The sequence below is a fragment of the Pecten maximus genome, chromosome 1, assembly GCF_902652985.1.
Source record: "Pecten maximus chromosome 1, xPecMax1.1, whole genome shotgun sequence".
Classification (NCBI taxonomy): domain Eukaryota; kingdom Metazoa; phylum Mollusca; class Bivalvia; order Pectinida; family Pectinidae; genus Pecten; species Pecten maximus.
Window position 1 is genome coordinate 5,680,263 of NC_047015.1, and position 144,179 is coordinate 5,824,441.

Genomic DNA, 144,179 nt, shown 5'->3' on the forward strand with positions numbered 1-144,179 from the left:
TGTAACCCAAGTTGCTCAAAATACCACAAATGTTCACAAAAAATACATACCATTAATTACAAATGAAATACAATAGCAATTTAGATAATAGTGATAAATATAGGCAAGTAATACAGTGTTCACAATAATATTTAATTAGGAAAACAAATAAAGTCTATATGGTGAGGCTTCCAGCGGCGCGATCCGGCGATTACAAGAGATAATGTCAGTGTGCACACTATATAGCTATAAGATCATCACTCAAGCGCGAACGAAGGAAAGTCTAGCATTCAAAAATGTCTGAATCACAAAAAGTACAGGCATCCAAGTTCAGCTTACCGATACACGCACAGACACAGTCCAGTACTCCATGGAAAGGCAACATACACATATGCGGGGCGCGTTCAATGAACATGTCCGGTGGCGGTAGTTGTGGTATCCCATAGTGCCAAGTCCCTACATGGGCGCCAATATAACAAAGTCGGATTTTCAGTTGGGAGGGGCCTTGGCAATAGATAATAAACGGCAGGAGCTTCTGTTCACATGTTTACTTGCACATATTGATAAGTACAGGCAGAAAAGTCCCTGCAATCAAGCAAATAGCTTCTGTCAATATACATATACATTCGAAACTAACGCGCTCAACTTTACAACAACAGCGCGTAATTTGAAAACAGTTAAAATTACACATACTCAGATTAGACCACATTCAGTTAACGTATTCGGAGTTAAAATTATTAGGATATGCTTTTAAAATATAGACAGATACCTGATTCGATACAAGTTAACTTAATTTAGAATTATAAACGTCGGTGGAAGTACCGATCACATGTAACACAGTAGATAATGAATTAATAAATAATAATAATTAATAATAACAATTTCACTACTTACTTGGCATGTGGTGCCCAGGACGTATTTACAAAATGTATGAAAAGTTGGCATAAGAATGACCGTCTTCTCTGACCAATGTACAGAGTGGAACTGGGGAAAGAGCGCCAAAAAGGGATAGAAAGAAAGAAGAAGAAACGCATTGCGCATGTCCTGCCCTGTCCTGTCCGTCAGTGGTCAAACCAGTTTATTACAAACATACATCACACGAACATACTCTCCGGACATTCACGAACCACACATACAAAGCACATAACTGACAGCTACCTGTAACACAGCATAGGATATACACTGCGTGACAATCACACGACGAGTACAGAACATTTACCTAACAGCCACAAACACGACGTGGGATACGAACAGCACAAATACAACACAACGAGCAGTTATAAAAGTGATTCAGTTAAAATAACCAAAATTAACAGGGTGCCACATACTATTGGTAGGTGGTCAGATGCTATTTCAATATCAGTCAATATCATTCAAAATAAGTCAGATATATTTCACTCGGAGTGGGGCTAATGTTTTGATATTATTGAAAAATATCAAAATATTAGCCGCATGAGTGTTATCTATTTGATATTACTGAGGATACTGTTAGATATTCTGTTTATTATATTTTTATAGCAAAATATACCAGATTAGCTTTAAAGTTTCTCCATTGTCGTTTGTAAGTAGTGTTTTGATTGTAATTGGTCAAATCAGAAAGTGTGATATTTTTCAATAGTGAAAATATCAGTCTTTATAAATGAATAATTTTTGATACTTCACTGGTAAAATGTAATAAAGAAACATATCCAATGTATATATACATGTTTTGTATCATAGATGTGTCATATTTATTTCATCTCTACTTGGGATATATTATAAAGAGTTATACCCAATCTAATTAAAATTAGACTTGTAATTTCCACTCCTCTATGATACACTGGAGTGGAAATTACAAGTCTAATTTTAATTAGATTGAGTTATACCCATTCTATAAGAATATTATTATGGTCTTACCAACTCGGTACACCACAGCCTTCCGACGGTCTCCAGATGTTATACAATGTTTCAAATTAGGCCAAGTCTGTTTAGAAATTATAATTCAATTCAAATTTATTAGAAATTTTGTAATTACAAATGTAATTTGATGGCTAACACGAACAGAATGGAAATAGCAATACGGTGTATACAAAATACTAAAACTGGATGTAGGCCTGTCCTCCTCGGCTATACAAAATACTAAAACTGGATGTAGGCCTGTCCTCCTCGTCTATACAAAATACTAAAACTGGATGCAGGCCTGTCCTCCTCGTCTATACAAAATACTAAAACTGGATGCAGGCCTATCCTCCTCGTCTATACAAAATACTAAAACTGAATGCAGGCCTGTCCTCCTCGGCTATACAAAATACTAAAACTGGATGTAGGCCTATCCTCGGCTATACAAAATACTAAAACTGGATGCAGGCCTGTCCTCCTCGGCTATACAAAATACTAAAACTGGATGTAGGCCTGTCCTCCTCGGCTATACAAAATACTAAAACTGGATGTAGGCCTGTCCTCGTCGGCTATACAAAATACTAAAACTGGATGTAGGCCTGTCCTCCTCGTCTATACAAAATACTAAAACTGGATGTAGGCCTGTCCTCGTCGGCTATACAAAATACTAAAACTGGATGCAGGCCTGTCCTCCTCGGCTATACAAAATACTAAAACTGGATGCAGGCCTGTCCTCCTCGGCTATACAAAATACTAAAACTGGATGCAGGCCTATCCTCCTCGGCTATACAAAATACTAAAACTGGATGTAGGCCTATCCTCCTCGTCTATACAAAATACTAAAACTGTATGCAGGCCTGTCCTCGTCGGCTATACAAAATACTAAAACTGGATGTAGGCCTGCACCTCGGCTATACAAAATACTAAAACTGGATGCAGGCCTGCACCTCGGCTATACAAAATACTAAAACTGGATGCAGGCCTGTCCTCCTCGGCTATACAAAATACTAAAACTGTATGCAGGCCTGTCCTCCTCGGCTATACAAAATACTAAAACTGGATGCAGGCCTGTCCTCCTCGGCTATACAAAATACTAAAACTGGATGCAGGCCTGCACCTCGGCTATACAAAATACTAAAACTGGATGCAGGCCTGTCCTCCTCGGCTATACAAAATACTAAAACTGGATGTAGGTCTGTCCTCGGCTATACAAAATACTAAAACTGGATGTAGGCCTGTCCTCCTCGGCTATACAAAATACTAAAACTGGATGTAGGCCTGTCCTCCTCGGCTATACAAAATACTAAAACTGGATGCAGGCCTGTCCTCCTCAGCTATACAAAATACTAAAACTGTATGCAGGCCTGTCCTCCACGGCTATACAAAATACAAAATACTAAAACTGGATGCAGGCCTGTCATCCTTGATCATGTGAACATGGAAAAACAAATAGCCGTGTTGTCATAACGAAAAACAAGCACACAATTTTTGTTTTGAAAACATTTAATAAACATTGTTTTTTATCAGACAAATGGTTCAATTGTATATTTGAATATTCCCGGTCTACTGTGTTCAGTTCTAACGATGGGATTCTGCTCTTTCTTGAAGTATGCTGGGTCCATGTCTACTAAAATTCCGTAATTTCATAAGTGAAAGTCAAAATCAGACTGAGGATGGCAGGCAGGCCTTTTTATGTGTCTAATTAAAATAAAGTATCTTTAAAGAAATCTGAAATCAATAGTGTAGTGAACTAGGAAATAGACAAGTTTTATATGTTATGCGTTCAAAGTTACCTAGAGTAGTTAAAGCTGTACGCTATAGTCAGCCAAATCTATGCGAGTTGCTTCCCTTAGATTAGTTGTTAATTAACCCGTTTAAGGTTAACGTTAGATTAGTTGTTAATTAACCCGTTTAAGGTTAACGGCCTTCATTCGTTGTCAACGTAAATTATAACCAAACGGTAGCACCTAAAAATCAGACATGGATATGTTGCACACGGTCCGTGGGACCAGTGGTCAGTGCCTAGGGCTTTAATTAGAAATTACGTTATAGGGGTTTAGAGACGCCCATATTTCGGGTAAAGGTCACGATTGGTCAAATTATTAATCTTGTTATTTGTAATGTTCACTCTCATTAATCATGATGTCGGCGAAGGATCATTTATGTAATGGTGTTATTTTTCTGTGTGATGTATACATATATATATAAACATAGGGACAGAGCGTAGGTTACACCAAATGTAGGGAAATTAAACATATATAGAAAATGTTTTGTCAGTTATCAGTTACATATATAATTCTAATTCACCATGCTTATTTCATAATATTCCGTAAAACTAGCAGTTGACATTTTTAGGTGACTTAGTGAATGTCTGACGAAATGTGATTTGAATAGCCAAGTCATACTGCCATACTCCAGAACGTCACATTGGGAACTTGTTGAATGAAACAAAAGACTGGCACACATTGTAAACAGGTGACGTACGTGTAGTATTACTGAATAGCTTGTGGATTTCTTGCTTAGTGCTTCTTGTGTTTTACTCTAGAAAGAAAATTTCCAAATGATATCGCCCATATAACGTTCATCACCCTGCATATCTCGGGATCTTAGTGTTGTTTATTTATCCGTCAGTAGTCGGCATTGGTCACGGAATCGTGCTACAATTGTAATGGGAGCCCTTGGATATCGAATCAACTGAGATCGGGAAAGCAGGGATGTTACTGTCTAGAAATGGAAAATTAATGTGGAATTTAAATCATCACGCTTATCGTACATCTCAGTTTGATGGTTACGTTGTAAATAAAAAAACAAGGTACGTTGGTACGTTGTAAGTTGGTAGTGTTGAGGAGTTTGCAGTGTCCTTGGTTTTAAGTTGTACATGGTGTTTCGATCAACACGATCAATAGAGGTTATAAAGATACCACATCGTCAGTATAGCTGTATGTAAAATTATGTATGTATGTAAGGTATCTGTTCTGATAAGCTTTTCAATATAATCAGCCTGGTATGAAAACAAAAAGAAGTTTGCTAAAGGGGCATAGTTTGTTTACATGGGTATGCCAGAAATCTGTTGGAAGATCTGCTCACCAAACTCAACAAAGATGTCGATCAGAAATTCAATTATTCTCACGATTTCATCTCTGGTATAAATTCCATGGGCTCCCGTGTAGTTAAAAACTGCGTATTTATAACATAGTTCATCTGGAAAGAGAGCTCATGAGAGAGCAAAGTTTGGAATGGGGTATGGTAGCGTAAGGAGAAAATACCGAATGTCTTTGTGGAAGAAAGTTTTTAGGAGCGAATGTTCAGGATTAATTAATAGGTCTTTGGAGTTTTTCAAAATCGATACTCCATTCATTACAATGAACAGTATTCCAATAGTAGCCCTGACTTAATTGTCCAAAGAATGTCAGTTAAAAGTTTGGATAAATGCTACGAACTACTCGAGCCAGCAACAAAATGGATCAATACGAAATTTAGCAGTGCAATGTATTTTGATAGATCGCAATATCTAATAATGATTGCACATTATTTCGTCTTTTGAAAAGCCGGGTAATGCGACGGTAATGTTATTCTGGTTGTTGACCAAGTCTAGCTCTTTTCTGTAATCAAGAAATGTAATAGTGTTTACAGATCAGTCGAATTATTTTAAGAAGCATGGTGTGAATGGATTGAATCCACTCCCGACACTAAATCAAATGAAATTCATATTGCATCTAATGGAAGGAGTATTTAATGGATTATTTTGACCGAACCATTCACGAAAAAGTTCCGTAGCTTATCGTTTGGAATAATGCGAAGATCGCCAGTGACGATGTGTCCAACTAAACCGTAGATGTATTAAGATGTGGAACAGGAACATGCTCCAAGAATTGTCCCGCTGTAGTGGGACAGGAACATGCTCCAGAAGGAGTCATCCCGCTGTAGTGGAACAGGAACAGGCTCCTGGGTAAGTTATCCCGCTGTAGTGGAACAGGAACATGGTCCAGGAGGAGTTATCCCGCTGTAGTGGAACAGGAACATGCTCCAGGATAAGTTATCCCGCTGTAGCGGAACAGGAACATGCTCCAGAAGGAGTCATCCCGCTGTAGTGGAACAGGAACATGCTCCAGAAGGAGTCATCCCGCTGTAGTGGAACAGGAACATGCTCCAGGATAAGTTATCCCGCTGTAGCGGAACATGAACATGCTCCAGAAGGAGTCATCCCGCTGTAGTGGAACAGGAACATGCTCCAGGATAAGTTATCCCACTGTAGTGGGACAGGAACATGCTCCAGAAGGAGTTATCCCGCTGTAGTGGAACAGGAACATGGTCCAGGAGGAGTTATCCCGCTGTAGTGGAACAGGAACATGCTCCAGGAGGAGTTATCCCGCTGTTGTGGAACAGGAACATGGTCCAGAAGGAGTCATCCCGCAGTAGCGGAACAGGAACATGGTCCAGAAGGAGTCATCCCGCTGTAGTGGAACAGGAACATGGTCCAGAAGGAGTCATCCCGCAGTAGTGGAACAGGAACATGGTCCAGAAGGAGTCATCCCGCTGTAGTGGAACAGGAACATGATCCAGGTGGAGTCATCCCGCAGTAGCGGAACAGGAACATTCTCCTGGATAAGTTATCCCGCTGTAGCGGAACAGGAACATGCTCCAGAAGTAGTCATCCCGCTGTAGTGGAACAGGAACATGGTCCAGAAGGAGTCATCCCGCTGTAGTGGAACAGGAACATGCTCCAGAAGGAGTCATCCCGCAGTAGCGGAACAGGAACATGCTCCTGGATAAGTTATTCCGCTGTAGTGGAACAGGAACATGCTCCAGGATAAGTCATCCCGCTGTAGTGGAACAGGAACATGCTCCAGAAGGAGTCATCCCGCTGTAGTGGAACAGGAACATGCTCCAGAAGGAGTCATCCCGCAGTAGCGGAACAGGAACATTCTCCAGGAGGAGTTATCCCGCTGTAACGGAACAGGAACATGCTCCTGGATAAGTTATTCCGCTGTAGTGGAACAGGAACATGCTCCAGAAGTAGTCATCCCGCTGTAGTGGAACAGGAACATGCTCCAGAAGGAGTCATCCCGCTGTAGTGGAACAGGAACATGGTCCAGGAGGAGTTATCCCGCTGTAGTGGAACAGGAACATGCTCCAGGATAAGTTATCCCGCTGTAGTGGAACAGGAACATGGTCCAGAAGGAGTCATCCCGCTGTAGTGGAACAGGAACATGCTCCAGAAGGAGTCATCCCGCAGTAGCGGAACAGGAACATGCTCCTGGATAAGTTATTCCGCTGTAGTGGAACAGGAACATGCTCCAGGATAAGTCATCCCGCTGTAGCGGAACAGGAACATGCTCCAGGATAAGTCATCCTGCAGTAGCGGAACAGGAACATGCTCCAGAAGTAGTCATCCCGCTGTAGTGGAACATGAACATGGTCCAGGAGGAGTCATCCCGCTGTAGTGGAACAGGAACATGGTCCAGAAGTAGTCATTCCGCTGTAGTGGAACAGGAACATGGTCCAGAAGGAGTCATCCCGCTGTAGTGGAACAGGAACATGCTCCAGAAGGAGTCATCCCGCAGTAGCGGAACAGGAACATGGTCCAGGAGGAGTTATCCCGCAGTAGTGGAACAGGAACATGCTCCTGGATAAGTTATTCCGCTGTAGTGGAACAGGAACATGCTCCAGGATAAGTTATCCCGCTGTAGTGGAACAGGAACATGCTCCAGGATAAGTTATTCCGCAGTAGTGGAACAGGAACATGCTCCAGAAGTAGTCATCCCGCTGTAGTGGAACATGAACATGGTCCAGGAGGAGTCATCCCGCTGTAGTGGAACAGGAACATGGTCCAGAAGTAGTCATTCCGCTGTAGTGGAACATGAACATGGTCCAGAAGGAGTCATCCCGCTGTAGTGGAACAGGAACATGCTCCAGAAGGAGTCATCCCGCAGTAGCGGAACAGGAACATGGTCCAGGAGGAGTTATCCCGCAGTAGTGGAACAGGAACATGCTCCTGGATAAGTTATTCCGCTGAAGTGGAACAGGAACATGCTCCAGGATAAGTTATCCCGCTGTAGTGGAACATGAACATGCTCCAGAAGTTATCCCGCTGTAGAGGAACAGGAACATGGTCCAGGAGGAGTTATCCCGCAGTAGTGGAACAGGAACATGCTCCTGGATAAGTCATCCCGCAGTAGCGGAACAGGAACATGCTCCAGAAGGAGTCATCCCGCAGTAGCGGAACAGGAACATGGTCCAGGAGGAGTTATCCCGCAGTAGTGGAACAGGAACATGCTCCTGGATAAGTTATTCCACTGTAGTGGAACAGGAACATGCTCCAGAAGGTATCCCGCAGTAGCAGAACAGGAACATGCTCCAGGATAAGTTATTCCGCTGTAGTGGAACATGAACATGCTCCAGAAGTTATCCCGCTGTAGTGGAACAGGAACATGGTCCAGGAGGAGTTATCCCGCTGTAGTGGAACAGGAACATGCTCCAGGATAAGTTATTCCGCTGTAGTGGAACATGAACATGCTCCAGAAGTTATCCCGCTGTAGTGGAACAGGAACATGGTCCAGGAGGAGTTATCCCGCAGTAGTGGAACAGGAACATGCTCCTGGATAAGTTATTCCGCTGTAGTGGAACAGGAACATGCTCCAGGATAAGTTATCCCGCTGTAGTGGAATAGGAACATGCTCCAGGATAAGTTATTCCGCTGTAGTGGAACATGAACATGCTCCAGAAGTTATCCCGCAGTAGCGGAACAGGAACATGCTCCTGGATAAGTTATTCCGCTGTAGTGGAACAGGAAAATGCTCCAGAAGTAGTCATCCCGCTGTAGTGGAACAGGAACATGCTCCAGAAGGAGTCATCCCGCTGTAGTGGAACAGGAACATGGTCCAGGAGGAGTCATCCCGCTGTAGCGGAACAGGAACATGCTCCAGAAGGAGTCATCCCGCTGTAGTGGAACAGGAACATGGTCCAGAAGGAGTCATCCCGCTGTAGTGGAACAGGAACATGCTCCAGAAGGAGTCATCCCGCAGTAGCGGAACAGGAACATGCTCCTGGATAAGTTATTCCGCTGTAGTGGAACAGGAACATGCTCCTGGATAAGTTATTCCGCTGTAGTGGAACAGGAACATGCTCCAGGATAAGTTATCCCGCTGTAGCGGAACAGGAACATGCTCCAGAAGGAGTCATCCCGCAGTAGCGGAACAGGAACAGGCTCCTGGGTAAGTTATCCCGCTGTAGCGGAACAGGAACGTGAGCTAGGAGGAGTTATCCCGCTGTTGAAGAGTTTTCTTGTAATAATTATGTCTGGGAGCAGAGGGTTTAGGATAATGGTTAGAAATTACGGGCGTACTCGTGTATCGAAATGCGGAGGTGAGTTATCTTGGGCTAACTTGCGAAGAATATTACTGATGCTGATTCAATTTTCAAAAATATCGAGTTTCTAAGACTACAGACAGGCTTGAAAAGTCTAATTTATGCAGCATCACCAACAATTTCACGGAGTCTCCACGTTACTTTCCAAAGGTCACCAGGATCAGCCGAACCTATACGGACAAAGTGTGTGATAACGGATTGTTGTTAATGTGGACGCTGATGTCGTTGTTATTGACTGTTAAATCATCAAATACTTTTCAAGGATTGAGACTCGATGTGAAAACAAGTTTGGCGAGAGGAAAATGGACACCAAAATAAGCTAACCCTATAACACCCAGTACTTCCAATATCAGGAACGCAAAGGCATCAACGGGATAGGAATGGAATATTAGATAGAGGAATAGGAGACTAAAGGTAATTCTGAAGAAATGACACGAGGCCAACGAAATAATCCGGGGTAAGTATACATTCGTTATTGGCCGTAATGCTTGGTATTATTGTTACAGAATTATGTTATATTTTCCATGACCTATGATTGAAGTTAGGACAGATTATGGCCAAAGTGTTGGTTATAAAAGGACATGGAGAACCTCCGACAGTTAAATATTGATAACAAATTGTAATGTGAAATTGATTTCTTGAAATTCACGTCATTTGGCATACTTTGTGACTCTGTATAAATTAAAACCAAAAACAAATTGCGATACAGGTCCTTGGGACCTTTTTCTTTATTAACAACTGATTATAAATGACGATGTTGTAATCTCTGTTCATGATATAAAACGTCAAACTGTCTAGTAAATGCTGTGTCATATACTTCCGTGTAAGTACAAGGTACACGTTTTTACAATGTGACCACACTCTGCATGTTTTTACTGCTGCATAGACCTGTGTTATCTGCTAGCGGCACAATGAGGAGGCAAGGCTCTGTAGGTGAATTAGTTAGGTGTAGGCGAGGTATCGCTATTGCGGAAAACTGTGTAGGAGTATTGTGTATGCGGCACAATGAGAAGACAATACACTGTGTAGGTGAGATATCAGTATAGTACTGGCGAGACCATAAGGCGAAATACCGTGAATGTGAAAAAGAGGACCTGAGGGCCTGCATCGCTCACCTGAATATTTCAGTAATCATGGAAAAAGGATTTTTAAGTTACATTATAAATATTTTTCTATATTTTTTTCTTTCTGACCAAATTTGGTTAAAATCTATTCAGTGTTGAATGACAAGTACCGATTTAAAGCAAATGGACGGGCGGACGACGGACACTGCACCATGGCATAAGCTCACCGGCCCTTCGGGAGCTCCCTTCGGGCCAGGTGAACTAAAGACTGTGTGGGAGTATTTTGTGGGCGGCACAATGAGGAGGTAATGCTCTGTGTAGATGATATGTTGTATAGGTGGGATATCAGTGCAGTATTGGCGGGACCATACGGCGAGATATCGTGAATGCGGAAAACTGAAGGATGATTGTGTAGGCGGTACAATTGCGAGACGATATATTGTGAAAGCGAGATTCTATGTAGGCGAGTTACTGTGTAAGCACGTTATTACGAAAGCAAAATACTGTGAAAGCGTGATACTGTGAAATCGAAATACTGTAAGCGAAGATGGTGTGAAGGCCAGAAACTAGTAATATTGAGTAGGTAGGGTACTTTGTTGGTCAGTACACTACGATGTTAACCACACGTGTTAGTGAGGTGCTTTGGAGGTAAGGGTATGTGCTGCAAGCACCGACAAAATAAATGATGCTGCCATTTTCAAATTCCAATTTTCGAAAACAAATTAATGAGTATTTGTGAACATAGCGTAATTACATCCCACACGAAGGATGTCCTAAAACACTAACTGCTATATCTTAAAAACCAAGGTTTAAAAGGGTAAACTTATTATAATGTATCAACAAGGGTCTTTATAGCGGCTTCAACGCTGAGTCCTATGGCGCGGGAAGGATGTCATAATTAAATATTTTTGCCTAGGCAAAAATCGAATATTGCTTAGGCAAAAATATTTCAGCCTAGGCAATATTCGATTTATGCTTAGGCAAAATTATTTCTGCCTAGGCAAAAATCGAATTTTGCCTAAGCAGAAATCGAATTTTGCCTAGGCAGAAATAGAATTTTGCCTAGGCAATATTATTTTTCCCTAGGCAAAATTCGATTTCTGCCTAGGCAAAAATAATTTTGCCTAGGCAAAAATATTTAATTATGACATCCTTCCCACGCCATAGAGTCCAGCGTTGCTCTTTTTTGAACACGTTTGTGGTATTTTACTGTCTGTTGGGCATTGACTCTTTCAAGGACATTATGAACATCTGCAGGACTGTTAAAGTTTAAGTCTTAAGTATTTCTTTTTAACATAGACGAATTGTATATCAACATAAACCAAAAAACCCCGAGGCATAATCTTTCCAGACGAAACAATTTTTGTTTCTCGTCCAGATTGTCCCTGTAAAGGTATAACATATACCAACTTAATTAATTACTTGGCAGAACCATTTACTCTACCTTTTTCGTCAAACGTCTTTAAGATGTGTATATCACGGAGGAAGGCACTGACAATGGGAAAGGCATGACCGAAGAAATATACCAGTGTACCTGACATATCGATAAAACAGGATGTCAGTGATCATGTCTGATCTGTTAGTGTTCATATCGTTACCTAGTCTGATATAAAACAGGATGTCAGTGATCATGTCTGATCTGTTAGTGTTCATATCGTTACCTAGTCTGATATAAAACAGGATGTCAGTGATCATGTCTGATCTGTTAGTGTTCATATCGTTACCTAGTCTGATATAAAACAGGATGTCAGTGATCATGTCTGATCTGTTAGTGTTCATATCGTTACGTAGTCTGATATAAAACAGGATGTCAGTGATCATGTCTGATCTGTTAGTGTTCATATCGTTACCTAGTCTGATATAAAACAGGATGTCAGTGATCATGTCTGATCTGTTAGTGTTCATATCGTTACCTAGTCTGATATAAAACAGGATGTCAGTGATCATGTCTGATCTGTTAGTGTTCATATCGTTACCTAGTCTGGTATATATAAATCTCCATGATGTAAGACGTCTGCTATCAGTCGGCTTTTTACATTTGACGACATCGCCTCCAAAAATGCTAAATAAAATCCATTATCAGATTTTGCAAATAAATGGGATGATTATTCTTGGACAGATGCGATCAAATCAAATCAAAAGAGATTAAATTTGCAAAACTTCATTAAAGACACCCTATAAGCTACTGGGTAATATTAATGGTAGTATGGTAATCATATAACTGGTAGGTAAAATTTTGCGATATTATGATTGTCCAGGGATATCAAACTGAATGATATATTGCATCGGTAGTGAGATTGACCAACCCTATCAAACGTTATACAAACGAAGTAGAAATTCTTCGGAATATACTCGAAAGTTGCTGTTTAGATTTCAATAAAATATGGCCGTGACTCAGTCGGTATTTTACCAATAGAAACGTGGATTGTATTGTATTGAACAATAAGTAGTATAAGACATGAATGCAAATTCCATGACGAACATTTTCTCCTTCATCTGATTGAATAACTACACATACAACAACTCTTCGTATAGGCATTACGGTCATAAAGACATGAACAAAACAGACAGATATTCCTGTTTGACAAAATGATTCCGTTTTTGAGCAATTGTCTTCTATAAAATAATGTATTTATCAACTAGTGTATAATTGCTTCTTCTATCATCGACCGCGTGGTCAGGAAGGTATCCCGTTGACGTCTGTCATCTCTTGGCCATTTTTATCAACAAATACCTCCATTTCGTCACGATCGCTTTCCTCGGTTTGCTCCTTCATCTATAAATATAGAATTGTATAACCAAAGAGTGTTACAATACAACAACGTATTTACGGATAATGGGTTATCTTATCATCTGGTGATAATGATGGACACAAATCTTGATTGGGTAACTGGTAACCTAATGATAATGATGGACACAAATCTTGATTGGGTAACTTGTAACCTAATGATAATGATGGACACTAATCTTGATTGGGTAACTTGTAACCTAATGATAATGATGGACACTAATCTTGATTGGGTAACTTGTAACCTAACGATAATGATGGACACAAATCTTGATTGGGTAACTGGTAGCCTAATGATAATGATGGACACAAATCTTGATTGGGTAACTTGTAACCTAATGATAATAATGGACACAAATCTAGATTGGGTAACTTGTAACCTAATGATAATGATGGACACAAATCTTGATTGGGTAACTGGTAGCCTAATGATAATGATGGACACAAATCTTGATTGGGTAACTGGTAACCTAATGATAATGATGGACACAAATCTTGATTGGGTAACTTGTAAACAACTATGATTTAGAAGGACACTAATCTTACATCATTTCATATAGCATTGCACGTGCAACTGTACTGTTGACGTAGGCGTGACTTACCTTCGAATAGTCCACTCCAAAACGTAGAGGCTTGCGAACTTTTTCAGGTAGAAATGGCAGGAAGACATCAAATATTGGACACATCAGCTTAGGGTCGAGTGACTTGGCGTCTGTTTTGCCTATTATATAATACACATGAGTTTAGGCTCGATTGAGTTAGCGTCCATTTTACCTGTTATACAATACACATAAATTTAAGCTCAATTGACTTCGTCTATTTTACCTGTTATATAATACATGTAAATTTAGGCTCGTTATACTGCGTCTTTTTATCTGTATAATACCCGCGAGTTAAGTAGAGAATTTATAATGCCCTGCATTGATATTGTACAATTTAGCAACCAAAACAAATGCGATAAGGAGACAGTTGATGTACACCTATCTTTACTTGTAACAATTACAAATACGCACTGATTTACCGATAATAATAACAGAAACTTACCTGTGATCATAATTTACTTGTGGTTATTGAAATGACTTCTTACAAGTACTGCAAGTACGTTAGACAACTTGCAGTAACGATCATAATTTTCATAATTTTCATAATTTTATGAACTTTAAGCCTTACCGCCCATCAGTACATATATATAATCCTGTTACAGAGCGATACAATAAACTAACATAGTACTAGGTCATTACAATACGTATAACATAAAATTATGTCATTACAATACGTATAACATAAAATTATGTAAATACAATTTATATAACGAAATATTAGGCCATTACAATACATATGATAATATACAGAAACGTTACTCAATATAGAATGGTTGTTGTAGCTTCAGTATCAAATGTCACAAAATATAGACATTTAGTTAGAGTATTAATACGTAAATGTAGTTAAATGTATACTGCTGTGAAAGTGAAAAGGGACCCGTATGAGTTAAAGAACAGATGACAATCAGACAGAGCGCAATACAAATTTGACCAAAGATTGTAGTTGATATTGAAGTTACACAGTTTTTGGCTATTTAAATTTACTACTGTTATAGTTCATCTTCAATTGGAAAATGAAAAAGATGTATTTACCTGTAGCGAAGCTGACAATGAGACCAACACTGATCACATACAACATGGCTGTGGCACTGTACCAAAGGTAGGATAGAGAGTACAGGCGGACGAACGGATCCCTGGAGAAGGACAAAAGAGACATTAAAACCTGTATCGTCACGAACAATTCACAATGGTACATCGTGGACACAATTAAAACTTGTTTCGTCACGAACATCTCACAAAGGTACATCGTGGACACAATTAAAACTTGTATCGTGACGAACATCTCAACGTTACATCGTGGACACAATTAAACTTGTATCGTCACGAATATCTCACAAAGGTACACCGTGGACACAATTAAAACTTGTATCGTCACCTAAAACTAACAAGGGTACATCATGGACACAATTAAAACTTGTATCGTCACGAATATCTCACAAAGGTACACCGTGGACACAATTAAAACTTGTATCGTCACCTACAACTAACAAGGGTACATCATGGACACAATTAAAACTTGTATCGTCACGAACACATCAAAGGTACATCATGGGCACAATTAAAACTTGTATCGTCACCAACATCTCACAAGGGTACATCGTGGACACAATTAAAACTTGTAACGTCACGAATATCTCACAAGGGTATACCGTGGACACAATTAAAACTTGTAACGTCATGAATATCTCACAAGGGTACATCGTGAACACAATTAAAACTTGTATCGTCACCAACAACTCACAAGGGTACATCGTGGACACAATTAAAACTTGTATCGTCACGAACAACTCAAAGGTAGATCGTGGACACAATTAAAACTTGTATCGTCACGAACATCTCACTCAAGGGTACATCGTGGACACAATTAAAACTTGTTTCGTCACGAACATCTCACAAAGGTACATCGTGGACACAATTAAAACATGGTCACGAATATCTCACAAAGGTACATCGTGGATACAATTAAAACTTGTATCGTCACCTAAAACTAACAAGGGTACATCATGGACACAATTAAAACTTGTATCGTCACGAATATCTCACAAAGGTACACCGTGGACACAATTAAAACTTGTATCGTCACCTACAACTAACAAGGGTACATCATGGACACAATTAAAACTTGTATCGTCACGAACACCTCAAAGGTACATCATGGGCACAATTAAAACTTGTAACGTCACGAATATCTCACAAAGGTACATCGTGGACACAATTAAAACTTGTATCGTCATGAACATCTCACAAGGGTACATCGTGGACACAATTAAAACTTGTATCGTCACCAACATCTCACAAGGGTACATCGTGGACACAATTAAACTTGTATCGTCATGAACATCTCACAAGGGTACATCGTGGACACAATTAAACTTGTATCGTGACGAACATCTCAGAATGGTATATCGAGGACACAATTAAAACTTGTATCGTCACTAAAATCTCACACATGGGCACATAATGACACAATTAAAAGGATGTATTCCTGAAGAGCGAAACAATTGAATGAATTTCAGGTAACATAGCTTGACATTGGTACAGAAAAAAAATGATAAAGTACTTAAAATATACCATGTTGATTCAATTAGGGTGTCTATATTTTGACATTTTGCTGTGGACGTTTTTGATTTTCTAATTTCTGTATTCGAACTCGTTTTGTGTCATCCTGAGTTCAGAAAATTCGCTATCCATTAATTACTAGATATATCAATAAATCCATATTAAATGTGTTCCTCACTTGTCTTGTGCTAATATGTATCATACAGCAAAAGTATCGTACCATGTAGAGTACTCCGTGGCTGTGGCATTACTTAGAATATCTCCCAATGGCTGTGTGAAGTTGGTGTCGGACTGATCACGTGTAAGGTTCCAATTACAGCCAATCAGACTGGTGACCGAGAAAGTGGCGACGGGCGGTTTATGTACCTGGTAACCAACACCGATCCACAACATGAAGATCACACCTGAGGATACAGCGGTTAGGGCACCCTGCAAGAAAAGTGTCAGTTTTACGAACAAAGCTGAATGTTAACAAGTACTGATTCCTACATTGCTATTTTATCATAGAGTACAATGTCGAATGTCTATTGGATACTTGTATATAAATATATATTTAATATGAAATATAAATACAGTCAATGTGTATTGACTGTTTATTCCTTAAAGTGGAGTGGAGTTAAACTCACAAACTATTACAAAGGTTTCATTAGGTGTATCAGAGACATACTATCATCACTACGAAACTGTGAACGTTAGATTGACTCAGAAAATCTATTGAGAAATTGTTCATAAACGTTTATACACTGACGAGTAACTTCACATTGTAGTATAAAGTCTCAAAGGCCCTATAACTGTAAATTGTAGTATAGAGAGCAGAACAACCGTCTGTCTCAACTGAAATATGAAATTCTGCAGGATATAGCGAGGAACGATGCGACATGGAAACTCGATTAATTGTCATCTTGACCTTTGCTCTTTTCGCGCCCTAGTTGGTCTTCAATAATGCATAAGGTCATGGACGCTACCTATCCTGGTTAATCATCGATACTATTTCTTCCCATTATCGACATTAATCCAGTGATACGACATCTTTTAAACGCTTTATTTTGTATGTAATGAGAAAATGAGAAACAACTTTACACCTATATTAACATTTGACCACCAGCTGTATTCGAACGCGATGACTATTATACAAAGTGAACTAACGAACAGTCCCCTTAAGGGAATGGTTCTGAAGTTAGTGGGATTCCATACCGAAATGAGCTTCGTCGGAGGCATGGTCAGTTAATGACAGGTTCTGGACTTTCTGAACTGTTAAAACAACCGCTTATGCACCAACAGCTGTGCTATTGTTGACAGGAAATGCTATTGCAAGAGCTATCAGCGGACATTTCCTGATAGATACAGCGCTGACTGCCGTTATCCTGCATACGACATACTGATACCAGAATCAACAGATGAAAAGGAGACTGGCGAGAGACTGTCACATGAGATTATCCAAACTGATATACGTGAAACAGCGAGACTGTTGGATTCATTGATTGTGAGATGTTGTGTGAAAGTACAGCGTTGGATAACATCCAATCCGATATTTACACGTTCAGGCTTTCGCAAACGAATTTCAGGACATCATGTCTTTGGTTTCAATGCATCGACATGGTGGACATTCTCTGTAGATTCATTAAGGCTGAGAGAACTGGTATCTGCATTTACAGGTCATCCAAGAAATGCTCCCTCGTCTCGCTGCAGCAGGACATAACTTTTATGTTAAAGCAGTTAGAATTTACTTACAACAAAATGAAGCGTCTGGAGACAGAAAATCTATTTGAGTTTTTGAAGTCTGGATACAATGTTATCAGAAGAAGTGCTGTTTACTGGGCATGGCATTCCTCAGACTTAGCAATAGGACAAGCGCCAATGAGAGGCATTCAGGCAACTAGTGCAATTACGAGGAAGAGGAATGGCTTAGACGCGGAGAGCTCAGCGGATTTTGTCTATGACGGACTGTTCTGAAATGAACATTGCAATGCATTATTTCTTAGGTGTTGCCTACAGGTCAAGCGTCCAACAAAAATATAAAAGCACACCCCGTAGGAATAGAGACACAAAAGATGCAGCGTCGTATATCGTCAGTAGGAATCCCTTCTTTGAAGAACCAACTCTAAGGAATATCGTAACAGGCCTCATAGCCGACAATAAAGGTCAACGTTGTCAAGGCGAAATAAGTAGGCATGGCTGTATTGAAATCAACTGATGCAAACGTATCAGTGAATACTCGTTCAAACGAAATCAAATAGCCGTAACACAAGGCGAGATGTCTTCAATTAGAGACAATGAAGAAACCCATACCTGCTGATCTCCAACTGCTTTTCTAGGGATTTATTGCTGCTGTTAACAACATATGCGACGACGGCTTTATGAGAGCAGCGCAAAAAACATCACCTTTAGATGCATTATGGAATCTTGTAGACTAGTGAATCTGATACGCATACAGGTGAATTATGTCGTTTCATTGATGGTAGTTTTCCTCTACATCGAATTCACTGGCCAAATAATAAAACGTTTGGTCATATATGTCAGAGGTACATTGACTACATACGACGTTTAAACATAGATTCTGTCGTCGTCTACGATAGCCACACATTGTTGGTCAAGACACGAAGGATGCCATTCACCGCGAAATAGTTTGAATCAACGTCTGCTTCGATAAGAACACTCAATATCGGTCCAAAAAAGATGTGTTCTCGGCTAACAGCCACAATAAGCAGAATTCCATCAATATGTTTATTGAGAAGACAATGCATGCATGTCCTAACTGGACGAACAGCAGTTTTATCTACAGTTTCAAAGTCCACGATTTTGATTTGAGAAGACACGAACTTTTAGTGTTGCTGTTATACGACGTTGATGTCTCTGCATATCGCATCATTTACCAGTCTGACTCTTCTTCCACTGGCAAATGCCAAGTATGGGGCATCTTTAAAGTTGATCACAAACTTAGGAACGTAACGTGTCAACAACTCCATGTCGTTAGCGGTTGTGATACTCCGTCTAAGCTATTCAGTGTGGGAAAAACAGCCACCCAGAAGAAGTGACATTTTAAAACCCGAAGCAAATGTATTTCTTTTGAAATATAATTAATTATTTTAGAATATACTAGTATGATGTCATAGTTATATCTAAATTGAAATATTTTTAACAAGGGACGAATGAAATATCAAATTAAATATGATTTTTACATCATAAGGGTTTGTAGTCACCCGTAAATTCTGGTGGGTGTGGTGTGTTTGTAGGGAGGGAGACGGAGTCCATTGTAGTGTGTAATGTTCAGGTTTATTAAACGTGCATGTCCGACAAATTCAGTACAAAACATGCAGGTCCCTAAGTATAGAGAAAATGAGTGATTAATACACGGTTACGTATTACAGCTGTCAAATCTCCAGACATGATGATATGTGTGTACAACACATACTGTTAACATGCAATAGGCAAATGGTAAATATATGTAAGGAGGATTTTTTTTTACCCGAGAATATCTTCAAATAAAACATTTCTTCAGATTCATACCATACTGTCTTCGTCTGATGCTACAGCATTTGATGATGATGATGACGATGGCGATGACGACGACCATGATGACGACGAGGAGGAGGAGGAGGAGGAGGAGGAGGAGGAGGATATCATAAGTCTTTTTTGACAACTCGTCCGTACCGGATGTTAAAGCTGTACAGTTTTCAAATATGTAGTCTGCGCCATTTTAATTGACATTTGTTTCAGACATTTAAGTTTTAGTCCAAAAATTTCCTATTTCCCTTAATTGGTTAATAGTCGATTTCCGATATGTAATTTTTGTTATATAACAGCAGATGAAAATGCATGAATAGTTTCTGGAATTAGGTTGAGGTTTGGGTTTTTTTACCATTGCATGACTAGTCTTTATATAGTCTTGGAGGCTAAATACTAGAATTTGGTTTATTAACGACATTTATGTACATATACAAGATGTATACTGTTTGTAGTTCTGATGAAGAGGATTCTATAGACAGCGTCTCTAGACGATAGTAGGTTCAATTGTAATGAACTATTCAGAATGAAAATGTTGTATCTATAAAGCAAGGTTTATCACATGATGCAGAAAATTGCTTTTATGTTTTAGTTCATAATAGTGTTTTATAAATTGTTCTATTCCTACCTTTTGATTTGCCCACGGAAAAATGATCCCGAGTGTGAAAACGCCAAGTATAGGTCCTCCAAGCATCCCGAACAGTGCAAGGGCAGCCTGTAGGGAAGACAGATTTGGTATAAAGACAATGACGAAGTGATTTGAACTAAAAATCGATGGTATAGTTCGAAATGATTCATAAGACCATACTTTCTGGAGTGGTTAATTTATCTTACTTCATCGGCGTCAGCCGCCATTCTAGATAATATCACGTTCCCAAATGAAGAACCAGAGTTGTGACATATTCTAAAGATATATTAAAAAGTATCAAATACGTCAGACTTCTTACGATGATACGGAATATTTCACAACGAGGTCGTGATGTTGGCAAGTCATAGTTTCTCATAGTTTACAACAGTCGTATCGAGCATGGTGAGTAACTTATTATCAAATAGTCAGATATTGGTAAAACGATATTGAATTTATCACATTTTAACACGCAGGGCTTGAAATGGAAAATTCAAAACAGGGTAATGAAATCATCAGTAAGTGCATGGCATGCTGACGGACAGAATTAATAAAGTTGTTGTGTAAAGGCAATAACTGTGAATTCTTTCTGTTTGGCCATGTCTGACCTTCATATTCCAGTTAATTACAAAGTCTGTGTTGTTTGTCTCTAAAATAGTTTATTGTAAGTACGAGTAAGTATTCCAAGTCGTAAACATTCATGTATAGAATATTCATGTATCTAAATAAAAAGTTTCCATTTAAATATGTTTGAATAAATGAATATGTCCAATTTGTCATTTATATTTGAGTTTATCAAGAGATTCATTCTTTATATTTCCTTTACCATATCATACACGGTGTTGTTTATTTAACAGTCATCGATATAGGTATATTAAACACAATGTACCTGTAGAACTCCACCAAGCATGGAAGCCACGTATGTCAAGCCGAGACAGACAAATCCTGCTACCAATGCTGTGTGATATAAGGCCAATATTTTAGTAAACGAGATAGACAGCATATTTAATAGAACAGTTACAATGTTGGTGAGCAAACGTTGTACAATATGGCAGCTTTTAAAAACAAAAGTTATTATATATAAGATAGCCAGTACTACGTATAAATTATGATAGAAGTACTTGTTTTGGGTTTGATATTTCCCCCATCAGCATGACCCAGGAAACTAAGGTGACTATAAGGTGGCTTACCGATGAGCTTGGATGCATTGGTTGCCCTCTGTTCGCTAATGTCAGACACGCAAAAGACCTTGACTACGTCTTCTAGCAGTACAGCGGCTATGGAGTTGAGACCGGACGATAGTGTGCTGTTATAACAGATAGCGGAACAGTTAAAACTTGTATGCAACAGTTAAATAAGTTAACAGTAATCTTCCCACCTTCAGCTGGGGCAGCTTCTCACTATGAGCCTGGAACTGTAAAATTCGCCAACAATAAATTAATATATAACATTCCAATGACTACAGGACAAATATTTATTCCCCATCAATAAAATACATATTTTAACCTATTGAGATAAAATCTGAATTAGTTAAAGGTAGGAATTATCACATAGTCAATACAAGACGATGATACCGACATTTTAACTCGAAAAATAATACAAAGAGGAAAAATTTAAACAATGCATATACTGACATAGGACAACAAGAATGAGACTAGGTGTTCCGGGAGAGTAAGCGTTTCATTGACGAAACATACGATGTCAAGCTTAGTCAATATCATGTTCTCAATATGAGAAATGGGTCGGTGACATTAACATGGCACATCATCGAATACTTCATATTTTACCAAAGAATAGGGGATGTTGGCATATCATCGAACATCTAACTTCATGTTGTACAAAAGAACAGGGAATGTTGGCATATTTTCGAATATCTAATTTCATATTGTACAAAAGAAAAGAGAATGTTGGTATATCATCGAACATCGAACTTCATAAATCATCATACTTATCATTAGGAATATGATTATGATTCGGAGACTGAAATCATCATACTTATCATTAGGAATATGATTACGATTCGGAGACTGAAATCATCATACTTATCATTAGGAATATGATTATGATTCGGAGACTGAAATCATCATACTTATCATTAGGAATATGATTATGATTCGGAGACTGAAATCATCATATATATCATTAGGAATATGATTATGATTCGGAGACTGAAATCATCATACTTATCATTAGGAATATGATTATGATTCGGAGACTGAAATCATCTTACTTATCATTAGGAATATGATTAAGATTCGGAGAATCGGAGATTCTTGGATGTAGATTTGTCACCTCACTTACATAAGCCTTCATGATTTAGTGTTAATAGCTAAAGCTTTCAGAGATTTTCAAGATAAAAATGATAAATTACGATACAACTATAATGTAATAATGTATCATAAATAGGTTTAAAAATAACAAAACTTCTACTGATTTTGATATAATGCACGTAATGAACACATCGCTTCTAACAGACTATGTACGCATTTACTACCTCAGTGCTCCACTGAATATACAGGAGACAAATATTCCAGGAATGCCAGGCATCTTCCCAAGAACATCCATGACGAAAAGTGGCAACAACTGAAAAAAAAAAAGATAAAATTTTGATGGATTAAAGGATTAAAGTATCACAATCCGCTAAAGAAAGCAAGGTGTACTTATAATTCGTCTCATGACATCAGAGTTTGGTTACATAACACGGAATATTGAATCAAAAATTGGAGATTTCAATCCAAACACGTCCGGTTACCAAAGCATAATAAGAGAGGCATTAACATGAAATGACAGGGTTAACTATTCGAATCAGCCGTGTTTATATGTACGAACACAACCATTCACATAAAGGATTCGAATTCATCAGTTGTCAAATAAAGTCTTACACCGCCCCTTAAAGGCAGTAAGACGACACAAACCTGATCGGATGCGCTGATGAGCCCGAACGTCTTTGGATCACAGGTTCTGTAGAATGCGTAAGCGACGGTACCAATAAAACAACATAGGTAAAGTATCACACACAGTCCGGGAAAGTTAAACCAGTAGGCCCTGTAACAAAGACCAATATATATCAATAAATAAACCTGTAACATACACCAATATATATCGGTAAATAAACCTGTAACAAAGACCAATATATATCAATAAATTAACCCTGTAACCTACAACAATATATATCAGTAAATAAACCTGTAACAAAGACCAATATATATCAGTAAATTAACCCTCTAACATACACCAATATATATCAGTAAATAAACCCTGTATTATATACCAATATATATATCAGTAAATAAACCCTGTAACATACACCAATATATATCAGTAAATAACCCTGTAACATACACCAATATATATCAGTAAATAAACCCTGTAACATACACCAATATATATCAGTAAATAAACCCTGTAACATACACCAATATATATCAGTAAATAAACCCTGTAACATACACCAATATATATCAGTAAATAAACCCTGTAACATACACCAATATATATCAGTAAATAAACCCTGTAACATACACCAATATATATCGGTAAATAAACCTGTAACAAAGACCAATATATATCAGTAAATAAACCTGTAACCTACACCAATATATATATCAGTAAATAAACCCTGTAACATACACCAATATATATCAGTAAATAAACCCTGTAACATACACCAATATATATCAATAAATAAACCCTGTAACATACACCAATATATATCAGTAAATAAACCCTGTATTATATACCAATATATATCAGTAAATACACCCTGTAACATACACCAATATATATCAGTAAATAACCCTGTAACCTACACCAATATATATCAGTAATACACCCTGTAACATACACCAATATATATCAGTAAATAAACCCTGTAACCTACACCAATATATATCAGTAAATAACCCTGTAACATACCACCAATATATATATCAGTAAATTACCCTGTAAACCTACACAAAATATATCGGTAAATAACAACCCTGTTACATACACCCATTATATCAATAAATAAACCCTGTAACGTACACCAATAATATTCAGTAAATAAACCTGTACCTACACCAATTTATAGCAATACAGTACCCTGTAACCTTCACCAATATACAATCACTCAATAAACCCTGGTACGTACACCAATATATATCAGGAAATTAACCAGTGTAACATACACCAATATATATCAGTAAGTAAAACATGTAACCTACACCAATATATATCAAGTAAATAAATCCGGTATTATATACCAATATATATCAGTAAATAAACCCGTAACCTACACCGATGATATATCAGTAATTACCCAACCCTACTAACATATATCGAATATGTAACAATCATAATATCAGTAAACCTGACTACACTTTTCGTTGAAACGGTACCTACAAATGTTATCAGTAAATAAATTTATTTACCAAAGTATTCAAAATACTCTGTCATTTTCAGGATATGTAGAAACCTACACATTATATCAAATACCCGTATCCTTTTAGTACAAAGAAATACTTACCTAATTTGACCCCAAATAAACCTGAACACCATATTGATAGTATAATAACTGTAACCTACACCAATAATTATCTCCAGTATAACGTACAAACAAAATGGAAAAAACATGAACAACACAATATATAAAAAAAAAACCCTGTAACCACAAAAAATATTCAGAAAAAAACCCGGAACAACACCCAAATATATAAAAAAAAAACCGTAACATACACCCAAAATATATAGAAATAAAACCCCGATTATATCCCAATATAGTAAATACACCCCGTAAAACACCCAAAATATTTAATAAAAATTAACCCTGTAACATACACCAATATATATCAGTAAATAAACCTGTAACATACACCAATATATATCAGTAAATACACCTGTAACCTACACCAATATATATCAGTAAATTAACCCTGTAACATACACCAATATATATCAGTAAATTAACCCTGTAACATACACCAATATATATAAGTAAATAAACCCTGTAACCTACACCAATATATATCAGTAAATACACCCTGTAACATACACCAATATACATCAGTAAATACACCCGGTAACATACACCAATATATATCAGTAAATTAACCCTGTAATCTACACCAATATATATCAGTAAATAAACCTGTAACCTACACCAATATATATCAGTAAATAACCCTGTAACATACACCAATATATATCAGTAAATAAACCCTGTAACCTACACCAATATATATCAATAAATAAACCCTGTAACATACACCAATATATTTCAGTAAATAAACCCTGTAACATACACCAATATATATCAGTAAATAAACCCTGTAACATACACCAATATATATCAGTAAATACACCCTGTAACATACACCAATATATATCGGTAAATACACCCTGTAACATACAACAATACATATCGGTAAATACAACCTGTAACCTACACCAATATATATCAGTAAATACAACCTGTAACCTACACCAATATATATCAGTAAATTAACCCTGTAACCTACACCAATATATTTCAGTAAATAAACCCTGTAACATACACCAATATATATCAGTAAATAAACCTGTAACATACACCAATACATATCAGTAAATAAACCCCGTAACATACACCAATATATATCAGTAAATAAATCCTGTATTATATACCAATATATATCAGTAAATAAACCCTGTATTATATACCAGTATATATCAGTAAATTAACCCTGTAACCTACACCAATATATATCAGTAAATAAACCCTGTAACGTACACCAATATATATCAGTAAATAAACCCTGTAACCTACACCAATATATATCAGTAAATAAACCTGTAACATACACCAATATATATAAGTAAATAAACCCTGTAGCCTACACCAATATATATCAGTAAATTAACCCTGTAACATACACCAATATATATATCAGTAAATAACCCTGTAACATACACCAATATATATCGGTAAATAACCCTGTAACCTACACCAATATATATCAGTAAATTAACCCTGTAACCTACACCAATATATATCAGTAAATTAACCCTGTAACCTACACCAATATATATCAGTAAATTAACCTGTAACATACACCAATATACATCAATAAATAAACCCTGTAACATACACCAATATATATATCAGTAAATTAACCCTGTAACATACACCAATATATATCAGTAAATACACCCTGTAACATACACCAATATATATCAGTAAATTAACCCTGTAACATACACCAATATATATCAGTAAATTAACCCTGTAACCTACACCAATATATATCAGTAAATTAACCCTGTAAAATACACCAATATATATCAGTAAATAAACCCTGTAACATACACCAATATATATCAGTAAATACACCCTGTAACATACACCAATATATATCAGTAAATTAACCCTGTAACATACACCAATATATATCAGTAAATTAACCCTGTAACATACACCAATATATATCGGTAAATACACCCTGTAACATACACCAATATATATCAATAAATAAACCCTGTAACGTACACCAATATATATCAGTAAATAAACCTGTAACCTACACCAATATATATCAATACATTAACCCTGTAACCTTCACCAATATACATCAATAAATAAACCCTGTAACGTACACCAATATATATCAGTAAATTAACCCTGTAACAAAGACCAATATATATCAGTAAATAAACCTGTAACATACACCAATATATATCAGTAATAAACCCTGTAACCTACACCAATATATATCAGTAAATAAACCCTGTAACATACACCAATATATATCAGTAAATTAACCCTGTAACATACACCAATATATATCAGTAAATAAATCCTGTATTATATACCAATATATATCAGTAAATAAACCCTGTAACATACACCAATACATATCAGTAAATAAACCCTGTAACCTACACCAATATATATCAGTAAATACACCCTGTAACATACACCAATATATATCAGTAAATTAACCCTGTAACATACACCAATATATATCAGTAAATTAACCCTGTAACCTACACCAATATATATCAGTAAATAAACCCTGTAACCTACACCAATATATATCAGTAAATAAACCCTGTAACATACACCAATATATATCAGTAAGTAAAACATGTAACCTACACCAATATATATCAGTAAATAAATCCTGTATTATATACCAATATATATCAGTAAATAAACCCTGTAACCTTCACCAATATACATCAATAAATAAACCCTGTAACATACACCAATATATATCAATAAATAAACCCTGTAACATACACCAATATATATCAGTAAATAAACCCTATAACATACACCAATATATATCAGTAAATTAACCCTGTAACATACATCAATATATATATCAGTAAATTAACCCTGTAACCTACACCAATATATATCAGTAAATTAACCTGTAACATACACCAATATATATCAGTAAATAAACCTGTAACTTACACCAATATATATCAGTAAATAAACCCTGTAACCTACACCAATATATATCAGTAAATAAATCCTGTATTATATACCAATATATATCAGTAAATAAACCCTGTAACCTACACCAATATATATCAGTAAATAAACCCTGTAACATACACCAATATATATCAGTAAATAAACCCTGTAACATACACCAATATATATCAGTAAATACACCCTGTAACATACACCAATATATATCAGTAAATTAACCCTGTAACCTACACCAATATATATCAGTAAATTAACCTGTAACATACAACAATATATATCAGTAAATAAACCTGTAACCTACACCAATATATATCAGTAAATAAACCCTGTAACATACACCAATATAGATCAGTAAATAAATCCTGTATTATATACCAATATATATCAGTAAATAAACCCTGTATTATATACCAGTATATATCAGTAAATTAACCCTGTAACCTACACCAATATATATCAGTAAATAAACCCTGTAACGTACACCAATATATATCAGTAAATTAACCCTGTATTATATACCAGTATATATCAGTAAATTAACCCTGTAACCTACACCAATATATATCAGTAAATAAACCCTGTAACGTACACCAATATATATATCAGTAAATTAACCCTGTAACATACACCAATATATATCAGTAAATTAACCCTGTAACATACACCAATATATATATCAGTAAATTAACCCTGTAACCTACACCAATATATATATCAGTAAATTAACCCTGTAACATACACCAATATATATCAGTAAATTAACCCTGTAACATACACCAATATATATATCAGTAAATTAACCCTGTAACATACACCAATATATATCAGTAAATACACCCTGTAACATACACCAATATATATATCAGTAAATTAACCCTGTAACCTACACCAATATATATCAGTAAATTAACCCTGTAACATACACCAATATATATCAGTAAATTAACCCTGTATTATATACCAGTATATATCAGTAAATTAACCCTGTAACCTACACCAATATATATCAGTAAATAAACCCTGTAACGTACACCAATATATATATCAGTAAATTAACCCTGTAACATACACCAATATATATCAGTAAATTAACCCTGTAACATACACCAATATATATATCAGTAAATTAACCCTGTAACCTACACCAATATATATATCAGTAAATTAACCCTGTAACATACACCAATATATATCAGTAAATTAACCCTGTAACATACACCAATATATATATCAGTAAATTAACCCTGTAACATACACCAATATATATCAGTAAATACACCCTGTAACATACACCAATATATATATCAGTAAATTAACCCTGTAACCTACACCAATATATATCAGTAATTAACCCTGTAACATACACCAATATATATCAGTAAATTAACCCTGTAACATACACCAATATATATATCAGTAAATTAACCCTGTAACATACACCAATATATATCAGTAAATACACCCTGTAACATACACCAATATATATATCAGTAAATTAACCCTGTAACATACACCAATATATATCAGTAAATTAACCCTGTAACATACACCAATATATATATCAGTAAATTAACCCTGTAACATACACCAATATATATCAGTAAATTAACCCTGTAACATACACCAATATATATATCAGTAAATTAACCCTGTAACATACACCAATATATATATCAGTAAATTAACCCTGTAACATACACCAATATATATCAGTAAATACACCCTGTAACATACACCAATATATATATCAGTAAATTAACCCTGTAACCTACACCAATATATATCAGTAAATAAACCCTGTAACGTACACCAATATATATCAGTAAATACACCCTGTAACATACACCAATATACAAAATGTATATCAGTAAATAAACCCTGTAACCTACACCAATATATATCAGTAAATTAACCCTGTAACATACACCAATATATATAAGTAAATAAACCCTGTAACATACACCAATATATATCAGTAAATTAACCCTGTAACATACACCAATATATATATCAGTAAATTAACCCTGTAACATACACCAATATATATCGGTAAATAAACCCTGTAACCTACACCAATATATATCAGTAAATTAACCCTGTAACCTACACCAATATATATCAGTAAATTAACCCTGTAACCTACACCAATATATATCAGTAAATTAACCCTGTAACATACACCAATATACATCAATAAATAAACCCTGTAACATATACCAATATATATATCAGTAAATTAACCCTGTAACATACACCAATATATATCAGTAAATACACCCTGTAACATACACCAATATATATCAGTAAATAAATCCTGTATTATATACCAATATATATCAGTAAATAAACCCTGTAACCTACACCAATATATATCAGTAAATAAACCCTGTAACATACACCAATATATATCAGTAAATTAACCCTGTAACCTACACCAATATATATCAGTAAATAAACCCTGTAAAATACACCAATATATATCAGTAAATAAACCCTGTAACATACACCAATATATATCAGTAAATACACCCTGTAACATACACCAATATATATCAGTAAATTAACCCTGTAACCTACACCAATATATATCAGTAAATTAACCTGTAACATACACCAATATATATCAGTAAATAAACCTGTAACCTACACCAATATATATCAGTAAATACACCCTGTAACATACACCAATATATATCAGTAAATTAACCCTGTAACCTACACCAATATATATCAGTAAATTAACCTGTAACATACACCAATATATATCAGTAAATAAACCTGTAACCTACACCAATATATATCAATAAATAAACCTGTAACATACACCAATATATATCAATAAATAAACCTGTAACATACACCAATATATATCAGTAAATAAACCCTGTAACCTACACCAATATATATATCAAAAAATAAATCTTGAAACGTTGCATACACTTTCATTAGAACAGGTTCCTCATAAAGTATCAGAAATTAACTATTTTAAAAGACCTTGAATAGAGCTCAAGGTTAAAGAGAAGCATTACATTTGTAGCCAGCCATACATGCTATCGATGTGACAATCATCAAGCCTATGTGCAATTTTTGGTGATTTTGTTTGATTTTTTCAAAGTGTCATATCTCTTTCATTTTTCATCGGATGATCAAACACATTCTGTTTCAGAGGATCACGTTCTTTTGTACGCGACGAAAAAAATGATCTTTATTTTTGACCTAATTTGACCCTCATAGCAAGGTCTTTACCGTGACGCATTGTCTGATTATACATGTATGTTATTGAGAAAAGTTAGCACTAACCAAATGCAAATTATAAATTATCCTTAAATACTCCAGTTTTCTATATAAACTATAGTCAAATAGTTTAAGAATTTTTGAGAAGTCGGAAATATGTAAATGTTAATTAACAATGGATGACGGACGACGCACGACGACCTACGAAACCGGATTGGAAAAGTCACTGAGCTTCGCTCAAATGACCTAAACAGAGCTATGACCAATCAGTGACGTCGTTTTATATGATCTTTGGTTTGTTTGGCAAGATGTCCGCTAAAAGACCTTGCCGACACATGGACGCAGCCATTTTGGTATGCCGTTTCTATTTGTCAGACCAAGAACAGCTTCAGTAATAAGAAACATTTACATCGGTCGACGAAAATATGAATAACGAAAATATTCTAATGAGTACAATGACGTCACAGTCATTGCTCCGGGCTCATTTCTCACTGACATTTACAACTGTGGTGCAGACCAAATGTTAATAAGCTGACATAGATCTTAAATAAAGAGCAAATGTGAACGAAGTTCATATATAAAGTATACTCACAGCAGTAAGTGTAATCTAGGTCAAGCGACTAGAATGAACGAGAAAATACTAACATCTGTGCCTTCCGCAGTGTAGGACAAGTGATAGCTCTCTGTATCTGGGCCTGATTCGCACCATACACAGCCAACCACGTTATAGCGCCTCCGAACACACACGACCAGACACTGTGCCGGACTATAGGGTCAGGGTTAAAGCTGGAAAAAAATACGAAAGTACATTAATATGAGGAAATGATAATAAAGTAGTTTGTTCACTACACAAAACCTAACGGACACCTCCAACCACCACATTGTCTTTGGTAACTCTGTAATTATTTGAATGGTGGTACACTTTCCACCATACAAAAAAGGACATCTCCAATCACCACTTTGTCTTTGGTAACTCTGTAGTTATGTGAATGGTTGTACACTTTCTACCATACAAAACCCAACGGACATTTCTAAACACCATATTGACTTTGGTAACTATGAAGTTATTTGAATGGTGGTACACTTTATACCACACAGTCTTATCGATATGCGATACTTCCGTGGTGGTGTAAAGCATCTTGAGACCTTTCCATCTATAAAGAGTATTTGATTCTGAATTCATTCATTACCGGTACCAATTCTAGATTGAATATAGTTAACTGGTGAAACCGTCCATTCATTACCGGTACCATTTCTAGATCGAATATAGTTAATTGGTGAAACCGTTCATTCATTTCCGGTACCCTTTCTAGATCGTATATAGTTAACTGGTGAAACCGTCCATTCATTACCGGTGTGATTTCAAAAATACTTACTCATCAAACAGGACTCTTCCGCTGTCCACGGATAATTGCCATGCTTTGGAGAATCCTCCGACCTCTATCGAACCCTGTATTAGGATGGTACACAAACCTGCCAGCATCACTCCAACCTGGAACGTATCGGTCCATAACACTGCCTTCATACCGCCCTGGATACAAAACAACTGACGTTAACACGAACCGCCTACATACAACCTTTATAATATATTTAATTATCATCCTGATAAAACAATACCGACTTTTACCTTGAACCACCTTCATATCACCCTGATAAAACAATACCGACTTTTACCTGGAACCATCTTCATATCACCCTGATAAACAATACCGACTTTTACCTGGAACCACCTTCATAATACCCTGATAAAACAATACCAACTTTTACCTTGAACCACCTTCATATCACCCTGATAAAACAATACCGACATTTACCTGGAACCACCTTCATATCACCCTGATAAAACAATACCGACTTTTGAACCACCTCATATCCCGAACCGATTACCTTCATATCACCCTGATAAAACAATACCGACTTTTACCTGGAACCACCTTCATAATACCCTGATAAAACAATACCAACTTTTACCTTGAACCACCTTCATATCACCCTGATAAAACAATACCGACATTTTACCTGGAACCACCTTCATATCACCCTGATAAAACAATACCGACTTTTACCTGGAACCACCTTCATATCACCCTGATAAAACAATACTGACTTTTACCTGGAACCATCTTCATATCACCCTGATAAAACAATACCGACTTTTACCTGGAACCATCTTCATATCACCCTGATAAAACAATACCGACTTTTACCTGGAACCACCTTCATATCACCCTGATAAAACAATACTAGCTTTTACCTGGAACCACCTTCATATCACCCTGATGAACAATACTGACTTTTACCTGGAACCACCTTCATATCACCCTGATGAACAATACCGACTTTTACCTGGAACCACCTTCATATCACCCTGATGAACAAAACTAGTTCCTTTATAATTCTGGGGCAACTATACTGACATTTCACAGGGACCGCCTTTATACACCTCGGAACCACTTAACCAATTTTAACTGGGATCACCTTGGGATAGTTATACTGACCTTTAACTGGGACTGCTTCCATACGTCTTGGGCTACAATAATGGCATTTATCTGGGATCGTCTTCATAAACCCTGGAACAACTATACCGACCTTAAACTGGTAGCGCCTTCATACTCCCATGGACCTTCATACTCCCATGGACCTTCATACTCCCCTGGACAACTACACCGACCTTAAACTGGTAGCGCCTTCATACTCCCATGGACCTTCATACTCCCCTGGGACAACTACACCGACCTTAAACTGGTAGCGCCTTCATACTCCCATGGACCTTCATACTCCCATGGACCTTCATACTCCCTGGACAACTATACCGACCTTAAACTGGTAGCGCCTTCATACTCCCATGGACCTTCATACTCCCCTGGGACAACTACACCGACCTTAAACTGGTAGCGCCTTCATACTCCCTGGACCTTCATACTCCCATGGACCTTCATACTCCCATGGACCGTCATACTCCCCTGGACCTTCATACTCCCCGGGACCTTCATACTCCCATGGACCTTCATACTCCCTGGACAACTATACCGACCTTAAACTGGTAGCGCCTTCATACTCCCCGGGACCTTCATACTCCCCTGGGACAACTATACCGACCTTAAACTGGTAGCGCATTCATGCACTATGAACATCTATAAGGCAATAAGGCCCGAGTGATGTAAAATATGTACATTTGTTTATCGACATAATATATGAAAATTTATTTTATGATACAATATAGATCTTGAACACGGGCCTCCGTCTTACAAACCTTGGTTTAAACAATATCGACCTTCAATTTGGGCACCTAGATAACAGTAAACCTAAATTGGAATGTCATTATATTGAAATTATAAAAGGAATTCCAGCCTGGCCAGCCGCCATAGCGTGCTCGCAATAGTGATGTATACTGTATGGATAAAAAAGGTGTTAGGATACTTACGATTGTTGTGTAGAAGATACAGACAAGTCCGACCGCCCAAACGGAACCCCACAAGGTGAATCCAGTCACTACAGAAAAATAGGTAGTTAATACTGACCAGACAGATCCAAACACCATGGGTCCGGTTATAAGACATCAATATGATTGGTTATTACATAGGACCGGTCACAACACTTCAATAGGATTGGTTATTACATAGGACCAGTTACAACACATCAATATGATTGGTTATTACATAGGACCAGTTACAACACTTCAATAGGATTGGTTATTACATAGGACCAGTTATAACACATCAATAGGATTGGTTATTACATAGGACCGGTTACTACACATCAAATAGGATTGGTTATTACATAGGACCAGTTACAACACATCAATAGGATTGGTTATTACATAGGACCGGTCACAACACATCAATAGGATTGGTTATTACATAGGACCAGTTACAACACATCAATAGGATTGGTTATTACATAGGACCAGTTACAACACATCAATAGGATTGGTTATTACATAGGACCGGTTACAACACTTCAATAGGATTGGTTATTACATAGGACCAGTTACAACACTTTAATAGGATTGGTTATTACATAGGACCAGTTATAACACATCAATAGGATTGGTTATTACATAGGACCGGTTACTACACATCAAATAGGATTGGTTATTACATAGGACCAGTTACAACACATCAATAGGATTGGTTATTACATAGGACCGGTCACAACACTTCAATAGGATTGGTTATTACATAGGACCGGTTACAACACATCAATAGGATTGGTTATTACATAGGACCAGTTACAACACTTCAATAGGATTGGTTATTACATAGGACCAGTTACAACACTTCAATAGGATTGGTTATTACATAGGACCGGTTACAACACTTCAATAGGATTGGTTATTACATAGGACCAATTACAACACTTCAATAGGATTGGTTATTACATAGGACCGGTCACAACACATCAATAGGATTGGTTATTACATAGGACCAGTTACAACACTTCAATAGGATTGGTTATTACATAGGACCAGTTACAACACATCAATATGATTGGTTATTACATAGGACCAGTTACAACACTTCAATAGGATTGGTTATTACATAGGACCAGTTACAACACTTCAAAAGGATTGGTTATTACATAGGACCAGTTACAACACTTCAAAAGGATTGGTTATTACATAGGACCAGTTACAACACTTCAATAGGATTGGTTATTACATAGGACCGGTTACAACACTTCAATAGGATTGGTTATTACATAGGACCAATTACAACACTTCAATAGGATTGGTTATTACATATGACCAGTTACAACACATCAATAGGATGGTTATATGAGGGCTGATTGATAAGTTGTGAGCCTCGTATTAGAGGATTTGAATTTTGCCGGACATATTATTTTTCAACATAATTCCCTTCAGTATCTATACACTGGGCTTCAATGCCACTTTTTAAGAAGGCCTTTACTTGACTGGTCAGAAAGTCATCCACTGCATGTTAGGGTTAGGGTTAGGGTGCCTGAAATAAATGTTTTCAGTTTTGGAAATAGATGAAAGTCTGATGAAGCGAGATCATGTGAATAAGGCGGATGCCCAATCAATTTAAAGCCACAATCGTGAATGACAGCCATGGCAATGCCAGACTCTTTACCCTAACCCTAACCGATTTTGTCCATTTTGCAAAAGCTGCTTGTCCTGTTTACTTTAGAGTGCTACCTCATCGATATAAACTAACCAAATGAGACAAGTCCTTGGGTACACGGCCCTATAAGGTCAGAGAATAGTAGGACTTAAAAGGACATCCTTGGGTACCTCCTTTAATACGAGGCTCACAACATATCAATCAACCCTCGTAAATGCCGAACAGCACACAACAACAATTGGCCGGTCACAACACATCAATATGATTGGTTATTAACCATGACCAGACAGATCCACACAACATAGAACCGGTCACAATACATCAATATGATTGGTTATTTATACTAAAAATATTCGCCAAAGAAGGAACGTTCTTTTTCTTTGACACAAAAATGGCTGAGATGCATTTGATAAAACCCTCACGTTAAGGATTTCATTCATAAAAGTAAACCTCCGATACCAAGTCAGAAAGGAAAGAACAGATACGAATTTATTTCTCAAAAATGAAAGTTAAAATTCACCTTATATGTAGATCAATGAATCACAATACACAACTATACCCTAGTTTTGACTACAGTACAGTTTGTATCACAATACACAACTATACCCTAGTTTTGACTACAGTACAGTTTGTATCACAATACACAACTATACCCTAGTTTTGACTACAGTACAGTATATATCCCAATACACAACTATACCCTAGTTTTGACTACAGTACAGTTTGTATCACAATACACAACTATACCCTAGTTTTGACTACAGTACAGTTTATAACCCAATCCAGATGCTGCAATATTTAAGAAAATTAATGTAAGATAAGAAGCACTCGACTGTGGTGATATCGATTTGATGTTTTTCTAGAATAACAGAAATGCAACTCTTTAAAACATGTTCATATGGTAAATTCTACACAATACATTTTAAGTCATTTCAGCATACATTACCAGCATTCATGGCGAGTGACGGGGCATACAGAACGATGGACATGTACAGCACCTGGGGATACAGACAAGAAAGGTACGTGATGCTGTTGTCTTTAAACGTAAAACAAACATGTCACATGTCCATAAAACGACAGGGTTCTTTTGGTATGAAATTTGAAAAAAACATATCAATTTTAGCTTTGTTAGTACAATTACTTGAAAAGCTACTAAAGTAATACACGAATATCATCAATACAAAATGTGTCATCTGGTTATACCAGGCATACGTGTGTTATGTGATATTTTATCATTAAAGTGTACCAGGAACGATTTGCTATGTTGAGCTTAAAAAATGTGATTTAGGATGAAACTAAAAATGCTGAAAGTCCGACTTTCATAGCGACTTTAGTTTTAGAGTAATTTCGATTTTTCTCGAAAACACATCTGAAACCCAAAGCCGTTGACCTCGTTTCTTCTTTGGTAGTTACATAGAATATCATATTTGAATATCGTTTTTTGTTCCGGGTACACTTTAACATGTGTATACTGCCAGTTAAGTCGTGGCATGTTATCGATGTAGTAATGGGTGTTATACTGTATATAACATCATTGTATGTTGTATTGTGTTGAGTGTAATACTGTATATAATAACATTGTATGATTATATTGTGCGTTGGGTGTAATACTGTATATAATATCATTGTATGATTGTAATGTGTTTAGTGTAATACTGTATATAACAACATTGTAGTATTGTATTGTATATGGAGTGTTATACTGTATATAATATCATTGTATGACTGCATTGTGTGTTGAGTGTAATACTGTATATAATATCATTGTATGGTTGTATTGTGTGTTGAGTGTAATACTGTATATAATATCATTGTATGCTTCTATTGTGTGTTGAGTGTAATACTGTATATAATATCATTGTATGGTTGTATTGTGTGTTGAGTGTAATACTGTATGTACTATCATTGTATGATTGTATTGTGTGTTGAGTGTAATACTGTATATAATATCATTGTATGGTTGTATTGTATGTTGAGTGTAATACTGTATATAATATCATTGTAGTATTGTATTGTATGTTGAGTGTTATACTGTATATAATATCATTGTAGTATTGTATTGTATGTTGAGTGTAATACTGTATATAATATCATTGTATGGTTGTATTGTGTGTTGAGTGTAATACTGTATATAATATCATTGTATGATTGTATTGTGTGTTGAGTGTTATACTGTATATAATATCATTGTATGGTTGTATTGTGTGTTGAGTGTAATACTGTATATAATATCATTGTATGATTGTATTGTGTGTTGAGTGTTATACTGTATATAATATCATTGTATGATTGTATTGTGTGTTGAGTGTTATACTGTATATAATATCATTGTATGGTTGTATTGTGTGTTGAGTGTAATACTGTATATAACATCATTGTATGATTGTATTGTGTGTTGTATGTAATACTGTATATAATATCATTGTATGCTTGGATTGTGTTGTGTAATACTGTATATAATATCATTGTATGATTGTATTGTGTGTTGAGTGTAATATTGTATATAATATCATTGTAGTATTGTATTGTGTGTTGAGTGTTATACTGTATATAATATCATTGTATGATTGTATTGTGTGTAGTGTAATACTGTATATAATATCATTGTATGATTGTATTGTGTGTTGAGTGTAATACTGTATATGATATCATTGTATGATTGTATTGTGTGTTGAGTGTAATACTGTATATAATATCATTGTATTGTATGTTGAGTATAATACTGTATATAATATCATTGTATGATTGTATTGTGTGTTGAGTGTAATACTGTATATAATATCATTGTATGATAGTATTGTGTTGAGTGTAATACTGTATATAATATCATTATATAATTGTATTGTGTGTTGAGTGTAATACTGTATATAACATCATTGTATGATTGTATTGTGTGCTGAATGTAATACTGTATAAAATATCATTGTATGGTTGTACTGTATGTTGAGTGTAATACTGTATATAACATTATTATATAATTGCATTGTATGTTGAGTGTAATAATGTATATAATATCATTGTATGATTGTATTGTGTGTTGAGTGTAATACTGTATATAATATCATTGTATGGTTGTACTGTGTGTTTGAGTGTAATACTGTATATAATATCATTGTACGATTGTATTGTGTGTTGAGTGTAATACTGTATATAATATCATTGTATGATTGTATTGTATGTTGAGTGTAATACTGTATATAATATCATTGTATGATTGTATTGTATGTTGAGTGTAATAATGTATATAATATCATTGTATGATTGTATTGTGTGTTGAGTGTAATACTGCATATAATATCATTGTATGATTCTATTGTGTGTTGAGTGTAATACTGTATATAATATCATTGTAGTATTGTATTGTGCGTTTGAGTGTAATACTGTATATAATATCATTGTATTGTATATTGAGTAATACTGTATATAATATCATTGTATGATTGTGTTGTGTGTTGATTGTAATACTGTATATAATATCATTGTATGATTGTATTGTGTGTTGAGTGTAATACTGTATATAATATCATTGTATGATTGTATTGTGTGTTGAGTGTAATACTGTATATAATATCATTGTATGCTTGGATTGTGTTGAGTGTAATACTGTATATAATATCATTGCATTGTGTGTTGAGTGTAATACTGTATATAATATCATTGTATGATTGTAATGTGTTGAGTGTAATACTATATATAATATCATTGTATGATTGTAATGTGTGTTGAGCGTAATACTGTATATATCATTGTATGCTTGGATTGTGTTGTGTAATACTGTATATAATATCATTGTAGTATTGTATTGTGTGTTGAGTGTTATACTGTATATAATATCATTGTATGATTGTATTGTGTATAGTGTAATACTGTATATAATATCATTGTATGATTGTATTGTGTGTTGAGTGTAATACTGTATATAATATCATTGTATGATTGTATTGTGTGTTGAGTGTAATACTGTATATAATATCATTGTATTGTATGTTGAGTATAACACTGTATATAATATCATTGTATGATTGTATTGTGTGTTGAGTGTAATACTGTATATAATATCATTGTATGATAGTATTGTGTTGAGTGTAATACTATATATAATATCATTGTATGATTGTAATGGGTTGAGTGTAATACTGTATATAATATCATTGTATGATTGTATTGTGTGTTGAGTGTAATACTGTATATAATATCATTGTATGATTGTAATGTGTTGAGTGTAATACTGTATATAATATCATTGTATGATTGTATTGTATGTTGAGTGTAATACTGTATATAATACCATCGTATGATTTTATTGTATGTTGAGTGTAATACTGTATATAATATCATTGTATGATTGTATTGTGTGTTGAGTGTAATACTGTATATAACATTGTATGATTGTATTGTGTGTTGAGTGTAATACTGTATATAATATCATTGCATGATTGTATTGTGTGCTGAGTGTAATACTGTATATAATATAATTGTATGATTGTATTGTGTTTAAGTGTAATACTGTATATAATATCATTGTATGATTGTATTGTATGTTGAGTGTAATACTGTAAATAATATCATTGTAGTATTGTATTGTGTTTAAGTGTAATACTGTATATAAAATCACTGTATGATTGTAATGTGTGTTGAGTGTAATACTGTATATAATATCATTGTATGATTGTATTGTGTGTTGAGTGTAATACTGTATATAATATCATTGTATGATTGTATTGTGTGCTGAGTGTAATACTGTATATAATATAATTGTATGATTGTATTGTGTGTTGAGTGTAATACTGTATATAATATCATTGTATGCTTGGATTGTGTTGAGTGTAATACTGTATATAATATCATTGCATTGTGTGTTGAGTGTAATACTGTATATAATATCATTGTATGATTGTAATGTGTTGAGTGTAATACTATATATAATATCATTGTATGATTGTAATGTGTGTTGAGCGTAATACTGTATATATCATTGTATGCTTGGATTGTGTTGTGTAATACTGTATATAATATCATTGTAGTATTGTATTGTGTGTTGAGTGTTATACTGTATATAATATCATTGTATGATTGTATTGTGTATAGTGTAATACTGTATATAATATCATTGTATGATTGTATTGTGTGTTGAGTGTAATACTGTATATAATATCATTGTATGATTGTATTGTGTGTTGAGTGTAATACTGTATATAATATCATTGTATTGTATGTTGAGTATAACACTGTATATAATATCATTGTATGATTGTATTGTGTGTTGAGTGTAATACTGTATATAATATCATTGTATGATAGTATTGTGTTGAGTGTAATACTATATTTAATATCATTGTATGATTGTAATGGGTTGAGTGTAATACTGTATATAATATCATTGTATGATTGTATTGTGTGTTGAGTGTAATACTGTATATAATATCATTGTATGATTGTAATGTGTTGAGTGTAATACTGTATATAATATCATAGTATGATTGTATTGTATGTTGAGTGTAATACTGTATATAATACCATCGTATGATTTTATTGTATGTTGAGTGTAATACTGTATATAATATCATTGTATGATTGTATTGTGTGTTGAGTGTAATACTGTATATAACATTGTATGATTGTATTGTGTGTTGAGTGTAATACTGTATATAATATCATTGCATGATTGTATTGTGTGCTGAGTGTAATACTGTATATAATATAATTGTATGATTGTATTGTGTTTAAGTGTAATACTGTATATAATATCATTGTATGATTGTATTGTATGTTGAGTGTAATACTGTAAATAATATCATTGTAGTATTGTATTGTGTTTAAGTGTAATACTGTATATAAAATCATTGTATGATTGTAATGTGTGTTGAGTGTAATACTGTATATAATATCATTGTATGATTGTATTGTGTGTTGAGTGTAATACTGTATATAATATCATTGTATGATTGTATTGTGTGCTGAGTGTAATACTGTATATAATATAATTGTATGATTGTATTGTGTGTTGAGTGTAATACTGTATATAATATCATTGTATGATTGTATTGTGTGTTGAGTGTAATACTGTATGTAACATCATTGTATGATTGTATTGTGTGTTGAGTGTAATACTGTATATAATATCATTGTATGATTGTATTGTGTGTTGAGTGTAATACTGTATATAACATCATTGTATGATTGTATTGTGTGTTGAGTGTAATACTGTATGTAACATCATTGTATGATTGTATTGTGTGTTGAGTGTAATACTGTATATAATATTGTATGATTGTATTTTGTGTTGAGTGTAATACTGTATATAATATCATTGTATGATTGTATTGTGTGTTGAGTGTAATACTGTATATAATATCATTGTATGATTGTATTGTGTGTTGAGTGTTATACTGTATATAATATCATTGCATGATTGTATTGTGTGTTGAGTGTTATACTGTATATAATAACATTGTATGATTGTATTGTGTGTTGAGTGTAATACTGTATATAATATCATTGTATGATTGTATTGTGTTGAGTGTAATACTGTATATAATATCATTGTATGATTGTATTGTGTGTTGAGTGTAATACTGTATATAATATCATTGTATGATTGTATTGTGTGTTTGAGTGTAATACTGTATATAATATCATTGTATGATTGTATTGTGTGTTGAGTGTAATACTGTATATAATATCATTGTATGATTGTATTGTGTTTGAGTGTAATACTGTATAAAATATCATTGTATGATTGTATTGTGTGTTTGAGTGTAATACTGTATATAATATTATTGTATGATTGTAATGTGTTGAGTGTAATACTGTATATAATATCATTGTATGATTATGTTGTGTGTTTGAGTGTAATACTGTATATAATATCATTGTATGATTGTAATGTGTGTGGAGTGTAATACTGTATATAATATCATTGTATGATTGTATTGTGTGTTGAGTGTAATACTGTATATAATATCATTGTATGATTGTATTGTGTGTTGAGTGTAATACTGTATATAATATCATTGTATGATTGTATTGTGTGTTGAGTGTAATACTGTATATAATATCATTGTATGATTGTATTGTGTGTTGAGTGTTATACTGTATATAATATCATTGCATGATTGTATTGTGTGTTGAGTGTTATACTGTATATAATATCATTGTATGATTGTATTGTGTGTTGAGTGTAATACTGTATATAATATTGTATGATTGTATTGTGTTGAGTGTAATACTGTATATAATATCATTGTATGATTGTATTGTGTGTTTGAGTGTAATACTGTATATAATATCATTGTATGATTGTATTGTGTTGAGTGTAATACTGTATATAATATCATTGTATGATTGTATTGTGTGTTGAATGTAATATTGTATATAATATCATTGTAGTATTGTATTGTGTGTTGAGTGTAATACTGTATATAACATCATTGTAGTATTGTATTGTGTGTTGAGTGTAATACTGTATATAATATCATTGTATGATTGTATTGTGTGTTGAGTGTAATACTGTATATAACATTGTATGATTGTATTGTGTGTTGAGTGTAATACTGTATATAATATCATTGCATGATTGTATTGTGTGCTGAGTGTAATACTGTATATAATATAATTGTATGATTGTATTGTGTTTAAGTGTAATACTGTATATAATATCATTGTATGATTGTATTGTATGTTGAGTGTAATACTGTAAATAATATCATTGTAGTATTGTATTGTGTTTAAGTGTAATACTGTATATAAAATCATTGTATGATTGTAATGTGTGTTGAGTGTAATACTGTATATAATATCATTGTATGATTGTATTGTGTGTTGAGTGTAATACTGTATATAATATCATTGTATGATTGTATTGTGTGCTGAGTGTAATACTGTATATAATATAATTGTATGATTGTATTGTGTGTTGAGTGTAATACTGTATATAATATCATTGTATGATTGTATTGTGTGTTGAGTGTAATACTGTATGTAACATCATTGTATGATTGTATTGTGTGTTGAGTGTAATACTGTATATAATATCATTGTATGATTGTATTGTGTGTTGAGTGTAATACTGTATATAACATCATTGTATGATTGTATTGTGTGTTGAGTGTAATACTGTATGTAACATCATTGTATGATTGTATTGTGTGTTGAGTGTAATACTGTATATAATATTGTATGATTGTATTTTGTGTTGAGTGTAATACTGTATATAATATCATTGTATGATTGTATTGTGTGTTGAGTGTAATACTGTATATAATATCATTGTATGATTGTATTGTGTGTTGAGTGTTATACTGTATATAATATCATTGCATGATTGTATTGTGTGTTGAGTGTTATACTGTATATAATATCATTGTATGATTGTATTGTGTGTTGAGTGTAATACTGTATATAATATCATTGTATGATTGTATTGTGTTGAGTGTAATACTGTATATAATATCATTGTATGATTGTATTGTGTGTTGAGTGTAATACTGTATATAATATCATTGTATGATTGTATTGTGTGTTTGAGTGTAATACTGTATATAATATCATTGTATGATTGTATTGTGTGTTGAGTGTAATACTGTATATAATATCATTGTATGATTGTATTGTGTTTGAGTGTAATACTGTATAAAATATCATTGTATGATTGTATTGTGTGTTTGAGTGTAATACTGTATATAATATTATTGTATGATTGTAATGTGTTGAGTGTAATACTGTATATAATATCATTGTATGATTATGTTGTGTGTTTGAGTGTAATACTGTATATAATATCATTGTATGATTGTAATGTGTGTGGAGTGTAATACTGTATATAATATCATTGTATGATTGTATTGTGTGTTGAGTGTAATACTGTATATAATATCATTGTATGATTGTATTTTGTGTTGAGTGTAATACTGTATATAATATCATTGTATGATTGTATTGTGTGTTGAGTGTAATACTGTATATAATATCATTGTATGATTGTATTGTGTGTTGAGTGTTATACTGTATATAATATCATTGCATGATTGTATTGTGTGTTGAGTGTTATACTGTATATAATATCATTGTATGATTGTATTGTGTGTTGAGTGTAATACTGTATATAATATTGTATGATTGTATTGTGTTGAGTGTAATACTGTATATAATATCATTGTATGATTGTATTGTGTGTTTGAGTGTAATACTGTATATAATATCATTGTATGATTGTATTGTGTTGAGTGTAATACTGTATATAATATCATTGTATGATTGTATTGTGTGTTGAATGTAATATTGTATATAATATCATTGTAGTATTGTATTGTGTGTTGAGTGTAATACTGTATATAACATCATTGTAGTATTGTATTGTGTGTTGAGTGTAATACTGTATATAATATCATAGTATGATTGTATTGTGTTGAGTGTAATACTGTATATAATATCGTTGTATGATTGTATTGTGTGTTGAGTGTAATACTGTATATAATATCATTGTATGATTGTATTGTGTGTTGAGTGTAATACTGTATATAACATCATTATATGATTGTATTGTGTGTTGAGTGTAATACTGTATATAATATCATTGTAGTATTGTATTGTGTTTGAGTGTAATACTGTATATAATATCGTTGTATTGTGTTTGAGTGTAATACTGTATATAATACCATTGTAGTATTGTATTGTGTGTTGAGTGTTATACTGTATATAATATCATTGTATGATTGTATTGTGTGTTGAGTGTAATACTGTATATAATATCATTGTATGATTGTATTGTGTTGAGTGTAATACTGTATATAATATCATTGTATGATTGTATTGTGTGTTAAGTGTAATACTGTATATAATATCATTATATGATTGTAATCTGTGTTGAGTGTTATACTGGTACAAAGTATTGTTAGGTGTGAGGACACCATCCTGCAATTATTTGATGTGTGAGGTATTGTATAGTGTGATACGGTGTGATACGTGTTTTATTGTGTAACATTCGATATCAGTATACATATGTAATGGATTATACATTGTATTGTGAGTGACCTATTGTTATACACACCTGACAATACAAAGGAATGTCATGGGACTATAGATATATGATATAAATGTAAACATACTGATATAGACTACGTTTTATTGATATCCTGAAACTGACCATAATCACAGGCTCGAAAAGTCTGACCGATCCCCTCTTTTGGAGCCTGCGGTAATGGCCGAACGTATTCTACGCTACGTCGATCGGGACGTAGCCCCGAAAAGTTCGGAAGTCATCATATATCAGGCGAATCTTATACTTTTATACTATTAAAACTATTACCGAACTAAATCATCCAGCGAACTGGATCTAAATCAAAAGATACAGGTCTGGAATCACGTAAAAATATAAACATGTAAAAACCTAGATGTAAAAAAAAACTCACCATCTGAATGACGTAAACAATGGATATGAGTGATCGTGTAGGTCTACCAAATCTCATTTCCAGGTACTGAAAGTATATATAATAAACATTGGATATCACATCTCCAGGTACTGAAAGTATATAAAATAAACAATGGATATCTCATCTCCAGGTACTGAAAGTATATAAAATACACAATGGATATCTCATCTCCAGGTACTGAAAGTATATAAATAAACAATTGATATATCATCTCCAGGTACTGAAAGTATATAAAATAAACAATGGATATCTCATCTCCAGGTACTGAAAGTATATAAAATAAACAATGGATATCTCATCCCCAGGTACTGAAAGTATATAAAATAAACAATGGATATCATCTCCAGGTACTGAAAGTATATAAATAAACAATAGATATATCATCCCCAGGTACTGAAAGTATATAAAATAAACAATGGATATCTCATCCCCAGGTACTGAAAGTATATAAAATAACAATGGATATCATCTCCAGGTACTGAAAGTATATAAATAAACAATGGATATCTCATCCCCAGGTACTGAAAGTATATAAAATAACAATGGATATATCATCTCCAGGTACTGAAAGTATATAAAATAACAATGGATATCTCATCCCCAGGTACTGAAAGTATATAAAATAACAATGGATATCTCATCCCCAGGTACTGAAAGTATATAAATAAACAATGGATATCTCATCTCCAGGTACTGAAAGTATAGAAAATAAACAATAGATATCATCTCCAGGTACTAAAAGTATATAAAATAACAATGGATATCTCATCTCCAGGTACTGAAAGTATATAAAATAAACAATAGATATCATCTCCAGGTACTGAAAGTATATAAAATAACAATGGATATCTCATCTCCAGGTACTGAAAGTATATAAAATAAACAAAGGATATATCATCTCCAGGTACTGAAAGTATATAAATAAACAATGGATATCATCTCCAGGTACTGAAAGTATATAAAATAAACAATGGATATCTCATCTCCAGGTACTGAAACTATATAAATAAACAATGGATATCTCATCTCCAGGTACTGAAAGTATATAAAATAAACAATGGATATCTCATCTCCAGGTACTGAAAGTATATAAAATAAACAATGGATATCTCATCTCCAGGTACTGAAAGTATATAAAATAAACAATGGATATCTCATCTCCAGGTACTGAAAGTATATAAAATAAACAATGGATATCATTTCCAGGTACTGAAAGTATATAAAATAAACAATGGATATCATTTTCAGGTACTGAAAGTATATAAAATAAACAATGGATATCTCATCTCCAGGTACTGAAAGTATATAAAATAAACAATGGATATCTCATCTCCAGGTACTGAAAATATATAAAATAAACAATGGATATCATTTCCAGGTACTGAAAGTATATATAATAAACATTGGATATCTCATCTCCAGGTACTGAAAGTATATAAATAAACAATGGATATCTCATCTCCAGGTACTGAAAGTATATATAATAAACAATGGATATCTCATCTCCAGGTACTGAAAGTATATAAATAAACAATGGATATCATATCCAGGTACTGAAAGTATATAAAATAAACAATGGATATCTCATCTCCAGGTACTGAAAGTATATAAAATAAACAATGGATACCTCATCTCCAGGTACTGAAAGTATATAAATAAACAATGGATATATCATCTCCAGGTACTGAAAGTATATATAATAAACAATGGATATCTCATCTCCAGTTACTGAAAGTATATATAATAAACAATGGATATCTCATCTCCAGGTACTGAAAGTATATAAATAAACAATGGATATCTCATCTCCAGTTACTGAAAGTATATATAATAAACAATGGATATCCCATCTCCAGTTACTGAAAGTATATATAATAAACAATGGATATCTCATCTCCAGGTACTGAAAGTATATAAATAAACAATGGATATCTCATCTCCAGGTACTGAAAGTATATAAATAAACAATGGATATCTCATCCCCAGATACTGAAAGTATATAAAATAAACAATGGATATCTCATCTCCAGTTACTGAAAGTATATATAATAAACAATGGATATCTCGTCCCCAGGTACTGAAAGTATATAAATAAACAATAGATATCTCATCTCCAGGTACTGAAAGTATATAAAATAAACATTGAGGATATCATCAATAGGTACTGAAAGTATGTAAATTAAACAAAGGCTATCTAATCCCCAGGTACTGAAAGTATATGAAATAAACAATTGATATATCATCCCTGGGTACTGAAAGTATATGAAATAAACACTGGGTATCAATGAGTCTAAATGTGTACCGAATCCCTTACTAACGTGCTGACATTACACAAAATCAAATTCCGAAATCATCATACATAGAAAGGAAGACATAAAGAAGGGAAACAGTATGGCAGAAAAGAATGTAGAGTTTACTTATTAATCGACCTCATCCTTATTCTAAAGATAGACTATACACACATATATCTTAATTGTTGATCTTTTGTCTCCTGATAATATATGGGGTCTTTAACAGTTGTATTACCCGGGAGCCAGAGTTTTACTATAAGCGTGCCAAACTTTCGTATTCTGAAGGTCTCTTTCATGATGAACCGTTACATGTATTGGTAATTTTTCCTGATAAAACGGCCGGATGAACTCTAACGTGAGATAATGTATCTGATGTAATCTGAGCACAACTTGAACCTTCTTCTGATGGGTCTAATTCTACATTTAGCATGTCCAAGTGCACTAACATGCACACACATACACTGTATACCATTCAAATTACGATATTATATATGCTTGCGTATATCTGAAAGCCGAAAACAAGCGATCCGAAAGGGATCATGGCGCCCACTATTGAATGGTCTTTATTGGTTCGATGTCAGACTGATCTGCTCTCTATTTCCCCCTTCTTTTTTCCTTTTTTCTTATTAATTTGATATCTGATATGATCAGTAGGATTTCCGATTGATTTCCAAATGTTACTAGGGACCAAGGGGAACCTACATATCAAATTAGAGAAATATCCCTTCAGTGTTTTTCAAGAAAAAGCGATAACAAAGCTCATTTAGGAAAATTCGAGATGGCTGCATGTATGCCTTTTTTTCTGACTAAAAATCTTAATTGAAATAGTACATTTAAAGACCATGAAGTTTGACAAATATCCCTCTAGAACTTTTTTTAAGAAATTGTGATAACAAACTTTAATTCTCAAAACGCAATCAGAATTGATTGTTACAGTAAAGTTTTAAACCATATCAATAAAGAACCAAGATAAAGATACCAAGTTATCCCTAAAACGTCAGTTTGATACTCCTTAAAACGTCAGTTTGATACTCCTTAAAACGTCAGTTTGATACTCCCTAAAACGTCAGTTAGATACACCTTAAAACGTCAGTTTGATACTCCCTAAAACGTTAGTTTGATAATCCCTAAAACGTCAGTTTGATATTCCCTAAAACGTCAGTTCGATACTTCCTAAAATGTCAGTTTGATACTCCCTAAAACGTTAGTTTAATACTAACTAAAACGTCAGTTTGATACTAACTTAAACGTCAGTTGATACTCCCTAAAACGGCAGTTGATACTCCCTAAAACGTCAGTTTGATACTCCCTAAAACGTCAGTTTGATACTCCTTTAAACGTTAGTTTAATACTCCCTAAAACGTCAGTTTGATACTAACTTAAACGTCAGTTTGATACTAACTTTAACGTTAGTTTGATAATCCCTAAAATGTCAGTTTGATACTCCCTAAAACGTCAGTTCGATACTCCCTAAAACGTCAGTTTGATACTCCTTTAAACGTTAGTTTAATACTAACTAAAACGTCAGTTTGATACTAACAAACGTCAGTTGATACTCCCTAAAACGTCAGTTGATACTTCCTACAATGTCAGTTTGATACCAACTTTAACGTCAGTTTGATACTCCCTAAAACGGCAGTTGATACTCCCTAAAACGTCAGTTCGATACTTCCTAAAATGTCAGTTTGATACTCCCTAAAACGTTAGTTTAATACTAACTAAAACGTCAGTTTGATACTAACTTAAACGTCAGTTTGATACTCCCTGACACATCAGTTCGATACTCCCTAAAACGGCAGTTGATACTCCCTAAAACGTTAATTTAATACTCCTTAAAACGTTAGTTTGATACTCCCTAAAACGTCAGTTTGATACTCCCTAAAACGTCAGTTTGAGACTCCCTAAAACGGCAGTTGATACTTCCTACAATGTCAGTTTGAAACTCCTTTAACGTCAGTTTGAAACTTTAACTAAAACGTCAGTTTGATACTAACTTAAACGTCAGTTTGATACTCCTTAACACATCAGTTCGATACTCCCTAAAACGTCAGTTGATACTCCATAAAAGGTTAATTTAAAACTAACTAAAGCGTCAGTTTGATACTCCCTAAAACGTCAATTTAATACTCCCTAAAACGTCAGTTTGATACTCCTTTAAACGTTAGTTTAATACTAACTAAAACGTCAGTTTGATACTCTCTAAAACGTCAGTTTGATACTCTCTAAAACGTCAGTTTGATACCAACTTTAACGTCAGTTTGATACTCCCTAAAACGTCAGTTGATACTCCTTTAAACGTCAGTTCGATACTCCCTAAAACGTCAGTTTGATACTCCCTAAAATGTCAGTTTGATACTCCCTAAAACGTCAGTTCGATACTTCCTAAAATGTCAGTTTGATACTCCCTAAAACGTTAGTTTAATACTAACTAAAACGTCAGTTTGATACTAACTTAAACGTCAGTTGATACTCCCTAAAACGGCAGTTGATACTCCCTAAAACGTCAGTTGATACTTCCTACAATGTCAGTTTGATACCAACTTTAACGTCAGTTTGATACTCCCTAAAACGGCAGTTGATACTCCCTAAAACGTCAGTTCGATACTTCCTAAAATGTCAGTTTGATACTCCCTAAAACGTTAGTTTAATACTAACTAAAACGTCAGTTTGATACTAACTTAAACGTCAGTTTGATACTCCCTGACACATCAGTTCGATACTCCCTAAAACGGCAGTTGATACTCCCTAAAACGTTAATTTAATACTCCTTAAAACGTTAGCTTGATACTCCCTAAAACGTCAGTTTGAGACTCCCTAAAACGGCAGTTGATACTTTCTACAATGTCAGTTTGAAACTCCTTTAACGTCAGTTTGAAACTAACTTAAACGTCAGTTTGATACTCCTTAACACATCAGTTCGATACTCCCTAAAACGTCAGTTGATACTCCATAAAAGGTTAATTTAAAACTAACTAAAGCGTCAGTTTGATACTCCCTAAAACGTCAATTTAATACTCCCTAAAACGTCAGTTTGATACTCCTTTAAACGTTAGTTTAATACTAACTAAGACGTCAGTTTGATACTAACTTAAACGTCAGTTTGATACCAACTTTAACGTCAGTTTGATACTCCCTAAAACGTCAGTTGATACTCCTTTCAACGTCAGTTCGATACTCCCTAAAACGTCAGTTTGATACTCCCTAAAATGTCAGTTTGATACTCCCTAAAACGTCAGTTCGATACTTCCTAAAATGTCAGTTTGATACTCCCTAAAACGTTAGTTTAATACTAACTAAAACGTCAGTTTGATACTAACTTAAACGTCAGTTGATACTCCCTAAAACGGCAGTTGATACTTCCTACAATGTCAGTTTGAAACTCCTTTAACGTCAGTTTGAAACTTTAACTAAAACGTCAGTTTGATACTAACTTAAACGTCAGTTTGATACTCCTTAACACATCAGTTCGATACTCCCTAAAACGTCAGTTGATACTCCATAAAAGGTTAATTTAAAACTAACTAAAGCGTCAGTTCGATACTCCCTAAAACGTCAATTTAATACTCCCTAAAACGTCAGTTTGATACTCCTTTAAACGTTAGTTTAATACTAACTAAAACGTCAGTTTGATACTAACTTAAACGTCAGTTTGATACCAACTTTAACGTCAGTTTGATACTCCCTAAAACGTCAGTTGATACTCCTTTAAACGTCAGTTCGATACTCCCTAAAACGTCAGTTTGATACTCCCTAAAATGTCAGTTTGATACTCCCTAAAACGTCAGTTCGATACTTCCTAAAATGTCAGTTTGATACTCCCTAAAACGTTAGTTTAATACTAACTAAAACGTCAGTTTGATACTAACTTAAACGTCAGTTGATACTCCCTAAAACGGCAGTTGATACTCCCTAAAACGTCAGTTGATACTTCCTACAATGTCAGTTTGATACCAACTTTAACGTCAGTTTGATACTCCCTAAAACGGCAGTTGATACTCCCTAAAACGTCAGTTCGATACTTCCTAAAATGTCAGTTTGATACTCCCTAAAACGTTAGTTTAATACTAACTAAAACGTCAGTGTGATACTAACTTAAACGTCAGTTTGATACTCCCTGACACATCAGTTCGATACTCCCTAAAACGGCAGTTGATACTCCCTAAAACGTTAATTTAATACTCCTTAAAACGTTAGCTTGATACTCCCTAAAACGTCAGTTTGAGACTCCCTAAAACGGCAGTTGATACTTTCTACAATGTCAGTTTGAAACTCCTTTAACGTCAGTTTGAAACTTTAACTAAAACGTCAGTTTGATACTAACTTAAACGTCAGTTTGATACTCCTTAACACATCAGTTCGATACTCCCTAAAACGTCAGTTGATACTCCATAAAAGGTTAATTTAAAACTAACTAAAGCGTCAGTTTGATACTCCCTAAAACGTCAATTTAATACTCCCTAAAACGTCAGTTTGATACTCCTTTAAACGTTAGTTTAATACTAACTAAAACGTCAGTTTGATACTAACTTAAACGTCAGTTTGATACCAACTTTAACGTCAGTTTGATACTCCCTAAAACGTCAGTTGATACTCCTTTAAACGTCAGTTCGATACTCCCTAAAACGTCAGTTTGATACTCCCTAAAACGGCAGTCGATACTCCCTAAAACGTTAATTTAATACTCCTTAAAACGTTAGCTTGATACTCCCTAAAACGTCAGTTCGATACTCCCTAAAACGTCAGTTCGATACTCCCTAAAACGGCAGTTGATACTTCCTACAATGTCAGTTTGATACTCCTTTAACGTCAGTTTGAAACTTTAACTAAAACGTCAGTTTGATACTAACTTAAACGTCAGTTTGATACTCCTTAACACATCAGTTCGATACTCCCTAAAACGTCAATTTAATACTCCCTAAAACGTCAGTTTGATACTCCTTTAAACGTTAGTTTAATACTAACGAAAACGTCAGTTTGATACTAACTTAAACGTCAGTTTGATACTCCTTAACACATCAGTTCGATACTCCCTAAAACGTCAGTTGATACTCCATAAAAGGTTAATTTAAAACTAACTAAAGCGTCAGTTTGATACTCCCTAAAACGTCAATTTAATACTCCCTAAAACGTCAGTTTGATACTCCTTTAAACGTTAGTTTAATACTAACTAAAACGTCAGTTTGATACTAACTTAAACGTCAGTTTGATACTAACTTTAACGTCAGTTTGATACTCCCTAAAACGTCAGTTGATACTCCTTTAAACGTCAGTTCGATACTCCCTAAAACGTCAGTTTGATACTCCCTAAAACGACAGTTGATACTCCCTAAAACGTCAGTTTGATACTCCCTAAAATGTCAGTTTGATACTCCCTAAAACGTCAGTTCGATACTTCCTAAAATGTCAGTTTGATACTCCCTAAAACGTTAGTTTAATACTAACTAAAACGTCAGTTTGATACTAACTTAAACGTCAGTTGATACTCCCTAAAACGGCAGTTGATACTCCCTAAAACGTCAGTTGATACTTCCTACAATGTCAGTTTCATACCAACTTTAACGTCAGTTTGATACTCCCTAAAACGGCAGTTGATACTCCCTAAAACGTCAGTTCGATACTTCCTAAAATGTCAGTTTGATACTCCCTAAAACGTTAGTTTAATACTAACTAAAACGTCAGTTTGATACTAACTTAAACGTCAGTTTGATACTCCCTGACACATCAGTTCGATACTCCCTAAAACGGCAGTTGATACTCCCTAAAACGTTAGTTTAATACTAACTAAAACGTCAGTTTGATACTAACTTAAACGTCAGTTGATACTCCCTAAAACGTTAGTTTAATACTAACTAAAACGTCAGTTTGATACTAACTTAAACGTCAGTTGATACTCCCTAAAACGGCAGTTGATACTCCCTAAAACGTCAGTTGATACTTCCTACAATGTCAGTTTGATACCAACTTTAACGTCAGTTTGATACTCCCTAAAACGGCAGTTGATACTCCCTAAAACGTCAGTTCGATACTTCCTAAAATGTCAGTTTGATACTCCCTAAAACGTTAGTTTAATACTAACTAAAACGTCAGTTTGATACTAACTTAAACGTCAGTTTGATACTCCCTGACACATCAGTTCGATACTCCCTAAAACGGCAGTTGATACTCCCTAAAACGTTAATTTAATACTCCTTAAAACGTTAGCTTGATACTCCCTAAAACGTCAGTTTGAGACTCCCTAAAACGGCAGTTGATACTTTCTACAATGTCAGTTTGAAACTCCTTTAACGTCAGTTTGAAACTTTAACTAAAACGTCAGTTTGATACTAACTTAAACGTCAGTTTGATACTCCTTAACACATCAGTTCGATACTCCCTAAAACGTCAGTTGATACTCCATAAAAGGTTAATTTAAAACTAACTAAAGCGTCAGTTTGATACTCCCTAAAACGTCAATTTAATACTCCCTAAAGCGTCAGTTTGATACTCCCTAAAACGTCAATTTAATACTCCCTAAAACGTCAGTTTGATACTCCTTTAAACGTTAGTTTAATACTAACTAAAACGTCAGTTTGATACTAACTTAAACGTCAGTTTGATACCAACTTTAACGTCAGTTTGATACTCCCTAAAACGTCAGTTGATACTCCTTTAAACGTCAGTTCGATACTCCCTAAAACGTCAGTTTGATACTCCCTAAAATGTCAGTTTGATACTCCCTAAAACGTCAGTTTGATACTTCCTAAAATGTCAGTTTGATACTCCCTAAAACGTTAGTTTAATACTAACTAAAACGTCAGTTTGATACTAACTTAAACGTCAGTTGATACTCCCTAAAACGGCAGTTGATACTCCCTAAAACGTCAGTTGATACTTCCTACAATGTCAGTTTGATACCAACTTTAACGTCAGTTTGATACTCCCTAAAACGGCAGTTGATACTCCCTAAAACGTCAGTTCGATACTTCCTAAAATGTCAGCTTGATACTCCCTAAAACGTTAGTTTAATACTAACTAAAACGTCAGTTTGATACTAACTTAAACGTCAGTTTGATACTCCCTGACACATCAGTTCGATACTCCCTAAAACGGCAGTTGATACTCCCTAAAACGTTAATTTAATACTCCTTAAAACGTTAGCTTGATACTCCCTAAAACGTCAGTTCGATACTCCCTAAAACGTCAGTTCGATACTCCCTAAAACGGCAGTTGATACTTCCTACAATGTCAGTTTGATACTCCTTTAACGTCAGTTTGAAACTTTAACTAAAACGTCAGTTTGATACTAACTTAAACGTCAGTTGATACTCCCTAAAACGGCAGTTGATACTCCCTAAAACGTCAGTTGATACTTCCTACAATGTCAGTTTGATACCAACTTTAACGTCAGTTTGATACTCCCTAAAACGGCAGTTGATACTCCCTAAAACGTCAGTTCGATACTTCCTAAAATGTCAGTTTGATACTCCCTAAAACGTTAGTTTAATACTAACTAAAACGTCAGTTTGATACTAACTTAAACGTCAGTTTGAGACTCCCTAAAACGGCAGTTGATACTTTCTACAATGTCAGTTTGAAACTTTAACTAAAACGTCAGTTTGATACTAACTTAAACGTCAGTTTGATACTCCTTAACACATCAGTTCGATACTCCCTAAAACGTCAGTTGATACTCCATAAAAGGTTAATTTAAAACTAACTAAAGCGTCAGTTTGATACTCCCTAAAACGTCAATTTAATACTCCCTAAAACGTCAGTTTGATACTCCTTTAAACGTTAGTTTAATACTAACTAAAACGTCAGTTTGATACTAACTTAAACGTCAGTTTGATACCAACTTTAACGTCAGTTTGATACTCCCTAAAACGTCAGTTGATACTCCTTTAAACGTCAGTTCGATACTCCCTAAAACGTCAGTTTGATACTCCCTAAAATGTCAGTTTGATACTCCCTAAAACGTCAGTTCGATACTTCCTAAAATGTCAGTTTGATACTCCCTAAAACGTTAGTTTAATACTAACTAAAACGTCAGTTTGATACTAACTTAAACGTCAGTTGATACTCCCTAAAACGGCAGTTGATACTCCCTAAAACGTCAGTTGATACTTCCTACAATGTCAGTTTGATACCAACTTTAACGTCAGTTTGATACTCCCTAAAACGGCAGTTGATACTCCCTAAAACGTCAGTTCGATACTTCCTAAAATGTCAGTTTGATACTCCCTAAAACGTTAGTTTAATACTAACTAAAACGTCAGTTTGATACTAACTTAAACGTCAGTTTGATACTCCCTGACACATCAGTTCGATACTCCCTAAAACGGCAGTTGATACTCCCTAAAACGTTAATTTAATACTCCTTAAAACGTTAGCTTGATACTCCCTAAAACGTCAGTTCGATACTCCCTAAAACGGCAGTTGATACTTCCTACAATGTCAGTTTGATACTCCTTTAACGTCAGTTTGAAACTTTAACTAAAACGTCAGTTTGATACTAACTTAAACGTCAGTTTGATACTCCTTAACACATCAGTTCGATACTCCCTAAAACGTCAATTTAATACTCCCTAAAACGTCAGTTTGATACTCCTTTAAACGTTAGTTTAATACTAACTAAAACGTCAGTTTGATACTCCCTAAAACGTCAGTTTGATACTCCTTAACACATCAGTTCGATACTCCCTAAAACGTCAGTTGATACTCCATAAAAGGTTAATTTAAAACTAACTAAAGCGTCAGTTTGATACTCCCTAAAACGTCAATTTAATACTCCCTAAAACGTCAGTTTGATACTCCTTTAAACGTTAGTTTAATACTAACTAAAACGTCAGTTTGATACTAACTTAAACGTCAGTTTGATACTAACTTTAACGTCAGTTTGATACTCCCTAAAACGTCAGTTGATACTCCTTTAAACGTCAGTTCGATACTCCCTAAAACGTCAGTTTGATACTCCCTAAAACGACAGTTGATACTCCCTAAAACGTCAGTTTGATACTCCCTAAAATGTCAGTTTGATACTCCCTAAAACGTCAGTTCGATACTTCCTAAAATGTCAGTTTGATACTCCCTAAAACGTTAGTTTAATACTAACTAAAACGTCAGTTTGATACTAACTTAAACGTCAGTTGATACTCCCTAAAACGGCAGTTGATACTCCCTAAAACGTCAGTTGATACTTCCTACAATGTCAGTTTCATACCAACTTTAACGTCAGTTTGATACTCCCTAAAACGGCAGTTGATACTCCCTAAAACGTCAGTTCGATACTTCCTAAAATGTCAGTTTGATACTCCCTGAAACGTTAGTTTAATACTAACTAAAACGTCAGTTTGATACTAACTTAAACGTCAGTTTGATACTCCCTGACACATCAGTTCGATACTCCCTAAAACGGCAGTTGATACTCCCTAAAACGTTAATTTAAAACTCCTTAAAACGTTAGCTTGATACTCCCTAAAACGTTAGTTCGATACTCCCTAAAACGTCAGTTCGATACTCCTTAAAACGGCAGTTGATACTTCCTACAATGTCAGTTTGATACTCCTTTAACGTCAGTTTGAAACTTTAACTAAAACGTCAGTTTGATACTAACTTAAACGTCAGTTTGATACTCCTTAACACATCAGTTCGATACTCCCTAAAACGTCAATTTAATAGTCCCTAAAACGTCAGTTTGATACTCCTTTAAACGTAAGTTTAATACTTACTAAAACGGCAGTTTGATACTAACTTAAACGTCAGTTTGATACTAACTTTAACGTCAGTTTGATACTCCCTTAAACGTCAGTTGATACTCCTTAAAACGTCAGTTCGATACTCCCTAAAACGTCAGTTTGATACTCCCTAAAACGACAGTTGATACTCCCTAAAACGTCAGTTTGATACTCCCTAAAATGTCAGTTTGATACTCCCTAAAACGTCAGTTCGATACTTCCTAAATGTCAGTTTGATACTCCCTAAAACGTTAGTTTAATACTAACTAAAACGTCAGTTTGATACTAACTTAAACGTCAGTTGATACTCCCTAAAACGGCAGTTGATACTCCCTAAAACGTCAGTTTGATACTCCCTAAAACGTCAGTTTGATACTCCTTTAAACGTTAGTTTAATACTAACTGAAACGTCAGTTTGATACTAACTTAAACGTCAGTTTGATACTAACTTTAACGTCAGTTTGATACTCCCTAAAACGTCAGTTGATACTCCTTAAAACGTCAGTTAGATACTCCATAAAACAACAGTTGATACTCCCTAAAACGTTAATTTAAAACTCCCTAAAACGTCAGTTTGATACTCCTTAAAACGTTAGTTTAATACTAACTAAAACGCCAGTTTGACATTCCCTAAAACGTCAGTTTGATACTCCCTAAAACGTCAATTTGATACTCCCTAAAACGTCAGTTTGATACTCCCTAAAATGTTAGTTCGATTCTCCCTAAAACGTCAGTTTGATACTCCCTAAAACGTCAGTTCGATACTTCCTAAAATGTCAGTTTGATACTCCCTAAAACGTTAGTTTAATACTAACTAAAACGTCAGTTTGATACTAACTTAAACGTCAGTTGATACTCCCTAAAACGGCAGTTGATACTCCCTAAAACGTCAGTTGATACTTCCTACAATGTCAGTTTGATACCAATTTTAACGTCAGTTTGATACTCCCTAAAACGGCAGTTGATACTCCCTAAAACGTCAGTTCGATACTTCCTAAAATGTCAGTTTGATACTCCCTAAAACGTTAGTTTAATACTAACTAAAACGTCAGTTTGATACTAACTTAAACGTCAGTTTGATACTCCCTGACACATCAGTTCGATACTCCCTAAAACGGCAGTTGATACTCCCTAAAACGTTAATTTAATACTCCTTAAAACGTTAGCTTGATACTCCCTAAAACGTCAGTTCGATACTCCCTAAAACGGCAGTTGATACTTCCTACAATGTCAGTTTGATACTCCTTTAACGTCAGTTTGAAACTTTAACTAAAACGTCAGTTTGATACTAACTTAAACGTCAGTTTGATACTCCTTAACACATCAGTTCGATACTCCCTAAAACGTCAATTTAATACTCCCTAAAACGTCAGTTTGATACTCCTTTAAACGTTAGTTTAATACTAACTAAAACGTCAGTTTGATACTCCCTAAAACGTCAGTTTGATACTCCTTAACACATCAGTTCGATACTCCCTAAAACGTCAGTTGATACTCCATAAAAGGTTAATTTAAAACTAACTAAAGCGTCAGTTTGATACTCCCTAAAACGTCAATTTAATACTCCCTAAAACGTCAGTTTGATACTCCTTTAAACGTTAGTTTAATACTAACTAAAACGTCAGTTTGATACTAACTTAAACGTCAGTTTGATACTAACTTTAACGTCAGTTTGATACTCCCTAAAACGTCAGTTGATACTCCTTTAAACGTCAGTTCGATACTCCCTAAAACGTCAGTTTGATACTCCCTAAAACGACAGTTGATACTCCCTAAAACGTCAGTTTGATACTCCCTAAAATGTCAGTTTGATACTCCCTAAAACGTCAGTTCGATACTTCCTAAAATGTCAGTTTGATACTCCCTAAAACGTTAGTTTAATACTAACTAAAACGTCAGTTTGATACTAACTTAAACGTCAGTTGATACTCCCTAAAACGGCAGTTGATACTCCCTAAAACGTCAGTTGATACTTCCTACAATGTCAGTTTGATACCAACTTTAACGTCAGTTTGATACTCCCTAAAACGGCAGTTGATACTCCCTAAAACGTCAGTTCGATACTTCCTAAAATGTCAGTTTGATACTCCCTGAAACGTTAGTTTAATACTAACTAAAACGTCAGTTTGATACTAACTTAAACGTCAGTTTGATACTCCCTGACACATCAGTTCGATACTCCCTAAAACGGCAGTTGATACTCCCTAAAACCTTAATTTAAAACTCCTTAAAACGTTAGCTTGATACTCCCTAAAACGTCAGTTCGATACTCCCTAAAACGTCAGTTCGATACTCCTTAAAACGGCAGTTGATACTTCCTACAATGTCAGTTTGATACTCCTTTAACGTCAGTTTGAAACTTTAACTAAAACGTCAGTTTGATACTAACTTAAACGTCAGTTTGATACTCCTTAACACATCAGTTCGATACTCCCTAAAACGTCAATTTAATAGTCCCTAAAACGTCAGTTTGATACTCCTTTAAACGTTAGTTTAATACTTACTAAAACGGCAGTTTGATACTAACTTAAACGTCAGTTTGATACTAACTTTAACGTCAGTTTGATACTCCCTTAAACGTCAGTTGATACTCCTTAAAACGTCAGTTCGATACTCCCTAAAACGTCAGTTTGATACTCCCTAAAACGACAGTTGATACTCCCTAAAACGTCAGTTTGATACTCCCTAAAATGTCAGTTTGATACTCCCTAAAACGTCAGTTCGATACTTCCTAAATGTCAGTTTGATACTCCCTAAAACGTTAGTTTAATACTAACTAAAACGTCAGTTTGATACTAACTTAAACGTCAGTTGATACTCCCTAAAACGGCAGTTGATACTCCCTAAAACGTCAGTTTGATACTCCCTAAAACGTCAGTTTGATACTCCTTTAAACGTTAGTTTAATACTAACTGAAACGTCAGTTTGATACTAACTTAAACGTCAGTTTGATACTAACTTTAACGTCAGTTTGATACTCCCTAAAACGTCAGTTGATACTCCTTAAAACGTCAGTTAGATACTCCCTAAAACAACAGTTGATACTCCCTAAAACGTTAATTTAAAACTCCCTAAAACGTCAGTTTGATACTCCTTAAAACGTTAGTTTAATACTAACTAAAACGCCAGTTTGACATTCCCTAAAACGTCAGTTTGATACTCCCTAAAACGTCAATTTGATACTCCCTAAAACGTCAGTTTGATACTCCCTAAAATGTTAGTTCGATTCTCCCTAAAACGTCAGTTTGATACTCCCTAAAATGTTAGTTCGATTCTCCTTAAAACGTCAGTTTGATACTCCCTAAAACGTTAGTTTAATACTAACTAAAACGCCAGTTTGATACCAACTTAAACGTCAGTTTGATACTCCCTAAAACGTCAGTTTGATACTCCTTAAAACGTCAGTTTGATACTCCCTAAAACGTTAGTTTAATACTAACTAAAACGCCAGTTTGATACCAACTTAAACGTCAGTTTGATACTCCCTAAAACGGCAGTTGATACTCCCTAAATCATCAGTTTGATACTCCCTAAAATGTCAGTTTAATACTAACTAAAACGCCAGTTTGATACCAACTTAAACGTCAGTTTGATACTCCCTAAAACGTCAGTTTGATACTCCTTAAAATGTCAGTTTGATACTCCCTAAAACGTCAGTTGATACTCCCTAAAACGTCAGTTTGATACTCCCTAAAACGTCAGTTGATACTCCTTAAAACGTCAGTTGATACTTCCTAAAACGTCAGTTGATACTCCCTAAAACGTCAGTTGATACTCCCTAAAACGTCAGTTGATACTCCCTAAAACGTGAGTTTGATACTCCTTAAAACGTCAGTTTGATACTCCCTAAAACGTCAGTTGATACTCCCTATAACGTCAGTTCGATACTCCCTAAAACGTCAGTTGATACTCCCTAAAACGTCAGTTTGATACTCCCTAAAACGTCAGTTTGATACTCCCTAAAACGTCAGTTCGATACTCCCTAAAACGTCAGTTTGATACTCCCTAAAACGTCAGTTGATACTCCTTAAAATGTTAGTTCGATACTCCCTAAAACGTTAGTTGATACTCCCTAAAACGTCAGTTGATACTCCCTAAAACGTCACTTTGATACTCCCTAAAATGTTAGTTCGATACTCCTTAAAACGTCAGTATGATACTCCCTAAAATGTTAGTTCGATACTAACTAAAACGCCAGTTTGATACCAACTTTAACGTCAGTTTGATACTCCCTAAAACGTTAGTTTGATACTCCCTAAAACGGCAGTTGATACCCCCTAAAACGTCAGTTCGATACTTCCTAAAATGTCAGTTTGATACTCCCTAAAACGTTAGTTTAATACTAACTAAAACGTCAGTTTGATACTAACTTAAACGTCAGTTTGATACTCCCTGACACATCAGTTCGATACTCCCTAAAACGGCAGTTGATACTCCCTAAAACGTGAATTTAATACTCCTTAAAACGTTAGTTTGATACTCCCTAAAACGTCAGTTCGATACTCCCTAAAACGTCAGCTCGATACTCCCTAAAACGTTAGTTTGAGACTCCCTAAAACGGCAGTTGATACTTCCTACAATGTCAGTTTGATACTCCTTAACACATCAGTTCGATACTCCCTAAAACGTCAGTTGATACTCCCTAAAACGTTAATTTAAAACTAACTAAAGCGTCAGTTTGATACTCCCTAAAACGTCAATTTGATACTCCCTAAAACGTCAGTTTGATACTCCCTAAAATGTTAGTTCGATACTCCATAAAACGTCAGTTTGATACTCCCTAAAACGTCAGTTGATACTCCTTAAAATGTTAGTTCGATACTCCCTAAAACGTTAGTTGATACTCCCTAAAACGTCAGTTGATACTCCCTAAAACGTCACTTTGATACTCCCTAAAATGTTAGTTCGATACTCCTTAAAACGTCAGTATGATACTCCCTAAAATGTTAGTTCGATACTAACTAAAACGCCAGTTTGATACCAACTTTAACGTCAGTTTGATACTCCCTAAAACGTTAGTTTGATACTCCCTAAAACGGCAGTTGATACCCCCTAAAACGTCAGTTCGATACTTCCTAAAATGTCAGTTTGATACTCCCTAAAACGTTAGTTTAATACTAACTAAAACGTCAGTTTGATACTAACTTAAACGTCAGTTTGATACTCCCTGACACATCAGTTCGATACTCCCTAAAACGGCAGTTGATACTCCCTAAAACGTGAATTTAATACTCCTTAAAACGTTAGTTTGATACTCCCTAAAACGTCAGTTCGATACTCCCTAAAACGTCAGCTCGATACTCCCTAAAACGTCAGTTTGATACTCCCTAAAATGTTAGTTCGATACTCCTTAAAACGTCAGTTTGATACTCCCTAAAACGTCAGTTGATACTCCTTAAAATGTTAGTTCGATACTCCCTAAAACGTTAGTTGATACTCCCTAAAACGTCAGTTGATACTCCCTAAAACGTCACTTTGATACTCCCTAAAATGTTAGTTCGATACTCCTTAAAACGTCAGTATGATACTCCCTAAAATGTTAGTTCGATACTAACTAAAACGCCAGTTTGATACCAACTTTAACGTCAGTTTGATACTCCCTAAAACGTTAGTTTGATACTCCCTAAAACGGCAGTTGATACCCCCTAAAACGTCAGTTCGATACTTCCTAAAATGTCAGTTTGATACTCCCTAAAACGTTAGTTTAATACTAACTAAAACGTCAGTTTGATACTAACTTAAACGTCAGTTTGATACTCCCTGACACATCAGTTCGATACTCCCTAAAACGGCAGTTGATACTCCCTAAAACGTGAATTTAATACTCCTTAAAACGTTAGTTTGATACTCCCTAAAACGTCAGTTCGATACTCCCTAAAACGTCAGCTCGATACTCCCTAAAACGTTAGTTTGAGACTCCCTAAAACGGCAGTTGATACTTCCTACAATGTCAGTTTGATACTCCTTAACACATCAGTTCGATACTCCCTAAAACGTCAGTTGATACTCCCTAAAACGTTAATTTAAAACTAACTAAAGCGTCAGTTTGATACTCCCTAAAACGTCAATTTGATACTCCCTAAAACGTCAGTTTGATACTCCCTAAAATGTTAGTTCGATACTCCTTAAAACGTTAGTTTGATACTCCCTAAAACGTCAGTTAGATACTCCCTAAAACGGCAGTTGATACTCCCTAAAACGTTAATTTAAAAGTAACTAAAACGTCAGTTTGATGCTCCCTAAAACGTCAGTTTGATACTCCCTAAAACGTCAATTTAAAACTAACTAAAACGTCAGTTTGATGCTCCCTAAAATGTTAGTTCGATACTCCCTAAAACGTTAATTTAAAACTAACTAAAACGTCAGTTTGATGCTCCCTAAAACGTCAGTTCGATACTCCTCAAAACGTCAGTTTGATACTCCCTAAAATGTTAGTTCGATACTCCTTAAAACGTTAGTTTCATGCTACTTAAAACGTTAGTTTCATGCTACTTAAAATGTCACGATATTTGTTAGAACCAACGTTGTCTTGGTGTTGTCGATGTAGTCAGGTATACTGTTGTTAAATAGTGTCTTGTTGGTATTGATGGAGTACCGCAACATCTCAAACGACATTTACCTAGATAGGATTATTTTAATAGATGTTTGCGATATATTTCGTAAATTCAAAGTGAAAAAGAGTTATTCAAACATTGGACTGTTACCATATGCTCGTATACAGTCGATAAGGGTGACGGAATACTATGTTGCCGGTTAGTTCAATGCCGATATAAGCGCACTTACTTGTTTGAGTAATATCACACAATGCCGATATAAGCGCACTTACTTGTTTGAGTAATATCACACAATGCCGATATAAGCACACTTACTTTTGAGGAATATCACACATGTTTGAGTAATATTACACATGTTTGAGTAATATTACACATGTTTGAGTAATCTCACACAAATAGGGCGTTTCAATTACCCCTTTTCTAAAACACTGACATCAGGAAGTTCAAACCGGATGATACCATTTATAGTTATTTTTGTCGTGATAAACAACACACACACACAATATAGTTTGAACACAAAAAGAGGTTTGCAATGTGGGATCATTATGTGGCCCATTACAATGCTAGGTATAGTTTGTCTTCACATGACATATGACAAGATCTAATCGGATCAACGTGGGGGGTAGTAAAGGGTCCCACAAAGTCAATGTCGGCGCACTTTTTAGCAGTTTTTGCTACATAAATGCTCACTTTCGCTTGTAAGTGTTCATGCAATTATAATACTATGTATTATAATAGTATGTATTACAATAATATGTATTATAATAGTATGTTTTATAATAGTATATATTATAATAATATGTATTATAATAGTATCTATTATAATATCATGTATTATAATAGTATGTATTACAATAGTATGTATTATAATAGTATATATTATGATAATATGTATTATGATAGTATGTATCATAATATCATATATTTTAATAGATAAAAGTATTTATTATAATATCATGTATCATATTTTTATGTATAATAATAGTATTATAATTGCATGTATTTTGATAGTATATATTATAATAAGATGTATTATAATATCATGTATTATAATAGTATGTATTACAATAGTATGTATTATGATAGTATGTATTATAATAGTATGTATTACAATAGTATGTATTACAATAGTATGTATCATGATAGTATATATTATAATAATATGTATTATAATATCATGTATTATAATATTATGTATTACAATAGTATGTATCATGATAGTATATATTATAATAATATGTATTATAATAGTATTATTGCAATAGTATGTATAACAATAGTATGTATTACAATAATATGTATCATAATAATACGTATTTCAATACATAACGGGCATTAATTCATTGTGATGTTTAATTATCTTAATGTTGCTGATACGTAATAATGATGTAGATGTTCCACAGATTTACTGTAGTCACCATCACTCGTCTAGGGATGTATCCGTCTGTCCCCCAAAAATGGACTGATACAAAACACGTGTCAGTGTGTGTGAAATCGCTATATATGTATTTAACGTTATGTAACCTTCTCTTGAGAAAAAATGTCATTTATCACTCACCAAACACGACATCTAGAACATGTATTATCTATGCTTTGTAACAACTGTTTATGCGGGGTCATGTGTTACATAAATTACAAAGCTGACAAACCCAGCTGGGCGCCGGCTAGCGGCTGAATCCATTACATTTCAAATGATTCTTCATACACAACTGTGGTAGTTTCACAGACAAATATTTTCGGGAACTTTCCATAATTAACTTGGGACTTCATTCTGAAACCTAAACACTTTTCCTTTTAGCTTATCTCTCCTAAAATCTCTATCGTGACGCGGAACACGATATAGGGACGCTGCCTGAACGCCTTGACATGGATATAGAGCTATATAAAACTAACCATACATCTGTGGTTATAAAAAACGTAACCCGCGTCACTCTTTATTACAAATGGAGTAGATGTTTATCATAACTCGGATGTACTGTATGTAACCATTTCTGAACCCTTTTGACATTATATTTCACATATATTTCGATATGCGCTCCATATCTCAGAGAGCATCCCCGAACAAGACCCACCCAGATGTAGGTTACCGCGGTGATAACAGTATTCATTACATGCCGATTGTGGCAGGTCGTTTCCTCCCGTGGACGACCTTACCGAACAGGGTCGTTCACCGCAGCGTGCGATATTCACAACACTGTAAAAATACAGCACTGTCCTTTCCTATTTCAAGTACACAAATGGTCACCAATGCGCATGCACCGGCGTAGTCAAGATAACAAAGCTTAAGGCAGAATGTAAAAGTTTAAAAATATTTCAGAAAATTCCTTTCGATGTGTTAAAAGCTTTCTCGCGTATTCCAAATTCAAAGAGCAAAAATAAACTGCACTGTAGAAGTAAATATCATGATAAGGACTGAGACCTGCGGTTCCGTGTACGATCTGGTCAGAAAGATTCGTACATTTGTGTGTGGAATTTATATTGCATTCAACAAGTGCGTGTGTGGCGTTTCTGAGACTGTATGATGCTGATATAAAGTCATGCCTACAGCGATACCTCTTTCTGCATGTGTCTAAAATTACTGTCAACAATACCAAGCAATACAGTTGTTAAGTGTCATATATAGTTAAAAAGCATGAAGTTTTAGACAATGTATGAGCATGATATGTTATGAGTGTGTAAACTAGCTAACCGTTATTTGCAACTAAAAAACTGGTTCCTAACAAAGCTAGACTATTCACACGACAGTCGGGTACCTAACAAAGCTAGACTATCCACACGACAGCCGGGTACCTAACAAAGCTAGACTATCCACACGACAGTCGGGTACCTAACAAACCTAGGCTATTCACACGACAGCCGGGTACCTAATTACAAAGCTGGACTATCCACACGACAGCCGGGCACCTAACAAACCTAGGCTATTCACGCGACAGCCGGGCACCTAACAAAGCTAGACTATTCACACGACAGCCGGGTACCTAACAAAGCTAGACTATTCACACGACAGCCGGGTACCTAACAAAGCTAGACTATTCACACGACAGCCGGGCACCTAACAAAGCTAGACTATTCACACGACAGCCGGGTACCTAACAAAACTAGACTATTCACACGACATCCGGTTACCTAACAAAGCTAGACTATTCACACGACAGTCGGGTACCTAATTACAAAGCTGGACTATCCACACGACAGTCGGGTACCTAACAAAGCTAGACTATTCACACGACAGCCGGGTACCTAACAAAGCTAGACTATTCACACGACAGCAGGGTACCTAACAAAGCTAGACTATTCACACGACAGCCGGGTACCTAATAAAGCTAGACTATTCACACGACAGCCGGGTACCTAACAAAGCTAGACTATTCACACAACAGCCGGGTACCTAACAAAGCTAGACTATTCACACGACAGCCGGGTACCTAACAAAGCTAGGCTATTCACACGACAGCCGGGTACATTGAAGAAAGATAAAAAACGAATTTTTAGTTTTGCTATTTAAAGCAAAAAGCAGTTTGGCGTAAAGCAAAGTTAATATTGTACCCGGTTGCAAGGCAGCGTGCTCTTCACAATTAGGAGCACGGGGGACCAAGATAACAGCCTTGTCCGACACAACTTTATTCCATAGTTCTGTAATTCCCCTCTTTTTTGTCGACATTGATTGTATTACCATGAATATGCACAAATGGTTTGATTAATTTTAGAACCTAAATCTAATTTAGTTGGCATCCCCTTACTGACCTCGACCTTTATTTACCTGGTAGGCACTAGTGACCCGAAGCCTGTAAAAGACCGGTATATAAATGTGAGCAGCAGCCCCGATGGTGAAGAAGTAGCCCAGTCCTATCCAATAGTATATAGTCGTATAATTGTACATCTCTGCTGGCGTCCCTAGCAACGTGATGGCCGACATGAAACTCGCCAGGAGGGACAAGGCCACGGGAATGGCACTCATGTTCCCTCCCGCCAACAGGAAATCCTTAATGTTTTGTTTCCTCCTGTCTTTGATGGCGTAGAACAGACCGATGCCTGCAGATACACAGAGAAGTAAGCCGAACAGAACATAATCCACCACTCCGAATGTGTTCCTCACTCCTGTCTGAAAACTGTATTTCATCTCTTCCTCCATGTTGTGGTGTCTATCAGGACAAACCTCAGTATGTAAAGCACGCCAGTAATAAAACTATCGGAAGATGAAAATGGCCTTATCTAAACGAACGTTGCGGTCTAAATGCCGCTCTCCGGCAGGCCGTGCATCAAAATGTTAATGACTTTAAAATGAACTGTTGAACCGAGTTGTGTTTCCTCCACACCAGCCAATTTCACGAAATAAGTAATAGCACAAGGAAGGAAGGAAATCTCACAGTCCCTTTCCCAACAGCGACCTCGTCCTCGCGGGACCCTGCCTCGACTTGGCGCGAGTTATTTATTGTTTTAGTGTGAAACTGAATGGTCTAGATTACAGTTCTAGGTCGTGCTAGTCCATATTCTCTGACGGGAGAAGTGAATTACATTATAACATATACCACTTGTTAGGTAGCACTCGTTACTGTGTTCGGTAGTACAAATATCTATTATCAAGTAATACCGCTTATCAGTAGTAAGATAACTAGTGACACACTATGGAGGACATTTTACACTACAGGGCATTATATACTGAGGAGGTTTCTAGGGAGGGGAACGCTACCATTCCGGTACTAAGTACATGGGCTGTTAGGGCGGCACCGCTACATCCAGGACAATCTAGATACTGTATCTATATTGTTAAATCTGCCCAAGATAATTTAAAAACACGTTGTTGAATATTTATATAAATATGTAAATACCTGATAAATTAAATCAACTTAGTAAATCACTGTCATAATTTAGCTCTTACCCAACAATACAAGTACAAAAAAATCTACGATATAACCATTGTGTGGATTGCAATACTCTGACCGATGATGATAACGACAACACAGACTATAGATAACAGGCCTTTTGTCGAGACACAAAGATAAGATATTGCGCCATTCTTGAGGTACAAGCATGCAATACTGTCGTATGACTGGCAATAGCCTATTTGTTCCTAGGTTTCGGATACTTCGTTTACCTAAGGAACATTGTATTGGCGACGGCGTTTGTACACCCGCATAACTATCAAGGTCACGGAGACGATCGGTGTGACTGTGGAGGGTTATAAATTAAATGTCGTACCCGGTAATGGGGCTAATCAGACTGGTCTCGGTCTCGGGATGACAAGACCCATAACCTTTCTCTAATGTACTGGACGAAAACTGAACTAGCGAAGTCTCGCTCTCAAAGCAAACTTTTTCGGCATAGCCGTATAATATTCTTTTGGTCCCGGATATGACGCGACAGGTGGCGTTACTGGTCAAGATGAAGTATGTGATTGGTTAATATAGCGGTAAATGCAAAATGCAGAGTATGCAGTTAAAAACGAAGCAAAGTTAAGATTGAATGCAAGCTGAATAAGTGCATGTATCTTTTCAAATGACACATATATTCCTGACTCAAATGCCGTCTTATTATCACCAAAAATGATTCAAACTGATAAAATTTTGTTATCCGTGCTGAAACGCATTAGTTCGTTAATTTATTTCACAAGCAGTTTTACATTATAACCACCAGCATTAAAACTATGCCGTTTATCTTTTTTAAAGATATTTCTTGTTTTCTTCTAAATACATACATATGAAATAGGAAGAAGTCGTGAAAAATACCCTTCCCAAGACTGAAGGGAATGTTCACTAGTAAGAGCTAGTAAGGTGACCTTATACTCTCTACTTTTACACGAATCCCTCCTTCACAAAGTCTAAAATAACCAAAACCCACGTTCTTTATTTCCAAGGAAGCCTTTCCATCTCCTATAGCTTTCACTTGGAGTGGTCACGGCACCAAATCTGTATTAGGAAGCAGTAATGAAAAACACCGTGCCCGTGCCGACCTCTCGCTCTCAAGGCAACATCCTAACACTATACTATTTAAGGGAAATCCCCCTAGTCTGAGCAAGTAAGGTAACCTTATACTCTCTACTTTTACACATACATATAAATGTATAAAATTAAAGAAATTATTGCATAATACACAAACACATCCTACCGTTAGACTAAAGGGAATTTCTTGTTAGCCTGAGCTAGTAATGTGACCTTATACTCTCCACTACATTCGCCCCCGAGGACAACCACAACACAAGTTCTTTATATATAATTTCCTAAAACCCAGCGACAGAATGGTTTTTAGGACTTTAAGAAATAAAGATCGCAGATATTGGAATGTAATATGTTGGAATGAAATAAAGTGCACAATTCGATACTAAAAAATAATTTTTAATCACCGGGAATCGACCTAATACGAATTCAATCTAAACACTTCAAATTATTTTGGAGCTCAACTAGGTACTAGACGTAGACCATAGGTGCTTAGCACGTTTATATGTCCAAGACCGATTATAGACTAATATACAGGTATCTGTGTCAAGTCGACGGCCATCTTGCCACTTGCCATTCAAGTTTTGTAAACCGTGATTTCATTGGTCGGCTATTGGCAGTGGCAAGATGGCCGTCGACTTGACACTGATACTTGTCGATGCAGAAAACAACCATGGGGAGCATGAGAGGGGAAATGGAGTGAAGCGTTAGACAAGTAAATAAGTTGTTTTGACCTTATACTTGTTAACACCAAACCCTGTAATTGTAGACCGTCACGTTTTCTGTGTAGGGAATAGACATTGTTTTCGTTTGAAAAAATGTTCTCGATCGTGTCAGACTAAAGAAAATTCATTCCTTTTCAGAGTTTCGAAGCTGCGCGCGAAAGAAATAGACTTTTTAGGTATGATTTCTTGGTGTCATGTTAAAGGTTACTCTCTTAACTTTTGATTAAGACTATCGCCATTGAAACATCTTTTCTAGTAAAATTTTGATCAGTTTTTGCAGGACGGAGGAGTTCCAGACATTTCTCTATACATTAGTCTATAAACAGTTTTGTACTTATAAACGTGCTAAGCACCTATGCGAAGACAGGCATTTACTCAGTAAATTTACATGTTTGGACACCGTAAAGTTTGCGTCTCCTACAGCTACAACGCCTCCTCCCGGATAGATTCGCGGCTTTGAAATGTTTATTAGTTTTATTGTAATAACGGTAAGTAAGACAGGTGATCTGTTCCGTGTTACACACCTGATTGTACATCGACCGTTACAGTCAGATCCAATGTGTCAATCAAATCAGGTGATTATCAATCACATGGCGGGACATCAGATCTCGCTCTCATCCCAGTTAATCCTGACAGTTAAACAGATTCTAGAGACAAACCGACTTCGTCAATGGTCACATTATCAATAAAAATCGACATTAAGTTAGGTTTCTGTTTAATGCCTTGAAGTCTATCAGAATTTTACTTTTAGACTTTTAAACTTAACTTGGAAAAAATACTTATTGACAAAATATTAACTTAGAGATTGTGACATCACAGGAAAGAATTGCTCGCAATGCTATTAAATCAAACTGCCCCAATATAAGATCAGACTGCCCCAATATAAGATCAGACTGACCCAATATAAGATCAGACTGCCCCAATATAAGATCAGACTGCCCCAATATAAGTTCAGACTGACCCAATATAAGATCAGACTGACCCAATATAAGATCAGACTGACCCAATATAAGATCAGACTGCCCCAATATAAGTTCAGACTGACCCAATATAAGATCAGACTGACCCAATATAAGATCAGACTGCCCCAATGTAAGATCAGACTGCCCCAATGTAAGATCAGACTGACCCAATATCAGATAAGACTGACCCAATATAAGATCAGACTGACCCAATATAAGATCAGACTGACCCAATATAAGATCAGACTGACCCAATAAAAGATCAGACTGCACCAATATAAGATCAGACTGCCCCAATGTAAGATCAGACTGCCCCAATATAAGATCAGACTGCCCCAATATAAGATCAGACTGCCCCAATATAAGATCAGACTGCCCCAATATAAGATCAGACTGACCCAAAATAAGTTCAGACTGACCCAATATAAGATCAGACTGACCCAATATAAGATCAGACTGACCCAATGTAAGTTCTGACTGACCCAATATAAGATCAGACTGACCCAATATTAGATCAGACTGACCCAATATAAGATCAGACTGCCCCAATATAAGATCAGACTGCCCCAATATAAGATCAGACTGACCCAATATAAGATGAGACTGCCTCAATATAAGATCAGACTGCCCCAATATAAGATCAGACTGACCCAATATAAGATCAGACTGACCCAATATAAGATCAGACTGCCCCAATATAAGATCAGACTGACCCACAATAAGTTCAGACTGACCCAATATAAGATCAGACTGACCCAATATAAGATCAGACTGACCCAATATAAGATCAGACTGCCCCAATATAAGATTAGACTGACCCAATATAAGATCAGACTGACCCAATATAAGATCAGACTGCCCCAATATAAGATCAGACTGACCCAATATAAGTTCATACTGCCCCAATATAAGATCAGACTGCCCCAATATAAGATCAGACTGACCCAATATAAGATTAGACTGACCCAATATAAGATCAGACTGACCCAATATAAGATCAGACTGACCAAATATATTTTCAGACTGACCCAATATAAGATCAGACTGACCCAATATAAGATCAGACTGATCCAATATAAGATCAGACTGCCCCAATATAAGTTCAGACTGACCCAATATAAGATCAGACTGCCCCAATATAAGTTAAGACTGATCCAATATAAGATCAGACTGCCCCAATATAAGATCAGACTGATCCAATATAAGATCAGACTGACCCAAAATAAGTTCAGACTGACCCAATATAAGATCAGACTGATCCAATATAAGATCAGACTGACCCAATATAAGTTCAGACTGCCCCAATATAAGATCAGACTGACCCAATATAAGATCAGACTGACCCAATATAAGTTCAGACTGACCCAATATAAGATCAGACTGTCCCAATATAAGATCAGACTGACCCAATATAAGATCAGACTAACCCAATATAAGATCAGACTGACCAAATATATTTTCAGACTGACCCAATATAAGATCAGACTGACCCAATATAAGATCAGACTGATCCAATATAAGATCAGACTGCCCCAATATAAGTTCAGACTGCCCCAATATAAGATCAGACTGCCCCAATATAAGATCAGACTGACCCAATATAAGTTAAGACTGATCCAATATAAGCTCAGACTGCCCCAATATAAGATCAGACTGATCCAATATAAGATCAGGCTGACCCAATATAAGATCAGACTGCCCCAATATAAGATCAGACTGCCCCAATATAAGATCAGACTGACCCAATATAAGATCAGACTGATCCAATATAAGATCAGACTGATCCAATATAAGATCAGACTGACCCAATATAAGTTCAGACTGCCCCAATATAAGATCAGACTGACCCAATATAAGATCAGACTGACCCAATAAAAGTTCAGACTGACCCAAAATAAGTTCAGACTGCCCCAATATAAGATCAGACTGCCCCAATATAAGATCATACTATCCCAATATAAGATCAGACTGACCCAATATAAGTTCATACTGCCCCAATATAAGATCAGACTGCCCCAATATAAGATCAGACTGACCCAATATAAGATCAGACTGACCCAATATAAGATCAGACTGACCAAATATATTTTCAGACTGACCCAATATAAGATCAGACTGATCCAATATAAGATCAGACTGCCCCAATATAAGTTCAGACTGATCCAATATAAGATCAGACTGCCCCAATATAAGATCAGACTGACCCAATATAAGTTAAGACTGATCCAATATAAGATCAGACTGACCCAATATAAGATCAGACTGATCCAATATAAGATCAGACTGATCCAATATAAGATCAGACTGACCCAATATATTTTCAGACTGACCCAATATAAGATCAGACTGACCCAATATAAGTTAAGACTGCCCCAATATAAGATCAGACTGACCCAATATAAGATCAGACTGACCCAATATAAGATCAGACTGATCCAATATAAGATCAGACTGCCCCAATATAAGTTCAGACTGATCCAATATAAGATCAGACTGCCCCAATATAAGATCAGACTGACCCAATATAAGTTAAGACTGATCCAATATAAGATCAGACTGACCCAATATAAGTTCAGACTGACCCAATATAAGATCAGACTGATCCAATATAAGATCAGACTGACCCAATATATTTTCAGACTGACCCAATATAAGATCAGACTGACCCAATATAAGTTAAGACTGCCCCAATATAAGATCAGACTGACCCAATATAAGATCAGACTGACCCAATATAAGATCAGACTGATCCAATATAAGATCAGACTGACCCAATATATTTTCAGACTGACCCAATATAAGATCAGACTGACCAAATATAAGATCAGACTGACCTAATATAAGATCAGACTGACCCAATAAAAGTTCAGACTGACCCAATATAAGTTCAGACTGACCCAATATAAGATCAGACTGCCCCAATATAAGATCAGACTGACCCAATATATGATCAGACTGACCCAATATAAGATCAGATTTACCAATTATTAAATCAAACTGACCCGAGTCCTTCTGACTCTTAAGTTGTTAAGGTATTGAGTGTAACCATCTCCCTAAAACAAAGTTCGTTATGACCGCAAAACAAAAACAGTTACATGTGTATCACGTGGCTATGATCAGAAAGTCTCGGCCGGGGAGGAGGTTAAATACGGTGTAAGGACAAAGAGCTTCCCTGTGGAATATAGACAGCCAACCATTCCTAATCGGATCACAGTAGGGTCTGAACATCAGAAACTGCCTTTACAGAAATAGAAGAAGAGCTTCTTAATTATGGGAATGGTAAAAACAATGTGATGTTGTTTGGAGATTTTAATGGTAGAACTTCTACAATACCTGATTATATATTACCTGATGAAGGATTATTTGATATTTTAAATGTAATGGAGAGAAACGATGATGTAGATAATTTGTACTCTGCACACGAATTGATTGAGCAAAATATTTCCTTACAAAGATATAGTGAAGACAAGGCCAGACCAAATAGATATGGTAATCTCTTAATTGAACTCTGTAAAAGATCGTCTCTTTATATTGCCAATGGTCGAATAGGTAAAGATAAACACGTAGGCCGAGTGACATGTAAGGACATAAGTGTAGTTGATTATCTCCTATTAAGTAGTCAGGCCTTCAGACTAGTCTCTCAATTTGTAATATGTGACTTTAATCCTTTATTTTCAGATGTACATAACCAAATCCATTGTATTCTGAATATGTCGTGCTTAGCCAATGCGATAGTAAATGATACTGATATGTATTACACAGTTAAAAATGTAAAATTTGATATATCTAAAAAAGACGAATTTGTAGAAGCCTTAAATTTGAATGAAAATGTAAATTTGCGTGCAGTTCAAAATTCTATAGACCAGTTGGTTATCAATGATGAGGTTGATATTGACCAAATCAATGATGTGGTCACCGGTATTTGTCAAGTTCTGACAGGGGCGGCCAATAAAGTATTTCTGTCTCAGACGATAAGACATAAACAAAAAACAAACAGGAGTAAACCCTGGTTTGATAAAGAATGTGGATTGACACGAACTACTTTTAACAAAAGTAGGAATAAATATAAGACTAACAAGTCAGCCATTAATAAAACTGATATGAATAAAAAAGGTAGCGAGTACAGAAAACAGCTTCGAATAAGCTATAGGAAATTCCAAGAAAAGTGTTGTAAGAAACTTCGTTCTTTGTCAAAAAACAACTCGAAAGAATTTTGGAAAACTATTAACAAATTCTCATCAGTGAAGAATAAGACGGTTGATATACCATTAGATTCACTGTACCAGTATTTCAAGGCTCTGAATGATGATGATGATGATGATGATGATGATGATGATGATGATTTAAACGATGATGATGATGATGATGATGATGATGATGATGATGATTATGATGATGATGATGATTTAAATAATGATGATGATGATGATGATGATGATGATGATGATGATGATTTATTAAATAGCGTAATTACAGAAGATGAAGTTAGAAAAACAATTAAACAACTGAAAAATGGTAAAGCGCCAGGAATAGATAATATATTAAATGAATACTTGAAACACTCATCCCCAGAGTTGATTTCTATATATTGTAAACTTTTTAATATTGTCATGGATACGGGAATTATCCCAGAAAACTGGACTATTGGTATAATCAAACCAATTTACAAAAAAAAGGGGAATCCAAAAGATCCCGATAACTATAGAGCAATTACCCTTATAAGTTCTTTAGGGAAACTATTTACATCTATTATAAATAATCGGTTAAATAATTTTGTTAAGCATAATCATGTACTCTCAATTAGCCAAGCTGGATTCCGGAAAAATCATTCAACAATTGACAATATTTTTATTTTACATATGTTGATTACATTATACCTGAATAGTGGTAAGAAACTCTACTGTGCTTTTATTGATCTCAGAAAAGCGTTTGACACAATTTGGCGAGCTGGGCTATGGACGAAATTGCAAAAATGTCATATTAAAGGTAAATGCCTTAAAGTTATAAAAAATATGTATCAAAATATCAAGTCTTGTGTTAAATACAATGGAAAAATATCAGAATATTTCCCTTGTTTAATTGGGGTACGACAAGGGGAAAATCTTTCCCCCATATTATTTTCTATGTTTATAAATGATTTAGAAATGTTTTTTAAATCTATGAAAAGTGATCCGTTACACAAAATCGCAGATGAAATTTCAAATGAATTACATCTTTTTGTTGAAATTTTTGTACTCCTATACGCTGATGATACCATAATCTTTGCAGAAACTCCAGAAGGGCTACAAAAAGCACTGGATATTTTCCAGAGATATTGTGAAATTTGGAAACTGAAAGCAAATGTTGACAAAACAAAAGTCATGATTTTCAGTAAACGCAAATGTAACCAAAACCTTGAATTTCGTCTGAAGGATGCAACACTTGAAATTGTAGATAGTTTTTCATATCTTGGTGTAGTTGTTAATTATAATGGAAATTTTGCAAAAGCAAGGGATAAATTACTTGAACAAGCACAAAAGTCATTGTATGCATTGTATAAAAAAATTCGTAATCATGCTATTCCTATTGATATACAACTCCATATTTTTGACACTGTAATTGAACCAATCTTGTTATACGGATCCGAAGTATGGGGATTTGAAAACTTGCGTGCATTGGAACAAATCCATCTCAAATTTTGCAAAAGAGTGCTAAAAGTGAGATCAAGTACTCCATCATTTATGGTATATGGTGAACTGGGTCGTTTCCCACTAGAACTGAATATTAAACTTAGAATGGCTCGTTTTTGGAACAGTCTTCTTTGTAATGAAAATAAACTTAGTAGTATTCTACTTAAATTAGCAATTAAACTGCATGACGCCGGAACTCTTTCTTTTAAATGGATCAACAAAGTTAAAAACATATATGATGAATCTGGTTTTTCATTATTTTTGAAAATAGATATAGCATGAATAAATTGTTCTTTAAAAATCAACTGAAACAGAGACTCCAAGATCAATTTATCCAAAAGTGGTTCTCAGAAATAGATAACTCTTCAAGAGGCGATTTTTACTCAATATGTAAATCTCAATTTGGTCTTGAAAAATATTTGACAGCATTGTCAGAAAATAATAGACTATATATAACTAAAATACGTACATGCAATTTTAAATTCCCTATTGAAACGGGTAGATGGCAAAGAATCCCGAAAGAAGAAAGAATATGTAACCTATGTTTAGAAAGTATTGGAGATGAATATCACTATCTGTTTTCTTGTAAAAATGAGCTAGTTAAAAATTTGCAAAATAAATATATTCCAAATTATTTTCGTACAAATCCAAATGAGATGAAAATGAAAGGCCTATTGTCAGTATGTAACAAACGAGCTCTAAACGGATTGTCCATTTTTCTTAAAAAAATATCTCTTTTATTATGAAGCTTTAACAAACCGTATGTGTATAAATGATTGTATTATTTTGCTGTAATATATGTAACTATCGTAAAGTGTTGACTTGGACTATGAAAGATTTATACAACATGTATATTATATGTGTCCTCTCTATCATATTAATAAGTTGTTACTGGTAATTAAGGAAACATATACATCATGTGTATTGCAATATAAGTTTCTGCAGCATTTCACTGCTATTTGTAACTATAAAAGCGTAATAATTTATATATTATATCTGTCCATCCTGTCATGTCAAAGAATTTCGTTATAAATGTACCTCATGTGTATTGCAATATAAGTTTCTGCAGCATTTCACTGCTATTTGTAACTATAAAAGTGTAATAATTTATATATTATATCTGTCCATCCTGTCATGTCAAAGAATTTCGTTATAAATGTACCTCATGTGTATTGCAATATAAGTTTCTGCAGCATTTCACTGCTATTTGTAACTATAAAAGTGTAATAATTTATATATTATATCTGTCCATCCTGTCATGTCAAAGAATGTCGTTATAAATGTACCTCATGTAACACATTGTCATGTGTCTGAGTGTAAATAAATAAATCTGAAATCTGAAATCTGAACACAGGTGCTCAGTAGCTTGTCCCTCGTTACAGGTGAGATCTATCGGCTATGGTGCTAGAATGACAGAGAGTGTAATTGTTTTATTGTTTTGCTATGAAATCCACCACCAGGCAAACCAACTTGTTATTGCTGATTGTGGAATGATGTCATTATTTTTGTTCCTGGCAGCTCCTCATGTTTCTGCAGTGTGGCACAAATGTTGTGTAGACATTTATACTGATCGCCTACACATCTGTTCTGTGATATTGTCTATTTGGCATTTTTATAGGTGCATGCTACGCTTTGCTGCACTTGGGTCCGTTTTTTTCTGGCATCGGTGATATTTGGCATTGCGTTGCGTGCTTGACACAATTTAACGAGCAACATTTTTTCTCCTGTGTTTTCACGTTGTGACGGTGAATATAACCATTCCTTAACTTAATAATTGGAGTTGATTATCCAATAATGTCATTAGGTACAGTATTTGGGAGAATGATTGGCAAACAGATCCGCATCCTCTATCAGTCTTTAAAAATCTATTCAAGAAATAATCTTTTTCTCCCCAATTGTTTCCCATTTGATAAATGACAATGGGAGAACTGTTTATACTAGATCACAATAACAACATATGTTTACAATAAACAATATAAACGATATATGGTAAAGCTTATAAGCGTATCCTAGCTATTTCCCTTGGCTGTTCACGCATTAACTCCCTACTAGAGTTATCGCCCTTGTACTACCTGGGATAGCCATTGCTGCATCTCGTGGTCAAAGCAGTACCTTCAGTATTTTTCTACTCAACCCCCTCCCCCCTTTTTGATATTTGCAGTATACTCCATAGAAATCGCGTCAATGCTGGGTTGTTTTACTTTAAGTTATCGGTATATTTTCTGAATTAAACTGAATTTGAATATTAAATTATACTGAAAATAATTATGCCATATCGTACCTCACTTTCTGAATAAAAGAACAATTGGGTATTTTGTATTTTGAACTTTTGTTTATTGTGCTTCACGTACCTAATCTTATCAACAGTATTAATTAATCATAATCCGGTTTTTAAATGATTAAAATGTAGTAGATTACTAGAGAACATTTTGTGTTTATTGTACTGTTCCTCTCGGCGGCTACCCACGACCGATTGCACTACGCTACGCCCATCACCTGTGGGTAAACTCGATGTAAAATCCTCGTTTCAATAGAGGCTATTTGATTGGCTCCGTCACATTTTCCTATCGGAATTTCCGCCAATCAGATTGAAGGTAACATGCGCTTTATAGACGATGCATATTAACAACAGTGGCGGCGATTGATCACGGAAACGGGTTATGTTGGTTGGTTTCTATTTATAGAGTTACCTAATTAAACGAAGGTTTTTCACCGAGTTGACCTACGGGTAATAAATGTAGCGTAGTCCAATCAACTCTGGGTATCCGAAGATGCCTATTGCTGTCCTTTACCTGTAAGTGGTACTAACATATCTAATATGATTATAAGCTGGAGAAAAGACACACAAGCGAATGTGTAATATTATCCAACTTTTTGTTCAATGACAGCAGTATGTTTTATTTACCTGATACACACTGGTGATCCGAAGCCTGTAAAAGACCGGTATATAAATGTGAGCAGCAGCCCCGATGGTGAAGAAGTAGCCCAGTCCTATCCAATAGTATATAGTGGTAAAATTATACATCTCTGATGGCGTCCCTAGCAACGTGATGGCCGACATGAAACTCGCCAGGAGGGACAAGGCCACGGGAATGGCACTCATGTTCCCTCCCGCCAACAGGAAATCCTTAGTGGTCTGTTTCCTCCTGTCTTTGATGGCGTAGAACAGACCGATGCCTGCAGATACACAGAGAAGTAAGCCAAACAGAACATAATCCACCACTACGAATGTATTCCTCTCTCCTGTCTGAAAACTGAACTTTCTTTCGTCATCCATGATGTGATCTGTTTCACAGCGGAATAGTTCTATTTCATATATTCATTAATTTGTTAAATTCCGCCACATTTACCTTGAAATAAGGTAGTCATATCATATTGTAAGAAGTGGCTGACATGATAACGCGTGATATAGGTCTGCTAGCATTGTTTCAGAATGACAATGAGGCACTGGCCTACTTGAACGTGCTGTTGTACCATATGCACGTGTACCAAGTGCGTTAGAGACAATTTATGTCACTGGATGCTTAAAAATACAAACGTAAGTGACGGGCTTATGAATGTCGAAGTAAATAAGATCACATAACCGTCTGTATTAGAGAGGACTCCTCGGCCATCATCATTTCCCGGGCTCACTGTGTTACCTACCTCAGTCACGACGTCATATCAGTAACCGACACATCCATCCGTCCGTCCATCCAGTTTTAGTACGGCATCACTTTACAGCAATGTAATAAGGAATAGGATCGCGTGTGCTAAAACCTTATATAACTAAGCTAAGACATGTACGGGTCTTTGTTCCTAACATTAGGGAGTATCGAACTGACGTCTTAGGGAGTATCGAACTGACGTTTTAGGGAGTATCGAACTGACGTTTTAGGGAGTATCAAACTGTCTTTTAAGGGAGTATCGAACTGACGTCTTAGGGAGTATCGAACTGACGTTTTAGGGAGTATCGAACTGACGTCTTAGGGAGTATCGAACTGACGTCTTAGGGAGTATCGAACTGACGTTTTAGGGAGTATCGAACTGACGTCTTAGGGAGTATCGAACTGACGTCTTAGGGAGTATCGAACTGACGTCTTAGGGAGTATCGAACTGACGTTTTAGGGAGTATCTAACTGACGTCTTAGGGAGTATCGAACTGACGTTTTAGGGAGTATCGAACTGACGTTTTAGGAGTATCGAACTGACGTTTTAGGGAGTATCGAACTGACGTTTTAGGGAGTATCGAACTGACGTTTTAGGGAGTATCGAACTGACGTTTTAGGGAGTATCAAACTGACGTTTTAGAGAGTATGAACTGACGTTTTAAGGAGTATCAAACTGACGTTTTAGGGAGTATCGAACTGATGCTTTAGGGAGTATTAAACTAACGTTTTAGGGAGTATCGAACTGACGTCTTAGGGAGTATCAAGCTTATGTTTTTGGGAGTATCAAGCTAACGTATTAGTCAGAATATGACTAATTTGACCTGGTGTAACTGTTTACTACAGATCACTAGTTAGACGGTCTAGGGTACCTGTTTGTTATAGGGTTACTAGTTAGACGGTCTAGGGTACCTTCTTGTTATAGGGTTACTAGTTAGACAGTCTAGGGTACCTGTTTGTTATAGGGTTACTAGTTAGACGGTCTAGGGTACCTGTTTGTTATAGGGTTACTAGTTAGACGGTCTAGGGTACCTGTTTGTTATAGAGTCACTAGTTAGACGGTCTAGGGTACCTGTTTGTTATAGGGTTACTAGTTAGACGGTCTAGGGTACCTGTTTGTTATAGGGTTACTAGTTAGACGGTCTAGGGTACCTGGCTGTTAAAGGGTTACTAGTTAGACGGTCTAGGGTACCTGTTTGTTATAGGGTTACTAGTTAGACGGTCTAGGGCACCTGTTTGTTATAGGGTTACTAGTAAGACGGTCTAGGGTACCTGTTTGTTATAGGGTTACTAGTTAGACGGTCTAGGGTACCTGTTTGTTATAGGGTTACTAGTTAGACGGTCTAGGGTAACTGTTTGTTATAGGGTTACTAGTTAGACGGTCTAGGGTAGCTGTTTGTTATAGGGTTACTAATTAGACGGTCTAGGATACCTGTTTGCTATAGGGTTACTAGTTAGACGGTCTAGGGTACCTATTTGTTATAGGGTTACTAGTTAGACGGTCTAGGGTACCTGTTTGTTATAGGATTACTAGTTAGACTGTCTAGGGTACCTGTTTGTTATAGGGTTACTAGTTAGACGGTCTAGGGTACCTGTTTGTTATAGGGTTACTAGTTAGACGGTCTAGGGTACCTGTTTGTTATAGGGTTACTAATTAGACGGTATAGGGTACCTGTTTGTTATATGGTCACCAGTTGGACGGTCTAGGGTACCTGTTTGTTATAGGGTTACCAGTTAGACGGTCTAGGGTACCTGTTTGTTATAGGGTTACTAGTTAGACGGTCTAGGGTACCTGTTTGTTATAGGGTTACTAGTTAGACGGTCTATGGTACCTTCTTGTTATAGGGTTACTAGTTAGACGGTCTAGGGTACCTGTTTGTTATAGGGTTACTAGTTAGACGGTCTAGGGTACCTGTTTGTTATAGGGTTACTAGTTAGGCGGTCTATGGTACCTGTTTGTTATAGGGTTACTAGTTAGACAGTCTAGGGTACCTGTTTGTTATAGGGTTACTAGTTAGACGGTCTAGGGTACCTGGTTGTTATAGGGTTACTAGTTAGACGGTCTAGGGTACCTGTTTGTTATAGGGTTACTAGTTAGACGGTCTAGGGTACCTGTTTGTTAAAGGGTTACTAGTTAGACGGTCTAGGGTACCTGGTGGTTATAGGGTTACTAGTTAGACGGTCTAGGGTACCTGTTTGTTATAGGGTTACTAGTTAGGCGGTCTAGGGTACCTGTTTGTTATAGGGTTACTAGTTAGACGGTCTAGGGTACCGTTTGTTATAGGGTTACTAGTTAGACGGTCTAGGGTACCTGGTTGTTATAGGGTTACTAGTTAGACGGTCTAGGGTACCTGTTTGTTATAGGGTTACTAGTTAGACGGTCTAGGGTACCTGGTTGTTATAGGGTTACTAGTTAGACGGTCTAGGGTACCTGGTTGTTATAGGGTTACTAGTTAGACGGTCTAGGGTACCTGTTTGCTATAGGGTTACTAGTTAGACTGTCTAGGGTACCTGGTTGTTATAGGGTTACTAGTTAGACGGTCTAGGGTACCTGTTTGTTATAGGGTTACTAGTTTGACGGTCTAGGGTACCTGTTTGTTATAGGGTTACTAGTTAGACGGTCTAGGGTACCTGGTTGTTATAGGGTTACTAGTTAGACGGTCTACAGTACCTGTCTGTTATAGGGTTACTAGTTAGACGGTCTAGGGTACCTGGTTGTTATAGGGTTACTAGTTAGACGGTCTAGGGTACCTGTCTGTTATATGGTTACTAGTTAATATTACTAGTGTGGCGGGGAAAAGCCTATAACAACTTGGTAATAACCCTACAAGTATGGCTATAAAATGGACTCCTGCTGACAAATTTAGAAAATAATGATAATAACATTAAAATTCTACATCAGTCTGATAATCTGATGTTCCCGAAGTCACAGTGGTAACAACCATAGATTTGTCTGCCATACGCAGTACTATGAACGACTAGTTAACAAGCTGCAGTTGGACAACGTAATGCATGCACCTGAACCGACATCCAGATACACCATTCCATCTAGGAGACTGACACGTACTGTTTTTTCTGACAGATGATTTCGTTTGTTCTGGGCTTTCTCAGCATATTTTCTTGTCATTCCTTTATGTTACTACAATGTCAGCATGCCGATGTCTGTTGACCCTCTAGACTGTCGCTACTCTTGTCTCACCAGAAATCATTCTTTAATAGATGATGTATATAAACCATTCAGTATGGAATGTCGTTCCCTCCCTACAGCAGGAGGTATACTCGGTGCATTTGTTTATTAGCACTATACTGCAAAAATCATGACGGCAGCCATTTGCGTTATTTGACATGTTTGATTTAAGCGATAAATATGGATTTGTGTGTGTGTGTGTGTGTGTGTGTGTGTGTGTGTGTGTGTGTGGGGGGGGGGGGGGGGGGGGGGGGGGGGTCTTTTTTGTTTGTTTAATTAGGGCGGTTACCTATTAATGTTTATAGAAATACGTGACGTAGTTTAACTTAATTGGTTTTCAAAATTCGTACAATATGATAAGAACCAAGGGGACAAAAAAACCAAGCGTTTCGGGAGAATACACGTCCTTTCTTACACCGGCGACACTCGTCATCTAATTCTGAATTATGTCCAATATTTAATGTCATTTTCCCATTATCAGAGTTAGGCATACTGAACTAGAAATATATTTTAACGAGGTCATTACGGCGTTCATAAGCATACAAAGTTATCTTTGTCTGGTTATAACGGCAAACACCTCCTTCCATAAACATTACCCCGGGTGACGATGTAATATATGGATAAGTATGAAACTCATTCACAGGTTTCTTGATTTCGTTAACCTGTACAGAAATGTGAAGAAACCTCAAGAACAAATTGATAGTGAGGCTAGGTGGATAAGGTAAATCCTTTATTTGATAATATACAAAAATAGCAACTATGTCCACAAGTACACGGCAATGACAAGATCCTAACCTGTCATCACGTCAGTGTATGACAATAACCAGTAAGGACATTCACGAATTCTCTAGGTTCTGTTTAGAAAGCATACGTATACATCATTATTTATAGAGAGAGAAAATATGGAAAAGTAAGTTTCATGTCTACCATTAGGTCAAGTCCAAGATTCCACAAACACAGCTGTTACAAAATCACCAAAATTACATGAACATCATCTGTAACCGTACAGAAATTCACAGTCCGATTATATATACTGAATATATACAGTCCGATTATATATACTGAATATATACAGTCCGATTATATATACTGAATATATATTAAGTCATAAAGTCATAACGACAGTACAGAGAAGCTAATTGTCGAAGGTTCGAGGCAATCCACCCCTTTATCAAGACACAATTATAACGATGACATACAGACAAGGAATACAATTGTAGTTACAAAAGTTCAGTAGATGTTCTATGCCTGTATGCGATCATTTGTAATTTGTGTGTATTAATGTTACAGATAATGCCCATGTTATTTTCAGGAATTTTAGTGACTTTGACCTTATGGTATGATTTTGCTCTCTTTCATTATATATATTGTTTATCGTGTTTATCATCTATATACTACATTCTACCATGTGCCAATAATACACGCTCGTGAGTCACGGCTGTTACAGTGTTATGTATCTAATATTCACCAATTTGCTAATACGGTTACTTTAGCCGAGTGGGCTAATGGGTTGGTTTCTCTTTAACTTTTTATCACGACGCGAGTTCGAATCCTACGAAGGTCGGTTTTTTTCTTTCTTTTTTTTCATCATTTTTTTTTTTATTTTCAAAATCAATGCCATATGCTGAATATTCTTGATCGTAGTACTGTAGTGCCTGTAAAGAAATGTATATTTTATCAACAAATAATGCAATACTCAAGGAATAAATTACAAGGTTTTCCCGGGGTTTCTTACCGGTTTTTCTATTAGAAAGAGGTAGATCTCAGAACAAAACAGTACATGGTAGAATAGAAATAATCAACTTTGACTCGTGTATTGTTGCAGGATATACAACTCGGATTCGGATATTTTGCAATTTTAATTAATAACTCAGGCCTGCGGCCTTCGTTATTAATTTAATTGCAAAATATCCTCGTCCTCGTTGTATATCCTGCAACAATACACGAATCATCGTTAATTATTTCTTAAATATACCAGCTACTGAATACATGAGAAATTAATTATTTCTTTCGAGAACAACTCGAGAACGACTTGAGAACAACAAGAGAATAACTTGAGAAAAACTTCTGGTGGAAAACTGCACATGCTGTGACGTTTCAGCCGTAAGTACTATTTTGAGGTCTGAGGTCAATTTTACTACGTCATCTGCTTGTAAACATGTCGCTACAACTGACCGACTTTGTGTCATTAGAAGATGTCGTCTCCAAATTGATCGTGAAAACGAAAAAGAAAATGAAGAAATGGGAGTTTCAGAAACATTTACACAGAAAAGTACAAAGGCTTTTTTGGAAAGGTTTAAAGTAAACACGGAAACCGATCAAGCTAGCATTATAGAAGATAGTCAAAACAAGAACACTCTGAGAAAAATGATGACCACAGTGAACGTGTTCAAAACATTTATGTTCGGGATTCACAATGACGAAAGGAACGTTCGTGACTTAGATGTTAAAACACTGGACAAATACTTGACCGAGTTTTACTTGGGAGTCAGAAAAAGTCAAGCTGGTGTCGGAGAAGACTGAGCATTTTGCTTTACTTGGCCATGCCTCGATGACAAAGACACATTAATGAACAGTTTGGACTACGCGGTGCTAACGAACACCATAATCTGAAGTGGGGCCACATTTCAATAAAAATCTTAAATGGACAAGAAGTACAGAAAACACATATGAGCGGCAGACCAAAATAAGAACAAGTAAGAAATAAAATCACATATGTACATTTCAAGGATAGGCCTAATGTTGATTTATTTGTTATTTTATTTCTTGAATTTTTTTCAATCACATAAAAACCTGTGCTAAAAATAATATTGGCATTATCGAAAGCACTTTTTATCAGAAAATGTTGTGTTCAATTTTCAATTCAATTTAATATCTTGTTGCACATTTATAATTACATAAGTAATTTGAAAGCAATAAAAACATGATAAAATACACAACATGTTAATGGTAGTCAAAAGCAAATTTTCAATAATAAAGATCAATATCAACTTAAAATGACCAAAAATGTTTGAAAGGTAATGAAAATAAATCTCGTAATGCCACATGTACGTCTTCAAAACCAACGTCGTCATCTTCGAGTTCATCGAGTAATGGACCTTTATATGAAAGGGAAAGTCAGTCACATCGAGTAATGGACCTTTATATGAATGGGAAAGTCAGTCACATCGAGTAATGGACCTTTATATGAATGGGAAAGTCAGTCACATCGAGTAATGGACCTTTATATGAATGGGAAAGTCAGTCACATCGAGTAATGGACCTTTATATGAATGGGAAAGTCAGTCACATCGAGTAATGGACCTTTATATGAATGGGAAAGTCAGTCACATCGAGTAATGGACATTTATATGAATGGGAAAGTCAGTCACATCGAGTAATGGACCTTTATATGAATGGGAAAGTCAGTCACATCGAGTAATGGACCTTTATATGAATGGGAAAGTCAGTCACATCGAGTAATGGACCTTTATATGAATGGGAAAGTCAGTCACATCGAGTAATGGACCTTTATATGAATGGGAAAGTCAGTCACATCGAGTAATGGACCTTTATATGAATGGGAAAGTCAGTCACATCGAGTAATGGACCTATATATGAATGGGAAAGTCAGTCACATCGACTTCCACATAGTGACCCACCTCATGTCTCTATCCTCCATGGTACCCACCATTCTGGCAGTAAGGGACCTGTGGTCAGTTCCCATGGTACCCACCATTTTGGCAGTAAGGGACCTGTGGTCAGTTCCCATGGTACCCACCATTCTGGCAGTATGGGACCTGTGGTCAGTTCCCATGGTACGGACAATTCACACAACGGATGGCATCATTCCAACCACGATTTTCATGCGTGCATTTATTAGCATTATTTGTCTGAATTAAAAAATCATGAATTTCAACATTTGCCTTGAAAGTTTTAGAAAGTCATTGATATCGTTTTGATATATCCGTAAAAGGTATCGAATTTCATAATTAAACAAGTCGATGGCCTAATAGTATCATGTGAGTAATATCCTGTGGGTAGTATCCCGAGGGTAATATCCCGTAGGTAGTATCCCGTGGGTAGTAACCTGTGGGTAGTATCCCGTGGGTAGTATCCTGTGGGTAGTAACCTGTGGGTAGTAACCTGTGGGTAGTATCCCGTGGGTAGTATCCCGTGGGTAGTTACGTGTTGGTAGTAACCTGTGGGTAGTATCCGTGGGTAGTATCCTGTGGGTAGTATCCCGTGGGTAGTATCCCGTAGGTAGTATCCCGTGGGTAGTATCCCGTGGGTAGTATCCCGTGGGTAGTATCCCGTGGGTAGTATCCCGTGGGTAGTATCCTGTGGGTAGTAACCCGTGGGTAGTATCCGTGGGTAGTATCCGTGGGTAGTATCCCGTGGGTAGTATCCGTGGGTAGTATCCCGTGGGTAGTATCCCGTGGGTAGTAACCTGTGGGTAGTATCCCGTGGGTAGTAACCTGTTGGTAGTAACCTGTGGGTAGTATCCGTGGGTAGTATCCTGTGGGTAGTATCCCGTGGGTAGTATCCCGTGGGTAGTATCCCGTGGGTAGTAACCTGTGGGTAGTATCCCGTGGGTAGTATCCGTGGGTAGTATCCCGTGGGTAGTATCCCGTGGATAGTAACATGTGGGTAGTATCCCGTGGATAGTAACCTGTGGGTAGTATCCCGTGGGTAGTATCCCGTGGGTAGTATCCCGTGGGTAGTATCCCGTGGGACGTATCCCGTGGATAGTAACCGTGGGTAGTATCCCGTGGGTAGTATCCCGTTGGTAGTATCCCGTGGGTAGTAACCTGTGGGTAGTATCCTGTGGGTAGTAACCTGTTGGTAGTAACCTGTGGGTAGTATCCGTGGGTAGTATCCGTGGGTAGTATCCCGTGGGTAGTATCCCGTGGTTAGTATCCCGTGGGTAGTATCCTGTAGGTAGTATCCCGTGGATAGTAACCTGGGGGTAGTATCCCGTGGGTAGTATCCCGAGGGTAGTATCCCGTAGGTAGTATCCCGTGGGTAGTAACCTGGGGGTAGTATCCCGTGGGGTAGTATCCCGAGGGTAGTATCCCGTAGGTAGTATCCCGTGGGTAGTAACCGTAGGTAGTATCCCGTGGGTAGTATCCCGAGGGTAGTATCCCGTAGGTAGTATCCCGTGGGTAGTATCCCGTGGGTAGTATCCCGAGGGTAGTATCCCGAGGGTAGTATCCCGTGGGTAGTATCCCGTGGGTAGTATCCCGTGGGTAGTAACCTGTGGGTAGTATCCTGTGGGTAGTAACCTGTTGGTAGTAACCTGTGGGTAGTATCCGTGGGTAGTAGCCTGTTGGTAGTAACCTATGGGTAGTATCCCGTGGGTAGTATCCCGTGGGTAGTATCCCGTGGGTAGTATCCCGTGGGTAGTAACCTGTGACTAGTATCCCGTGGGAAGTATCCCGTGGGAAGTATCCCGTGGATAGTAACCTGTGGGTAGTATCCCGTGGGAAGTATCCCGTGGATAGTAACCTGTGGGTAGTATCCCGTGGATAGTAACCTGTGGGTAGTATCCCATGGGTAGTATCCCGTGGGTAGTATCCCGTGGGTAGTATCCCGTGGGTAGTATCCCGTGGGTAGTATCCCGTGGGTAGCATCCCGTGGGACGTATCCCGTGGATAGTAACCGTGGGTAGTATCCCGTGGATAGTAACCTGTGGGTAGTATCCCGTTGGTAGTATCCCGTGGGTAGTATCCCGTGGGTAGTATCCCGTGGATAGTATCCCGTGGGTAGCATCCCGTGGGTCGTATCCCGTGGATAGTATCTGTGGGTAGTATCCCGTGGGTAGTATCCCGTGGGTCGTATCCCGTGGATAGTATCCGTGGGTAGTATCCCGTGGGTAGTATCCCTTGGATAGTATCCCGTGAATAGTATCCCGTGGGTAGTAACCTGTTGGTAGTAACCTTTGGGTAATATCCTGTGAACAGGTATCGTTATTAACACTTACGCACCTTATAGTACTAACAAACACCGCTCACGTGCAAAATGTACACTGACGATAAAAGTAAACAATCTTTGCACATCACTAACATACAGTTTCCTGATTATCATCAGAACATATTGAATAATCTAAGTATATTCTTAAATAACATAATGTTAAGCATGTGGATTTCATATAACTTGTGAGTCGTCTCATCCAATTCTCCATAGTGTTGACAAATGAATTTTCGAGTAAAAATCATAGATGCGTAAAACGTTGGTGTGGTTTCTGATCATCACCGGAAATGACGTATGCCTGATTGCTGACGCCATTTTCTGTTGGGTACATCCCTGGTTTATGATGTTGGGATTCATCTTTGTTTACGGTCAGTTCCACATCATTGACAGGCTTCTCATCAATAACCTAGCAACAGAGGTATATAAAACAGTTCTGTAGATTTTGTGATATGAAACATTGAGGATAATAGGAGGACTGATGTCAAGAAGAAAACTAACACAAAAAGAGACGACAGCAAAGTCAGCAAAATATATTAAGGGATGCAAAGGTCTCTATAATGTGTCCAAGGTACAAGTATTCCGAAGACTATGTATTTATCAATACAAATAACATGTAGCAGAACACAGAAGGGGAAACAACCCCGATCAACTAGAGCGGCTCAAAATTAGTTTGGGATACTATGCATATGTGCATCAGCTGCATATAACATTTGTATGCAATATACTTAAACTTATTAACTCTGTATATGATATTGAATCAAGTATGAAACAATATTATGGAATATTATGTTACAACAGTATATACCTCGTCGTGTCGGACACCGAACCACAAACGTCTCCTCAATTTTTCGGGGAGGAACGGCATGAACACATCAAAGATAGGGCAGATCAGTCTGGGGTCGAGGGTCTGGGGATCCGTCCGACCTATACAACAGGTTTAGGGTTCAAATGGTTGAAATACTATTATGTATACAGTACACATCCTGTTAACATCATAAGATGATGTCAGTTTATTTGTGATGTCCTCATTATGCATCATGGCTTGATAATCATATAATGTCATATCGAAAACATAGTGAATTGTTTCTATTGTAAGTTGTTTGTCTATAATTAACAGTGGGTCTGATGATTCCATCAGGCTATGTGAGACTGTGATCTGCTCCGGAACTGGCAGAGAAAATCTACCAACTATAAAACTGGTGGAGACAACCTACCTGTTGTAAAGCTGGTGGAGACAACCTACCTGTTGTAAAGCTGATAGAGACAACTTATGTACCTGTTTTAAAGCTGATAGAGACAACCTACCTGTTGTAAAGCTGGTGGAGACAACCTACCTGTTGTAAAGCTGGTGGAGACAACCTACCTGTTGTAAAGCTGATAGAGACAACCTACCTGTTGTAAAGCTGGTGGAGACAACCTACCTGTTGTAAAGCTGGTGGAGACAACCTAACTGTTGTAAAGCTGATAGAGACAACCTACCTGTTGTAAAGCTGGTGGAGACAACCTACCTGTTGTAAAACTGGTGGAGACAACTTAACCTGTTGTAAAGCTGGTGGAGACAACCTACCTGTTGTAAAGCTGGTGGAGACAACCTACCTGTTGTAAAGCTGGTGGAGACAACCTACCTGTTGTAAAACTGGTGGAGACAACTTAACCTGTTGTAAAGCTGGTGGAGACAACCTACCTGTCATAAAGCTGACGATAAGACCCAAACCGATGACGAAAATCATGGCGGTAGCACTGTACCACAGATAGGACAGAGAGTACAGCCTCATCAACAGGTCTCTGTGATAACACAAAGCCAAAAGATCTAACTAGGGTTGATAGTATAATAAATGACAGCTAGAGTTATGATAAAAGTATTAAAAGTATACTAAACCATCTATACACTTACAAAAGTTCATAATGAAGTTTAGCTAAAAGCTTTATTCACGATTTTGTTTGAAAATTTGAACTGCTGAAAGATAAACCATTGATCTGGAATTATTTGACGTATCGCGTATTTTGCTGACATCTGATTGCTTTAACCAAAATGTAAGTGAAAACGCACGTGCTGCTGCCTGCTGCTGCTTGTGTCGTTGTTGTGGCAACGCCCGAGATTGTTGTGGTGACAATAGCGGAAGTGACGCTGGCTGGAGTGGTGGTGAGGTTCCAGTTACATCCTGTCACGTTAGTCACCGAGAAAGTGGCCACTTTGGGTTTGTAGACCTGATAACCAATACTGATCCATAACATGAATGCCAGACTAGTGACCATTCCTGTGATGGCTCCCTGTTAGAATAAAATATAAGATGTCCTTGGGGGTCTATGATAAGTACATCATCTATATATCATGCATTTACCTACACACTCATATCGCATAGCCTCAATAATATTTCAGTTGCTGACATTGACTACTCACACATCGCCCTTTCCCGGCAATATCTGCTCGAATCTGGATACTTACTAAACCAAAAGCCTTCGCTCACTATTCCACACGTGCACGCAACCTACCTTCTGATTGGCCCAGGGAAACAGCATTCCGAGTGTAAACACCCCTAATAACGGTCCTCCAATCACACCAAAGAGCGCAAGTGCTGCCTGCAATACCAACGAATCATTTAAATACAATATTTGATACACCTGTCACACATGCAGCTGTCTTATATTTGCAATGAGTGGGCTTTGCATTTTTGTTTTAGATTGTGAATGCAACATCCGACCGCGGAGCCAAACGAATTATTTATCGGATGATTTATCTCAAGTCGATCCTGATAAAAAGCTCATTGATCGTTAAATCAGCCACTATCAACAAGATCGGGGATGACGACGTAACTAGGACTTACCTGTAGGATACTACCATGGAGACAGACGACGATACCTAGGACTTACCTGTAGACACGGTCATGGAGACAGACGACTTACCTAGGACCTACCTGTGGACACGGTCATGGAGACAGACGACGATACCTAGGATCTACCTGTAGACACGGTAATGGAGATAGACGACTTACCTAGGATCTACCTGTAGACACGGTCATGGAGATAGACGACTTACCTAGGACCAACCTGTAGGACACTGCCAATGAGACAAACGACGACGATATCTAGGACCTACCTGCACCTGTAGGACACTACCATGGAGACAGACGACGATACCTAGGACTTACCTGTAGGACGCTGTCAAGGGGACAGACGACGATACCTAGGACTTACCTGTAGGACGCTGTCAAGGGGACAGACGACGATATCTAGGACCTACCTTTAGACACGGTCATGGAGACAGACGACTTACCTAGGACCTACCTGTGGACACGGTCATGGACACGGTCATGGAGACAGACGACGTACCTAGGATCTACCTGTAGGACGCTGTCAAGGGGACAGACGACGATACCTAGGACTTACCTGTAGGACACCACCATGTAGACAGACGACGATACCTAGGACTTACCTGTAGGACACTGCCAAGGAGACAGACGACGATACCTAGGATCTACCTGTAGGACACTGCCAAGGAGACAGACGACTTACCTAGGACCTACCTGTGGACACGGTCATGGAGACAGACGACGTACCTAGGACCTACCTGTAGGACACTACCTTGGAGACAGACGACGTACCTAGGACCTACCTGTAGGACGCTGTCAAGGGGACAGACGACGATACCTAGGACTTACCTGTAGGACACCACCATGTAGACAGACGACGATACCTAGGACTTACCTGTAAGACACTGCCAAGGAGACAGACGACGATACCTAGGATCTACCTGTAGGACACCACCATGTAGACAGACGACGATACCTAGGATCTACCTGTAGGACACTGCCAAGGAGACAGACGACGTAACTACGACCTACCTGTAACACACCTCCCAGGAGTGACGCTACATAGGTTAATCCGATACAAATAAACCCGAACAGGACGGCTGTAAAAGAAAGTGTGAATGAATATTAGATACTATTTAATGACGAGTTTTTTTCCAGTTCCACGTTAGCGATAATACATTTATTTCTCTATACGCACAAGGACGCCACGGCGGATTCAGTATATTAAAAGGGTTCTGGTCTTTCTTTCCCAGTTAACATGAACTCTACACTTACCAAGAAACTTCGAAGCGAACGTAGCTTTAAGCTCTGACATTTCTTTAAAACAGAAAATTTTGACACAATCCTCAAGTATGACAGCAGCTATAGAATTCAAACCCGAAGAGAGGGTGCTGTAATACAAAAAACAGGAACATTAGACTACATTAAAACGTTATTACCTTCAACCAGCCCATGTGACTGTTTCTAACATCCAGTTATATATAATACCCTCGTATGGTATAGTATACCTTGGTTTATTGTGAGAACTTACTGTGAAAGACCAGAGAGAATATACCAGAGACCTATATACTAAAGTATATAGGTCTCTGAATATACTAATGATGAAAGTTATTGAACTTTACATAATTTACTACAATACAACATACACTAATATTTTATGTTAGTTTCACACATCATATTACAAATGTGCAATGACGGTAACGATAAACGCTACTTTTACTTCTACTTCACCAGAATTAAAATCTACACCCAGCGCTGGTAGTGTTCCCCACCTGAGTGCGCCACTGAAGAGACAGGAGACGAACAGTCCTGGTATACCGGGCATGTGGCCGAGCACGTCCATCACAAACAGGGGGAGTAACTGCAGCACAAACACACGGGTTAATCAGCATTCAGAAAGTGACTCAGGCTATAGGTGTCGTATTCATAACTCTGACACGCCATTACTTCATAGATGACACTGTATTCTAGATACATTTGGTAATACTAATGTACTGATAATCTTGCTTGACGTGATTATACATGGCAATACGAGGACACGCCGGACTCCATCGGATATCGAACCTGCGACCCTCGGCTTGTCTGCCTGCCGCTCTACCGATCGAGTAACCCGAAGGTCTGCACTTCACTGTAGTTTTTCAACTATTCAATACCGTCACGTGGATAGAAAACATACATATATCGAACAATTGAAAATTGTTCGACATACCTTATTGTACAGGCATACCTGTCAACCTACATAGACAGGTCATTGCATTTATTTCATAATCCAATTCCGAGTTTCCAAGTAATTCGCGGCCATATTTGTTTTGACCGCGGTCATGTGACCTGGCGTGACCTCACGTTATATAAGGTAATCCTAGGTAGCACACCACAGTAAGACAACGCTGAAAATAATTTCTGGTGAGATTTGTAATCAACTGTATGTCTGTACGGTCAGGTCTGTCGAAAAAATTATCGATATATGTGTTATGTGTGCCGTAACCCACCCCCTCCCCCACCCCCACCCCCACCCCCTGCCTATAGAACATATTATAATGTTGACTGATGGCTTCTTTTGAATTATCTTCCCATTCATTGTACATGGTTACTTACCTGATCTGAAGCACTGATGAGTCCGAAGGACTTAGGATCACAGGTTTCGTAGAAAGCGTATATAACAGTTCCTATGAGAGCGCAAAGGATAAGTATCACACACAGGCCAGGGAAATTAAACCAGTAGGCGCTGTAAAAATACACGGTAAAGCCCATTGTGTACACGAAATCATTCACGAAAAACATTAAATCCTCGAACTTACGATATCACCAGGTATGTCGGCATCAATCGAACATTCCTGATCTTAAATCGCACAAAGAAATACAATATGAGATTTATGATGTTGACCATAACATTTACGCAAAGTAATTTCTTCAAATCAGTAAGGTATATATTCGAATTTCGGAGAACCTTTATTTGTTTCAATGAAAAGAGACTTCAAATTACGATGCATACGATTATGAGGCATATCGGTTTTCCCTGGTAAAAACCCTAAAGTGGTGACAACGGAACCCTAGAGTTGTGACAACGGATCGCCAGGGTGGTAACAACGGAACCACTAGACATATCATCAACCATCCAACAACGGAACCACCAGACATACCATCAACCATCTAACAACGAAACCACCAGACATATCAACAACCATCGAACAACGGAACCACCAGACATATCAACAACCACCCAACAACAGAACCACCAGACATATCATCAACCATCCAACAACAGAACCACCAGACATATCAACAACCATCCAACAACAGAACCACCAGACATATCATCAACCATCCAACAACGGAACCACCAGACATATCATTAACCATCCAACAACAGAACCATCAGACATATCAATAACCATCCAACAACGGAACCACCAGACATATCAACAACCATCCAACAACAGAACCACCAGACATATCAACAACCATCGAACAACGGAACCACCAGACATATCAACAACCATCCAACAACGGAACCACCGGACATATTATCAACCATCCAACAACGGAACCACCAGACATATCATCAACAATCCAACAACGGAACCACCAGACATATCATCAACCATCCAACAACGGAACCACCAGACATATCATCAACCATCCAACAACAGAACCACCAGACATATCAACAACCATCCAACAACGGAACCACCAGACATATCATCAACCATCCAACAACGGAACCACCAGATATATCAACAACCATCGAACAACGGAACCACCAGACATATCAACAACCATCCAACAACGGAACCACCAGATATATCAACAACCATCGAACAACGGAACCACCAGACATATCAACAACCATCCAACAACGGAACCACCAGACATATCATCAACCATCCAACAACGGAACCACCAGACATATCAACAACCATCCAACAACGGAACCACCAGACATATCATCAACCATCCAACAACGGAACCACTAGACATAACAACAACCATCTAACAACGGAACCACCAGACATATCAACAACCATCCAACAACAGAACCACCAGACATATCAACAACCATCGAACAACGGAACCACCAGACATATCAACAACCATCTAACAACGGAACCACCAGACATATCAACAACCATCCAACAACAGAACACCAAGACATATCAACAACCATCGAACAACGGAACCACCAGACATATCAACAACCATCGAACAACGGAACCACCAGACATATCAACAACCATCCAACAACGGAACCACCAGATATATCAACAACCATCCAACAACGGAACCACCAGACATATCAACAACCATCCAACAACAGAACCACCAGACATATCATTTACCATCCAACAACAGAACCACCAGACATATCATCAACCATCCAACAACGGAACTACCAGACATATCAACAACCATCTAACAACAGAACCACCAGACATATCAACAACCGTCTAACAACAGAACCACCAGACATATCATCAACCATCCAACAACAGAACCACCAGACATATCAACAACCATCCAACAACAGAACCACCAGACATATCAACAACCATCCAACAACAGAACCACCAGACATATCATCAACCATCCCACAACGGAACCACCAGACATATCAACAACCATCCAACAACGGAACCACCAGACATATCAACAACCATCCAACAACGGAACCACCAGACATATCAACAACCATCCAACAACGGAACCACCAGACATATCAACAACCATCCAACAACGGAACCACCAGACATATCAACAACCATCTAACAACGGAACCACCAGACATATCATCAACCATCCAACAACGGAACCACCAGACATATCAACAACCATCCAACAACGGAACCACCAGACATATCAACAACCGTCTAACAACAGAACCACCAGACATATCAACAACCATATAACAACAGAACCACCAGACATATCATCAACCATCCAACAACAGAACCACCAGACATATCAACAACCATCCAACAACGGAACCACCAGACATATCAAAAACCATCGAACAGCGGAACCACCAGACATATCATCAACCATCCAACAACAGAACCACCAGATATATCATCAACCATCCAACATCGGAACCACCAGACATATCAACAACCATCCAACAACGGAACCACCAGACATATCAACAACCATCCAACAACAGAACCACCAGACATATCAATAGCCAACGAACAACAGAACCACCAGACATATCAATAACCAACGAACAACAGAACCACCAGACATATCATCAACCATCCAACAACAGAACCACCAGACATATCATCAACCATCCAACAACGGAACTACCAGACATCATCAGCCATCCAACAACGGAACCACCAGACATATCATCAACCATCGAACAACGGAACCACCAGACATATCATCAACCATCCAACAACGGAACCACCAGACATATCATCAACCATCCAACAACGGAACCACCAGACATATCATCAACCATCCAACAACGGAACCACCAGACATATCATCAACCATCCAACAACGGAACCACCAGACATATCAACAACCATCCAACAACGGAACCACCAGACATATCAACAACCATCCAACAACGGAACCACCAGACATATCAACAACCATCCAACAACGGAACCACCAGATATATCAACAACCATCGAACAACGGAACCACCAGACATATAAACAACCATCCAACAACGGAACCACCAGACATATCATCAACCATCCAACAACGGAACCACCAGACATATCAACAACCATCGAACAACGGAACCACCAGACATATCAACAACCATCCAACAACAGAACCACCAGACATATCATCAACCATCGAACAACGGAGCCACCAGACATATCAACAACCATCCAACAACGGAACCACCAGACATATCATCAACCATCCAACAACGGAACCACCAGGCATATCATCAACCATCCAACAACGGAACCACCAGACATATCATCAACCATCCAACAACGGAACCACCAGACATATCATCAACCATCGAACACGTGTGATTTTATTTGTCCTAATATATAAAATATTTTCCAGAGGAATCGTAATGTCCACCATAAAAATGAAATGACTTAAGTGTTCTAAAGACTCAGTTATAGCATGTCACGTGGTAACGTTTAGTCCAAACATGTTAGTGTTAATGAAAGTTAGGTATAGTAATGAATATCGGTACGTACTACTGTGCCTTCCTCACAGTCGGGCAGGTGATGGCGCGCTGAATCTGCGCCTGGTTGGCGCCATATACAGACAACCACGTGAAGGCGCCCCCGAATACACATGTCCAGAAACTGTGTCGCACAATCGGGTCCGGATCAAAGCTATAATGACAATGGTTGACGATATATTAATGACATATCGATACGAGTTGAACCATACTGAGGTACAACCAACATGTTAAAATCTTATGTTTGGATGAACAGTATTAACTAGTTTAACTTCCTTAGCTTTATTAATAATTATCGTATTTTTTCTGTTGTGTTAACGGGCCGTCCTGAATAAACCAATAATAATATATCTAGTTTGATGGTTTGATAGCAATTGTACTTTACAAAATATTTTAGAAATCTTATTTAAAATTTGACTACTTCACTGGTAAAATTCGACAACCGTGTCTCGTAAAATTCGGCTCCTATCTGGTAAAATTACACGCCCTTACTGGTAAAATTACACGCCCTTACTGGTAAAATTACACGCCCTTACCGGTAAAATTACACGCCCTTACTGGTAAAATTAAACGCCCTTACCGGTAAAATTACACGCCCTTACCGGTAAAATTACACGCCCTTACTGGTAAAATTACACGCCCTTACTGGTAAAATTACACGCCCTTACTGGTAAAATTACACGCCCTTACCGGTAAAATTACACGCCCTTACCGGTAAAATTACACGCCCTTACCGGTAAAATTACACGCCCTTACCGGTAAAATTACACGCCCTTACCGGTAAAATTACACGCCCTTACCGGTAAAATTACACGCCCTTACCGGTAAAATTACACGCCCTTACTGGTAAAATTACACGCCCTTACTGGTAAAATTAGAATACCAAAACAAGGAAATTATACTACCTATTTCGTAATATTATACCTCCTTTATGGTAAAATTAGACTCCCTTCTTCTTTTCTAAAAAAATAATCTAAATATGCAAATTCTGGTTATTCGACGCTCTTGTTACTCACTCTGTAAACCAAATCCTTCCGCTAGCACGAGATATCTCCCATGCCTTACTGAATCCCCCTACTTCGATGGAACCTTGGATGAGGACAGCAAGCAGACCTGCAACCATCATTGTGACCTGGAACGTGTCAGTCCATAGCACCGCCTTCATACCACCCTGGAAAAACAACATCGTTTATAAACATGGCCTTCAAACCACCCTGGGAAAACAACATAATTTATAAACATGGCCTACATACCACCCTGGGGAAAAACAACATCGTTTATAAACATGGCCTTCAAACCACCCTGGGAAAACAGAACCATTTATAAACATGGCCTACATACCACCCTGGGGAAAAACAACATTGTATATAAACATGGCCTACATACCACCCTGGGTAAAAACAACATCGTTTATAAACATGGCCTTCAAACCACCCTGGTAAAAACAACATCGTATATAAACATGGCCTACATACCACCCTGGGGAAAAACAACATCGTTTATTAGCATGACGTTCCTTGGAAACTTAAAACTGGCCATAAATAACATTGTTTACTCGAGTACTTCTGCTGTCTGTTCTTTCCTGAGGTCATACCTGGAATATATTCAGATGATACCTTATATTTTATCTTAAACAAGAAATATCTTTAAAAAAGATAAACGGCATAGTTTTAATGCTGGTGGTTATAATGTATAACTGCTGGTGAAATAAATTAACGAACTAATGCGTTTCAACACGGATAATAAAATTATATCAGTTTGAATCATTTTTGTTGATAAAAAACTGCATTTGAATCAAAAATATAATTTTATTAATGTGTCATTTGAAAAGATGCATCCACATATTCAGCTTGCATTCAATCTTAACTTTGTTTCGTTTTTAACTGCATATCTGCATTTTGCATTTACCGCTACATTGACCAATCATATATTTCATCTTGACCAGTAACGCCACCTGGCGCGTCATATCCGGGGCCAGATTAACTGAAAGCAGTAACGTCAAATCATTTTTTCTAAAAGAGTCTCCTATTTTCTATTTGTATTCTATTTATCTAACGGGGTTTACGTCCGCTATTACGGCATTGCGGCCCTTCAGCTGACGAGAGACATGTACTTACCAATGTTGTGTAGAAGATACAGACGAGCCCAACGGCCCAGACGGCGCCCCACAAGCTGAAATCGGTCACTATGGAAACATACCAACAGACACAGCACTGCTTTATGTATCATTAGAGCAGAAGATATAGAGATCGGAAGGAGATAGGAGGCAAAAAATTAAACCAAAGCACGGTGAAATTGTGATATTTATCAATTGATAGAAAGCACTTGTTTTAATAATTACCATTAGTTATAAGTAATGTCAAAAAAACTTTAAAAAATTATTTAAGGTTTACATCAACTTATTATATTAATGATTGCAGGTGTGCACAACTTACATAGTTATATATTAAATATCTGACAAAAATATTTAAGTGTTGTTCAATAAAAGAAACAATTACCTGCATTGATGGCCAGAGACGGTGCGTACAGTACAATAGACATATACAGAACCTGTAGACAAAGAGTGATTTACTACAGAACAAATACATATAGGTACAAAACACGGAGGAACACAGGTACAGAGGATAGGGTGCGCATGTGCGATAGTGTTGGGCGTTGTTTTTTCACCTGCTCCGAATTTTCTTGGATTTTGCCATGCATTTCGTTGAATTCACTTCTGAAAACTCGTAATGTGCCATTACAGGATATTACTGGACGTGTGGTGTCGGAGGTTTGTAGTCATTCAACTCAAAAGTACCTCTGTTGAGGTTTTGATTCTGTTCATATATTGCTCATTCACCTTGTTTACATGTGAGATACCTGCGGTACACTTGTGCTATAAATGCATTTTCACCTGTGTGCCCCTATTGACATTTTTTCGTCGCGGTCTACTGCGTTACGGACTTGCATTCTATCATTCATCATGGGCAATAAGTCTAAAAAGCGTAAGAAGAAGCTTAAGAACAATGCCAGTTGTAGTAGTGAAAGTAGCGTTAATGATAGCACAGATACGCTTTCTGTTAGCACTATCTTGAAGGAAGCAAATGAGGTTTTACACCCGCGAGAAATCATCAATGAGACAATTCCCAGGCCCTGTGTGTCAACTCCTTCACCTTCATCTGATCGAGCAACATCCATATATATGCCTAGCAACACTGATTTACATGGAGTGCATGCAAAACTAGACTTCCTTGTGTCAAAAAAATCAGAAACTTGATATCATTGAACACCAAGTAAAGAACATTGACGCTACTCTATCTCAGACCATTAGAAGAGTAAATGCATTTGAAAAGAAAATTGCAGATTTTGAGGATGCAGTTGCTTTTATTGATCATCGCTGTGAGGTTATTGAGAACAAGAGTGAGGAAAGAGAACAACTATCAAAGTTATTGAGTGAACAGCAAAATGATATAGATCTAATTAATTACAGAATGGAAAAACTCAGGGATGAACGGAATAAACTGTCCGAAACCGTAACCGATCTTCAGTGTCGCTCCATGAAGAATAATTTGGTTTTTTACTGGGCTTGGTGGGGAGTCAAGAGAGGAGTTAACGGAGAACAAGCTACGGGACTTTCTTTCCAATGAACTCAACATTCATGACAGAATTGAGTTTGGAAATGTCCATAGATTTGGTAGACATATAAGTGGTAGAAACAGGCCTATTGCCGCGAGGTTCATCTTCTATCAAGATCTCCAGCGAGTCAAACGAAGTTCATATAAGCTTAAAGGAACACGTTATGGAATACACGAACAATTTCCTCCTGAGGTCGAAGAGCGTCGTAAAAAATTATACCCAGTGATGAAACATATCAAGGAGTTTGAGGAGAGAGCCACGGTTAGACTTGTAAGGGATAAGCTCTGTCAACGGCAAACCTTACGAGCCAGAGACAGTCGGTGGCAGCGGGAGGCGTGGTGCAGTTGCAATCAACACCAGAAGTGCTACCGGAAGTGCTACCGGAAGTGCTACCGGAACTACCACACGCAAATAGGGACTCGCGGAGGGTGACGTACCAACATGCCTTAATCGTCAATCACTTCAGGTCATATCTTGGAACATAGGAAACGGTCTCCTTAGTAAATTATGTAATGGTGACTTTTTAGATGTTCTCGTCAACTATGATCTCATTTGTTTATCCGAATGTTGGATATCGGATAGAGACGATTTTGAATTTGACGGTTGGTCAATCCAAGGAAAAGTGGTATTGGTGGAGGTATAGTAATATTGTACAAAACCTGTTTTAAAAATAGAATATCTGTGGTTGAAAATATACATGATAGTATTTTTTGGATTAAGATCGCTGAAAATATGATCGATAGTTATATAGCTTTTTGTTATTTTCCTCCTGAAAATAGTGTGCTCTATGAGAATGTTGAAGACATTGATTTGTTTCAAAACGTACAGGATGCATCAGCTAGATATAGAGATTATGGCAAAATTTATATAACCGGAGATCTGAATGCGAGAACTGGTGGTTAACTCAATTTGATAGAAAATGACGATTTAGCTATAAATATTAGCGAATCTGTTGACTATCGTTTTGATGATATACATGATATAACTGTACGTAACAATATGGATAAAACAGTTAACTCTTTTGGTAGAAAATTATTGTCATTCTGTAAGAACACTGGTTTTAGAATAATGAATGGACGCCATCCTGGTGATCCTGATGGAAGTGTTACTTTTTGTAGTGCTAATGGCACCAGCCTTATTGATTACCTTTTAGTAGAAAAACATAGCTTTCAAAATATAGTAGAGTTTAAATCTGGAAAATTTGAAACAGTTTCTGATCATTCACCCATATCCTTCACGTTAAGAATAGAACAAGATCCTTGATTGATATAATGGTATGATTGTCCATCACTATCTGTACTATTGTATTATTGTATATGTATATATCTACTCTCCAATGTGTCTTGTAACACAAGGAAATAAAATAATCTGAAATCTGAAATCTTCACAACACGGAGGAAAGTAAATACAGGTAAACAACACGGAGGTAAGTAAATACAGGTGAACAACGCAAAGGTAAATGGATACAGGTAAACAACACGGAGGTGAATGAATACAGGTAAACAACGCGGAGGTAAGTAAATACAGGTAAACAACATGGAGGAAAGTAAATACAGGTAAACAACGCAAAAGTAAATGGATACAGGTAAACAACACGGAGGTAAATAAAAACAGGTAAACAACGCGGAGGTTAATAGATACAGGTAAACAACGCTGAGGTAAGTAATTACAGGTAAACAACACGGAGATAAGTAAATACAGGTACACAACACGGAGGTAAGTAAATACAGGTAAACAACGCTGAGGTAAGTAAGTACAGGTAAACAACACGGTGATAAGTAAATACAGGTAAACAACACGGACGTAAATAGATACAGGTAAACAACACGGAGGTAAATAGATACAGGTAAATAACACGGGGGTAAATAGATACAGGTAAACAACACGGAGGTAAATAGATACAGGTAAACAACACGGGGGTAAATAGATACAGGTAAACAACACGGAGGTAAATATATACACTGCAAACAACGTGGAGGAAAGTAAAAACAGGTAAACAACGTGGAGGAAAGCAAAAACAGGTAAACAACACGGAGGTAAATAGATAAAGGTAAAGAACACGGAGGTAAATAGATACAGGTAAACAACACGGAGGTAAATAGATACAGGTAAACAACACGGAGGTAAATAAATACAGGTAAACAACACGGAGGTAAATAGATACAGGTAAACAACACGGAGGTAAATAGATAAAGGTAAACAACACGGAGGTAAGTAATTACAGGTAAACAACACGGAGGTAAGTAGATACAGGTAAACAACACGGAGGTAAATAAAAACAGGTAAACAACACGGAGGTAAAAAGATACAGGTAAACAACACGGAGGTAAATAGATACAGGTAAACAACACGGAGGTAAATAGATACAGGTAAACAACACGGGGGTAAATAAACACAGGTAAACAACACGGAGGTAAATAGATACAGGTAAACAACACGGAGGTAAATAGATACAGGTAAACAACACGGAGGTAAATAGATACATGTAAACAACACGGAGGTAAATAGATACAGGTACACAACGCAGAGGTAAGTAAATACATGTAACCAACAGTTTATTATCTGATATAGACCGATATCCCTGGATGGCAGACAGGCCTCCCGGAACCGGTCTTGTGAGTTTTGTTGTTGATTGTATCTTGCCATTTTGTATTCATTAATTGTTAAATGTATGAGTGTATCTTTGAATCCTATATGCTATGTAGCATTTGGAATTAAATTGAATGCATGTATATATATATATCTTACTAAGGTGTTGTTTGGGGTGAAGGTTAGTTGTAGGGAAAATATTTTAGGTTAAGTCCCACAGAAGGTATTTCACTCACTTACCATTTGTATGACGTAGATGATAGAGGCGATAGTTCGTGTCGCCAGGCCGAACCGAATACCAAGATACTACAAAAACAGGAAAATGCGTCAATCTTAATTGCAACTCGAAATTCATTTATTTTTTATTGATTTATAACCAGTATTTACTCATTAACACACAAATAACAATGAATACAAGTTATCAACATGCACGAATAATTATATTATTTCAGCCAGTCTCATTTTAGGCGGCTTCACACCTGAACATCCGGGTACAGCTTACCTCTGTCCGACGGACCAGACAAGTAAATCCAGCGAGACGATTAGCATTAAACTACAGGTATTATCAAAACTGAGATCAGTGATAATACAAAATGTGGGAATGATTTAAACATGCTATTTCCCCTTTTATATAGCAATACAACAGCTTAAAAGCTTTTATAAATATATTCCTTTGAACTTTGCATCAACATTCATTCGTGTGTCGATATTCTAACAACTGTATGATGCATTGAATTAACTATGGGACTAATATATCCTACTCTCAGTCTCCAATCTCTTGTCACTTTATAACCAAAGGTCCATTACAACAGACTGGTCTTAGAGAAATAAACAAAAGGATGATTCATGCTAGCATCACAACGTTATCTCAGTTTAAACTAATAACGTTGCTTGACGGCAATCAAAGATATACCTCAAATATATCAGAAAAAACACCAATTAATTCTGATCTCGGGGGGAAAACGACGAAGCAAGTAATGAGATATCCAACCTTTTTGTAGTCCGGACACCGACAAGTCTAGCAGATTTCATCGTTAAATTATACTTTATTGTAGTCCTTACACCGACAAGTCTAGCAGATTTCATCGCAAAATTATCCTTTATTGTAGTCCGGACACCGACAAGCCTAGCAGCTTTCGTCGTTAAAATATAATTTATTGTAGTCCGGACACCGACAAGCCTAGCTGCTTTCATCGTTAAAATATAATTTATTGTAGTCCGTACACCCACAAGTCTAGCTGCTTTCATCGTTAAAATATGATTTATTGTAGTCCGGACACCAACAAGTCTAGCAGCTTTAATCGTTAAAATATAATTAATTGTAGTCTGGACACCAACAAGTCTAGCAGCGTTCATAATTAAATGTAATTTATTGTAGTCCGGACACCGACAAGTCTAGCAGCTTTCATCGTTAAAATATCATTTATTGTAGTCCGGACACCGACAAGCCAAGCAGCTTTCATCGTTAAAATATGATTTATTGTAGTCCGGACACCGACAAGCCAAGCAGCTTTCATCGTTAAAATATGATTTATTGTAGTCCTTACACCGACAAGCTAAGCAGCTTTCATCGTTAAAATATGATTTACTGTAGTCCGGGCACCGACAAGTCTAGCTGCATTCATCGTTAAATTATCCTTTATTGTAGTCCTTACACCGACAAGCCTAGCAGCTTTCATAGTTAACTATAATTTATTGTAGTCCGGACACAGACAAGCCTAGCAGCTTTCATCGTTAAAATATAATTTATTGTAGTCCGGACACCGACAAGTCTAGCAGCTTTCATCGTTAAAATATCATTTATTGTAGTCCGGACACCGACAAGCCTAGCAGCTTTCATCGTTAAAATATAATTTATTGTAGTCCGGACACCAACAAGTCTAGCTGCTTTCATCGTTAAACTATAATTTATTGTAGTCCGGACACCGACAAGTCTAGAAGCGTTCATAGTTAAAATATCATTTATTGTAGTCCGGACACCGACAAGCCTAGCAGCTTTCATCGTTAAAATATGATTTATTGTAGTCCGGAAACCGACAAGTCTAGCAGCTTTCATCGTTAAAATATCATTTATTGTAGTCCGGACACCGACAAGCCAAGCAGCTTTCATCGTTAAAATATGATTTATTGTAGTCCGGACACCGACAAGTCTAGCAGATTTCATCGTTAAATTATCCTTTATCGTAGTCCTTACACCGACAAGCCTAGCAGCTTTTATAGTTAACTATAATTTATTGTAGTCCGGACACCGACAAGTCTAGCAGCTTTCATCGTTAAATTATCCTTTATTGTAGTCCTTACACCGACAAGTCTAGCAGCTTTCATAGTTAACTATAATTTATTGTAGTCCCGACACTGACAAGTCTAGCAGCTTTCATCGTTAAAATTTCATTTATTGCAGTCCGGGTACCGACAAACTATGAAATTTCATTGTGAAAATATCCTCTTTTAAAGGCACATCCGTCGGTATAGCGCCTGTATGTAGCTTTGATATAGAAATCACCTATCACTTAAATGCTAATTTTGCCAACGGTGAACCGCACCGTAAATAAACCCTTACTGATGTAAACAGGCTGGATAAACAAACTTCTACTGAAGTAAACAGGCTGGATTAACAAATCCAATCGATGTAAACAGGGTGGATAAACAAACCACAACTGATGTAAACAGGGTGGATAAAGAAACCCCAACTGATGTAAACAGGGTGGATAAACAAACCACAACTGATGTAAACAGGGTGGATAAAGAAACCCCAACTGATGTAAACAGGGTGGATAAACAAACCACAACTGATGTAAACAGGGTGGATAAACAAACTCATACTGAGGTAAACAGGGTGGATAAACAAACCCAACTGATGTAAACAGGGTGGATAAACAAACCCATACTGAGGTAAACAGGGTGGATAAACAAACCCAACTGATGTAAACAGGGTGGATAAACAAACCCAACTGATGTAAACAGGGTGGATAAACAAACCCAACCTGATGTAAACAGTGTGGATAAACAAACTCCAACTGGTGTAAACAGGGTGGATAAACAAACCCAAACTGATGTAAACAGGGCGGATAAACAAACCCAAACTGATGTAAACAGGGTGGATAAACAACCCCAACTGGTGTAAACAGGGTGGATAAACAAACTCCAACTGATGTAAACAGGGTGGATAAACAAACCCAAACTAATGTAAACAGGGCGGATAAACAAACCCAACTGATGTAAACAGGGTGGATAAACAAACCACAACTGATGTAAACAGGGTGGATAAACAAACCCAACTGATGTAAACAGGGCGGATAAACAACCCCCAACTGATGTAAACAGGGTGGATAAACAAACCACAACTGATGTAAACAGGGTGGATAAACAAACCCCACCTGATGTAAACAGGGTGGATAAACAAACCCCAACTGATGTAAACAGGGTGGATAAACAAACCACAACTGATGTAAACAGGGTGGATAAACAAACTCTAACTGATGTAAACAGGGTGGATAAACAAACCACAACTGATGTAAACAGGGTGGATAAACAAACCACAACTGATGTAAACAGGGTGGATAAACAAACTCTAACTGATGTAAACAGGGTGGATAAACAAACCCCAACTGATGTAAACAGGGTGGATAAACAAACCCAACTGATGTAAACAGGGTGGATAAACAAACCCCACCTGATGTAAACAGGGTGGATAAACAAACCACAACTGATGTAAACAGCGTGGATAAACAAACCACAACTGATGTAAACAGCGTGGATAAACAAATCCCAACTGATGTAAACAGGGTGGATAAACAAACCCAACTGATGTAAACAGCGTGGATAAACAAACCCAAACTGATGTAAACAGGGTGGATAAACAAACTCTAACTGATGTAAACAGGGTGGATAAACAAACCCCAACTGATGTAAACAGGGTGGATAAACAAACCCAACTGATGTAAACAGGGTGGATAAACAAACCACAACTGATGTAAACAGGGTGGATAAACAAACTCTAACTGATGTAAACAGGGTGGATAAACGAACACCAACTGATGTAAACAGGGTGGATAAACAAACCCAACTGATGTAAACAGGGTGGATAAACAAACCCAACTGATGTAAACAGCGTGGATAAACAACCCCAACTGGTGTAAACAGGGTGGATAAACAAACCCAACTGATGTAAACAGGGTGGATAAACAAACCCAACTGATGTAAACAGGATGGATAAACAACCCCCAACTGATGTAAACAGGATGGATAAACAAACCACAACTGATGTAAACAGGGTGGATAAACAAACCCCACCTGATGTAAACAGGGTGGATAAACAAACCCAAACTGATGTAAACAGGGCGGATAAACAAACCCAACTGATGTAAACAGGGTGGATAAACAAACTCATACTGAGGTAAACAGGGTGGATAAACAAACCCAAACTGATGTAAACAGGGCGGATAAACAAACCCAAACTGATGTAAACAGGGCGGATAAACAAACTCAACTGATGTAAACAGGGTGGATAAACATACCCCACCTGATGTACATGTAAACAGGGTGATTATTTAGTCTGATGTTAAGAAATTATATTCGAACACGAAATAAAAACCCTATCTACTGTTTATCACCGCGATTCGCACAGTTGCTAGCTTGAAATTGGGCATTGTGACAATAAGATAGGGCATATGGAGTAGAAGAGAGAGCAGACGATATTAGTAGAACATACGGAACTCATCATAACGGGACATCTATCTTACACTCCCATGTGACAGCCTGATCAATTAACATGTGGAAGACACACACCTTTAAAATTGATAATATAAAAATGGTACAGTCGGGCAGATTAATCACAAAACGTCACAAACAGATTATACTGGAGTATTATATATTGTACACCAACTTCCGGGATCTGTGCTACACGCCTGTACCCCCGGCCTGGCTCTATAATCTAACAAAATGCTTTCAACAAGCATTATTTTCATTATTGACGGTAGTGGTCGGATCAATTTTCACCAGTTTACACCAGTTAAATTGTTCTTGGTACACGATTATCGGACCCTTTCTCTTTATATTGAGAGAAATAAGGATCGCTAAACATGTTACCTTGTATATCCAATATTCGACCATGATAGCAACACTTACCTCATATGAACTAGTGATTCTGAGTCTAAAGAACACCGGGATATAGATATGAGAGGCAAGTGCTATGGTGAAGAAGTAGCCCAGTCCTATCCACCAGTATATAGTCGTATAATTGTACATCTCGGCTGGCGTCCCTAGCAACGTGATGGCCGACATGAAACTCGCCAGGAGGGACAATGCCACGGGAATGGCACTCATGTTCCCTCCCGCCAACAGGTACTCTTTCGTGTTTCCTCGTTTCCGGTCTTTAATGGCATAAAATAACCCGATTCCTGCACAAATTACCAGCAAGGCACCAAACAAGACGTAGTCCACAATATGGAAGGTGTTCCGCACGCCCGTCTGGAAACTGTACTGTCGCATTATGGTTAAATCTGAAATTAAATATCTTTTACTAAAGATATAATCTACAGCTTCATATTATGTAACGTGTCGCAGACATATCTAAGTACACTTTCTGTCACGTGTCGCCGGCAGTATACTCAAGTTACTTGCTGTCACGTGTCGCCGGCAGTGTACTTAATGCACTTTCTGTCAGTGTCGCCGGCAGAATACTACATGCACTTTCTGTCACGTGTCGCCGGCAGTGTACTTAATGCACTTTCTGTCAGTGTCGCCGGCAGTAGACTTAATGCACTTTCTGTCACGTGTCGCCGGAAGTATACTTAATGCACTTTCTGTCACGTGTTGCCGGCAGTGTACTTAATGCACTTTCTGTCAGTGTCGCCGGAAGTATACTAAATGCAATTTCTGTCACGTGTTGCCGGCAGTGTACTTAAGTATACTTTTTGTCACGTGTCGCCGGCAGTGTACTTAATGCACTTTCTGTCAGTGTCGCCGGCAGCATACTAAATGCACTTTCTGTCACGTGTCGCCGGCAGTATACTTAATGCACTTTCTGCCACGTGTCGTCGGCAGTATACTTAATGCACTTTCTGTCACGTGTCGCCGGCAGTATACTAAGTACACTTCCTGTCATGTGTCGCCGGCAGTATACTTAATGCACTTTCTGTCACGTGTCGCCGGCAGTATACTTAATGCACTTTCTGTCACGTGTCGCCGGCAGCGTACTTAAGTATACTTTTTGTCACGTGTCGCCGGCAGTATACTAATGTACTTTCTGTCACTTGTCGCCGGCAGTGTACTTAAGTATACTTTTTGTCACGTGTCGCCGGCAGTTTACTTAAGTATACTTTTTGTCACGTGTCGCCGGCAGTATACTAATGCACTTCTGTCACGTGTCGCCGACAGTGTACTAAAGTAGTACACTTAAATGCACTTTTTGTCGCATGTCGCCGGCAGTTATTTAGATATAAATGATAATAATAATACTGTCTCTTACGTGTTGCTGATAGTATACTTTAAAACTACACCTTCTTTCTCGTCGCCGACAATATGCTTAAGTAAAATTTCATCAACGAATTTGTTGGTGACAATCCCTGGAGTTGTTGTGTATGATTATAGACGGAAATTATAGCAGATTGATGGATGACCCGCCATTCACTGACGTCTTAATATGACAAATATTTAACCTGTCAGCATTTGTACTAAGATTTTTTCATTTAAACAAATTTTATTGATATTTGATGGTATTAGTCAAAAGGATTAAATAACAAGCCAAGCCTATATAAATTCTCTCCTAAGGTAACATGATTTATCTCGTCAACTAATAATATACCTTTTAGTCTCCACTCACAGCCACTAAGAGTTCAGACGTGTTTTCGTCAAAACAGGATGGTGTTTACGCTCACCACGTAATACTTTGTTCCTGGTCTCGTCTCTTCAAACTCTTGTCCGCGTGTGCAGCTTCTGTCTACAGAAAATGTCACAAACCAGCTACACTATATACTTCTTATGTCTATTCTTATATCAGATGACAAAGATGTACCGCCATTTCTCAACGTATGCGTCAAAGCAATCTTAACCCAAACAATAAATTTTCCTGTCAATTTTGATGAAATCTCCCTTTTAAGAACGATGACTGCGGTGTGGCTTTGTGCGTCTCCATTGATGAAATCATTGAGGGGCGGAGTAACATCTCTAGTCTGGATCCTTCCTTACCTGTAAATATACATGGACTATACACATTGTAGGTGACATCAGGAGGAGTGTACATGGACTGTATACACATGGGTTCTGTGCTCGTCAAAATACATTAAGGGTTTTTGACCTCAGTTGACCTTTTACAGAGTGACTTTATGGGACCGTGTTATTTTGGTAACTTGACCCACAGAGATTTGCGTATACAGTATTTTTTGTCTTCTGTGAGTGAAAAGCAATGTTGAAGTCGTAGAGTAACTCTGTCAACATAACAGTGAGATTGCAGTGAGACAAATGGATGATAGAGACGCGAAGTCAATATATTTTATAACTTATAATGTTAACCTATGGCGATGTGTTCTGACCTCCTACGGTAACGATCGTAGGTATACATCCGTGAAGTTGATTCACGTTAACACGAGTTGTATACAAACAAGTGGATGTATTAACATCTTTTCCTTCTTCAGCCTAGTAAACTCTGACTGCGAATAAATTACCAAAAACGCAGTGAAAAAAAGGCTCAGCGGATTGATATGCGCAAGAATCGGTAACACGGTCATGGCGTCGTCTTTTATGTCAACTAGACGGCGCCATTTTGAAAGGAATGATCAATGCAATATTTAGCATTTTCTCCTGTTATCCGATTTTCTCTATACAAAAAGCTTATATCAAGTGAGTATTCTGTCAAAATCTAAACTTAATATTGTGGTTCATATCTAATAACAATTAGCTGAAACGTACAGCTCATATAGAACATTCGATCATGTCATTATTGGTGTCAAGACGTGCTTTACAACCATACTTAATGATTAAAAACGCAAAAGGCTTCAAACAAAAATGGAAAGTTATTTCTTTTGATTTTGTTAATAATACTCCTGTCTTTACGTAGGTTCACTGGTTCTATATTATCTTAGCAACTACAGCTGCCGTAGTTACCAACGTCGAAACATATCCCAACTCTTATTTTTTTCCTACGGTATTTCAATTATTTGTTTTATGTAAATATATACATTGAACGATGTTTTAATTATATGCACTGTGGAATGAACGCAATGCTATACAGACATATTCAATATATAGCGGTGTTAAGAACATTAGGAGAACTAGATCTAAAGGATGTTTAAAACAAAAGAACACTAAATCTAGGAGTTGTTTAAAACACGAGGAGAACACTAGATCTAGAGGATGTTTGAAACATCAGCAGAACACAAGATCTAGGAGGTGTTTAAACATAAGGAGAACACTAGATCTAGAGGATGTTTGAAACATCAGCAGAACACAAGATAGATCTAGGAGGTGTTTAAACATAAGGAGAACACTAGATCTAGAGGATGTTTGAAACATCAGCAGAACACAAGATAGATCTAGGGGGTGTTTAAACTTGAGAACACTAGATCTAGAGGATGTTTGAAACATCAGCAGAACACAAGATCTAGGAGGTGTTTTAACTTGAGGAGAACACTAGATCTAGAGGATGTTTGAAACATCAGCAGAACACAAGATCTAGGAGGTGTTTAAACATAAGGAGAACACTAGATCTAGAGGATGTTTGAAACATCAGCAGAACACAAGATAGATCTAGGAGGTGTTTAAACTTGAGAACACTAGATCTAGAGGATGTTTGAAACATCAGCAGAACACTAAATCTAGGAGTTGTTTAAAACACGAGGAGAACACTAGATCTAGAGGATGTTTGAAACATCAGCAGAACACAAGATCTAGGAGGTGTTTAAACATAAGGAGAACACTAGATCTAGAGGATGTTTGAAACATCAGCAGAACACAAGATCTAGGTGTTTAAACATGAGGAGAACACTAATCTAGAGGATGTTTGAAACATCAGCAGAACACAAGATCTAGGAGGTGTTTAAACATAAGGAGAACACTAGATCTAGAGGATGTTTGAAACATCAGCAGAACACAAGATCTAGGTGTTTAAACATGAGGAGAACACTAATCTAGAGGATGTTTGAAACATCAGCAGAACACAAGATCTAGGAGGTGTTTAAACATAAGGAGAACACTAGATCTAGAGGATGTTTGAAACATCAGCAGAACACAAGATCTAGGAGGTGTTTAAACACGAGGAGAACACTAGATCTAGAGGATGTTTGAAACATCAGCAGAACACAAGATCTAGGAGGTGTTTAAACTTGAGGAGAACACTAGATCTAGAGGATGTTTGAAACACCAGCAGAACACAAGATCTAGGAGGTGTTTAAACATAAGGAGAACACTAGATCTAGAGGATGTTTGAAACATCAGCAGAACACTAGATCTAGGAGGTGTTTAAACTTGAGGAGAACACTAGATCTAGAGGATGTTTGAAACATCAGCAGAACACAAGATCTAGGAGGTGTTTAAACATGAAGAGAACACTAGATCTAGAGGATGTTTGTTTAAAGCATAAGGAGAACACAATATATAAAGGGTGTTTTAAACTAAAAGTTCATTAGCAGACTTCCAGTAAATATTTTTTGCTATTGAAATAGTTTGTACAAACACCAGGGTGTTTGCGAGATTAGCTATGGTTTTACCTGTGTTTCTTTAGAAAATGAAAAACTTTTGTATTCATAAATGACTACCAACACTTCCAAATAAACCAAGTTGTTGATTCGTTTATTGCGTGAATAAGTTGAAAGTTAAGGATCGTCTATATAGCAGAATAATGTTGAATTTCAAACACGAATAAATATCTTAAAATTTGCACGAAAATAGTCAAATAATATACCTAATGTTTGTTTGGACATGTAGTGTCTTAAAATCATAAATAATTTGATGTATATGCTAACAATTTCTTCTGTAGAGTTACTTTGTGGTAAGTTGTAGCATGGAATAATTCGAAGTCACAAAAATAACCAAACCTGAAAAAAGCCCACCTGTCATGCTCACAAGTGTCTACAGCACAGGGTAGGAGCATTTGTTTGACCGGATTTGACTTTATGTAGGTATAAACACATATTTTGTTTTGACCTTGAAATGCAAATGGCGGCTGTGGATGATATTACAATAAAATGGCATAAAGGGAGGCATTTCAGCAATTAAAAATGGTCCTATATCATACTTGTAAGGCATCTGATTATAGTAAGAATGACCTTTGTAAGACAAATTGTCAAACTAGTGAGTTTTGGGACTTTTTCAGAAATATATATCTTTTACCCCAAACTCAACGGATGAACATTTTTTCCTAAAAACAGTCTTCCTGTTATGTCTAGAGTTCTCTATAGTATCTAATATGAGCATTTTTGACGTTTCAAATACCTTCCTATGTGCCATAATTGTGTGATATTATTCACAACCGCCATTTGCATTCCATGGTCTTAATAAAATCAGTGTTAATACATATCATAAAGTCCAATCTAGTCAAACCAATGCTCCTATTTTGTGCTTTAGACCCTTGTGAGCAAAACGACATGACTGTTTTGCACAATAAATGCGATACAAATGAGTTAATTATGTCCCCCTGAAACATGCATTTTTCTCATGTTTTGTTGAAATTTACGAACTACTGAACAAATTAAATGTCAACAGCAAGGCCCATAGTTTGACATGATATATATCAAAACTTTATCAATTTACTTCTATTAAATTGCATCCTAGTAGGGATGTATTGCCTTGTAAAATATCACTATTTTGTCTGGATTTGCTATTTAGATGCACCTTAATAAAAAATCTATCTCAAAACAGGTAACAGGTACGAAACTATACTTTTCTATGGATAACCATATGACATTTACAGAGGTACTCCTATCCTTGAATTCTAAAAACACATTTTAGATTTTGACTTTCAGTATTGCAAACTCAACAACCCTATGTATCAACAGACCCACTTCAGGGGGGGGGGGGGGGGGGGGGGGGGGGGGGGGGGGGTGTAGGTACATGTGTCAATTAAACTTTGGTATCTATAAACAATACTCAGGTAAAATATTGATAGCAGTACCTGTCAGAAATATTGAAAAACAACTTGTTTTATCTTTATAAAGATGCAAAGTCCAGAAATGGCTCTGATTTTTTTGAAAGGAAGTAAATTTTGCCATAGGATTTGCTAATATTGGTCAATGTATAGGTAAAATACACAGATTGTATGTCCTTGGTTGTAAAAGTGCAAGGTAACCTGGGGTCCATTGCGGGTACAGTATATATTTTCAATGGAATCTTATGTAACAACGTGTTTCAGTTTCGTTAAATACCCAATGCAGTACCTCACCAGCAAAACCTGTTTAGAAGCCAGTGTTGTGTCTGCGGTCAAGCATGACGGTGTTATAACAGGATTCACTGAGAGTGTCAGGGTATAGAGGATTCTTTTACTGGTTTTATTGACGTCATCACTGATCTTATGTCACCTCCTTATTCCTCGACCTCACCTAGAGTTGCGAGACAAGATCACAGTAAAAGTCCTAGGCAGTCTAGTCATCATCATCATACTTTATTTCCTCCGGTTGGAGATTTTAAATACAAGGAAATCGACATAAAAAAAGTAAATGAACAGAGGAATTAGAAGAAAACGCGAAAAAAATATGTATATACATCGAGATGCAAGCGCGGCATTGAAAGGGATTTTCATGTCCGCGCGAAACAGTTACGTTGGGTCAAGTCAAGACATTACAACAGACATCGCGTAACGCGAGCGACAAATCGAACAGATTTCATGAGGAATTGTTCATAGTCTGTATCGTCAATGAAGGGAATTCCTGTATTGGCTCTTAATATGGTGCGGGTGAAGGCAGTAGCATCCATTCTCTCAATGAAATGGAATACAGTTGGACCGAAGGTAATGAGAATGTCTTCCATAAAGCTTTGTTTTAGAGCAATATTGGCTATACAATCAGCACACAGATGAATTACTGCGACGTCATGAGACATTGTGCAGAGTGGGCATTGTTCATCGGCAAGGCCACTAGGCAGAGCCAACACAGAACATATATAATAAATGTTTTGCATATCGGACGGAGATTCCACAGCATGCCACAAGCTATATAGGTCATATGAGCAATGAATCTTTTGGAAAAAGGAGAAGTCATTATCATTTGCCATACGTTCCGTTCCTTGAGAGCCGAGTTTTCGTAGGACCTAATAGTGGATTTCACTATGCGTTTCCATTGGGACTTGGTTGGAAATATGTAAGACCGTAGATATGTCTCCAAATAATAAAGAAGATTGTATTTCCGGAGTACTTTAACTATATCAGGGAAATATCCTTTATGGTTAACTGGTGTGTTGGGTAACACTGAAATATATAAATGTAGACGTATGGTAAAAATTTGCTTCGGCAGATAGGATTGGTCCATAGCTATCATTTTTTGTAGAAACAGTAGTTTCCTCCGGTCGACTTCTGCTGAGATTCTGAAAAGACCAAGTATAGGTTCGGCTATATCTGACCTTGTACGACGTGGTAAACCAAGTATGAGTTTTACAGCGTAGTGTTGAAAACAAGCAATCTTGGAGATTTCTGTTACAGTGAGATTAGTCCAATGTTCACACCCATATGGAATCGACGGTAAAACGACTTTCTTGTAGAGACTGGTTTTAAAGACAGGACTTATTGCAGATAAGGAGGGGGCTACACCAACAATAGAATGTAAGGTTATTCTAACTTTATCACAAGCGTTGGTGATACGTTCGGTGTTAGACAGTTTGGACGAAAACACTGTACCCAGGTGAGTTTGGGAATGTGAGATATCAAGGGTATGATGTCCTTGGATTGTAAAAGTGCAAGGTAACCTTGGGTCCATTGCGGGTACAGTATATATTTTCAATGGAATCTTATGTAACAACGTGTTTCAGTTTCGTTAAATAACCAATGCAGTACCTCACCAGTGTTGTGTCTGCGGTCAAGCATGACGGTGTTATAACAGGATTCACTGAGAGTGTCAGGGTATAGAGGATTCTTTTACTGGTTTTATTGACGTCATCACTGATCTTATGTCACCTCCTTATTCCTCGACCTCACCTAGAGTTGCGAGACAAGATCACAGTAAAAGTCCTAGGCAGTCTAGTGACAAACCTTGGTTTGACGGTAATTGAAAGTTTTTATATAGGTGTTATATGCGGCCGCTGTATAAATTTAACGCCGACCCATCGTGTGTAAATGATGAGCTGTTAATATCAAGTAAAAGGGTTTATAAGTTAACAAAGCGTAGACTAAAACGTTCTTATTTGAACGTGCAGTGTGATATGATGGACTATATCAAAGTTGATAATCCAAAGTTATTTTACAAGAAATTCAAAAAAGGTTCCAAATCAAAGGTTAACGCCAGTATTGACGATTTTTATCAACATTTTAAAAACCTAACTATTCCTGCTGCAGAAGGAGGCGATACACAGGAATTTGATGATTTAACTACTTTATTCGAGGAATTAGATTATGAAATCCTGGAAGTTGAGATAGAAGCTGCTATTAAGAAACTGAAAAAAGTCATGGTACTGATGGAATTTTTAATGAATACCTAATTGAATTTAAACAGGTTCATTTTATCAATGCTATTCTGGAAGTTGGGTACTTTCCCAAAATTGTATCTAATGCCTAAATTGTACCTATTTTGAAAAAACGGTAACACCTCAGACAACGTAATAACTGATGCCCAGTTTGGTAGATGCTATTTTTGCCCTTCACTGTATCATCAACAATTCGCTTTCGAGCAAGAAAAAAATGTACTGCTGCTTCGTAGATTTTAGTAAGGCTTTCGACTCCATAGATAGATATAAGCTATGGTATACAATTTCTAAACTTGGTGTAAGGGGCAAGCTTTTAAATGTGATTAAATCATGTGTAACTGTAGATAGGAAACTATAAGATTTTTGACAACAAACCCGGGGTCTTCGAGGGGGAATTGTCTTCCCGATGATATATTTTTTTCTGAAAGTGTAGAAGGTCTCCAACGCATGTTAGATGAGTTGTTGTTATACACTAGAAGGTGTTCGCTTTCAAGTAAATGTAAAAAAAAAAAAACTAAAATAGCTGTTTTCAGGAAATCTTCTGTATTACAGGAAAACGAAACATGGCAGTATGATGGTGCCAAACTTGAGTGCGTAAATTCTTTTTCGTATTTAGGTGTTGAACTTAACTACAATGGAAATTCAATGCAACACAGAAACAGTTAGCTTCACAGTGTAGGAAAGCACTTTTTTTCACTTAAAAGATCATGTAATGCAATGTTATTAAGTTTCTGTACCTTGCTGTCTCTTTTTGACACGTACGTTGGCAGTGCAGCCAACTATGCATGCGAGGTGTGGGGTTTTCACAAAGCGCCTGATATCGAACAAATTCACTTAGACTTTTGTAAAAAATATTTTAGGAGTTCGATAATCTACAGCAAACGCACAAAATACGAATCTTCAAGTACTGGTGTGAATTGTTGAGGTCCAATAACTGTATATTAAGTGCATGTTATCAGGATATGTACATAGGCTGTGAATCAAATTCACATTGTAGAAATTGGGTAGCTTCAGTTAAACAGGAACTATGTGCCATTGACTTGGCCGAGTACTGCTAGGTGCAGGGTAATTTCAATACCAGAACCTTTTTGGCCTTAGTAAAACAACGGCTATCAGACATTTTTAAGCAATATTGTGAGTCTTTCTTTTTAACCTCGTCCAAATGAACATTGTATAAACATATTATTGACTATGTATGTCTGCAACCTTACTTAAGTAAGCCTTTTCCTGTTAAATATATAAAGGCAATTGTCAAAATTCATTTGTCTTCACATAACCTGTTAATTGAAACTGCACGGCATAGAAAAATTCCTCACAATTTAAGATTTTGTCCTCTCTGTAGAAATGACATAGAAGATGAATACCATTTCATTTTAAAATGTCCCTCCTTTAATGGTCTCAGAAAAAAATATATAAAGCCTCATTATCGGGTTAATCCCTCTGTCTATAAGTTAATAAATTTACTATCAACGGGTAATGTTAAAGAATTAAGTAATCTGGGCAAGTTTTATACCAAGCATCGCTACTACGTTCTACTCTGTTGGCTTCTAGTAACTAGCAGTTTGACCATACTATTCATTTCCTTATTGAGTCACACACACATACACACACATATATACAAATATGTGCATGCTATAATGTCATATGTGCATTGCTATTCCAGAGCTGAATTGTATTATTTTTGTATTCTTGTAATTGTATTATGTCGATGAGATGTATTTGTCAAGATTAATAAAGAATTGAATTGATTACCGTAGTCGCTTCATAAGAAACACTGGGTTTACATGTTATATAAATCTGAGATTGTGTCAGAGGTGTGGACATGTACCTTAAGGAAAACAAAAGATCTAAAGGGTGTTTAAAACATAAGGAGAACACAAGGTCTAGAGGGTGTTTAAAACATGAGAACACAAGGTCTAGAGGGTGTTTAAAACATGAGGAGAACACAAGGTCTAGAGGGTGTTTAAAACATGAGGAGAACACAAGGTCTAGAGGGTGTTTAAAACATGAGAACACAAGGTCTAAAGGGTGTTTAAAACATGAGGAGAACACAAGGTCTAGAGGGTGTTTAAAACATGAGGAAAACACAAGGTCTAGAGGGTGTTTAAAACATGAGGAGAACACAAGGTCTAGAGGGTGTTTAAAACATGAGGAGAACACAAGGTCTAGAGGGTGTTTAAAACATAAGGAGAACACAAAATAAGGAGGTGTTTAAAGCCACATACTCCCGAACCACCTAACATTCTAGCTGCACAAGTGTATTAATGGCAATCCAAGATGCTCATTCACGCTCTCCCAACATTAAAATGACCACTGGCCTGGACACTTGACCGAGGGAGTCCTTGAGACATCAGTGTATAAAATTAACTCGCCGCATTTATATTTACATTAATTTTGTAGAGCAAGATTTATCACGGAGCCGAGAATGAGGCTATAACAATGTGTACTGCACATATATCCAGCATACGTGAACTTTGCCTACGCATATTAACAGACTATTTGCGTAATACCCAGGTAACTGAACAAAATAAGCAAACAAAGTTTACATTTAAATACTTAATTTTAAAATGTAGCAATATGCATACAACAAAACATTGATAACATTTTAGATCGGTGAAATTGACAATGTTTAAAAGCTAACCAGCAATCCAATAGACTTCCGGAAAAAAATCAGAATTCGAGTCTATTCCCTTTTCTTCTCATGTAAAGTTCCAACGAATCATTTCCTTTCTTAAGGAAATACTAAGGTTTTACCGATTCCACACACTTTTTTTTTTTTTGCAAAATCTGTCTGCGTTTTCGCAGTTCCACGCTTGTATGGACTGTAAAACCCGCCGTTGCATTGTGGGACTAATTTTCAGAGAAACTTGGTCTGGCAGCCACAGTTATTAGTCCCCTACCGGTGAAACTGGGGGACTATAGGTTTTGCCTGCGTCTGTCTGTCTGTTTGTCTGTCAGTCCGTCCGTCAAGTAAAAGTTTTGGTTAAAGTTTTATAATAGCACACCATCCACTTAATAATGGAATTAGGATGCTTATTCTTTGCATAGAGATTCTTTGGGTGTGTGGCATTACTTTTGTATGGTTAAAAGTGAAACAATTATTTTCATTTTTTTGAAATTCTTGCCATATTATGAACTTTACTTTTTTCTCTGTATTCTTCAGGTTAAACTTTTGGTTAAAGTTTTATAGTGGCACACCATTCACTTAATAATGGTATAAGGATGCTGATTCTTTGCATTGATGTTCTTTGGGTGTGTTGCATTACTTTTGTACAGTTGAAAATGAACAAAAAAATATTTTCATTTTTTGAATTTTTTTTCCATAATATGGACTTAACTGTTTTCTCTGTATTGAATGCTTCACTGATGTGAGATTCTTTTGGAATAAAATCAGTGTACTACTATGCTGTGCTATGCAGAATTATGTTTATATTTCAATCTAAGGCTGTTATTACACATTTCACTTTAAATTCACTATAGATTCTTTTACTCTGTACAATAGACATACCAAAAGAATACATGAATATCTTTTAGGGGCAGGAAACATTGTTTATTCACCCCAATAGAGTTGAAATTACTCATTGTTTAGAATGAACTTATTTTCATAAAATGATCATGTTTCAGGTGTGGCTAAACGTTTTTACTCAAATTTGGCTAAAGTTTTAACTTAAGGGTGACGGTAGGGGACATGTATTGATTTAGCAATACTCATGGAATACTTGCTATGTTTGGGAATTCCCTGTATACTTTCATGTATACACATTTTCTTTCAGTTTCTGATTCACGATTGTAAAAAGCTCAAAATGTAAACATTGATATGTTTCTTCGTGATTATGTGGTTCAAAACATGAGGAGAACACATCAAAAGGCTGTTTAAAACATGAGAACTCAACATCTAAAGGCTGTTCAAAACATGAGGAGAACACAACATCTAAAGGCTGTTTAAAACATGAGAACACAACATCTAAAGGCTGTTTAAAACATGAGGAGAACACAAGATCTAGATGATGTTTAAAACATAAGGAGAACACAACTTCTAGAGGGTGTTTGTTTGAAACATGAGGAGAACACAATATCTAGAGGATGTTTAAAACATAAGGAGGACACAAGATCTAAGATGATGTTTAAAACATAAGGAGAACAAAAGATACAGATGTTGAACAAGACTTCATTTTAAGTAATAAGATTTTAACACTACCCATTTGCATAATGGACGTTTACTGAAATGAAAAAAAAATCACACATGAGCGATTCTTTTCGTCAATATATAAAAGCTTTTCTCTGATCAGTGTGTCTGGAACGCTATGCAATGTACATTTCGTAGGGTGTCATCCGGAGTCCCTGTCAGTAAATTGTCTGTATGAAGTCAAATTGTTTGACAACATTGGATTACTAGGTCTGATTTAACATAAACATGGTCAGTGTCTTAAAATATAAGCTGTATTTTGGCGAGGGTAAAGAAAGACAAAAGTGGCGAGCCTTGGCGAGCCACTTTTGTCTTTCTGTCCCGAGCCAAAAATACAGCTTATATTTTAAGACACTTACCATGTATTCTATTTATCCTGCAACATTAAAAAAATAATCATCAAAAATAATCGTTTTGAAGTGAAGCGGTGTCAAAAATGACAGAAATATGTTCGCCACTTTGAAGTTGGTCAGTCGAATTGACGCACGTGCTAAGATTCCAAAATACAGCTGTTTTCCGTCACTGCCGTATACAGCAAAAATATATACGGTGGGTGTATTCCGACAATGCGGTGGCAGTTGCAGGATAAAAATGTATATAATTAAGAAGGTTGTTACCGTTATCAACTTAACAATTTGATTTAGAATATATAAATCATGGATGTTCTTTATGTGCCATTGAAATCTATATTTTTCTTCAATCGTTAGATAAACTTTAGAAAGTTAATCTAAAGAAAATAAATAGCTTCTAATTATTTCACTCTTGAACTGATATTTTTTTTATCATTACGCCAAATACTCACTTCCTACGCTTAACGATTGCCGAGGAAATCACTGAGACATATTGTTATTACTACTATGGACTTTTTGGTCCAACTGCAAAAACAAAGGTATCAAATGAGTTTCTAGCATCTCTGGGTTAAATACTTCTGATATCGGACATCTCGGTTGTCTCTTCTGTAAACAAGAGTTACGTCCCCTCGACCGTACAAGATCAGCGAGTGTTTGTGGAGAGAATTGTTAAATTGTGCATGATTGAAATATGACATGTGACTTTGCTTCATTATGTCAGTCTAATATGTCAATCATTATTCTAAGATATAACCACGATGTTTTGATTTTGTTGATACAAAATACACATGGCAGCGTTTCCATAGGAATGTACGGAGTATCAACTTGTGACAATAATAAGCAACAAGGTTGACTCAGAATAGTCCATAATTAAATGAACCGCACTGATGTCTATTTCAAATTCAAATTCATTTTCTTTCTCTTTGCACAAGATGATGTATAGAGAAAACATATTTAGAACAACAAAACTCAAACTATCTCATTTCTTAATTTCATGTCAAATTAGTGAATTTTATACAAACTCATTCAAAGAAATGGAATCAAAAGTTGTATTTCATGGCGATATGTCATAAGTATGCCTTACTACAATATATTTTATTCAAATTTAGGTAAAATATTTGATATCTTTTTAATAAGTTGCTATTGTATGTTCAATTACAATAAAAGTTGATTGGATTACAAAAAGTGTATTTTTTAGAAAAAACTTTTGCTAGTTATCATTTATTTAAATAGTTTGTGTTATTGTCATTTGGTAATTTAAGTGTGAGAAAATGAGATGTGTATCATGTGTCAGTTGTGTGGCGAGTGAGAGCCCCTCCTGTGTGGGGACATTGTTTATATATTGAAGGCTGACCCCAAGGCCCCAACCTTGGCAGCCTTCCAATTTCTACATGTTCTGGGGGATTAAAAGTTTGTGTGAAAAAAAACAAAATATTTAGAATATAATACATACAATTCAAAACATTACATTTACATTTGTATCAAGGAGGACTGATGTTGTTAATTATTCTTTAAAAGTACACATTTTCATTAGTGTTTTATTATCAGTTGTATTCATCAGTTCATTAATCTTGATAATATTTGTCTATATATAACATTCTACGAGCAATTCAAGTTCACAATGAAATTCGTCACCGATTTCTTGACCATTACTACGTGGTCATGTTTTTCATTATACTCGATCTGATGCCATCTGCTAGTTTCAATAATAGATTTATGAATGGTTATACAAAATTTACAAAAAGTGACTCTGTCTTTATATGTTTGAGCAGAGACCTATATAGGTCTCTGGTTTGAGTATCTAAATAATTTTCAAAATGACAGTTTTCCTTAAAAAAATCTATAACATATAGCTTTTGATAAATTTTGTACATCACTGGGCAGCCCAGGTGATATGATACCAAATAAGCAATGACCAGGATATCTATTAGATTTTCTGTTGTAGTCTTTGAATTTCTCTGCATTCCCATAAACAATGAATTATGGTTTCTGTTTCGCTATTGCAAAATGTACATATCGGACTTCAAGAAATGTTAACTTTAAACAGAAAATTGTTTGTAACTAATATACGGTGTATTATTCTCGTTTGAAACCAACTTTGTTGTGACCATCAAGGGAATTTTATAGATTTTTCTATTAACCCCAGTTGGCACAGGAGCTGGTGCAAATAGACTGTTATACAAATCCTTTGAGACTTTATGGTTTTTGAAATATATTTCAAAAAGCAGAGGTATAAAGGGTTGGGCTGGTTTTTCGAACTGATACTTATTCTTATCTAAAAAAGATTTTACTGTTGACATCAATCCATAGTATTGCAGATACATATGTAGTTGGTGTTAGTTCTATAACGATCCATAAACTCATGAAGAGAGTAAAAAATTTTAGACTCTTCTATCTGATCAGTTAATGTAATTATACTAGCATTAAACCAATTTTGGTAAAAGATGAACTTATTGCCAATTTGTATCTCTCTGTAATACCAGAGTGGAGTTTTCAAAATAGAGCCATGACCTTGTAAACTCTTCATAAATAGCTTTGAATGATCATTCACGCCAACTCTCGAAAAACTTATGAAAAGATAGTTAATCTGGGAGAAAAGCAGGGACTTGATAACATTAATCTTACTTACATTGTATAGGAGTCCATGTATTAATTAGAGCTTCGAGCTTCACTATTTTTTTTATCAAAATTCAATCCGGGTATTTCAGTTAAGTCAAGTGAAATGTCCATTCTCAAAACGAAAACCTATTCTCCCCTACTACAAATTTAAATCTGGAAAAAAAAAGTTTCCTCACATTCTTTTTATTGCTAATCCATATTACAGGTGTTTTATCAGTGTTGATATTAAGCCCTGATATATTCGAGAATCTGATCAATTCATTTAAAGATTCCCTTAATGACATTTCTGAACCATCAAGCACCAACCCTGTATCATCAGCAAACTGTAAATTAAGAATACATGTATTTTCAACCTGGATACCTCTAATATATACATTATTTCTTATTTTTGCTGCAAGTACTTCTACACGGAGAATGAAAATATATGCGGCAATCGGATCACATTGACGACTATCCCGCTGAATATTGATAGGTGCAGACATACATTTTGTATTACCAACTTATAGAAGAAAACACATTGAAATATAGCATTTGAACCCATATTTGATATCACTCCCAAAATTAAAATAAATAAAAACTTCATCAATGAAATGCCATAAAATAGAAAGGTTTTCTCAAAATCTATTAAAAGTAACATACCAGGTATATTTTCTTCTTCAGCATAATGCATTAAATCATATGATGTACGGATGTTTCCCCTATATAGCGATTTGATTAAAAGCCTGTTTGGTCAATATGTATTAATTTGCCCAAAACGTTCCTAATTCTTTGACATGAAAATGTAAAAAAAAATAGTTTTTTAGACAATGTTGCTAGCATATCATATAAAAATTCAACACAACGTTTCAATGGCACAGCCATCTTTTTCAAGTGTTAGAATGTTTGTGTTGAGCGCTACGAGAACCAGGGTATTATGACGTCATAGTAAGAAAGACGACGTCATCTTTTCCCGTACTATCTGGGTTGGAAATAAAACGTCATTATCTCCCGATTTTTTTCTCTCTTTTCTATTCAGCTGATTCATGGTTCCATATTTTTTTTAATGTAATCAACCCATTTATGATGTTAGAAGTCCGGATGTTAATGTCCACATCTGTTCTCACCTTTTTTCCATCCAAATCTTTTACATAAGTTTTTGTATTTCATCAATCTGCTGGTTTTCCAATGTACAACGATGTCAGAGATGTTTTCATTTCTCATAAAAACACACATTGGTGGTTTGCGAAACACTTGTAATTTCGTTGACCGGTGTAAAAAATGGTGATGTTTTCGGAATACTGATGATATATCTGTCAGTTGATTACTATATGTAGTAAGTAATGGAACACGATTCTTGTTGACATTTCACCTCTTTTTTTTTTCTTTTTTTTTAAGTAAATACGATCTTTCTGTTCTAACTGCTCTTCGTAGCTGTTTCTCCACGACATACTCTTCACTCGAATCGCTCGACCATATGGAATTGATTCCTTTATATTCTGTAGTGATCGGACCGCAAGTGTAAGTACAAATGTTTATCCGTTTCCTTCTAAAAAAATCTAGTTTTCAGCATCCCTTGTCAATATACGTTTATGTATCCAGGAACTCGATTTTATCAGTGGATCATCGAATAACCACTTTTATGCGAGTGTAGATAGAATTAGCCCGAGTTTAAAACTCCACCAGTCGTTCTTCGCCATATATCTAAATACCATAATATATAATACAATGCAATTCTTTATTAATGAATTCCGGCCCACATGGGGCAATATAGGAAATACATTACAAAGAGGTAGAGTGGCCAGAAGAATGATGAATGGACATGCATTAATACTAATATAAATTACAAACACATATATATGTCGTCCACGTCGCGGAAATATACCAGTGGTTTGGATGGTGACCGATCAAATAATTCGCGTTCCCATGCTTCCATCGAAGTGGATGCATAATTCATCCCGAGTCGTGATCCAATAGCAGTGCCATCAATTTGTACTTTTGCACCTGGTGACAGTCGATTATATAATCGCATGATCTTTCAACCCCGTATGTAAATGAAGAATCTGGACAGGCTGAGGAAGCCGTTTGAAAAATGGCGTTCTGAGCGAGGAATTCGGCAATGTTTTCACGGATTGTTGTGTTTTGGATGTAACGATTCGTATTGAGTGACACGGTAGGTTAAAGATGAATGTTTTCTGATGACGGTCGCATATAGTGTGCGCCGTGTCAGTTTGAATAAATGTGTTTTTTAGTCGATTGAAGTGAGATGGGGAGCCGTTTCGCTCGTGGCGTTGTTGCCAACCTTCAGCTCAACAGATTACACTTACCACTGTCATATCAAAAAAAAATGAAAGTCATATTTTCTATGCAAGCGCCTGTGGACTGGATAGCGTCTTTCAGGTTTGGGAGTCATGACACTTGTACGCGCGGGCGTCAGCACAGTTTCACTAGCTATATGTTCTGCAATGACCCTGCGAACACTTGGTGGAACACTCACAAGTGGTTTGTCCTAAATCTGAATGCTCGGCTGTTCAATCCCAATTGGTTTGTCTTCAATTGGACTGTTTGTCTGGGGACTTATGATCGGTTGGTTATCATGTTGAAATGGTTCAACAGATTCCTCACCAGTAGCTAGGATATGGTCAACATGCACATACCTCAATTTTCTGCCAATACGTATCAAGTATGTCAATGGCCTAAGTCGTTTCACCACAGACCCTATGATCCACTTTTCCTTCCCTCCCCGGAAGTTACGAACATGTACAGACTGGTTACGCGAGAATGTCCGTATTCGAAAACGGCCTTTGTAGTGATGCCTTTTCTGCGACTCCTTTTGAAGGCCAACTCGTTTTCTTAAATCGGGATTTTAACAATCTGAGTTTGGTACGAAGTTGCCTCTGCAGGAACAACTCTGCAGGCGAGACCCCTGTCACCGTATGGGGTGTTGCACGGTATACGATCAAAAAGTTGGCCAGTCTGTGCTTTACTGATAGAGACTTATCTCCGTCTTATACTTGTTTTAACAATGTTCGTTTAAAGATTTGGACACTGCGCTCAGCAGCCTCATTAGAAACTGGATGGTAGGGTGCCACCAATGTGTGTTTTACATCATTTTGCCTCATAAACGATTCAAACGATATGAACTGTGGTCCGTTGTCAATTACTATCTCCTCTGGGAGACAATATGATGCAAACAGTGAACGCAATACCTCGATGGTCTTTGTCGATGTAGTTGTTGTCATATCCACACACTCCAACCACTTTCAGTTACTATCAATAAGGACAAAGAAATTTTGCTGATCCTTCTCCGCAAAATCAATATGGAGTCGCTGCCATACACGTGTTGGCCAACTCCAGGAATGGAGTGGGCTGACACAGGGAGATTCCGTACCGACTGACACACACTACAAGCACTACCTTGCTGTTCGATTTCTTGATTGAATTGAGTCCTAGCCACCATAGGTAGCTCCGAGCTTACGCTTTCATCCTACATATACCTATGTGTTGATTGTGAAGATCTGCGAGTAATCGTTCTCTGTATGCGGGCGGAATGATAATACGGAGACCCCACACGATACACCCCTGCTCTGTTGACAACTGCTCTCGGCGTTGAAAGTAGGGTTGGACCTCAGCGTCTGCTACACTGTTGGGCCATCATCTCAGAGTGTAATCAAGCACGCGCGACATAATCGGATCTTTCCGTGTTGCTCGACTTATATCTTCGGCTACTACCGGAAGTTCATTTACATGCGAGAATTGAAAAATGTCCGCCTCTTCGGGCTCTACCTTTCCTTGAACCGGTAATCTCAAGAATGCGTCAGCATTGCCATGTTCTGTTGCCTTCCGGTATATGATATCATATTAGTATGCAGACAAAGTTAACACCCATCGTTGCATGCGGGCCGCTGCCAGCGTTGGTACCCAAGTTTTTGGTCCCAAGATGGTCGTCAAAGGCTTATGGTCCGTAACGAGTGTACATCTCCGACCATACAGATATTTGTGAAACTTTTTTCACACCAAATACAAGTGCTAAGGCCTCCTTTTCCAGTTGTGCATAGTTCTTTTCGCTGGGAGCCAGTGTACGCGAGGCAAATACAATTGGTCTTTCCTCGCCTATTGTCCATTATGTGCGATATAACAGCACCTAATCCGTAGGCAGATGCGTCACAGGCTAGTTTCAATGGTTTGTTCCCATCATAATGTACTAGCATAGTGTTCTCGGAAAGCCTTTCCTTACACGTCTGGAATGCTGTCTCACTTTCACAGGTCCATTTCCATGGCTGGTTTTTCTGTAAGAGTTCATGCATTGGTTGCAAGATGGCTGACACGCTGGGTAAGTATGACCCATAATAATTCAGCAACTCCAAAAATGACTTCAACTCTGTCCTATTGGTGTGGCTTTGTGCTTCCTTAATGGCATCTACCTTCGCCGACGTTGGGTGTGAACCTTCTCTGTTGGTCATGTGTCCCATGTACTCTACCTCTTTCTCCATAAACTTACATTTGTCAGCTCGTAAACGAATGTTATGATTTTCCAGGCGCTTCAACACTTCTTCCAATGTTGCGAGATGTTTCCCCTTGGTAGGAGCGGTAATCAGTATGTCACCAATCCAACACAGGACGTTATCCAAACCCTGTAAAATCTAGTCAATGACTGCTTGGAAAATGGCAGGAGCTGAGGACACTCCAAACGGCAACCTATGATATCGATACAACCCCAGATAGGTGTTGTTAGTCAGGTACTGTTCTGACTCACTGTTCAACAGTAGCTGTTGGTAAGCTTGTGACAGATCGAGTTTAGTAAACTGTTAGCCCCCTGCTTACTGTGCCAACATGTCGTCAACATTTGGTAGTGGGTACTGCTGCTCATCCAGACACTGATTGACAGTAACTCTGAAGTCACCACACAACCGTATAGACTTATCAGACTTTGGAACTATCACGATGGACGTTACCCAGTCACTGCGGTCTACTTTGTTGATAATCTCCTGTGATTCTAATCGGTTCAGTTCCTTCTCAAGAGACTCTCTAAGCGCGAATGGTACTGGCCGGGCTTTACAGAGTATCTGTTTTGCGTTTTGGTCTAAGTGTATCTGAGCATTAAAATGTTTGATTGTTCCCACATCCTTCTGGAACAAACGACTGTACTTTGACTTTAACACCTCCATTCCGACTGACGGACGACTGGTAGTTTCCTTTGAAGCTGACTGATCACTGAAAACTTCTTTCCAATTAAACTTGATAGTTTTCAACCAATTCCGGCCAAGCAAGGAAGGCTTGTCTCCCTTTGCTATGATCAAAGGTAAGTCACATGTCGATCTCCATACCTCACTGGTACATCAACTTTCCCCAACAACTCCACTTTGTATCCACTGTAAGTTTTCAACTGTACTGAAGTGGATTGTAAGGATAAATTATTCAAACAATTTTTGTACAGTTCCATAGATATGATACTAACAGCTGCCCCATTATCTAATTCCATCTTCACAGAGATCCTATCTAACTCCATATTGACTTGATACCCAGCTGTCGAGCCGCGTTTTGTTAAAGCATGGAATATTCCAAACATTCCTAAATCTAGGTTGCAGGCCCCTTCGGCCTCTTGTACATACTTTGCATTGACAGTTTTTTTCTTAGACAAACACGTCTTGGCGAGGTGTCCAGTTTTTAAACATGCATAACACTTGGCATCTTCGGATGTACACACATCTTATGGATGGTTTCCGCCACAACGATAACATGGGTTTTTTTTTAATTATTTGCATTGTCTGTTGTCGATTTCGACTCACCTGTCCTGGGTTTCTTACTAAAATCCCGTTTCTGTTTTTTGGGTCCTCTGAACACTTTCACTTTGTTTACCTGTCCCTGCGCATTCCCAGGTTTCATTTCCGCCGTGTTCCTCGCAGCGTATCCATAGCAACCGATATTTCGCAGGCCCTGTCCATAGTCAAATCTTTTTCAGCTAATTTTTTCTTTTAAATAAATTCACTGCGGAGCCCACAAACAAGCCTGTCCCTAAGCGCTTGTGTCAAAAAGTTTCCAAACTCGCACCGAGCTGCTAATTTTTTCAAGCCCACGACGTAGTCCGCTACACTTTCTCCATCCTTTTGACTTCTGTTGTGGAACTTAAACCTCTCCGCTATAATCTAAGGTTTTGGTATAAAATGTCCCTTGAGGGCTGTCACTATTTCATCGTATGACTTAGTACTAGGTAAATCCGGTATCATGATATTTCTTAACAGGCTGTAAGTCTGAGGTCCCATAACGGTTAGAAATACTGCTATCTTCTTATCCGTGATGTCGTTGGCGGCAAAATACTGCCCCATGCGCTCCACGTAGCACGTGAGGTTCTCCGACCCCTCGACAAATTCGCCAATTTAACCAACGTGTGCCATGTTGTTCACTGCAAATGGAAGTGCAGAAAACGCACTAAACATCTGTGAACACGTGGTATTCGTCTTCAACTATTCTCGTCGCTAGTTTGTAATATATCAGCCGAATTCTCGAACTGCTGATGCAGACCACCCAATTCCATCAATGGCTGCTCACGTTCTGCTTTTTATTCGGAACACTCATATAACAATAGACACAAGTTAGATAAAAGAAAAGGTGTTCCGGGAGGTACTAAAAAACATTAAAGGTGCTGACCTCCTCTTAACTGAATTCCAGTAGTTTAGAGGTAATACGAGCGCCCTAGGCGCGAGCCGAATTTATTTTGGCGCGTGGTCTGGGCATTAGTGTCAGGACATGTAAAAACGACAAAGATTCTAAGACAGTGCTTTAGTCAATAATATCCACTTATGTAATTCTATAGCTTATGGGCACAGTTTGACGCATAAGAAATACGATATTTTAATCTAAAAATTGTTCTGACTGTCTCCATCAATTGTAATTTCATTTAAACCTCCAGAAGTCTCGCGCACGTCTGATACCTCCAGGTTTAGGGTCAAGTGATGTCAGGTATTTCTGCCCAGTGTATATTTTGACTGAACCGTTATCACAGATTACCGCTCAGATTTGTAGTTCAAATGTTGAAATACGGTTGTAATTATACTCAACAGAAAAAAAAATGAAACATCTGATGTGTAATGAATATTACAAGTTAGTTGTAGGGATCGAATGTGAAGAATACCGTTATTAAATAGTGTTCGACTTATCCCTGGTATGACAGTTGATATTAGTATAAAATATTATGTGATTTAAGTTATTTGTAGAACGATTTCTCGCTGGTCATCTAGGTTGATGATTTAGGGGATGAACGCCCTTGCACGGCAAGAGTCATCTAGGTATACTCTGACTAACTGAAATGACGTCAGTGGGGAATGATTCATTGACATATGGTAACGCGTGTTTAGAGAAAATGTCCTCCGAAGTCTAGGTCATTGCCTTCAGTCACGTGACATACACGTACACCACATGAGAGTGTCACAAGCTCAGGGAAATGTCTGTGTTGTTTACCAAGAGATCTATTTCATTCCTACGTTGTCCACTCCGAAATATTCGGAACAGTTTTGCTGTACCATACTTTGTATTATTTATTTCCACATATAGAAATGTACGATGGCCGAATAGAGTCGGACATATCTGTATGGGTCATAGCTGTGTACGCCGAGAGTTCTATCTAAACCGGAGTCAATTTGGGCTGATGAACTCGTTGTATTGGTACATTTCATTTGTTGATCAGGTGGCAGATGAAAAATCAATATAAGTATATGTTTCATGACGTCATTGACAAACGGATCCCATCTTGGCCTCTAAAAGCTTATACTGGGTTCCTCCTCAATTACCTCCCTTTCGTTCACTCATGTCCCCTCCTCCCCAGTCCTTGCGTACGTTACACAGAGGACCGGTTGCGATTAATAATGTTGAGCTGTCCTCGAATAATAATAAGACTGATGGTGTCATGGTTGTGGCCTCCTCGTGAGGGGCTGTTCACGACTAATGCCGGTAATGTAAGACTAATGGTGTTACGGTTATGGCCTCGTGAGGGGCTGTCCACGACTAGTGCCGGTAATGCAAGACTAATGGTGTCATGGTTATGGCCTCCTCGTGAGGGGCTGTCCACGACAAATGACGGCAATATAAGACTGATGGTGTCATTTTATATTGTTGTGTATGTCAGATTTAAGAGTTAAATATATCTAACCAAACTTTTACCGTCGACTTTCTAAAGCAATGTTTTTATACATTACTAATTGCTTAATTGTAAATGAGTGTTTTGCTATGATGACGTCATATTGTTTTGACGCATTGAGCTATATTTTAACTATGTTTTGAATTATGCCGGCTGTGTTCTCCGCCATCTTGTAAAATGAAGTATGATATCATAGGTATGTATATTATAATCCTATATGCTGATGCATACGGAAGAAATGAAAATGTAATAATGTTCATGGCTGTGTACTCTATACCAAGTATGTTTCTTTCATATATACAAACCATGTCGTTATATGTTCATGTAACGTACATGTAGTGAGAATGAGCATTTATATTTTAATTAGATTGTATGATACATTGTGTTAATTATTTGATATATAACATAGTAACACAAATGAAGAAGGGAGACAACTTTATGACTCGTGCCCTGACCGGGCCTCGAACTCACGATCTACGGCACCCAATCGCCTAGCCAGAAATACCGGATGCATATACCGCTGCGTCACATCGGCGTTCTTAAAACGAACGTTTCAATTGCGCAGTCATGGTCGGCCCGATATTCTGTCATTTTGAATTACCTATTGTAGTTGTACTGTGATGAATATTTATAATATGTGTCCAATTCGCATCCATGTATGGTATCCATATCATCTAATAAACGACTTCCACACCAAAACATAACGGACGGGGAATGTCACATCATAATGGAACGGACGGAGGGACGGACGGGGAATGGCATATTATAATGGAACGGATGGACGGGGAATGTCACATCATAATGGAACGGACGGACGGGGAATATCACATCATAATGTAACGGACGGACGGGGAATGTCACATCATAATGGAACGGACAGACGGGGAATGGCACATCATGATGGAACGGACGAACGGGGAATGTCACATCATAATGGAAAGGACGGACGGGGAATGGTACATCATAATGGAACGGACGGACGGGAAATGATACATAATGGAACGGACGGACGGGGAATGTCACATCATAATGTAACGGACGGACGGGGAATGTCACATCATAATGGAACGGACGGACGGGGAATGGCACATCATAATGGAACGGACGGACGGGAAATGGTACATCATAATGGAACGGACGGACGGGAAATGGTACATCATAATGGAACGGACGGACGGGGAATGGTACATCATAATGGAAAGGACGGACGGGGAATGGTACATCATAATGGAACGGACGGACGGGAAATGATACATAATGGAACGGACGGACGGGGAATGGTACATCATAATGGAACGAACGGGGGATGTTACATCATGATGGAACGGACGGACTGGGAATGGCACTTCATACTGGAATGGACGGACGGGGAATGGTACATCATAATGGAACGGACGGACGGGGAATGATACATCATAATGGAACGGACTGACGGGGAATGGTACATCATAATGGAACGGACGGACGGAGAATGGTACATCATAATGGAACGGACGGACGGGAAATGATACATAATGGAACGGACGGACGGGGAATGGTACATCATAATATTACTGTCATTTATTTGGCGGCCGTATAACGCGTATTTCTTTCTAACAGCTCTTACTCATTTTAGTTTTAGTAAAAAAGAGTGTTACCTGTTATCAAGCAAGGCCAAGATAGTGAAGAGCTGGGTCATCGCTAGGGTTAGTATCTAGGTCGTATATATGTGCTTAGATATACGGGTGACCATACCTATTATCTGTCAATAACCGTCTATAGGTAAGAGTTGGGGTACCCGAAGTTCGAAATCAGTCGCACGTTTAGTGTGTTTAAAACAATTTATAAGTCGACAGAGGAAAATGGACTTACATTTAAGGGCAACATTGATTTATTTTTTATTGTCAATGTGTGGTGCGATTAGTGTCGCCACCTCGGGAACAAGTGACGGAACTACAAGCCTCCCTGTGTCCGTGGCAAACAAGAGTACTGTCGGAACCACTGTAGCTGTGGCCAGCCAGTCGACCACGAACCTTTCAGCATCCGGGATAAACCAAATCAACCATGGCACTGTAAATAATACATCAACTCCAGTTAACACAAACTTTTTTGATAATATCCAAAAATTCCTTCAAAATTCTCAGGTTGCCAATCTTATTCAGAAACAAATCGGAGATTTCATTAAATCTAACAATGTGTCGTTTCCTATCTCTATCATGACCCCTGAAAATCTACAGAAAGTCCTCCAGTTACTAGGACCAGGTTCTGGCTCCACCAACCTACAAGGACTTTCTCAATATGCGGGATTGCTCGGGGACATCTCAAACGAAATCCGGAATGTCACTGAGGAATTGGAACAAAACATTGGTCCTCAGTGCTACAGCCACTTACAATTTCTTGTCTCGGAACTCATGAAAAGGGAACAATGGGCGATAAAAAGTAAGTTATGTCTCAAAACATGGTTTATACTATTGCTATTACTATCATGTAATATACCAATCAGTAGCTTACATGTACCCTACTTACTGTTGTAGTAAAGATAATACGATAGGAAACATTAGTCAGTATCAATGACGGTACTAACTGTTGTAGTAAAGATAGTACGATAGGAAACATTAGTCGGTATCAATGACGGTACTAACCGTTGTAGTAAAGATAGTACGATATGAAACATTAGTCGGTATTAATCATAGTTCGTCATTGCTGAAATCAGTTGAAAAATGTTGGACAAAAGAGAGAAAATCAATCAGACTGTTTATCACTGTCGTCATCTGTACATCAACCATATAGCTGTTTCCGTCTATCGTCATCTTAACATCATCCATATAGCTGTTTATCACTGTCGTCATCTGTATATCAACCATATAGTTTATCACTGTCGTCATTTGTATATCAACCATATAGCTGTTTATCGCTGTCGTCATCTGTATATCAACCATATAGCTGTTTATCACTGTCGTCATCTGTATATCAACCATATAGTTTATCACTGTCGTCATTTGTATATCAACCATATAGCTGTTTATCGCTGTCGTCATCTGTATATCAACCATATAGCTGTTTATCGCTGTCGTCATCTGTATATCAACCTTATAGCTGTTTATCACTGTCGTCATCTGTATATCAACCACATAGCTGTTTATCACTGTCGTCATCTGTATATCAACCATATAGCTGTTTATCACTGTGGTCATCTATATATCAACCACATAGCTGTTTATCACTGTCGTCATCTATATATCAACCATATAGCTGTTACTCACTGTCGTCATCTGTATATCAACCATATAGCTGTTACTCACTGTCGTCATCTGTATATCAACCATATAGCTGTTTATCACTGTCGTCATCTGTATATCAACCACATAGCTGTTTATCACTGTCGTCATCTGTATATCAACCATATAGCTGTTTATCACTGTGGTCATCTGTATATCAACCATATAGCTGTTTATCACTGTCGTCATCTATACATCAACCATATATCTGTTTATCACTGTGGTCATCTGTATATCAACCATATAGCTGTTTATCACTGTGGTCATCTATATATCAACCATATAGCTGTTTATCACTGTGGTCATCTATATATCAACCATATAGCTGTTTATCACTGTCGTCATCTGTATATCAACCATATAGCTGTTTATCACTGTCGTCATCTGTATATCAACCATATAGCTGTTTATCACTGTGGTCATCTGTATATCAACCATATAGCTGTTTATCACTGTGGTCATCTATATATCAACCATATAGCTGTTTATCACTGTCGTCATCTGTATATCAACCATATAGCTGTTTATCACTGTCGTTATTTATATATCATCCATATAGCTGTTTATCACTGTCGTCATCTGTACATCAACCATATAGCTGTTTATCACTGTCGTCATCTGTATATCAACCATATAGCTGTTTATCACTGTCGTCATCTGTACATCAACCATATAGCTGTTTATCACTGTCGTCATCTATATATCAACCATATAGCTGTTTATCACTGTCGTCATCTGTACATCAACCATATAGCTGTTTATCACTGTCGTCATCTGTATATCAACCATATAGCTGTTTATCACTGTCGTCATCTGTATATCAACCATATAGCTGTTTATCACTGTCGTCATCTGTATATCAACCATATAGCTGTTTATCACTGTCGTCATCTGTATATCAACCATATAGCTGTTTATCACTGTCGTCATTTGGATATCAACCACATAGCTGTTTATCACTGTCGTCATCTGTACATCAACCATATAGCTGTTTATCACTGTCGTCATCTGTATATCAACCACATAGCTGTTTATCACTGTCGTCATCTGTATATCAACCATATAGCTGTTTATCGCTGTCGTCATCTGTACATCAACCATATAGCTGTTTATCACTGTCGTCATCTGTGTATCAACCATATAACTGTTTATCACTGTCGTCATCTGTATATCAACCATATAGCTGTTTATCCCTGTCGTCATCTGTACATCAACCATATAGCTGTTTATCACTGTCGTCATCTATATATCAACCATATAGTTGTTTATCACTGTCGTCATCTGTATATCATCCATATAGCTGTTTATCACTGTCGTCAACTGTATATCATCCATATAGCTGTTTATCATTGTCGTCAACTGTATATCAACCATATAGCTGTTTATCACTGTCGTCATCTGTATATCAACCATATAGCTGTTTATCACTGTCGTCATCTGTACATCAACCATATAGTTGTTTATCATTGTCGTCATCTATATATCATCCATATAGCTGTTTACATGTATCACTGTCGTCATCTGTATATCAACCATATAGTTGTTTATCACTGTCGTCATCTGTATATCAACCATATAGCTGTTTATCCCTGTCGTCATCTGTACATCAACCGTATGGCTGTTTATCACTGTCGTCATCTTAACATCATCCATATAGCTGTTTATCCCTGTCGTCATCTATATATCAACCATATAGTTGTTTATCACTGTCGGCATCTGTACATCAACCATATAGCTGTTTATCACTGTCGTCATCTGTATATCAACCATATAGCTGTTTATCACTGTCGTCATCTGTATATCAACCATATAGCTGTTTATCACTGTCGTCATCTGTATATCAACCATATAGCTGTTTATCACTGTCGTCATCTGTATAACATCCATATTGCTGTTTATCACTGTCGTCATCTGTATATCAACCATATAGCTGTTTATCACTGTCGTCATCTGCATATCATCCATATTGCTGTTTATCACTGTCGTCATCTGTATATCATCGATATAGCTGTTTATCACTGTCGTCAACTGTATATCATCCATATAGCTGTTTACATGTATCACTGTCGTCATCTGTATATCAACCATATAGCTGTTTATCATTGTCGTCATCTGTACATCAACCATATTGCTGTTTATCACTGTCGTCATCTGTATATCAACCATATAGCTGTTTATCACTGTCGTCATCTGTACATCAACCATATTGCTGTTTATCACTGTCGTCATCTGTATATCAACCATATAGCTGTTTATCACTGTGGTTATCTGTATATCAACCATATAGCTGTTTATCACTGTCGTCATCTGTATATCAACCATATAGCTGTTTATCATTGTCGTCATCTGTATATCAACCATATAGCTGTTTATCGCTGTCGTCATCTGTATATCAACCATATAGCTGTTTATCACTGTAGTCATCTGTATATCAACCATATAGCCGTTTATCACCGTCGTCATCTGTGCATCAACCATATAGCTGTTTATCACTGTCGTCATCTGCATATCAACCATATAGCTGTTTATCACTGTCGTCAACTGTATATCATCCATATAGCTGTTTATCACTGTCGTCATCTGTATATCAACCATATAGTTGTTTATCACTGTCGTCATCTGTATATCATCCATATAGCTGTTTATCACTGTCGTCAACTGTATATCATCCATATAGCTGTTTATCATTGTCGTCATCTATACATCAACCATATATCTGTTTATCACTGTCGTCATCTGTATATCAACCATATAGCTGTTTATCACTGTCGTCAACTGTATATCAACCATATAGCTGTTTATCACTGTCGTCATCTGTATATCAACCATATAGCTGTTTATCACTGTCGTCATCTGTACATCAACCATATAGTTGTTTATCATTGTCGTCATCTATATATCATCCACATAGCTGTTTACATGTATCACTGTCGTCATCTGTATATCAACCATATAGTTGTTTATCACTGTCGTCATCTGTATATCAACCATATAGCTGTTTATCCCTGTCGTCATCTGTACATCAACCGTATGGCTGTTTATCACTGTCGTCATCTTAACATCATCCATATAGCTGTTTATCCCTGTCGTCATCTATATATCAACCATATAGTTGTTTATCACTGTCGGCATCTGTACATCAACCATATAGCTGTTTATCACTGTCGTCATCTGTATATCAACCATATAGCTGTTTATCACTGTCGTCATCTGTATATCAACCATATAGCTGTTTATCACTGTCGTCATCTGTATATCAACCATATAGCTGTTTATCACTGTCGTCATCTGTATAACATCCATATTGCTGTTTATCACTGTCGTCATCTGTATATCAACCATATAGCTGTTTATCACTGTCGTCATCTGCATATCATCCATATTGCTGTTTATCACTGTCGTCATCTGTATATCATCGATATAGCTGTTTATCACTGTCGTCAACTGTATATCATCCATATAGCTGTTTACATGTATCACTGTCGTCATCTGTATATCAACCATATAGCTGTTTATCATTGTCGTCATCTGTACATCAACCATATAGCTGTTTATCACTGTCGTCATCTGTATATCAACCATATAGCTGTTTATCACTGTCGTCATCTGTACATCAACCATATAGCTGTTTATCACTGTCGTCATCTGTATATCAACCATATAGCTGTTTATCACTGTGGTCATCTGTATATCAACCATATAGCTGTTTATCACTGTCGTCATCTGTATATCAACCATATAGCTGTTTATCATTGTCGTCATCTGTATATCAACCATATAGCTGTTTATCGCTGTCGTCATCTGTATATCAACCATATAGCTGTTTATCACTGTAGTCATCTGTATATCAACCATATAGCTGTTTATCACCGTCGTCATCTGTGCATCAACCATATAGCTCGTTTATCACTGTCGTCATCTGCATATCAACCATATAGCTGTTTATCACTGTCGTCAACTGTATATCATCCATATAGCTGTTTATCACTGTCGTCATCTGTATATCAACCATATAGCTGTTTATCACTGTCGTCAACTGTATATCAACCATATAGCTGTTTATCACTGTCGTCATCTGTATATCAACCATATAGCTGTTTATCACTGTCGTCATCTGTACATCAACCATATAGCTGTTTATCACTGTCGTCATCTGTATATCAACCATATAGCTGTTTATCACTGTCGTCATCTGTACATCAACCATATAGCTGTTTATCAATGTCGGCATCTGTATATCAACCATATAGCTGTTTATCATTGTCGTCATCTGTATATCAACCATATAGCTGTTTATCACTGTCGTCATCTGTATATCAACCATATAGCTGTTTATCACTGTCGTCATCTGTATATCAACCATATAGCTGTTTATCACTGTCGTCATCTGTACATCATCCATATAGCTGTTTATCAATGTCGGCATCTGTATATCAACCATATAGCTGTTTATCATTGTCGTCATCTGCATATCAACCATATAGCTGTTTATCACTGTAGTCATCTATATATCAACCATATAGCTGTTACTCACTGTCGTCATCTGTATATCAACCATATAGCTGTTTATCATTGTCGTCATCTGTATATCAACCATATAGCTGTTTATCACTGTCGTCATCTGTATATCAACCATATAGCTGTTTATCAATGTCGGCATCTGTATATCAACCGTATAGCTGTTTATCACTGTCGTCATCTGTATATCAACCATATAGCTGTTACTCACTGTCGTCATCTGTATATCAACCATATAGCTGTTTATCACTGTCGTCATCTGTATATCAACCATATAGCTGTTTATCAATGTCGGCATCTGTATATCAACCGTATAGCTGTTTATCAATGTCGGCATCTATATATCAACCATATAGCTGTTTATCACTGTCGTCATCTGTATATCAACCATATAGCTGTTTATCACTGTAGTCATCTGTATATCAACCATATAGCTGTTTATCACTGTAGTCATCTATATATCAACCATATAGCTGTTTATCATTGTCGTCATCTGTACATCAACCATATAGCTGTTTATCATTGTCGTCATCTGTATATCAACCATATAAATGTTTATCACTGTCGTCATCTGTATATCAACCATATAGCCGTTTCCCGTGGTTTTCTAATTGTTTGTTTGATTACAGTGATAGATGCGACAGGCAAGATTCCGTCCGGATTGCTGGAAGGAAACATGGTTTGGCCAGGTTCCTATGATGAATGCCTAAATGTGAATGTTGCCGGGAAGTTTGATGGGCAATACTGTACAGCTACTCTTTCCCTCGCATCAAGTTTGGTAAAGTGTACCGTTCAACTCACTGTTGACCTTGAGAATAATTTCTCAGTAAAGAAATAAATCAATTTAGAAATAATACTCTCCGTCAGGAAACACATCCATACCCAAGAAATATACAAACGTGTTTAATGACCTAATCATAATAATATTTCCAACCAGGTTAAACCGAATAATGTTCCAGACATAACCCACACCAGCCTCTCAATCGTCCCTATACACATTACCCAGACCAGCCTTCCAATCGTCCCTGTAACAAATTACCCAGACCAGCCTTCCAATCGTCCCTATACACATTACCCAGACCAGCCTTCCAATGGTCCCTATACACATTACCCAGACCAGCCTTCCAATCGTCCCTATACACATTACCCAGACCAGCCT

General features: G+C 36.9%; 3 protein-coding genes and 1 long non-coding RNA gene across 5 annotated transcripts in view; 1 reads left to right on the forward strand and 3 right to left on the reverse strand.

Moving 5' to 3' along the window:
* Positions 1–512: 512 nt before the first annotated feature.
* On the reverse strand, positions 513–1,300 carry LOC117323173. The gene is made up of 2 exons (XR_004531670.1): positions 874–1,300; positions 513–564 (listed from the first exon to the last, which is right to left on the reverse strand). It is a non-coding gene; the product is annotated as an uncharacterized LOC117323173 (long non-coding RNA).
* Positions 1,301–12,813: 11,513 nt separating this feature from the next.
* On the reverse strand, positions 12,814–69,658 carry LOC117323180 (sodium-coupled monocarboxylate transporter 2-like). The gene is made up of 15 exons (XM_033878233.1): positions 68,893–69,658; positions 46,554–46,619; positions 37,091–37,142; positions 34,485–34,552; positions 32,437–32,591; positions 31,706–31,846; positions 23,283–23,412; positions 22,862–22,950; positions 21,558–21,673; positions 21,257–21,324; positions 20,371–20,457; positions 16,459–16,667; positions 14,712–14,812; positions 13,680–13,798; positions 12,814–13,065 (listed from the first exon to the last, which is right to left on the reverse strand). Exons 1-15 carry the CDS (start codon positions 69,262–69,264, stop codon positions 12,967–12,969), a joined length of 1,872 nt encoding a protein of 623 aa, XP_033734124.1. The 5' UTR covers positions 69,265–69,658; the 3' UTR covers positions 12,814–12,966.
* An 18,326-nt stretch (positions 69,659–87,984) lies between these two features.
* On the reverse strand, positions 87,985–113,560 carry LOC117323189 (sodium-coupled monocarboxylate transporter 2-like). Of its 2 annotated transcripts, XR_004531674.1 has the most exons (17): positions 113,184–113,560; positions 111,506–111,879; positions 106,619–106,684; positions 102,673–102,724; positions 102,292–102,359; positions 101,191–101,345; positions 100,188–100,328; positions 96,613–96,742; positions 95,790–95,878; positions 95,293–95,408; positions 95,050–95,117; positions 93,701–93,787; positions 93,258–93,478; positions 92,892–92,992; positions 92,013–92,131; positions 88,846–91,613; positions 87,985–88,804 (listed from the first exon to the last, which is right to left on the reverse strand). XR_004531674.1 is itself a non-coding variant. In XM_033878246.1 (16 exons), exons 2-16 carry the CDS (start codon positions 111,866–111,868, stop codon positions 91,449–91,451), a joined length of 1,941 nt encoding a protein of 646 aa, XP_033734137.1. In that variant the 5' UTR covers positions 111,869–111,879; positions 113,184–113,560; the 3' UTR covers positions 87,985–91,448. The 2 variants fall into 2 exon arrangements, 1 of the variants encoding a protein (XP_033734137.1); XM_033878246.1 differs by having other exon boundaries at positions 87,985–91,613.
* A 23,488-nt stretch (positions 113,561–137,048) lies between these two features.
* LOC117323210 (nose resistant to fluoxetine protein 6-like) overlaps positions 137,049–144,179 on the forward strand; it is a 37,880-nt gene continuing 30,749 nt past the window's right edge. Inside the window, exons 1-2 of the mRNA XM_033878271.1 lie at positions 137,049–137,663; positions 143,650–143,798. Coding sequence (XP_033734162.1) covers positions 137,087–137,663; positions 143,650–143,798 — 726 coding nt within the window. The 5' untranslated portion in view covers positions 137,049–137,086. The remainder of the gene's footprint in view (positions 137,664–143,649; positions 143,799–144,179) is intronic.

Excerpts from the sequence above, each read along its gene's own strand:
- LOC117323180 (XM_033878233.1), bottom strand. The coding sequence starts at position 69,264 with ATGGAGGAAGAGATGAAATACAGTTTTCAGACAGGAGTGAGGAACACA. Across the intron at positions 23,413-31,705 it reads ACACTGCGGAAGGCACAGAT|GGCCTACTGGTTTAACTTTC; the intron begins GTTAGTATTTTC and ends TCTTTGTTACAG. Across the intron at positions 22,951-23,282 it reads TCATCAGCGCATCCGATCAG|TTGTTGCCACTTTTCGTCAT; the intron begins GTTTGTGTCGTC and ends TTTTTTTTTCAG.
- LOC117323189 (XM_033878246.1), bottom strand. The coding sequence starts at position 111,868 with ATGCGACAGTACAGTTTCCAGACGGGCGTGCGGAACACCTTCCATATT. Across the intron at positions 102,725-106,618 it reads TCATCTACGTCATACAAATG|GTTCTGTATATGTCTATTGT; the intron begins GTAAGTGAGTGA and ends CTTTGTCTACAG. Across the intron at positions 92,132-92,891 it reads TATCGTCAGCTTTATGACAG|GTCGGACGGATCCCCAGACC; the intron begins GTAGGTTGTCTC and ends CCTGTTGTATAG.